General features: G+C 47.3%; 2 protein-coding genes, 2 non-coding genes and 1 pseudogene across 6 annotated transcripts; 2 read left to right on the top strand and 3 right to left on the bottom strand.

The window, feature by feature from the left end:
* Window positions 1–13,485: 13,485 nt before the first annotated feature.
* On the bottom strand, window positions 13,486–30,183 carry Cilp (cartilage intermediate layer protein). Of its 2 annotated transcripts, XM_057767304.1 has the most exons (9): window positions 30,057–30,183; window positions 28,253–28,410; window positions 25,875–25,967; window positions 24,977–25,246; window positions 22,476–22,655; window positions 21,318–21,632; window positions 20,399–20,507; window positions 19,416–19,573; window positions 13,486–16,172 (listed from the first exon to the last, which is right to left on the bottom strand). In XM_057767304.1, exons 2-9 carry the CDS (start codon window positions 28,311–28,313, stop codon window positions 13,792–13,794), a joined length of 3,567 nt encoding a protein of 1,188 aa, XP_057623287.1. In that variant the 5' UTR covers window positions 28,314–28,410; window positions 30,057–30,183; the 3' UTR covers window positions 13,486–13,791. The 2 variants fall into 2 exon arrangements, with proteins under 2 accessions (XP_057623287.1, XP_057623288.1); XM_057767305.1 differs by lacking the exon at window positions 24,977–25,246.
* A 13,233-nt stretch (window positions 30,184–43,416) lies between these two features.
* Window positions 43,417–43,772, bottom strand: LOC130873886 (U1 small nuclear ribonucleoprotein C-like; annotated as a pseudogene).
* An 11,392-nt stretch (window positions 43,773–55,164) lies between these two features.
* On the bottom strand, window positions 55,165–84,738 carry Parp16 (poly(ADP-ribose) polymerase family member 16). Of its 2 annotated transcripts, none has more exons than XM_057768981.1 (7): window positions 84,579–84,738; window positions 83,804–84,089; window positions 69,626–69,763; window positions 64,675–64,881; window positions 60,850–61,021; window positions 58,015–58,156; window positions 55,165–56,492 (listed from the first exon to the last, which is right to left on the bottom strand). In XM_057768981.1, the coding sequence occupies exons 2-7, from the start codon at window positions 83,975–83,977 to the stop codon at window positions 56,357–56,359; spliced, it is 969 nt and encodes a 322-aa protein (XP_057624964.1). In that variant the 5' UTR covers window positions 83,978–84,089; window positions 84,579–84,738; the 3' UTR covers window positions 55,165–56,356. The 2 variants fall into 2 exon arrangements, with proteins under 2 accessions (XP_057624964.1, XP_057624963.1); XM_057768980.1 differs by having other exon boundaries at window positions 84,594–84,738.
* Window positions 84,739–96,909: 12,171 nt separating this feature from the next.
* Window positions 96,910–97,025, top strand: LOC130874047 (U5 spliceosomal RNA). Its single transcript, XR_009057091.1, has one exon. It is a non-coding gene; the product is annotated as a U5 spliceosomal RNA (small nuclear RNA).
* Window positions 97,026–101,364: 4,339 nt separating this feature from the next.
* LOC130874048 (U5 spliceosomal RNA) lies at window positions 101,365–101,480 on the top strand. The gene has a single exon (XR_009057092.1). It is a non-coding gene; the product is annotated as a U5 spliceosomal RNA (small nuclear RNA).
* The last annotated feature ends 9,754 nt before the right edge of the window (window positions 101,481–111,234 follow it).

Raw genomic sequence — 111,234 nt, 5'->3', positions numbered from 1 at the left:
ATCCACCTGCCTCTGCCTCCCCAGTGCTGGGATTAAAGGCGTTCACCACCACCACCACCACCACCACCACCACCACCACCACCACCACCACCACCACAGGCATCTGCATGTTTTTGTTTGGGTTGTATTTGGGGCTTATGCCAGAATAATTATGCTTCTTTTATACATGAATCTGATCAACTCTAAACGACAAATTGCCAGGTAGCCCAGACCTTGCAATGTAGCTGAAAATGACTTTGACCATCTGCTGTTTATACTTCCGCTTCTAGATGCTTGAGATTACAGAGTTGCACCACATCCTACTGGAATCCTGAGATACAAATTTAGAAGAGGCAGGACAGAGGTGGCGCACACCTTTAATCCCAGCACTCTGGAGGCAGAGGCAGGTGGATCTCTGTGAGCTCAAGGCCAGCCTGATCTACAGAGGAAATCCCAGGAAAGCCAAAGCTATACAGAGAAACTCTATCTCGAAAAACCAAAAGAAAAAAGGAAGGAAGGAAGGAAGGAAGGAAGGAAGGAAGGAAGGAAGGAAGAAAGAAAGAAAGAAAGAAAGAAAGAAAGAAAGAAAGAAAGAAAGAAAGAAAGAAAAAACTTAGAGGACAGCGAATCAAACCAGGACCAACAACAGTTCATTCAGTCTCCAGCCAGAAAAGTGACTTCCACTTTCCCAGGTAAATCTCTGAGAGGCGTTCTAGGCGGCCCATACCACAGGATTCTTTCTTGGGGTGCTAACTCCGGATCATTCCTAATCTTAAAGTTGCTGAGCTAGAAGGGAATTCCCGTCTTCCTTCCCCAGGACCCACTCCTTCCTCAGATGCATCCACTAATACAGTTTTGAAGACACTCTAAAGTTCTCTCAGGACGATGTTTTTGGACTGTTCTTAGGTTCTCTGCGAAGCTGTTGGGAGGGAACCAAGTGCACCTTCTCTGCACTCTCCCCTGCACTACCTTCAACCCAACAAGAGAAGTTACGTTTTGTGTTTTATTTATTGGGATTTATTTGGAAATAGTCATTCTGCATTAAAAAAAAGATTGGAATTTGTGATTCTAAGATAAACTTTCAGAAATTCCTGTCAGAAATGAGCCAACCTCTGAATTAGAGGCCAGCCTGTTCTACCGAAGGAGTTTCAGGGCAGCCAGGGCTACACACCATAGAAAACCTGTCTCAAAACAAAAATAAAATTATGTATATGGATATTTTGCCTGCATGTATGTCTGTGCACCATGGGCAAATAGTGTCAAAGGAGTTCAGAAAATGATGTCAAAATTTTTGGAACTGGAGTGGTGGTTGTGAGCAGCCACGTATGTGGCCAAGCTAACTCAAGTCCTCTGGAAGAGCAGCCAGTGCTTTTAACTGCTGAGCCATATTTCCACCATCACCACTACTTCTTTTGATATAAAAGTATTGACCACCACTCGTCATCATTTATAATTAAGAAAACAACATAAAGTTGGATAGCACTATAATTACTAAAAAGATATTTTTATTGGCTTCTGCTGAACCGACAAGCCAAAGAACTTCAAAGATTGAGCCCACATGTAAGCACTGAGTTGGGGTCCAGAATAAGCATCAGATCAATAATATTACAAAATTTTGTTTACTCACTTGTCCTGAACTGTTAAGGTTTCTAGTCATATGATTATATTTTCATAAAGGGAATGAGATATTAAATGAATCATAGCCCTTTAGTGCTCAGGTATTAACTTTCTGTAAAGGAATGGCTCACTGGAAGAATCACTTAAGTCTTTTATTTATTGATTTTTATTGAGCTCTACATTTTTCTCTGCTCTCCTCCCTGACTCTCCCCTCCCCTCTTAAACCCTCCCCCAAGGTCCCCATGATCCCAATTTACCCAGATCTTGTCTTTTTCTACTTCCCATGTAGATTAGATCTATGTAAGTCTTAGTGTCCTCATTGTTGTCTAAATTCTCAGGGATTTTGGTTTGTAGGCTGGTTTTCTTTGCTTTATATTTAAAAACCACCTATGAGTGAGTACATGTGATAATTGTCTTTCTGTGTCTAGGTTACCTCACTCAAAATGTTTTTTAGCTCCATCCATTTTCCTGCAAAATTCAAGCTGTCGTTACTTTTTTCAGCTGTGTAGTATTCCATTGTGTAAATGTACCACATTTTTCTTATCCATTCTTCGATCGAGAGGCATTTAGGTTGTTTCCAGGTTCTGGCTATGACAAACAGAGCTGTTCTGAACATAGTTAAGCACACGTCCTTGTGGCACGATTGAGCATCCTTTGGATATATACCCAAAAGTGGTATTACTGGGTCTTGAGGAAGGTTGTTTCCCAATCTTCTGAGAAATCACCACACTGACCTCCAAAGGGGCTGTACCAGCTTGCATTCCCACCAGCAATGCAGAAGTGTTCCCTTTTCCCCACAACCTCTTCAGCATAAGTTGTCATCAGTGTTTTTGATCTTGGACATTGTTACAGGAGTAAGATGGAATCTCAGAGTTGTTTTGATTTGTATTTCTCTGATGACTAAGGATGTTGAACATCTCCTTACGTGTCTTTCAGCCATTTTAGATTCCTCTGTTGAGAGTTCTCTGTACTCCATTTTTTTCTTGAGTTTTTTGTATATTTTGAAGATCAGACCTCTGTCTGATATGGGGTTAGTGAAGATCTTTTCCCATTCTATAGGCTGTCCTTTTGTCTTGTTGGCCGTGTCCTTTGCTTTGCAGAAACTTTTCAGCTTCAGGAGGTCCCATTTATTAACTGTTTCTCTCAGTGTCTGTGCTGCTGGAATTATATTTAGGAAACGGTTTCCTGTGCCAATGCGTTCAAGTATATTTCCCACTTTCTCTTTTATCAGATTCAGTGTGGCTGGCTTTATGTTGAGGTCTTTGATCCATTTGGACTTGAGTTTTGTGCATGGTGATAGATAATGGGTCTATTTTCATTCTTCTATATGTTGATATCTAGTTATTTCAGCACCACTTGTTAAATATGCTTTCTTTTTTCCATTTTATTTATTTTTTGCTTTTTTGTCAAAAATCAGGTGTTCGAAGATGTGTGGATTGATATCCAGGTCTTCTATTGGGTTCCATTGGTCCTCCTGTCTGTTCTTATGCCAATACCAGGCTGTTTTCAGTACTGTAGCTCTGTAGTAGAGTTTGAAGTCAGGGATTATGATGCCTCCAGAAGTTCTTTTATTGTTCAGGATTGTTTTGGCTATCCTGGGTTTTTTGCTTTTCCATATGAAGTTTAGTACTGTTCTTTCGAGGTCTGTGAAGAATTTTGCTGGGATTTTGATCGACATTGCCTTGAATCTGTACCACTTAAGTCTTTAAAGCAAACCAGGATTTGATTGTCTCCTTGTGTGGGGAGAGATCTGTTGGTAGTGTTTCAGTTTTGCTCTTCATGGCCTGTCTCCCAGTGTTTGTAGATTCTGTCAAGGTGACAATTAACACTAACCATCTTATTACGCAAGCAACTTGAGTTCGATCCTTAGAATCCACATAAAAAAAGCTAGTAAAACAGCTGGGTGTGGTGACATGTGCTCGTAAACCCACATTCTCAGTCTCACAAACTCAAAGCCAAAGGGAGATTCTATCTTAAAACAAGGTGGATGGCTTCAGTGGAAGAGTGCCGGAGACGAGCCACTGGTCTCCGCATGCACTTACAGCCATGCACATGGACATGCACACCTGTGTGCTCCCACATGGCCACGCACACACATGAAGTTGTAAGTAATGAATGGAAATTTCCCCTAATGTTTAGCAGAAGTGTTTCTCCAGTGCAGAGGGAATGGACCATAGCACCACATACTTTTCTGATGGAGGAAACAAAAATGACCGCAAAATCCTCAGCGTCACCAGAAGTAGGCTACAAAACAAACAAACAAACAAGTCACAATAAAACCCTTGATGCTTTCAAAACTAGCACAGCAAACTTCATTTTCATTAGAACATTTTTAGTTTTTATCTAATAATTAAAAAACCAAGAGCCGTAGGCTTTTAAGATGGCTCAGTGTTTGATGGCATTTGCTACCAAGTCTAATGATCTGAGTTTGATTCCCCAAAGCCACATGGTGGGAAGAAAGAAACAGTTCCAAGTGTAGGGAGTGGTCTTGAGCATCTCTGAGGAGGGGTCACTGGCAGGCTTTCTCTGAGGTAAAGTTTGAACTGAGGCAACTCCCAGAGGGGGGGGCTTGGGATGGAACTTTCCACCCAAGCATTCCAGACTTTTTGGATATATGGATGCCGGGGACTGGGGTGAAGCCTTAACCCAAACATTACCTAGTGAGACCTGTCTGGAAATAAACAAAAATCTAGATGTGATACACACTTGTAATTCCAGCACTTATAGGCAGAGTCAAGAAAATCCTAAGTTCCAGACCAGCTAGGCCTAAATAACAAGACCTTGCCTCAAAAAAAAAATTAAAAATAAAGAGATAAAACAAAAAAGAAAAAGAGTAGAACTGCAGGTAGTGAAAGATGAATGTTAAGAGACAAATTCTGTAAACTTGTACAGCAATCTTAGTGTCCAGGAAGGGATCCCCAGTGGTTGTCCAGTTAGCAGAGTGTAGACTTTGCCCTAGAAAGTACAAAACACAGTAAGCTGTACGGAACTCAGGTTAAATTTTCTCATCAATGTGAACAAGGGTTATGTGGCTCTGGCATCAGGCCAGGGAAGGTTTCCTCACATGGCAGAGCAAATTTGGTAGTTTCAATTTATCCTATAAAACTGTGCTCTGTGATGGGCGGGCGCGGTGGCACTCACCTTTGAATCCCAGTCTGAGGCAGAGTCGGGCAGATCCCTGTGAGTTCAAGGCCAGCCTGGTCTACAGGGCAAGTTCCAGGACAGCCAGAGCTGCACAGGGAAACCCTGTCTTAACAAAAAAAAAAAAAAAAAACACTGTGCTCTGCATTTCAGAATGCCTGGGCTGCTGGAATCCACACTCAGGAAGCCTAGGTTGAGACACCGGCTTCATGCGGAGCTGTTTCGTGGTTACAGCTCACAGTAGTGTAGCTGGAACACCTCGTAAGTGGTGTTCAAACTGGGGAACTTATAACCGGCTGTGATGGTGAACGCCTTTAACCCCAGCACCAGGGAAGTCTGGTTTACATAGTAAGTTCTAGGCCAGCCAGAGCTATATAGTGAAGTGATCCTGTCATAACAATAAAAGGGACTGAGGGATCGTTGGAGAACCTTCTGTTCTTGCAGAGAATCTATTTTGGTTCCTGGCACCCACAGATTCACAGCTATCCCTAACTCCAATTCCAGGGTACACGATGCTTTCCTCTGACTTCAGTTGGCACCAGGCTCTGTGTAGCCTCTGGCTGTCCTGGAACTCGCTCTGTAGACCAGGTTGGCCTTGCCTCTGCCTCCCCAGTGCTGGAATTAAAGGCCTTCACCACCACTCAGCTGTCAGCATCATTCTTTAAGAACGGTTTAACTGTTACAAAGGTGCACACTCCATTGTACATATGTACACTCCCTGCCCTGATAGTCACAGGTTGGGACAGGCCCGTGGTTCAGGGTTATGGTTGAGCAGCTATGAGATGGAGCAGAGCTGGGAGTCTGAGCAGAGAGTACCACAGTCCCAGAGGGATACTATGGCTTCTCTCTCACTTGGCACAGCACAGACAACCTTGAGCCAGGTTCCTACCAGGCCGTCCTCTCAAGTTCTTGATTCTGAACCACAGGGCCATTTGGGATTTCCCCTGTGATTAAAAATGGATTTTCTATCAGGACATGAACGGGAAATACCATTGATCATGTCTTATCAGTTCTCCAAGACAAAGCACCTATGTTCACCCTTTCCTGACAGGTTAATGATACTTAAAAAAGAAAGTCAAGTGCAATTTTCTGGCTCAAATAGTTTTAATGGAGCTGCTGAGACTTTATCTTGAGCTATTTATCTTATATAAACTACATACCTGAAGGAACATAGTTCTGTGTCTCTTCCTCTTGCATAAAACTCATTTTTTTCATTTTTACTCAATATTATCTCCCAACGTTGTGAACATCATGAGCTGCTGTGAAAAAATATGCACATCACCCGATACCAACACTGAGTCTTTTCAGATTAGAACAAAGGTAAAGGTGTCTGCTGCCATAAGTTCAAACCCTGAGATCCATAGAGTGGAAGGAAAGAACAAGTGTTGAAACTGGAGAGATGGCTCAGTGGTTAAGAGCACGGACTACTTTTCCAGAGGTCCTGAGTTCAATTCCCAGAAACCACATGGTGACTCACAACCACCTGTAATGAAATCTGGTGCCCTCTTCTGGTCTGCAAGGACACATGCAGACAGAACACTGTATACTTAAACAAACAAACACACAGGTGTTGTCCAGAAAGTTGCGTTCTGACCTTCACATGCACAGTGCTGTGTGTCCGCACACATAAATAAATAAAGTTTAAAGGAAAAGGAAAAGGGTGGGAACTCAAGGAATTGAGAGTCAGACTAGAGCCTAAATCTTCTGGTTTAAAAACTGTACTGCTTGTACTCCACTTGCCGGCTGATGATGGCCTGAGTTCAACCCCTGGAACGCTCACTCCTGGAAGATGCGCTCTAATCCCAAACATCCCATTGCACACAAATAATTGTTTTTAAATTTCACCTTCTCTTTCACCAGGAATTCTAGTGCTGCCTCTCAGACAGACATGGGGTCCTATGGGTTACTATTGCTGTGATGAAGCACTGTGACCTCAAACAGGCCACCAACCTGGAGGCAGCAGCTGATGAAGAGGCCTCAGAGGGGCGTGGCTTACTGACTTGTTCCTCAAGGCTCGCTCAGCCTGCTTTCTTATAGAACCCAGGACCACCAGCCCAGGGATGGCCCCACCCACAATGGGTAGTCCCTTCCCAATCAATCATTAATTTATAAAATGCCCTACAGTCGGGCGGTGGTGGCACCTGCCTTTAATTCCAGCACTCAGGAGGCAGAGACAGAGGCAGAGGCAGGTGGATCTCAGTGAGTTCGAGGCCAGCCTGGTCTACAGAGTGAGTTCCAGGACAGGCTCTATAGCTGCTGAGAAACCCTGTCTTGAAAAACCAAAACCAAGCCAAAACAAAACAACAAAAACCAACCAAACAAAAAGTGCTTTCACATCTGTATTTTAATCTAATCCTCATAACAGCCTGAGGTGTAGCAATTGTCAACACTTGAGTTTAATTGACTGACCCAAGCTATCTGAACCAGGACTTGAACGAACTTAAGTCTCATTTCTTCCCTATTTCTTCCTTTAAGTGAGGTTTTGGGAGTTGCAAAATCTCATCCCCTTACCTAGAAATATCTCACTTCAAGGATTAACACTCCAGTGTTAAGACAGTGATGTAGCATTCTTTCTGTTGTTGGGTTTGTCAGGTTTTTTTTAAAAATATATTATTTATTTATTTATTATTGTGTGTATGAGTGCTTTGTTTGCATGTATATCTGTTTGACACATGTATGGTTGTGGAGGTAAGAGGGCATCATAGCCAGGTGGTGGCGCATGCCTTTAATCCAGCACTCGGGAGGCAGAGACAGGTGAATCTCTGTGACTTCGAGGCCAGCTTGGTCTACAAGAGCTAGTTGCAAGACAGGCTCCAAAGCTACAGAGAAACCCTGTTTCAAAAAACCAAATTAAAAAAAAAAAAAAAAAGAGGGCATCAGATCCCTTGGAGCTGGAGTTACAGGTGGTTGTGAGCCACCATGTGGGTATTGGGAATTGAACATTGGTCCTCTGCGAGAGCAGCCAGTGCTTTTAACCACTGAACACTGAACCATCTCTCCAACTCCATAAAATTCACCCTGTAGAGCACATGATACAGTGGCTTTAAAAAAAAAAAAAGGACAGGTTTTCTCTATTTTAAGAAAATAAAGAACAGTAGGCTGATCTACTATTCTTTATTTTCTTAAAATTATACCCCTCCTGAGGGGGAAGCAGGGCTCATTATTTAAGAGTGGTTTGTTGCCCAGTGGTATGGCACGTGCCTTTAATCCCAGAACTCAGGAGGCAGAGACAGGCAGAGTTCAAAGCCAGTTTGGTCTACAAAGCAAGTCCCAGGACAAGCTCCAAAGCTACAGAGAAACCCTGTGTCCAAAAAAAAAGTGATTCATTTTGTTTCAGAAGACATGAGTTCAGTTCCCAGGCTGGATCAGTCTATTATAACTCCAGCTCCAGGGATCAGACTCCCTCTTGTGATTTCCCAAAACACACCTATACACACTTGGTATACAGTCACACACACACACACCTAAATCCTAAAAATCAAAAAATATCCTAGAGTGGCTGGGTATTATTCATACCCATAATCCCACCACTAGGGAGGCCGAGGCCAAAGACTGAAAGTTCAAGGTCATCGAGGAGGTCAGATCCTCTATCACAGAGAAGCACAAGGGTGTTGGTTTTTACACACCTAAATCCCTGCCCCAAAGTATTTTGAGAAAATATTCTGGACTAGAACTCCAGGAGTATTTTACTTATCATGTTTGTTTGTTTGTTTGTTTGTTCACAAAGTGGTCTCAAACTCCCTGCACAGTGAAAGATGACCTTGAATTTCTGATTCTCCGGCCTCCACTTCCCAAGTGCTGGAATTACAGGCCACGTCTGCTTTGCTTGCTGTTGGGAATTGAAGGCGGGCTTCATGCACGCTAGGTAAGCCCTCTGCCAATTGCGCTACACGCCCAGCTCAGGAAGCTATCGTCATTGCTAGAGTTTGGAGTGCTAAGGCTCAGCTGCAGGAAGGCGCGTCTCCACTACCGAAACACAAGCCTGAGTTTCCGAAGACCTATCTTTTTGGATTTTTTCCACCAGGGTCGTTGCTTACCTTTTGTGTTGTGGGGAGATGAAGGAGACCACAGGGAGGTCCTCCCCACTCCCACTCCAGTGACAGTGCTTTGGGCTGAAGACCTCAGAAATCAAGGCGGGGTGGGGTGGGGTGTGGGCGTGTGTGTCTATCATCCTGCTGTTTTTAGAGAGATGGCCAGCAGATGGCACTAGTTTACCACCCTTCCCTTGGACTCTGGCGAGGTGGTGAATTGGTTCGTGAAGCTAACCCAGCTGAACTCCAACCTCCAACGTTGCAAATCCTGAAGACAATTGTTTGAATTTTTTTTTTCAAGTAAAGGTTTCTCTGGGTAGCCCTGGTTGTCCTGGAACTAGTACTGTGGACCAGGCTGGCCTTGAACTCACAGAGACCCGCCTGCCTCTGACACCCAAGGGCTAGTATTAAAGGTGTGCACCACCACCGCCCAATTTGTTTGAATTTTTTTTTTTTTTTTGCTTTTTCGAGACAGGGTTTCTCTGTGGTTTTGGAGCCTGTCCTGGAACTAGCTCTTGTAGACCAGGCTGGTCTCGAACTCACAGAGATCCGCCTGCGTCTGCCTCCCAAGTGCTGGGATTAAAGGCGTGCGCCACCACCGCCCGGCTGTTTAAAATTTTTAAAGGGCACAGAGAGTGATTTTCAAGAAAGAGGACAGAAACGAAGCATTCTTGGTAACTAAAGCCAAAGTTGGAGGATTCGCACTTCCTGCTTTCAAAACTGCAGCCACCAGGAAGGCCAGCAGTGGTTGTTGTAATAAAGCGAAAGAATAGACTGGTAAATTCATAGATGAGCTCGTTTACAGTCAACTGATTTTGATCAGAGATGCCAAGACCTTTCAGTGGAGCAGAGCGTCTCACCAAAGGTGCTGGATCAACAGGATGACCACATGCAGAAGGACAAAGTGGGGTCTGTCCTCTGTACCGTATGTGAGAACTGAGTAAAAATGGCTCTTTGGGAATCCACAGATTTGACTCCATTTCATCTTGATTTAAGGTCAGAAAATTCAAACCAATTCTTGACCCTCAAGGCCAGATAATCGGATGTTTGATCTATCTTTCATCTCTCATAGATTCTGTCCTCAATCCTCACTCCCCCTTTCAGGCACATTTGAGCAGGCCAGCTAGTTTCCACCATGATTCAGAGACAAGGGCTGGGGTGTAGCTTTTATAGCGTGGTGCTCTGGGTTTGATCCCCAGCTCTGCATAAACGGGGTGTTGCCTCCAACTTCGCTTAATTCCTCTCAAGCTCTACAGACTCTGTTCCTGTCTCCACAGTGACCTCTGCTCTAGTACCCCGATGCTTGAGATCTCCAGACTTCCTATTGATGAGCAGAGCAGCGGGCTTGACCCCTCTGTGTAGCTTCCTGCCTCTGCTGCTTCCTACTGCTACGCTACATCTGTCCTGGTAAAATCCACTCTCAGTACCAAGCAATCAGTCAGCACAGCACTGACGGAGAATGAAAATGAGGGCTTTTCTTTCATTTTTTTTTTTTTTTTTTTTTTGGTTTTTTTTTTTGAGACAGGGTTTCTCTGTGGTTTTGGAGCCTGTCCTGGAACTAGCTCTTGTAGACCAGGCTGGTCTCGAACTCACAAAGATCCGCCTGCCTCTGCCTCCCAAGTACTGGGATTAAAGGCGTGCGCCACCACCGCTTAAATGAGGGCTTTTCTAAGGTGAACATTGGATCCAGAAAATAAGCAGGCGCCACAGTGGAGAAGCAAGCCGTGAGTCAGAGGCTGCTCTGTGTTTGCTTGTTTGTTTTGCTGGGCTAGGAAGGAACCTGGGACTGTGTGCATTCCAGAGACATTTCTAATTGGTCATAAACTGCACTCCCAGGAGCTAGGCAGATGCTGACCTGAGAGGGTGAATCCAACACAGCACAGTGGTGGCCAAAGGACTCGGACTGACCAGGGACACACGAGCAGGCGTTTTGTCCTGATTACAAAGAATGTCTTATCTCCTCCAATCCTGACCTATTTCCTGATAATTTTGAAGTAGCTGGTAAAGATGATAGATTCATCCCATCCCAGTTCAGCTCCCCACCTCCTGATTGTTTGGTTGTTTGCTTTTGATTTTTCAAGCAGGAGATTATGCAGCCCAGGCTGGCTGACCTTGATTTGAAGTTTAGGCTAGCCTTGAGCTCCTGGTTCTCCACCCTCTACTTTCCAAATGCTGGAAGACAGTTTAGGTTTGTGTGCTCCCACGCCGGCTCACCTCGTTCCCCGCTCCAGGATTGCTCTGGCGCCACCCACTGGCCCTGATTTCCTATTTTAAACCCTTTAAACCAAAACCAAATCCTGTTCCCATAGACCAGTTGTTTCTCTCCAAGGGAGAAGTGTTACCCACAACAGAGGCCCACAGGCTGAAAAAGCAGGGTGTTTGCAGAAGAACTGGAAAACTGAGAAAGAGAAAGCCTGTCATTTGGAGCAAGTTCAGCCAGACCAGCTGAAGGAGACAACAGACTTGGGAGAAGCCAAAGGACCACTTGGCCAGAACCTGGGCCAGCTATTGTATAATCTCCCTCATGCAGGAAAAAAATAAAAAATAAAAAACAAAAATTGGGACATATTTTAAGTCTTGCTTAGGAGCCCAGAACAGGCTCACAACTCCAGGAATCTCTGCTTTTCTCTGAAAATGGAAACTATGAGCTAAGAGAACAAGTGTGACTGCTGGAAGTGCCCAGCCCTGTAACTTAGGGACACTGGGTCTTGTACCACCTTGGCCCTGTTTTCCAGCGCCCAAGGACAGCACGGCAGCCTCAGACTCAAAGCCCAGGATGTGCATTTATGGACATCTGCCCTGACTCTGCTGGGCTTCTAGCAAGAACAAAAGCAAATATAAAAGAACAGGGCGGGGGGGGGGGCGACACGGGGGGGGGGGGAACGGGACTGGGAATGTAGCTCAGTTTGTAGAGGACTTGCCCAATATGCATAAAGTCCTGGGTTTGAATCCCCAGCATAAAACTAGGTACAGTGATGTAAGTCCCTAATTCCAGTACTTGGGAGATGAAGGCAGAAATTCCAGGAGTTCAAGGTCATCCTAAGCTTTATACTAAGTTTGAGACCAGACTTCATTACAAGAAACACTGTCTCAGGCTGAAGAGATGACTCAAAGGTTAAGAGCATTGACTGTTCTTCCAGTGGTCGTGATTTCAATTCCTAGCAACCACATGGTGACTCACAATCATCTATAATGAGATCTGGTGCCCTCTTCTGGTGTGCAGGCAGAACACTGTTTTTTAAACTTTTTTTTTTTTTTTTTTTAATTATGGATACAGTGTTCTGCCTGCATGTATGCCTGCAGGCCAGCCTGCAGGCCAGAAGGGTGCACCAGATCTCATTAAAGATGGCTGTGAGCCACCATGTGGTTGCTGGGAATTGAACTCAAGACCACTAGCGCCATCTCTACACACAATAAGAAATCTTGGTGGGGGGAAGGAGGGGTTAAAGAGATGGCTCTGAATTTAAGAGCTGGAGAGATGGCTCCAGAGGTCCTGAGACTGTGGGAACTAGGAGATTTTCTTCCCAGAGTTGGTGGAGAAACTGTGATTTTGGAGACTGGAGAGATGGCCCAGCAGTAAAGAGTGCTTATTGCCCTGGCAGAAGACCCTGGTTCATCTCCCAGAACCTACATCAGGTGGCTTAAAACCACCTCTAGCCAGGCAGTGGTGGCACACACCCTTAATCCCAGCATTTAAGAGGCAGAGGCAGGTGGATCTCTGAGTTCAAGGCCAGCCTGATCTACACGGTGAGTTGCAGGACAGCCAAGACTATAGAGAAACCCTGTCTCAAAACAGAACAAAACAAAAATCCCCAGAGACAGGTGGTTGTGGTGCACACCTTTAATTCCAACACTCGGGAGGCAGAGGGAGGTGGTCTCTGTGAGTTTGAGGATCTCTGAGTGTTTGGGGCCAGCCTGGTCTACAAAGCAAGTTCCAGAACAGCTAGGACTGTTTTACAGAGAAACCCCGCCTCCAAAAACCAAAAACCAAAAAACCCCACCTCTAATTCCAGTTCCCCGGGATCTGATGCTGTCTGGGCTACTTGGGCACCTACATGCATGTGGTGAAAATAAGCTCACACAGGTACACACATACACATAAATTTTTAAAAAAAGAATCTTAAATCACCTACAGTTGCATGTACACTAGAGGTCCAAATTTGCCAAAGAAATGTTAAGGGGCTGGAGAGATGGCTCAGTGGTTAAGAGCACTGGCTGCTCTTCCAAAGGTCCTGAGTTCAATTCCCAGCGCCACATGGCAGCTCACACCTGTCTTTAATTCCATTTCCAGGGCTTAAGACACCCTTTCATAGACATATATGCAAGCAAAACACCAATGAACATTAAATAAAAATAAATTATATATGAAATAAGTAACCTTAAAAAATAAATATTAATTGCATTTCAAGTAAAATATTAATGTTTATTTCCTTTGACCACCATTTATATGTAAGAACTGTGACAAAGGCTTTGCTGACATTTTGTAGAACATGCTGGGCAGTTGTGGTGCACTCCTTTAATCCCAGCCCTCAGGAGGCAGAGGCAGGTGGATCTTGGTGAGTTCAAGGCCAGCCTGGTCTACAGAGTGAGTTCCAGGACAGCCAAGGCTACACAGAGAAACCTTGTCCTTTGAAAAACCGGAAAAAAAAAAAAAAGAAAGACAAAAAGAAAAGCATTTTGTGGAACATGGCCCAGCAATATGCTTTCTATACTCATTTGCTTCTCAGTATTAGATAAACATTAGTGCAGAGGTTGACAAAACCATACAAAAAGAAGTGTGTTTGCAGTCAGAGCAGAAACGAACGGCCCAAGCTGCAGGAGTCTACCAAGTCCTTTTGTTTCTTTTTAAAAAGGAATCTTTATTTTGTCATTTTGGGGGCCATGTGCCAGCCGGTATCACAAGATAAGGACAATAAGTAAAGGCACACAGAAGCAAGCTGCACCAAACAGATCTGTTTAAATTAACAAGTGACAACCGTTGTCACATGAGGTGGACAGAGAGAACTATGAAGAACCCCAACATTTAGTTGCTCAGAGGTTGCTGACCAACCCCAGAATATCTCAGGGGGGCCACTTCTCCACGCCGGCGCTGGCCACCCCTGCTTGCCCGCTGTTGCCTCACGGACGGAACTCTTCCTTGGGCGGTGCCTGCAGCTGGGGACCTAGCTGGGGACCTGGCCGATGCGCTTTGGAGGTACTGGAAGGCACTCTGGCGGCCTACCTGCCTCTCTGCACAGTTAAAGGTCAGGGCAACTCCCACATTGCTCTTCATGATTCTGGAGGAGCCATCGGAAGTACCATCAAAGCAGCGGCCAAGGGCAATCTCTTTAGCTGTACGAGGGTCCTGGTCAGTGACAGTGTAGATACCATAATTGTGGCCCAGAGGGTCCAGGGGTGCCAGCATGGTGTACTCACTGGTGTCATTGTTGACTGCTAGGGGAAGATGGTTGACCAGATACTCATGCAGCATAGAGTTAACACTGGCTCGGTGGCAGCTGCCCTGGGGGATGACCTTTACTAATGTGCGGTCTACACGGTCTTGGTCATAGAGCATTCCACTGCACTTGAACTCCAAGCAGGCAGATGAGACATTTGGCTGGTCTCTGTCCCGAGTACTCTTCACATCTCGGATCCCATAGAGCTTTCCCACAGTCTGCCGGTGCGTGCCCCCCATGTTGCGGGATCGTACATTCACCTCTAGGGGCCCCACGATCTTTACCTTAATGTAGCAGGCCCTGAACTCCATTGGCTTGGGCCACCATGCCAGGTAGTCTTCAGTCCAGCTCATGGGATCATCTTCATTGAAAGGAACTGTGTTGTAGTCATAGCGATCCCCCTCAATCTGATAGAACCGGAAGTGGGGTGCACTGGGCGGTGCCTCTTCACATGCCCGAAGGTTCTCAAAAGCGTAGATGGGCCCATTGCTCTCTTCAGCTGAGTTGGGCCTTGGCTTGGCCATATTGATTTGGAAAGCCGTCTTTTTAACACGTGGATCCTCATGGTCTGTCCGACGGTATTTAAGTTTGTTGAGGTAGGGCTGAGGGACACCGATGGCATTTGGGTTGAATTTAGGAGAAGACTCGACCGCCTCTAGTTCTTCTCCAGAAAGGCTTGCCAAGACATAGACAGAGTAAGCGTCGGGGGACTGGTCATCGCAGAAGGCAGGCAGGCAGGCCCCATTGGGGCCGGTGATGACACTGTCAAATCGGCCCCAGGCCCTGGGGTTAGATGAGAAGCCACTTTTGGGCTCCAGGTTGATCACCGAGACTACAACCCCCTGGATTTGCTCACTAGGCAAGAACCTCTCACTCCGGTAAGTCCTCACCTTGATGAAGCACCTTCGACTTTCAGGGACATCCAGGTTAAAGAGCCTTCTCTCACGGATCTCCATGTTGCCCACTAGAAAGGTCCTCTCTTCCCTCTTGTTCCTCCTCTGGCTTTCAAATTTGAAATCGCCTTCCTCTTCCCACAGTCCTGTGTCTGGGTTGAGCGACCAGAGTTTCATGGCTGACACATGCTCTGGCATCTTCACCTGGTTCGAGTCAAGGTGGACCTTCACCTTACCAGTATTCAGTGACTCAGAAGTGGCCTCATCCCTGAAGTCCACCGAGAACATACCATATGTTCGAAGGGGAAAGGTGTCTCCTTCATCATTGATGAAGTTCAGGTCACTCTGGGCAGCTGTGGCCGTGGATATATTCCGAGGATCCAGGAAGGTCACGCTGGCCTTCACCTTTCCTGTGAAAGGCTCCCCATTCTGCCTATAGAAACTTTTGGATGGAATCTCCAGTTCAGCCACAGGGTCTTCACCGACCACCTCTCCCAGGGGGATGATATTGGTTTCCATGGCTTCCAACGTGATGGGCTCTTTCCGCCGAAGCATCTTGATCTCATGGAACACGGCACTCCCCTTTTTGTTGAAGGGCAGCACTTTGGTAGTGTTGACAAACTTCTGCAGCCTGTCCACAAATGTGAGCACCAGTCTCTCTGTATCCTGGGGGATGTGGAGGGTGAACGTGCCCTTGTAGCCAGTCATGCTCACACGGTTATTCCCCATGTACACATGGCCAAAGCGCATGGGCTCCCCATTGTCAGCAGCACTGACTCGGCCCCTAACGATGCTCCGTGTCTCTGTACACCGCTGGCAGCTGCACTCCATGGCCACTTTGGTGGGCAGCGTGTACCCACTGCACTGGATCTCTCTTTCCTCTGTTCTGGAGATGCCACAGCAGTTCTCCACGGCATCCCGGCACCGGATCCCGTTGTCTTGCTGCCCTGCACAGGTCTTGACTGGGCAGCGGCCTACATCATAATAGTAGGAGTTGGTGGCATTCTGGAAGCAGTCGTGGGGCAGCCGGATAAGGTAGCTCTCAGGGATTGGGTTGCAAGGACTCTCATCATGTGCTAAAGAAGAAATGGTATAGATATTAAAGTACAAATTCATGTCTGACACAGAGTACTTCAGCTCAGTGTGATCTCTTTCTCTTCCTTTCTCTCCTCTCTCAATTTTGTTTTTGTTTTGTTGAGATGGGGTCTCACAGAGCCCAAGCTGGGCTCAAACTTGTGCTGTAGCCTAGGATCATCTTAAACTCATGATCCTCCTGCCTCTACCACCCAGGAGCTGGAATTACCAAGTATGTGCCTCTGAGCCATCTTGGTGTGTGTGTGTGTTTGCAAATGTGTGCTTCCAAGCCATCTTGACGTGCATGTGCATGTTTGTGTTTGTGAGTGTGTGCCTCTAAGACAGCTTGATTGTGTGTGTGTGTGTAGTGGGGACTGACCCCCGTGCCTTGTGTATGCTACACAATTGCTTTATCACTAAGCCACATCCTTTCCTTTCTAGTTTTCAAAGGACTTATGTATCTGCAACTCTGACTCTCATAGAACTTTCTTGGGGGTCTGGGGCCGCTACTACTGACCCTGTTTTGTTTGTTTGTTTGTTTGTTTGTTTCGAGACAGGGATTCTCTGTAGCTTTGGTGCCTGTCCTGGAACTAGCTCTTGTAGACCAGGCTGGCCTCGAACTCACAGAGATCTGCCTGCCTCTGCCTCCCAAGTGCTGGGATTCTGACCCTGTTTTATACATGCACGGGGAACAATAGTTACTGAGGTCGGTAGAATAGCAGTTCTCAATGGAGGGATCTTGAAAATGTGTGAAGGTGTTTTGAGATTATCAGCGAAACTGGAGGTGTTGCTGGCATATAAGAGAAAGGAGCTGTTCATGACCCGTGTCTTGCAGTGCCTGGGCACTCTCTACATCCTCAGTGATTTTCACACATCCCAGGAAACATTTGTGTAAGTAGAAACCCTGTTTTTGTTTTTTTATTTTGAATACATGGATGTTTTGCCTGTGTGTATCTATGCCTACAGAGGCCAAAAGACTGTCCACGGAGGCCAGAATGATGGCATCGGATCCCCTGGAACTGGAGTTACAAATGGTTTTAAGTTACCATGTAGTAATAGAGCCTGGGTCCTGTGGAGAGTAGCCAGTGCTTTTAACCACTGAGCCATCTCTGTAGCCCCAGAAACCCTGTTTTAACTGGGCATGGTGATACACACTTATAATCCTAGTACTTGGGAGGTGAAGACAGAAGGATCATAAATTCAAGGCCATTCTTGGCCATATAATAGGTTTGAGGCCAGCCTGGGCTATATAAAACCTTGTCTCAAAAAACAAATAACAAAACAAACAAGCCTTGTTTAAAGTAATGGGAGTCTGGTGCGGCTGTCATACACTGGAGTCCTCAATACTGGAGTCCGTACCACATGACCCAATCTAAGACTCCACTTCCCTTAGCTTGGACCAGTGCCCCAAACTGTTTATCAGTTGAGCAAAACAATGTCTTTGTAACAGTAGCATTCAAGGACTGAACTACCAGGACGCCACCTCTGTACCCATCAACCCTTATCGGTCACATTCATGGTCGCTCTTGAGTAAACACAAAGATAAACTCTCTTAGTTTATCTTTCTAGTTATTGTGCCAAAGCTTTTAGCTACTGACATAGTTCTATTTTGCATTAATACTGTTTTCTCTTTAGTTCCCTTTATGTTAAACTTAAAGCAACGTACACATATCTTAGGAAAGAACGTGCAGTTGTTATCTGGAAACTGAATAATGAAGAATCATGAAAGGACCACTGTGCTGACAGGGTGTGTAGCCGTGATGGTTGACACACTTCATGCCTCCTCCGCTAAGGCCCTTTGCCATGTCTGATCTGAGGTCTGTTGCTCAATTTTCTTAGAGTCTGTGAAATAGTCCATAATTCTTCCAATGAATTTTCATTTCCTCTGCTTTGTTTTGTTTTGTTTAGGCCAATTCCTAAGATCTCCTCTTCCCCCACTTTCCAAGGACAGGCTTCATAGACCTTGGGCCTGAAGTCTTTTCCCCTCCAGTTTTCTTCTAGAAGCCAGCCTTTTTTTTTTTTTTTTTTTTTTTTTTTTTTTGGTTTTTCGAGACAGGGTTTCTCTGTGGTTTTGGAGCCTGTCCTGGAACTAGCTCTTGTAGACCAGGCTGGTCTCGAACTCACAGAGATTCGCCTGCCTCTGCCTCCCGAGTGCTGGGATTAAAGGCGTGCGCCACCACCGGAAGCCAGCCTTTTGTATAACGCATTCTCAGCTCCCCGCTTCTGTAGCCCCGCGATCGGTAACACTTCTCCCTCCACACACACTGCCCTTCATGATCCTCGAAGATCAGGACTTTCCAACCTTCACTGCAAAGCAGGGTGAAGTAAGAAGCTTTGAAGTCAGCATGCCCGGGTCATATCTCAGACTCTTGGGGGTCATTGCAGAATATCAGTTTGGGGGCTTAATTTTGGGGGAGGGCTGGCTTTTTGAGATAGGGTCTCATATAGTCAAAGCTAGCCTTGAACCCACTGTGTAAGAGAAGATGACCTTAGACTCCTGATCCTCCCTCTACCTACCAAACGCTGGGAATGCATGCATATTATTATGCACCTGGAAGGTGTCTAATTCTATCTAATAGGGCCTGGGTTTCTATTTTAGCTACATTTTTAAAAATGAATTTCAGGGGCTGGAGAGATGGCTCATAGGTTAAGAGCATTGCCTCCTTTTCCAAAGGTCCTGAGTTCAATTCCCAGCAACCACATGGTGGCTCACAACCATCTGTAATGGGGTCTGGTGTCCTCTTATGGCCTGCAGGCATATACACAGACAGAATATTGTATACATAATAAATAAATAAAATAAAATGAATTCAGGGGCAAGTTGACAGAATCTCATGTAGCCAAAGCTATCTCAGATTCACTATATAGCTGCCGCTGACCCTAACCTGTCCCCCTACTTTCATCTTCTGGGTTTTTGTAGTCCTGGGGACTGAACCAAGGGCTTCATTTGTGCTAGACAAGTGCTCTGCCAAGTGACATCCCCAGGACCTGCATATTTTTGTCTTGATTGAACTTTATTTACATTTCTACACACACACACACACACACACACACACATACACACACACACACCCCTCAAAATGATGGTTCTGTGATAGTAAGACGTAGCTCAGCACTGTATCCCAGACGGCCTGGCACTGTGCACATCTTTGCAAACCCCAAGCTTTTCCTGACTAGTGATGTTGACTGGAGTGCTCAGCCAGCCTGTTACAGATCCAGGACCCTTGCGACCCACACGGGCTTACCAATGACCATCAGCTGGGCGACCTTGGACTTCACAGCCCCAGCATCACTCTGTGCCTTACAGAAATACTCCCCTGCCTGGTCCTGCCGCAGATTCCTCAGCACCAGCTTGCTTTCGTGCTTGTAGAGAGAGGGATCCAGCAATGTGTTGTTGTGGTACCTGTAAGGATGCAGAGAAGGAGCCGCAGCAGGTCATGGGAGGGAAGGTACACCTGAAGATGTGCCAAGTAGCGAATTGGAGATGGTTCACTTTCACGTGGCCTGCCCAAGAGCACCTGATTGGCTGGGAGTTGAGAAACTGCTTTGAAGCCCCAGTCCCACCTCTTAATTGATGGGGACTCTTTAGACAACTCCTCTCAGCTCTCTGGAGTACAGCTTCCTGCTCTCCAGCTGACTTCCCAGAACCGTTGGCATTCTGTACAAGCTAGTGGCTCTAAGTGCTCATTGGAGGGTAAAGAACTCACTCCCAGCTCTGGGGATTCTGACCTTGCTAGGGGAAGCAAGACCGAGGAATATTGCTGATTGGCCTAAGAACATGCGTGTTAGTACCCTAAGGTCAAGAGACATTTTGGAGCTGGGGATAGTGGCACATGCCTTTAATCTTAGCACTTGGAAGGCAGAGGTAGGCGAATCTCTGAATTTTAGCCTGCTTGGTCTACAGAGCGAGTTCCAGGAAAACCAGGGCTACAGAGAGAAACCCTATCTCAGAGAGACAGACAGACAGACAGACAGACAGACAGACAGACAGACAGACAGACAGAGAAAGAGATATTTTGGGAGAATGAGCTGAACTTTGAGGCATAAGAGGACTGGCTGGTTGTCTGGCAGCCTCCACCCTGCGGGCCCCACTTGTAAATGCCATCATTCAGATTCTGCACTAGTCACCCACGGCTCCCTTTATCAGCCATGGCTACTGTTAGAGACACAAGGCAAGCAAGCTCTGATTTCTAAGAGAGCTGGGTAGGGCAGCCAGCAGAATACTCACCAGAAGTACTTGTCAGGACTGGGTTTCCCTGTGGCCTTGCAACACAAGGACACACTCTCCCCGGCCCGTCGTGCTTTCGTCTCAGGGTTCATGACAATGTATGGAGTCTCTGGGAAAGAAGATGAGAAACGGTGTCTGGGTTTCTTGTTTTGTGACAGACTCTAGAGAGCCCTGCTTCCCCGGTGTCTTCCATGATATTGAAAGTGTATGGTTTTATTCTATCCCCTGCCAGTCTCCAGTGCTCCCCTAACACCCAAAGGAACTGATCCCCAGAGGATTCCCCTCCTCCACCCTCTCCAACTGGGGCCTGCTCCCACAAACTTCTCTGGTAGCATCTGGAGGGGACAATGGAGAATTCAGTGGACCTCACACCAGCCACACTCTAAGTGCTGCAAAGACAGAACTAATGGCCCCACCCCCACTCATGCATTATTCATGATCTCCTGCCCCCCCCCAGCAAAACCTTTCTCTCTCTCTCTTTCTTTCTTTCTTTCTTTCTTTCTTTCTTTCTTTCTTTCTTTCTTTCTTTCTTCCTTTTTCCATTATTCTACACCATTTCTGAGCTTTTCAAGCTTCTCTCTGACCTGCAGGTAAAACCTTTGTGGTAATTGACTATTTTAAACAAGGTGGTCAGAGACGTCCTCATGCCTGGGGTGCTGGACCTACCAAAATCTAGGAGAACACTCTGTATTGAGTCACACAACAAGTGCAAAAGCCCTGAGGCAGGGATGGGTCTGTATTTGGGAAGCAGACAAAAAATCCATTGTGGCTTTAAGACATTGATTCTGCATAGCGAGAATTTTAAAAGAAGAAAGATTAGGGAAAGCTAGAGGATACAGGGCCTGTGGGTTTCACACCGTGTGAGCCGGGAAAGGAGCTTTCAACCTTGAACCCCTCCTGCCACAGGGCCCTCGGTCACCTGCCCTCACGAACTCTGCATTGATGGTGGCTGACTTCAGGCCAGTCTTAGGCATCGTGAGCACAATTGGAGCAAACTTGGTCTTGGTGATTTTCAGGATGCTCTTGCCGTCAGGACACAAGCCGGGAACTTGGAACCTCCCTAAGCTGTCTGTCCGGGTCAACATCTTTGGTGCCTTGGCCAACAGGTAGACAGTGGCCCCTGGAGCTGGGGCACCTCCAGGGAGGGAGATGGCCCCATAAAGCATGAAGTCCTGGCACATGCAGGCGTCGCAGTCAGCATTCACCTGGCCCATGGGACAGGTCAGGTCACAGGCTGTGGGACAAGGAGCCAATCAGCAGAGCTTTATGGATTCTGACCCATCTTCACCCCATCCCAGCCTGACTGTTCACACATATTTCTTTCCTTCTTTGGCCTTTCTTAACCCTTCTAGCCCTGCCTGGACAACTAATTCCTATCTACCCTTCAGATTTAGCCCAGGAAACGACGTCCTCTTCCTTCCTTCCTTCCTTTCTTCCTTCCTTCCTTCCTTCCTTCCTTTCTTCCTTCCTTCCTTCCTTCCTTCTCTTTCTTCGTTCCTTCCTTCCTTTTTTTTTTTTTTGTGTGTGTGTGTGTGTGTGTGTGTGTGTGTGTGTGTGTAGGATTAAACACAGGGTTTCTCTATATAGTCCTGGCTGTCCTTGTAGACCAGGTTGGTCTTGAACTCAGACATCCATCTGCCTCTGCCTCCCAAGTGCTGGGATTAAAGGCATGCACCATCACTGCCCAGTTGATTTCTTTTTTTAAATTTATTTCTTTTAATTTTATGTGCCTTGGTGTTTTGCCTACATGAATATCTATGGGAGGGTGTCAGATCTTGGAGTTACAGACAATTGTGGGCTGCCACTTGGTTGCTGAGAATTGAATCAGGATCTTCTGGAAGAGCAGCCAGTGCTCTTCACCACTGAGCCGTCTCCCCAGCACCCCCCACCATCTGATTTCTTAAGCTGTGATCATTGACAATGCCCTGTGTTCACAGCTGTCCTGTACGTCTCCCATCAGAGCAGCTGACATGCTCAGTTAGTGGTAGACTCAGTCACACACTGACCCTCTAGCCCGTCCTTCAGGCTATTTCAGCTTCACCAACACAGAGGGCCAGTGCCCAGAGGGGGCAGGTACCTGTGCAGGCCGGACTCACACAGAGCTGGCCTTCCTCGGAGGCCTCACTGCACAGTGACACTGTCTGTGCCAAGCAGGTGCGGGTACGGGTCTGGACCCCAGTGTGACCACAGGCAGCTGAGCACTTGCTCCAGGGAGACCAAGGACTCCAGATGCGCTCAGAATCTCGTCGCAAGGACCCTGTAAGATGAGAGCAGGAGAAGTCATTCCCCTTTCCAGGGGATTGGGTCAGGAAGTCTGACCCCAATGCTGTTTCTTCTCTGCTGAGGGAGCATAGGTCCCTATTGGCATCATAAATCTCACTGATACGTCTATTTATTTCAATGAATTAATAATAATTTTGAGACACTCTCATGTAACTGAGACTGGCCACCAATGTCTGATCTTCCTGCCTCTACCTTCTGAGTGCTGCAATTGTAAGGAAGCAGGCTACCGCTTGTCCAGTTTCGGTGTTACTGGAGATGAAACCTATTGCTTCATAGATGCTAAGCTAGCATTTGACCAACTGAGCTACATCCCAGCCCTATAATAATTTTTTATCCAAATAAGGGAAGTCAAAAGTCTTGAGGAAGTAGTGTCTCTGACTTGCACAGGGGTAACATATGGGTGAAAGGTTTCTGGGTTTTGTTGGTTGGTTGGTTGGTTTTGGCCCAGCACTGTTGCCTTAGGATCTCTGTTATCAGCAGGCCAACATCCTCCACTAGTGTGAAAACAACCACATGCTCCCTGCAGACAGGCTCCCTGGGAATTCAGGGCCTGTAGTTCACAATGACCTGGATAGCCAGACTCCTGGATAGCCTACCTCCTCACCTCTCTTCTGCGAGGCTCAGCCCTTGCTAAAGAGACTAGCTGGTCTCCCAAGACCATAAAACCGTCATAGCATCAGGGTCTGTGGCATCAGTCTGTATCGACAGGTAGAGCCCGAGGGGCAGGGTACCCATACAGAGTGCAGGCCTGCAGCAGATCACTTAATATCTGTACTCCCCAGTGCATGGACGGAAAGGCATATAAAGAACACAGATTCCGCAGACATGGACATAGTTCAAATCCCTGTGTAGCACTGAGCTGTGTAGCTAGTAGACTAACTAGACTGCCCAAAGCCTTGCATATCCTGTTGAGATAGCAATCCCTCAAAGGTCAGCTGTCAAGGCTGGATAATGAGGGTAGTCAGCATCTTGAACACAAACATTGTAGCCACAGTTGACATTTAGCTCAACTACTTCTTTCATTATCTCGTGTAAGCTTCATCGAAGCCCTCAGGAATGGAGGGACACACCTATAATCCCAGCACTTGGAGGCCTGAGTCCGAAGATTATACGGGCTACTTTGAGCTACATAGTAAGTTTGAGCAGTATAAACTATGCAGTGAGACTTTATATCAAAACTTATAAAAAAAGAAATTAAAAACTTTTAAACCCTAAAGATACACTGTTACTCTTATTCCACATATAAGAGGCCAGTAGCTGTAATCCCCAAACAAGAGGATCATGGGTTCAAGGCCAGCCTGGGTCCCAGATCCAATTTATGAAGAGTCTCTCAAAACAAAAATACAGAAAATTTTTTTAAGAGGACTAGGAATGTAGCTCTGTGAAAGAGGACTTAACTAGTATATGAGGGGCCCTACATCCAATTCCTAACTCTGAAAAACATGTGAGAACATAAGACTAAGAAACTCAGAATCTCGTCTAAAATACACACACGGATGCAGCTGGGCATAGAAGCACATGACTGCAACCCCAATGGAAAGAGGCAGGAAAATCAGGAAGTTCAAGGATAGCCTGGGCTACATAATGTTTTCCAGGCCAACTAAGGCTAGACCCTCATGTTCCCCCTCAAAAAAAGGAGGAGGAGGAGGAAAGAGAGCTGGGGGATATAGCTCATAGAATGCTTGCCACATATAAGGCTGTGGGTTCGAGACTCAGCCCCCCAGCACTCGGGAAGTGGCGCCAGCAGAAGGATCTGAAGTTCAAGGTCATTCGAAGCTACTTAGGAAGTTCAAGGCCAGCCTGGGCTATGTGAATACAGTTGCTCTAGGCTCCTTTTCATATATTTATAATCCCAGCTACTTGGGACAGAGGCAGGAAAATCACAAGTGTAAGACCTCCCTGGGCATCTTAGTGAAACCCTACCTCATTCCTTAAAAATAAATAAAAGAGCAGAAGGCCGGAGATGTAGCTCAGTAGTAGAGGCCTCTAACATAATGTCCTAGATCCAATCCACAGTACCCCCAAAATAAGTAATGGAGAAATAAACAGCACAGTTATACATAGTAAGCTAGAGATTCAAACCCCAGAAGTTAGACCCCAAGCGCCATCTTCCCTCCTGAGTCACTGGAAGTGAACCCAACAGGTTGGCTGGGACAGATCTGGGGCTCTTATCACATTAATGACACTCAGTGGCTGTTAAGAGACTGGAGGTATATACAGGCATGTGCTATTCAGATCCTGGCCTCTCCTGTGCCAAGGCTGCTGAGAGGAAGGACTGGGGCCATTCAGACTCACCTGGTGGGCAGAGGAAGCGCACTGTATAATTGGAGCAGTTCTGGCCTGGTCTCTGTTCCCTGTTGAGGCACCAGAAGCCCTCACGGGGACTGCCATGAACCACCTGGCCAGTGCTGCCCGCAGGCATCCAGTCAGTGGTCCGGGCCTCTAGCCGCAGGGGACGGGCACACACACGCTCCCCATAGTAGAAGCGAATAGCATCCAATCGCTCATAGTCACCCTGCCCACCTGGGTGGTCGATGTTAAACCAAGTTGTCCACTCACCAGGACCTGAGAGACAGAGCCAGGTTGAGGAGGAACCATCCCTGAATAGCAGGCGAACTCCAGTTAGCCTTTCCTGATGCATCCCTGAGAACCCTCCCCTTGTTTCTGTTCAATCTCCATTTCCCACCCCTACCCAGTCCCTTATTTCACCAGCAATTCTTCAGTCCCTTCTGTGCCTCATAATGTGGAGCCCTCCATTCCAGCTTCATCAGCCTGGTGGACCATGCTAGGGACTTTCTTGTCCAACCTCTCTTTCTCCCACTCTGTCCCTTTCTAACACTGTAGATGGGGTAAAGTCTTCTCCATGTGGCTTGGACCACAGCATTCTCTGGCACAAAACATCTCTTAGCAAAGCACTTAGGATATCGGTGAGACTCCTGTGCAATTTCTCTACCCTCGTCTACCTGTTTTGTCCCCACCAGCTCTAGCATGTTAGCACCCCATTTCTGGAATACATCAGGCAGCTTCCTGACTCTGAACTTTCTTGTGCTGCACTCCCCTGCCCGGAGAGAGCAGCCAAGTGTCTTGTTATAGTTTCCACAGAACCCTAACATCCTCCCCAGGCTGCAGAGACTGACCTAGCAAGCTCAGTGAGGACCCCGTCCCGACCCTCCCTGCTCCAATGGAGACTCACTGTCCGGGGAGTCAGCCGGCTTGGCAAAGGTGTTGGAGGTCCTCTTCACAGGCCGGACTCTTCTCACTGACTGGGTAAGCATCGTCTGCCTCCCTGCATAACAGAAGAAGAAGAGAAGCCAGGGCTCCCAGGGTTTGGAGATGCAGAGCTGGTCTGGAGAAATGGGGACAGCCTGAACCCTGAGCATGGCTCCAAATCCCCAGGCTGTGCCACTCACTACTGTGAAAGCCCAAAGGCTTTATTTCTCAGCCTGTTTCCCACAAAACACACAGCTTGCCCAACAAATGACAGTTCCCTTTCCAGTCTTGTTCTAGAAATGGAGGAGCAGCTAGACTTGGTGGTACACACTTGTTAATCTCAGCACCCAAGAAGTGGAGGCAGGAGGGTCAGAGGTTCAAGGACAGCCTTGTTTATGCGGTAAATTTCTGGCGAGCCTAAGCTACATGAGACCCTGTCTCAAAGAGAAAGAGAAAGAGATGGAGACACTAGGTTTAGAGATGCATGCATTTAATAATCTCAGCACTTGGGAGGCAGAGGGAAGTGGGTCTCTCAAGGCTAGATTGGCCAACCAGGCTATATAGTGAGACCCCATCTCCCACCCCCAACCCCCCAAAAAAAGAAAAAAAAATGAGAAGGGGTCAGAAGGAATGGAAGGGAGACAAGAGAGGCCAATGAGAATCAATTTTATCAAGATATACCACACATGTATGAAAATGACATAAGGAAAATCATTATTATGCATATTTAGTATATACTAATTTAAAATTTTTTTAGGGTTGGAGAGATTACTTGACAGATAAAGGCATTTGCCACTAAGCCTGACACCCTGAGTTCAATCCTCGGGAAAGAGAACAGACTCCCACGTTATTCTCTGACCTCCCCCCACACATACACACAGGAATAATTACATAAATCATTACATAAATAAAAAATTAAAATGGCGTTATCAGATACTTCAGGCAGCTAGTAGGTTGAGACTCCTGCTAGGGAGTCTAGATCAGTCCCAGGGGAGATGGAACCTTATTTTCATTTCCTATAAAAATGGAAACACTAATTTCCCCTTCATAGGGTGCTGCTGGCCCGAGGGTCCCATGAAATGAGACAGCAATATCTCTGGAGAGGGCTGCAGATTCTGTTACTTCCTAACTAACCTTGGATAGACTGTTTAAGCCACTTGAGCTGTCCTCATAAAAAGAGGACAGTAGGAGTTCATTTATAAAATCCTCAGAACAATGCCTAGCATAAATCGTAAGCTATGTTCTGATAAATAAATGTTAGCAAGATATTCTAGCTCAATGCCTGACACAGGGGGAGCCAGTCTCTTTCTCTTGACACGCTGGCACTGAGAGCCACCATCCCGTAAAGGACTCGGTGAACCTACTTGGCCAGGGGTCTTCATTGTTCCGACCACACCCTGAGTATGAGCAGAGGGCCCTCAGGACAGGGGCAGCCTTCTCCAGCCCTTCTCTACACACAGCTGGGTCGAGGGCTCCAGAAGCAGAAGGAGGAAGGCGAGCAGAGGCGAAGGCAATTAACTCCCAGGCAAGGAGCCAAGTCAGAATTCTCTGTGCTGCCTAATTGGGGTGATGGGAGCCCTTTTAATCAACCTAATCTGATTTCGCCTCAAATGGCTGAATGTTAATCATCTTCACAAACAGCAGCTGCCAAGGTGGAAAGGGCGAGGCAGGAGGCGGGCTCACACGGCGCTGGCGCTGTGCAGGAGCTGCCTTTGTTCCCGCATCTGTGGTCACGAGCCTGCCGGGCATGTGAGGGGCTGTGAGCAGTTTTTGCATTAGCAGCGTGATTAGAAATGAGAAGAGGCCAGGGAGATGGGAGAGGGGGGAGTTCTCCGTAGGGGTGCAGACACCTCAGGCAGTCAGCGGCTCCACGGGGCATCTTCTTTCTGATCTTTGGGTCACCTCTGGGAGCAGAGGACAAGGAAACCAGGACAGGTTCTGGTGTGTCCATCAAACTTGGCTTCGGGGTATATAGGAAACTGGGTTTTTAGGGCCAGAAGTATTTTCATGCAACTGAAAACAGACCAGCACCAAACCTGCTTCTGAGAACTCTATGTTTCCCCTGTGACTCCACTCCGCTTTGGCTGTCAGGAAGCTCAGAGCTAAATTTGGTGCACGGGGGCAGAAACTTTCCTAACTTTTTCTTCCTCCCCATGTGTGACTATTCATCCTGGACCTCTGATTCTGTTCTGTGAACTTTAATACTAAGTACGATCTCAGAGTTGAGGTAGAAACAGAGTATAAGCTATCAAACAATCTCAAGTCTTCAGGCCAGGCAGATGTGTAATTGGGTCCCAGAAGAGAAATGACTTCACTGCGGCAGGAAGAAGCTATGGGAGCAAGCTGAGACTTAGTGCGTACCGAGCACAGTGGTGAACTCCAGGACCAGGAAAGAGAGTACCCAGATCTTGATTGCTGCCATCTTTCCCTCAGGTCACGTAGAAATGTCACAGAGAGGTGATGCTGCTTCACCAAGTTGGACCTGTGGGTCCCCAGGGTTGTTTCATAGAGCCAGGGATCTACAAAGAAGCAAAGGAAATCATAATCCACATTTCTGGGTCACTGCTTTTTTGTTTGCTTGCTTGTTTTTGTTTTTTTGTTTTTGAAACATGGTTTCCTGTAGGCCAGGCTGGCCTCAACTTCAGGGTGTACACAAGAATGACCTTGACCTTCTGATTCTCCAGCCTCCATCTTCTGCACACCACCAACCAAACTCCATTCCAAGCTCGAGTCTCGTCTCTTACAGCTCCAGGGTGAAGATAGATAGAATGGAGTCTCACTGAAGTGACATCTGCTTGAACAGCCACACTGAACTGTCTGGGAGATGTGGAAATGTGCCAGGTTCCACAGCAGACAGGCCTTACCGGAGAACAGCGATAAAGAAGGTCCTTGACAGTAAAAGGGGCCTGGCTTCCCTTCAGCAGCTGCTGGGTAACGTACTGACCACTTTCAAGACCCAGGCTTTTGTTCTGCAACCCTTTGACGGGGTACATAGCTTTGAATAGCTTTACCTATGAAGGCCATGCAGTCCTGGCCCCAGCAACAGTAGACCCTCCTACAGGAGACAGGCAGGCTGAGAGTCACCCATGCCTCAGTCGCGCCACCTCCAAGAACACATTCCCAGATGTGCACGGGCCACAGCTGGAACCCATTCTGGCCTGTTTGTTTTCGACCTGGCTAGGAACATCATAGCCAGGAGCCAGCTAAAGAGAACTGGATGGGGTGCATAGTACGAACCCTGGGTTCCCATTAACTGGGAACATAGAGTCAGGGCTGCAGAACTTGGGAGAGGTAAACATGCCCAGACGTAATGTCAAAGAACAGGTATGGTGGCCTGGGCTCCTCTTGGCTGGATATCTTTCCCCCGTAGTAAGAACCAACCCAGAATCCGATCTAAAAAATATCTTCCCTTCCAGCTGCATATGATGACTTATACCTATAATCCCAGCACTTGGGAGACTGGGGCAGGTATGGCTGTGAGCTGGAGGCCAGCCTGGGCTATTACAGTGAGTTCCAGAACAGCCTTAGCTACAGAGCAAGACTTTATTTATTTTTAAAGTTACCTTCAATCACCAAATCCGGTATGAAAAGAAAGGGAAGAAAAACGTCTCCTTTCTGGAAGAAAAGAGACGAACAAATCCACAGCACAGACTGTCTAGCCTTGAAACCTCTGTACCAGTTGGTTCAGGCTATTCCAAGCTCCTGGGCTCTGAGCATGCCTATAAAGCCAGAGCCAGCTCCAAGGTTGTCAGAGAGGCCAGGTTGGCCTGAGGCACCTAGTGGAAAAGCCATTTCCCATCTGGCAGCCAGCAGAGAGTCTCTCTCTATCCCACCATTTCCTCCCAGTAGGCCTGACACTCAGGCTCCCCAACCGATGCTCGCTGGAGCTCCTGGACAGTGCACAGTGGCCGGCCACAGAAGGAAAAGGTACAGAGACCAAGATGGGGCCCTGGGGGGGGGTGTGTGTGTGACTTCAGGTGGGCAGGACCGAGGAAAGACTTGAATAATAAGGGGCAAAAGAGGAGTGTCAAGCAGAAAGGGGGATCTTTTGTGGGAGATGGGGTGGTCAGCCAGCAAAGAAAGAACAAGGAGGTGTCTAGGGATGGGGGTAGGAGCAGAGCCAGGCAGTGAAATATAGGGGTGGGGTAAGAGGGTTGGAGCTCACCGTGTCCTGAATAAGGCTTTTAGCTGGGGGTCCAAGTCTCTTCACCTCTCCAGCCGTCCAGCCGCAGGCCCTTATATAGCACAGCTGGTGGCTCAGCCCGTGGCAGCCAGCCATGGGAAGAAACAAGGAAACCAGATCTGAGCATGAGGCTCCCTCCCTTTCCCCACATCCCCAGCAGCTCACAGGGGCAAGAATTTAGCATCAAGATCCTTGGGGATGTGAGGGCGGAGTGGGGAACGATGCCATCCATGAGTAGTGATGGCCCAAGTGGGCCATAGCCTGGGCATAACAGTCTTTGTCAGAGAGACAGGGGTCAGGAGGAAGGCTGGACATAGGACCCAGTCCTGGAAAGGGCCAAGGGGAACTCTCCATCTGGGCAGCATTTCATAGCTTGGGATGGTGTGTGCTGGCCCAAGCTTGGTCTGCTGATCCCCCACATTCCCCAGCTGGCAAGCCCATGCACGACAGGATCTTAGCACATACTCCGGGAGTCTCTTTGGCACACAGGTCACCTTGTCTCTATGGATGAGGGTGTCTGGTCTGAGCTGGACAATGACTCAGCTTCTTTGGCCTTTGAAGGAGCACTCAGGGACCCTCAGAAGAGATGAGGGACAAAGAGTCCGGGATACAGGATACCAACTGGTAAGAACAGTTCATCTTTACCCCTCCCCACTTTCATCTCCCCTGAGTCCAGAGAGATGCAGAAAGTGAACTGCTTCGAAATCCTGCCAGGTGTGTGTGTGTGTGTGTGTGTGTGCGCGCGTGCGCGCACATGTGTGCATGTGCACTGAGCATGTCTGCCAGAAAGCCTTACCCACATGTGAGTGACTAAGCAACTGCCTGTACGGTAGAGCTTCTCCCATCTCCCTCTTCCAGCTCCAGCCTGATGCCTGTTGTCTTAGGCTGCGCCTATCTAACTTTAGCATCATAAGAAACAACTAGAAGGAAATGAGGATGTAGTGCCATTGTAGAGCACTTACGCAACCTGAAAAAAACCCTGAGTTCCATCTACATAAACCAGGTGCAGTGGTACATACCTGTAATCACAGAACCTGGGAGATGGAAGCAGGACAATCAGGAATACAAGATCATCCTCAGCTATACAGAGAGTTTGAAGCCAGCCTGGGCTACATGAGACCCTGTCTCAAAACAAAACAAAACAAAACAAAATAAAAAACACTGAGAAGGCTACTAAAATCTAGGCATATGGGAACTGAAGGCTGGAGAGATGGCTCAAAGCTTACAAGCATTTACTGCTTTTCCAGAAGACTTATATTCAGTTCCTAGCATCCAAATCAGGAAGTTCATAACCAACTGTAATCCCAATTCTAGGTGGACATCCAACACCCTCTGGCTTCCATGAACACCAGGCATGCACATGGTACACACATACTCATGCAGAAGAAACCAGGTTTCTTAGCCCCACACCCAGACTTTCTGACTCAGTAGAACACGAGATTTGACTTTGCAATGGATCCAGTGGCCCTCAGACTGCATTCTGAGAAGAACTGGTTGAAAAGGTAGAACCATGGCTGGAAGTAGAAGATGCAAAGGGAGTCTCCTGAGTCCTGCCTCAGATCACAGCCTCATCCAACTAGCCTGGCCTCCCTGATGGCCTCCATGCCATCACTTGGAGGTGGAGGCCTGTACCTACAGCTGTCCACAAGGTCACTCCACAAAGCCTGACTGAATTCTTCTTCATGGCAGGAGGCGAGCTTGGCTGGGCAGTGGGAAGACACAAGAAGAATGCTGGGTTCGTCACATTTCTCATCGCTGAACCAGGATAAGAACAACAGGAGAGAACGGGTTTATTTTGGCTCACAGTATAAGGATACACAGTCCGTCATGGTGGAAAAGTCATGGCAATAGGAACTTGAGGAGGCTTGTCAGATCACACCCACAGTCAGGAAGCAGAGAGAGGGGGCGGCTACTGCTTAGCTCATTACTTAGCCCACTTCTTTATTTAGCCCAGGATCCTGCCACGGAACAGTACCGCTCACATTCAGTGAGGGTCTTCTTACCTCACTTCCGAATCTTTCTTAGACACGTGCCCAGAGACTTAGTGATTTCAGATCCTTACAATCGGTATTACTCATCACTGGCATACCTGCACTCAGAGGAAAGAGCATCTCATGGGCCCGTTCCCACAATGCAGCAGTTCGGATCCTTGTCAGGCCTGTGTGGCACATGTGCTCAAGCCTGCTTGTATCTGCCTTTCTCCATGGATAAGCAGAAACCTGGTTTCTCATCAGGGACAGGGGCTGAAAGGAAGGGCAGAGAGAGAATACTGAGCAGCAATGGCTCTGGAGTTGACATGGGACACAGGTCTGTCTGCTCTTTCTTTTCTTCTTCCTTTTTTTCTTTCTTTGTTTTTCCAATACAGGGATTCTCTGTAGCTTTGGAACCTATCCTGGAACTACATCTTGTAGACCAGACTGGCCTTGAACTCACAGAGGTCTGCTTGCCTCTGCCTCCCGAGTGCTGGGATTAAAGGCATGTGCCACCACTGCCTGGCCTTTGGCTTTTTCTTATGGGGCCTGTTTTCCAATCCAGGACCCAGCCCTTAGCCAACAGGCCCTGTAGTTGTAGCTGGCCCCAGTCTGGCCCAACTCATCAGAGCCAATCCACGAAGCGGCTTCAGCTAAGGCTTGGTGGTTTTGCTTTGCTTGTTGTTTTGTTTTTTGAGAAAGGGTCTCGTGGCAACCTCAGACTGACCTCAAACCTGGCCCCAGATGACCTTAAATTTCTGATCCTGCTGCCACACCTCCAGAGTGCTGCAGTTACAAGAGTGTGCCGGGCTGGGTTTATGCAGTGCCAGGACTCAACTCCAGCACCTGGCGTGTCCTTCGCCACGTCCTCAGTCCTCACTCGGCTCAGGCTGTGCTAGCAGATGAATGAAACTGGTAAAGCCCAGGCGAACAGGTCTGGGGAATAGACAGGTAGAGAGAGACTGAGCTATAATCACTAAAATAAAGGGCAGGAGAAACATAAGAACCTGGGCTTTAAAGGTCTAGTCCTAGTCCTGTAACTTTCTGATTTCTGACCTTGGACTAGCAACATCCCAGGTAATCCTAGGCCTCAGTGTCTCCAACCTTGCCTTAAGAGTTTGGGGCTGAGTGAGCACCCCCCGCCACACACACACCCTGGGCAGCTCTAGGATAGCTAGGTCTGTTGACACATGGGGACACAGCAGGCAGAAGAGAAGAATGGCCCTTCGCGGCGTGCTGTGGGGCAGGAGGCTAGCTAGAAAAGCAGAAAGACGCCGGGCAGTGGTGGCGCACGCCTTTAATCCCAGCACTTGGGAGGCAGAGGCAGGTGAATCTCTGTGAGTTCGAGACCAACCTGGTCTACAAGAGCTAGTTCCAGGACAGGCTCCAAAGCCACAGAGAAACCCTGTCTCGAAAAAAAAAAAAGAAAGAAAGAAAGAAAGAAAGAAAAGAAAAGCAGAAGACTGCTGAGATTGGTAAGACAGGTAAGATGTACCAACAAGGTAAGACCTATGGCAGAGGAAGGCATACGCTCCCCGAGTTTTAATCCAGCCCTGCTGTTTGGGTCCCCCTAGCTCCTGCCCTGCTCCTCTCCCATGTTCCTATCAGTCTTTTCTCAAGTGCGATTGAATTGTGAGCTATATACAGCTGGACTTGGGGGATCTGAGCATTCCCAAGTCTCATCCAAGATCCCCCTCTGATGAAGAGGCTGCTGCTCCCTCAGCCAGGACCCCAGAACAGACAGGGCTTGGGAGGCAGCCACAGGCCTGTACTAGGCAAGGAAGGCCTGGCCTGGATGGATCAGCCATCTGGGACGTCTACAGGCCAAGCTTGTCAGCAAACAGCTTCAATCCCTTGCCTGGGACACACTGGAAACTCATTCATCACCCCCACTCCTGCCCAGGCAGGAGAAGAGTTTGGGGCCCAGCTTAGCTGGCCTTCTGGGGCCAAAACCCTTGGTCAAGGATCTCCACTCAGCTGTTGGGAAAGGAGCTCGGCAGGGAAGGTGGGGTGGGCTTACCCTGATGACTCCAAAGGAAGTTATTGTCTGTCTCTAACACTCTTTGACACCACCACCACCACCATTCACTACCACCTCTTCCACCACCACCACCACCACCTCCACCACCACCACCACCACCACCACCACCTCCACCACCACCACCACCGCAACCATGGTTGTCCTCCTGTGGCCTGGGGAATCTTTACAGACCCAGGCAGGTCTTCATGTAAACCAAATCACTGTTTGCATGAAAGTGACCTTGAACCTCTGTGTCTCCTGCCACTGCCTCCCAAATGCTAGGAGTAGAGATATGCACCTCCACACCCCATTTTATGCAGTGCTATGGCACAAACCCAAGGCTCCATGCATACAACATGAGCATTCCATCATCTGAAATGTTCCCAGCCCTTACTTTATTTTTTGAGATGGGGGGGGGGGTGTCTCACACTGTAACTCAGGCTGACTTTGGACTTGTATCAACCTTCTTGACCCTGGTTCCAAAGTGCTGGGATTACAGGCATATACCTTCATGCTTGTAAAATTAGATGCAGGTACACGGACCTGACTTCAGAATGGTTCTCTCCATGTCCTAACTGCTTCCTTTGTGATGGTTTATGTCCAAGGAGCTTGTGTCAGTCTGCATTTTTCAAACATGGCTTCCATTACATCACTCATTCTTTTTCATTTCCTTTTTTTTTTCCCCCATGACAGAGTTTCTCTGTGTAGTCATGGAATTCGCTCTGTAGACCAGGCTGGACTTGGACTCAGAGATCCACCTGCCTCTGTCTCCTAGGTGCTGGGATCAAAGGCATGTACCACCACACCTGGCTCCATCACCCATTCTTGTACTAAGTGATTCCACTACTCCACATCAAGATGTAGAACTGAACTTCTCTCCCCTTGAGTCTCAGGTGGCCTCACGACTTCCATGACATACAGCCACCACTCTTGAGTCATTCACTGTAGTCCCATGATTCCCAACCTTCCTAATGTTGCAACCTTTTAATATGGCTCCTCATGTTGCAGTGACCCCCAACCATAAAATGATTGTCATTGCTACGTCATAACTGTAATTTGCTACTGTTATGAATCATAATATAAATATCTGTTTCCTGGTGGTCAGAGGCAACTCCTTTGAAGATAGGTCATGGTCCACAGCTTGAGAACCACGGCTCTAGGGAGACCCAGCTGCTGTAAGAAGTCAAGTCTTATTCCCACGAGACCACCATACTAGAAAAGCCTAGTGCAGCAGCTCTGGTCAATAGCTCCCACTGAGCCCAGCTTCCAGCTGTCACCACCAAGGCTGCAGACATGTGAGTGATGCTGTCTCAGGTCCTCTATAGCAGCTCTGCCATCAGCAGAGTGTCATTAAGTAGTCTTTTTTTTTTAAAATATTTATTTATTTATTATGTGTACAGCATTCCTTCCATGTGTGCCCGCAAGCCAGAAGGGGGCGCCAGGTCTCATTATAGATGGCTGTGAGCCACCATGTGGTTGCTGGGAATTGAACTCAGGACTTCTGGAAGAGCAGTCAGTGCTCTTAACCACTGAGCCATCTCTCCAGCCCGTCATTAAGTAGTCTTAGTCAAAGCCTCAAAGAACACATTCGGAACTGGTCTCAGTATCCATGTAGACACCTGCACTCACATGCACATAGCCACTGGCAGATATATACACAAACACATATAGTTCAAAATAAAAATGAATCTTAGGGGTTGGAGAGATGGCTCAGCAGTTAAAAGCACTGATTGCTCTTCCAGAGGACCCTGGTTCATTTCCCAGCACCTACATGGCAGCTAACAACTGTCTGTAACTCCAAGATTTCATACCCTCACACAGATATACATGCAGGTAAAACATTAATGCACATAAAATAAAAATAAATAAGTTTTTAAATGCTAGAACTTTATAATTTTTAAAAAGAATTTAAAAAATTTAAGGGCCTAGAGAGATGGCTCAGTGGTTGAGAGCATTGCTGCTCTTGCAGAGGGCCTGGGTTTGATTCCCAGTTCCCACATGGCAGTTCACCATCATCTAGAACTCTAGTCCCAGGGGCTTGACACTCTCTTCTGTTCTCTGAGGGCACCAAGCATGCATGTGACACACAAACATAAATGCAGGCAAAACATGCATATACATTAAATACATTAAAAAGTTTTAGAACTGTAGCAGTTTCTACAATTGGGGCTGGAGAGATGACTCAGTGGCCAAGAGTGCCTGCCAATCTTGCAGAAGACCGGAGTTCAGTTCCCAGAACCCCATCAGATGGTTCACAACTGCCTGTCACTCCAGTTCCAGGGCATCCAATACCCTCTTCTGGACTCTTTGGGTACTCACACACACGTAGCATACACTCACATAGCTAAAAAAAGCAAAAGAACTGAACTGTTTATAAAGTCAAAGAATATTCAAAAGAACTGAATTGTTTATAAAGTCAAAGAATATTCAAAACGGAGGAAGGAAGGAAAGAACATTAGGGTTGTCCAGTTAAGTCCTATATGAAATCTTGAGCTACCGAGTCTGTGGGCCATAATAAAATGGTTATCATTTTAGGCAGTGAAACTTGGGTCATTTGTTCCACATTGGCAGTACCTGGAACAGATGGTGACTCCATGACATCTCTCCCAAGTGGTTTCTGGACCCCTTCTCGTATATCTCAGCTCTCTCAAGCAATTGTTCCATTAAAATGTCCTAGAAAAGAGAGTTGGAGAGATGGCGCTGAGTTAAGAGCATGGCTGCTTTTGCAGAGGACGTGTGTTGGGTTCCCAGCACATTGTCCCTCAGGGTCCCGTGTTTCTCCTGCAGTTTGTTTGCCTCCTGTGGGGAGACTCAGTCCATTTGCCTGCGTCTCTGTCAGTATATCTTTCCCCAAATACAGAGACTCTTCCAAAAATACAGGCTCAGTCTCCAGATTTGTGAGATTCCCTCAATGCCTGTGGAGGTAGGACTTGGCCCAGGCACCTACCCATTCCTCTGAGAGATCTTCCTCACAGCCCCAAGCAAAGCCAATGGCCCCCTCTGCCCCAGAGTCCCTAAACACACTCCTCCAGAACTGCAATCACATTCTACTGGCGTCGTTTTCCTTGCTCAGCCCTCTGTAGTGAGAGGCCTACAGGAGAAAGCGTGTTGGTCTAGTTTCTCATTCTTGGCATTTTAGCACCCAGAAAGCTCAGAATATGTGTGGAGTGGGCCTGGCCTCTCACACGCCCACAGAAATAGCCCATGGACCATGGCTCACACTGCTGTGTTCTCTGCCCTCCCCAGAGTACCGTGTAAACCAAACCTAACAGACCCACGGGCTTCCCTCAAGTCATTCCAGGGCCTTCCTCTGTCCCAGGAGAGGCTTGTGCTCGTCCTGAAGATAGAGATGGCCCGGGATACAGGGTGTGGATGACCAGTAGTTGACTCCCTGTAGACCCCTGCGTCCTCAATAACAAGGATGTTCCCTCCTCTTCTCTGTACTTTCTGGCTCTGGCATGAATCGTGTTGGCGCCATTGGACTTTTAATATTTTCCATTCATTGCTGTTAGAGAACATTTCACCTCAAAAATGCTTCCTCCCCCTCACCAAAGGGCGTGCCTTTGCAAAGAGGAACCCAGGATTGAACCAGCAGCTCTGACCTACCCACACTCTAGGCCTTGGAGAAGTCACAGCCTAGCCCTAGAAAAAGAGGTGACAGAAATGTCTTCCTAGCCAATGGAGTGAGTTCTTAGGCTGCCTGGGGGCTTCATGGTCCCATAAGAAACATAAGTTCTGTGACTCTGTTCAACCTGAGGCCCTAGTCCCATCCTTCCATATATTCTCTGGCCTTGGCCATGTGGTTCTCCTTCTGAGAGCTGCATCTGTCTCTCAAGAGCTTATCTTGCCTGGCACTTGTGAGGCCCTCAGACTATATGTTTGGGTCACCAAGGAGCTGTGATAAGCACTCAGAGGGCTGGGGAAATTGCTCAGTCTGAAAACTGTTTCTCACACGAGCACCTGACTTTGGTTCCCAACACCCACACAAAAAGCCAAGTATAATTAATATATAGGCTTATCTTCCTAGCCCTGGAGAAGAGACAGGTAGATCCTCACTGGCAAGTAATAGGTCCCAGAGGCCCTGTCTCAAAATATAAGGTGGTTGGTTCCTGAGGACCAACACTCAGGGTTGACCTCTGGTTACCACAGGCATGCTCACACATGTGTATCTACACACATATGTGCACATGAACACACACACACATAGTACTTAATCTCTGGCCAGAAAAATCCCTTTCCAAGGTGGTTCTCAACTTCTGCTTTGATGGTCAAAGATATCATACTACCCATTTCCTCCAATTCATGCCTGTACTGTAAGGAAGGAAGACGCATTAAGAGAGGGTGAGGGTTCCTATGGGAAAGTCCAGAATCCTCAAGTCAGCCTTGCCCACAGCAGACACCTGGGAGCCACTAGCTCTGTTCCAGGCCAGGACCCTACAGATCAGCCTGGAGATTTCCTTCAGCACCCAGCACTCTGTGCAGCTGACCAATAGCCTCTACTCCCCAGAGTGGGCTGTGAGACCGAGGCCACCCTGCCACCATCTTCCTCATTGCTCTGGGAACTGCCAGGTGCACTTGGCTGGAGGATCAAGTGTGGAGAAAGTTTGTTGCTTGTGCTGAGCTGACATCTGCTTTTCTCCTCCTGAGGAGAGGGGATCTGCAGGGGCTCCCACAGCCCAGAGGAAGGTTCTGCCCTGTCAAAGCCCAGCCTCTGCCTGGCCCCAGCAGAGACCGGAGTCCTCGTTCTTTCAGCCCACTTTCTTCACTGACAGTGGACCAGCCTAGGGCTAGAGACCCCTCAAGAGACTTGAGCTGTGGGAAGACATGACTGCCGTCTCTCGAGGAGCTGGCTAAGGAACAGGGACCTTGTAGGAGAAGCTGCTCTCCATCCCAAGCTTTGGAACAATGATGGATGTTAGGTCCCAAGTTGGCCACCAACCCAAAGAATGACAGCCTGGGCTCAGCTCAGGCTAGACCCTGAAGGGGTAAAAAGAAGGATTGTTAGTAGATAAAGGAATGCTTACACTCAGCGTGAATTGGTTCTATGGGTCAGGAATAACCCCACTTCCCTCGTCTCCCCCCCAATAGGCAAATCTCTAACACATATCAAAGTCTCCAGGCTAGCCCCCAGGCTCTTCTGGCCACAAACCTCCCCTTCCACTACTCTTACCCCAGGCTGTTCCAGTTCACAGACTCCTTCCCCCAAAATCCCTCTGGCAAGGCTTCCCCCACCTTTTGCTCTAGTATGGAGCCTCCCGCTTTATTCTTCCTCCCTAGGGCACACTGACGGGCAGCCAGTTGGCAAGTGTGAGAACCAGAAAAGTTGTGGGCTTTAGAACTAGAAGTTCCCAGAGACTGGAGAGATAGCTCGGCTGGTAAAGTGCTGTCTCACAATCCTGGGAACCTGAGTTTGACCCCCACAACCCACAAAAAAAGCCAGGCATGTCAGGGCATGCTTGTAACCCCAGAGATGGTGAGATGGGAAGTGGAGACAGGCAGACGCCAGACGCTGCTGGCCAATTAGCCTCGCTTACTTTGTTTTTTCCTTTTAGTTTGGTTTGGTTTGGTTTGGTTTGTCTAGACAGTATTTCTCTGTCCTGGAACTCGCTTTGTAGACCAGGCTGGCCTTGAACTCACTGAGATCCCCCTGCCGCTGCATCCCAAGTGCTGGGATTAAAGGCATGCGCCACCACTGTCCAGCCATTTAGACAGGACATGTTCGGACCACAGCCCTTCAGTTTTTCTGGGGAGCCTTTGCTAACATACCACCAGTTCTCGCAAATAACTCCATCCCCATAAGGCCATGTAAATCCAAGTTCAAAGTGGGGCGGTGGTGGCACACGCCTTAATTCCAGCACTTGGGAGGCACAGGCAGGTGGGCCTCTGTGCTAGCCTGGTCTACAGAGCAAGTTTCAGGACAGCCAGAACTGTGCAGAGAAACCTTGTTGGGTGAGAGGGGGAAGAAGAAAGAAAAAAAAAACAATTTTTAACCATAGTAAAAATTAAAATTATAAAATAAATAAATAAAATTTTCCTTAAGGCAAAAGATGTTTCATAGCCCAGATTGCTATGGGATTATAAATATTTTTGGCTTGAATATTTCTTGCCTTCTTGCCAGTTCATAGGTCTATTTTTAATTTTTTTTCTTTTATCCAGAATTATTTCCAGAAGGAAGTGGACTCTATTTCTTGACCTAAAAATTGAGATAATTGAACTAGAAAATAGCTCTTAATGTGTCCAAACCACAGATTCTTTTGGGAATCTGATAAAGGAGCCCCCAGAAAAGAACACATTGAGAATGCGCACAATTTCTATTGTTCTCCTGAGACTATTCTTGGGCCCAGCATTAAAAGCACACAGTGAGGGTGAACATTTTTTGTTCTCTCTTCTCTCTCTCTCTCTCTCTCTCTCTCTCTCTCTCTCTTTCTTCCTTTCTTTCTTTCGACAGGTCCTTGTCTGTTTTTGAATTTGCTATATAGCTGAGGATAACCTTGGACTCCTGATCCTTCTGCTTCCACCTCCTTGAGGCTGGGATCACAGGGCACCACCACGCCTCTTTAAATTTTATTTTATTTTATTTATTATTATGTTATGTGTGCCTGGTGTGGGAGGCACCCATATGCCATGGCACACGTGTGGAAGTCACATAACAACTTTATGGAGTGGGTTCTTTCATTCCACTATTGTATCGGTTCTTCTAGGAATCAAACTCAGGTTACCAAGCTTGTACAAGTACTGAGCCATCATTCAGGTCATTTGAAAATTAATATAAATATGCATTTATAATGGAAGGCGAGGTAGGAAGCCATGAGACTTCGCATCACACATCTGTATGGTCTCAAAGGGAACTGAGGGAGAAATCTTACAGAAGGGAAGTTTGAGTTGAGATCTGAGGTGTCAGTGGGCATTAACTTTGGTGAAAAGGGTCAAAGCATCTTCTAGCACTAGGGAATACGAGACCAAGACAGCAGGGCAGCATGGACACTGGCCCAAGAGGCAGTTTGTGTCTGGAGACAGCAAAGACAAGACACAGAGGTGGGCAGGGGCCCTGGTGCTGCTGGGCTTTGCAGATCAGGGGAAGCTGCTACGCAATCACACGCTGAAGAGTGATGGGAACAGATTCGCAACTTCAAGATCACTGTGACTGCTCTGTGGATCATCTGCTGCCAGATGAGTCAGGAGTGGGAGGAATAAGAGACTCCTGTCTGCATTACCTCCCTGCCCCATGAGGCTCTCCCACACACACTCAGGCCAGCTGCAGCCTCAGCCCTGCATGTCTGTATGTCTGGTCTGGAGCCCCTGGCCCAGCTCTATTTTCTTTGTTAGACAGGTCTTCATGTAATATAGGCTGGCTCTAAACCCTTGATGTAGCTAAGGATGTCCCTGGACTTCTGGTTCTCTTGTGTCTACTTCCTAAATGCTAGGATTACAGGTGTTCACACCTCCATGCCCTGGGGTGGTGGGGATGGAACCCAAGGCCTCATGCAGATTAGGCAAGTACTGTGCTAACCAAACTGTATCCTTAGCCCTACCTCCAGGTTTTAAAGCAGCTTTTTTTTCAAAGATATAGTTAGCATATACTTCATGTTGTACTATCTGTTAAATGTTCACACACACAAGTAGCCGGGAAATGGTGGTGCACACCTTTAAACACAGCACTCGGGAGACAGAGATAGATGGAGCTCCATGAGTTCGAGGCCAGTCTGGTCTACAGACTGAACCTCGTCCCAGAAAAAAAAGTAAGTAAGCAGCTAGGGTGATGGCTCAGTGGTGAAGCCATACAAGCACAAGGACCTGAGTTCAGGTCTTGGCTCCTGTATAAAAATTGGCACACATCTGTAATCTCAGCACTCAGAAGGCAGAGGTAGGAGGATAGCTGGGTGTTCAAGGCCAGCCTGCTCTACATATTGAGTTCCAAATTAAATAAAAAATAAATTTGCAAGCATTTGAGGAAGACATTTGACAATTGAGGAAGACACTTGATATTGACCTCTGAACATATACACAAAAGAAGCAAACAACTCCTTAAAGTTTCCTCATGTTCGTGTGTGCATGTGTGTATTCTTGTGTGTATAACACTGATTTTATTGGCGTTACTTACAGGAGACCTCATGCTCCTTTGAATTCTCTTTCCCAACTCACTTCCTACCCCTTGTGGGGCCCAGAGCCACCTGTTCACACATGTGAGGCCCAAGTCGCTCAGCTGCCATGGCAGGTTTGATAGAAACCAGCACCAGCTAAAAAGTAGGCCTGAGTTTCTTGGTTTACTGGCAGGCAGTACTGGGTTCCAGGAAAAGCCATAAGCTGACACCACCAGGAAGGGCCAGCATCTAAAGAAAAGTACATGATTGGCATTCCAACCATTAGATAAGATCACCAGATGTCCCTGAGCCCAGGACTCACCTATTCCCTTTTTTCCAAGATACCCCTAGACAAATGTCAGCCAATCAGGGTCCTGAACCCTGGAAAACCCTTCACCCCAACAACTTCTATTATGATAAAATCCCTAACCCAACTGGGTTGGGCACTTTCTGCTCTCAACCACTGCGTCAGATAGACGGAGGGTCCCAGCTCAAGCTTAAATAAAGGCTCTTTGCTTTTACATATGGGTTCGGTCTCCGTGGTGGTCTTTTGGGGGTCCCCGCAATCTGGGCATAACACTCCCACGTATTGATCCACTTTATGTCACTACAGATTAGTGTGTATAAGTATTCCTTTTTATATGTATTATTCTGTGAGGCTTAATGGTTGAGAGACTCATCCATGTTATCCACTTTGTTCATGACAAAAAAAAGGTTCCTTTTCCTATTTTTTAAATTTTATTTTATGAGCATTTGGTATGAAGATGTCAGGTTCTCTGGAACTGGAGTTACAGACAGTTGTGAGCTGCCATGTGAGTGCTGGGAATTGAACCCTGGTCCTCTGGGAGAGCAGCCAATGCTCTTAACCGATGAGCCATCCTTCCAGCCCTGGCTGGTCCCTTTTCATGTTGAGGAATGCACCTCACTTTCTTTATGCATTCTGCTGCTGCTGCTGCGCATTGGGGTTGCTGGAAACACCTGCATACCTGCAAGTATTTATGTACTTACACTCCACTACCGGCGTCATGACTGAGTTGTTCCAGGATCTGGGTTGCCGGCACTTGACGGGGCACTACTTTTTTAACTACAATTGCTGACAATTTCACTTTCATATTTCACAATATAAGTGAAAGCTGCACTTCTTTTATCCACTTCTCCCCTCCAAAACTGTTCTTTCTGTTAGGATGGGGTAAGTCTTCCTTGTCATGCAGCTAGAAGACACTCAGGCTCAGCATGGTGATCGCTTGGTGAAAAAGAATCTTTTTCTTATCTTATCTGTCTGGCCGAGTCATGCCAGACTAAGTGGGCACCTTCATAGAGATAGCAGGAAGTCTCATCATTGGAGGCCCAGGCATCGTGGGCATGTGGCCACCCTTGGGTGTCCTCATTCCAGAAGCAGGTCCCACAGGCCTCATCCCAGGAGGAGGGGGCCTACTACTGGCATCATAGGAGGGCCTCCCATGTGGGGTGCAGGCATCATGCCAAGACAAGGAGGACCCGGAAGACTCGGGGGAGGTGGGATTCTGGCCCTTGCAGGAGGAGGAGCAGAAGATGGAGCTGGAGGTATCTTTCCTTGTTGAAATGCAGCCATTGTGTTGTCAAGTAGGCTCTTGGCCTGCTCTTCCATTTCTGGTAATAGTATTTCACGGTCTCTTTGTGTTTCTGACCACTGCAGTGTGCCTTTCTCACAGATGGAGAACCATGGCTAAGATGCATATCACAGACCATGCAGTGTGCCTTTCTCACAGATGGAGAACCATGGCTAAGATGCATATCACAGAAATCACAAAAAACTTCGGCATGTTGTTCCGCAGGCCATGGACTGCCTGGTTCAGTGGCCCTGCTTTTCAGCTGTAGCTGCTCTAGTGTCTGCTCAGCAGGACTCATTAAGGTTTAATCTACACTCTCCTACTAAGCAAGGAGCACCTTTTAGTGTGTGTGTGTGCGTGTGTGTGTGCATGAGTGCATAACCGAGAAGTTAACGTCAGCTGTCACTCTTTAGGTGCTGCTTTAGGTGCTGCTGTGTAGCTAAGGAAGTTAGCGCTGAGTCCTACTAATCTTCTGCCTCTGCTCTATGCACCGCCACACCCAGCTGCTTTGTAAAACCTATACTCTAGGACAGGTGACACAGCTCGGCTGGTAAAAGCCCTTGCTGCACAAGCCCGTTGATCTGAGTTCAATCCCAGGAGCCCACAGAAGGGTGGAGAGAGACTTAGTTCCAGGAAGTTATTCTCTTGGCATATATAATAATTATAAATTAAAATTTAAAACAAAACAGGCTGGAGAGATGGCTCAGAGGTTAAGAGCATTGCCTGCTCTTCCAAAGGTCCTGAGTTCAATTCCCAGCAACCACATGGTGGCTCACAACCATCTGTAATGGGGTCTGGTGCCCTCTTCTAGCCTGCAGGCATACACACAGACAGAATATTGCATACATAATAAATAAATAAATAAATAAATAAATAAAATTAAAACAAAACGTCCTATATTCTAGATTGAAGTTCTTGTTTTGTTTGGTTTTGGTTTTTAGAATTTTTCAAGACAGGGTTTCTCTGTAGCTTTGAAGTCTGACTTGGAACTCTCTCTGTAGACTAGGTTGGCCTCGAACTCACAGAGATTCACCTGCCTCTGCTTCCTGAGTGCTGAAATTAAAGGCGTGCGCTACCACTGCCCAACCTTAGGTTGAAGTTTTTTGTTGGTTATGTTTTGTAATTCTTCTCTTGATATTTGCCTTTTTTTTTTATTTTTGGGGCCTGGTGTTCACACTGGAATTCACTATGTGGCCCAGGTTGGCCTGGCATTCTCGACAACCCTCCTGCCTCAGCCTCCCTGGTGCCAGGGCCGCTGGGTCTGACTGACCTGTGGTTTTCATTTTCTAGATTATCTTTATATCTGGAATCAGAGTGTTGTTGGCTTTGTAAGAGGGATAATCTTTCTTCCTTGTCAATTTTTAGTGTAAAATCGGCATTCTTCCTCAAATGTTTGATATGTATTCCATTATCTCTGTGTTCTTGGATGTGACACACTTTTGCTAAGTTCTCCAAGATCTTCCCCTCATACCTAAGTCCTCCCTGTGGCTCAGGAAGACCTGTCTGGCCAGCTCCACCCCTGCTCTCCAGCTATCTCTACCACTTCCCCCTGCTCCAGGCCACGGGTCTTCTCACGGTTCTCAGATTAGGCCAGCCCATGCCTGGGTGTTGAGTCTTCTTCTCTCTTCTAAGATTAGGGGCCCCCATGCCTCGATTTGCCTTTCTCTCTACTTGGCATCTCTTCCTCGTGTCCCGGCATGGTCCTTTCCTATTCTCCATCCCACACGGTAGTCAGGGCAGGGTCTGTAGGAAACCGTCTTCCATGGAAGCCCATCTTCTCCCTCCATGTGTGGCTCACATGCATCATCGTTTGCTTCTTGGTCAACTCCCTAAAGGCAGGAATCTTGTCTACCATCTTTGTGTCTGTATCTCCTGCATCCAGTAAAGATTTGGCACAAACTAAGTCTTCTGGCACCTTAAGGGTCTGTTGATTAAGTAGATGAACAGCGGACTGTCCCAGTGGTCAGAGGTGCTGTCAAGCCTGTCAGCCAGCCCGAGGTCTCGGTTCAGCCGAACGAGGTCAGGCAGCCCTGGAGTGGGGTGGGTTGCTCTTTGGAGAGTGTCTGTTGACTGATGAGCCCAGTGAAGTCCTGGGGTGACAACAAAGGTAAAGACCCGGGCTTCCATCCAAGGCATTCCTGGCCCATTCCCTACTCAGTTTCACAGCTCATGGCTCTCCTAACAGGAAGTGAAGTCTTGTGGCGTGGGGGAGTGAGGGGACCGGTGAACCTGTCCCCACCCCTGGCAGCTGCTGTGCAGAGACTGTTGTAGGGCTTCTGGACCCCATAAAAAGTCTCACCTGGGGTGGTGGCACTCAGGAAGAGCCTGTGAGACCACAGAGAGGGCTTTGTGGCTTCCCTGCTCCCCACCCCAGTCCTCCCAGCTTGGGTTCTCTGCTCATGGAAACTCCCCTGCTGTACTTGGCTGCCTGGCCCCAGGAGACGGGCTGTGTTGCACGTTGCCACTGTCCAAGCTCTGGCGGGTGGGGGTGAGGACAGGACATGAGCCTGCGCTTCTGAGGACCACTTTTTATAAGTAAACGCACCCTCAGTGACCCTCCTTAGACCAAGGGAAGCCTTGCTCCTGGAGGAGGGCAAGGCCTTACATGGAGAGTTAAGGGCTGGGACAGTTAATCCCAGGCATCCCCAACAACACCTCTGCTGTGGGGTCATAAATGTGGCTGGAGTCCCATCCTAGAAAATGCGTAGGAGGGCATCCTAACGGTGTCTATGGGAAGCAGCTGTTCCCAATAACCGACAGTGGTACCAGCTGCCAGCAACCGTGCAGCCTCCATCCTGCTCACTGACAAAATCCATGACCAGAAGACCCCACTCATGGTGACATCAGCCTCCATCTCACACCACTGAGGGAAATGAGCTCAGGACGGTCTTCAGAGACAGCGTGTTTACTTACAGAGACCCTGGCCGTCACCAGCTCTTTGACCAGACATTCCCGGCTCTGGCCAGCATGAAGCAGAAATTTCCTTAAACACATAACTTTGGCCACAATCTATCAATTGCTCCCTTCCTTTCCATTTTTTTTTCCAGTAGGAAAATTCCTAGTTCTGATCCCAAACAGAAGCCTAGAGAAGTTAGGGAATTACCACAAAGACCCCCAGGGGCCACGTGTGGTGGGTCGTATGTGCTTGCAATCCTAGCATTGGGGAAGCTGAGGCAAGAGGAGTGGGCAAGTCTGAAGACTGTATGCACTATATAATGAGTTTAAATCTAGCCTGGGCTACGTAAGGAGACCTGATATCAAAACAAACACAAGACTCCATAGGGTCTTTCCCTAGCTTAGATCATTCGCACCTGTGAAACCACCAAATTGGTTCTCTGTCCCCATGGGAGGAGGGTGTCAGGATAATGGCTTCATGACCTGGAGGGCAGAATCTTTCCTGTCTTCCCTACACCCTGGGCCACCCTGAGCTCACTTTCAGAGCACTTCCCAGCCTGCAACCCTGGCTGCACCCTGACCCCTCCTTCATTCCCTCTAGGTCAGGGATATTTCAGGAGAGTATAAGAGCCGCCAGTTTTAACAGCTTCTAGGGGATTCCCAAGACAGGCACCCCACCAACCTGAGCTGCCTCCTGCCCCACCCCTCAGCTCCTTGTGTACTGCGCTTCTGGACCGCAGCCACTCTAGGACTCCTTGAGGGGCGAGGAGTCATGGAGGTCCCGTCTCTCCAATGCTTCACGATCTCAAGGCCAGCCATGCCAAGAGCAGTGATCCCCACCTAGGAGTACCAGTCCTGAGGACAGCTGCCTGAGCTGACCTGGGGCTGGGCAAGCAGGCACAGACATGTCAAGGAGCTGAGGCCTGACTTGACCCAGCCCTACCCTGTGTCTGATCCTGCTGAACTCAGCATGCTGCAGCCCTGGTATAGGCTGGAGACAGTCCAGGCGGAAGAGTGCGTTGAACTGTGTGTACACGAGACACGAACGTATTAAAGCTCCAGAGTAGGGTCGGGGGGTGGAGGGAACAGCTCACCTGCACTGAAGAAATGGCTAGATTTTCTTGCATCGCTCTCAAAGCACAATCCGTCAGAACTACCTAGACACGTGGTTTAAGTGAACTCAATTAGTTGGTACGTCTGCTGGACCCAGGAGTGGTAGGGTATGATGGCAGAAAATTCCAGAAAAGAACATATATAACAGAGCTGGGATTCAGACTCAGTTCTGTCTGAACCTAAAGATTCTAGATTATTTTGACTCTAAAAAGTACTTAACTCAAGTTAAGCAAGATGGTTCAAAAGGTAATGCAGCTTGCCGCCAAACCTGATGACTTGAGGTCAATCCCCGTGGTTCACATGGTAGAAAGAGAACTGGCTCACACACGTTGTCCTCTGACCTTTACATGCATGTGCGCACGTACACACACAACTAAATAAATGTAATAAAAAAGTATTGGCCATATTCCTTCTGTACACTAACCTTCATTCTATAGTTTTATTTTGTATTTTTAAATTTTGTTTTGTTTTGTTTTGTTTTTGAGACAGGGTTTCTCTATGTAGCCCTGACTGTCCTGGAACTCACTCTATAGACCAGGCTGTCCTCAAACTCAGATTAACTGCCTCCCTGGTGCTGGGATTAAAGGCATGCGTCACCACCTTCTGGCTGTAGTTTCTGGTAAACTATTCCACAGATAGATGAGACCCAGCCTGGGTGTAGGACAGGATCTTGAGCTCTTTCTGGCACCCCAGAAAGCACCCCAGCACATCTCATTATCCTAAGTCAGCCCCAGCAGGGAAAGCGAAGGCAGAAAGCTGTGGGCTGTGTCCTCCAGGAAATCAGCCTTAATGTTGCTCACATGGAGACAGCCTCCCAAACATGTCTCCAGGTGGAGGTATACACTAGACACTTGGATCGCTGGATATTGCTCTTGGTTTTTTTCCTGTCATAGTTTCATCCCATAAGAAATAGGCAAGAAGGGCCCCAGATGGCCACAGCACAGCTCTACCTGGTCACCAGTGCCCCTCTAGATTTTCAGTGCCAAGTACGGGACATCACTGAGCAAGCGCTTCAGAAATGTCTTCTGAATAAGTGAGCATATAATTTTATGAATGAATTGATAAGTGTAAGATGAATGCCTTCACATAAATATTAAGAGGCCACCCACATGTTCGCAGAGGCTCACTGACCGACTATAGACAAATGGGCGTTTCCAGAGCCAAATACCTAAGTTTAACATCTATAAAGACCAGCTCGTGTTTACTCCAAAATGACCTCCTAAGGAGCAACTCTACTTGTCTCTGTGAAGACACAGAAGCCCCACAGTTTATCCTCCATGACACCCACATGCAAAGGCTTACTCAGAGGTGTGGACACATACTCGCAGGCCTCAGCACACACAAGCACACTTTCTACCAAAGAAACACAGCTGCCCACACAGGCAAGCCCAGGATGATCGCACAAACCCACGCAGATACGGACAGCTAGACAAAGGCACAGCCTGAGACCCGAGACAGACCAGGATGGAGACACCTGTCCACAGAGACTCCCGAGCTACCCCAGCCCTCCCACGCTGTCTGCTCCCCACCCTCCTGTCTGCAGCTGGGAAGGAAAAGGGATGGGAATCCTAAGGAATTCCTGCTGCAGATGGCTGAGGCACTCCCCCCTCCACCCCAGTAATCTCGGGCCAGGATCCTAGGGTACAGAAGCAGATGGTGTGTGCTGGGGGAGGGGGCTCCTCTTCCTGAGGACTCTGCCCTTAGTCCCTGGCTTCTCTCATGACTTGGCCAAGTGAAAACTGGGCACTGGACTCTCGGACAGGAGCAGAGACCTTGCTACACTAACTCTGCCCCTGACAAGGTGATTTAGCAGAGCCTGGGGACCAGTGCTTTCCCAGGGGCCGTCTTCCTTCTCAGGAAACAGCCCCGCCATAAGCTTGATCTCCAAAACAGGCCTAGGATGAGAACACCCTGCTTCCCTCCAAACGCACGGGCAGCCCATCATGTCATCAAAGCAGAATGTCCACGTTATTCCAAGGCCATAGGGATCAGAGGCCAGGGTTCTAGTCTCATTCGGCCTCGCCTCTGTCTTTCCACTTCTGTGAAACAAGCCGTGGGGATATGATGACTGCAGGTCTATGCTGAGAGAGGCAGTGTTTCCAGTGCCCCAGAGAGTTCAGAGGCAGCAGTTAAAGGGCTCAAACCCCAAGGAGGATGACCCAGTAGGGGAGCTCCTCTGAACTGGCAGAGTTGAAATACAGGTTGAGAGATACAATAGCTCAGTCAATAGCATCTTCCCAGCATGCACGAAGCCCCGGGTTTGATCCTCAGGACTTCACAAACCAAGCATGGTGTCCCCTCTAACACATGGTCCTCTCCCCTCGCCCTCCCACCACCAGGGCCCCCAGGCCTCAGTTGGAAGTGGACACAGAACTGTAGCCCCTCCAGCCAGGAGAAGACAGAAATACTGCTCGGCACAGCTGGCTAGACAGTGGAGACTGTTTATTCTCCAGTGTCCAGAAGAACTCAGACAATCGGAGAGGGATTTGGCTGCTGGCAGTGCCTGGATTTGTGGTCTTGAAGAAATCATAATCAGAGCAGGCTGGAGGCTTAAGCACTGAGCAACAGCTGGGGCAGGAGGGAGGGTCCCCACCGCCTGAGCAACAGCCGGGACAGGACGGTGGGTCCCTCTGCCTGCCTCTCCTTCAGTGCCCTGTGGGTCTCATGGTCACCTCCTGGGCCTGAAGTGACTGGGATCAACAGGTGACCAGGCCTGAGTGCAAGGCTCTAGTTAATAAGTGACTATCCAGGGAGATTTCCTGTGGGATCCACTGCTGGCACCCCACGTGGCCCATGCTTAAGTAGGCAGAAGGGCTAAGGACTCTCAGTAGGGAGATTTTTCTGCCCACTGGGCCTGGTGTTGGCACCACAGCCTTCCTCCACCATCAGCCTAGGTCACTGGTTTTCAGTCTGAGGGTCACAACCCATTTGGGGGTTGAAGGACTCTTTCACAAGGGTGGTACATCAGATATCCTGCATATCAGACATTTACATTATGATTCATAACAGTATCAAAATTACAGTTATAAAGTAGCGACAAAATAATTTTACAGTTGGGGGCCACCATAACATGAGTAACTGCAGTATAGGGTCGTGGCATTAGGAAGGCTGAGGACCGCTGGCCTTGGTCTTTTCACTCCGACAGCTTCTCCAGCTGTAGCCTGTGCCCACCTGCTTCTGCTATTACTCCAGCTCCAGAGACCACACTTTCTGGAGTCCATCTTTCATTGTGTGCACAACTGAGCACACTGTGGTATCATCCAGGGGTTATAACGGCAATCAAACATCCGTGATCCAGGCTCACCAGCCTAAAAGCCGCATTCATAATTCATCGGCTTCCACCAAAAGTGAAGAGAATCTAGGACAGCTGAGGGCATCAATTAAGAACCCCTTCCCCAATGCACACGCCTTCATTTCTCACCAGACCCAACTTAACTTCGTTAAATCACAAAGAATATATGGATCGCCAGGAGAAAACCCTGGCTTTAAGCGCCCCAGTTTCTGCAAACAGCATCACAACGGCCCTGCTTCCCACTGTGTTGGTATTAGTCCGAGGCTTTACAAGGGAACAAGGAGGCAGCCGGAGGGGCGGGGGGGGGGGGGCAACAAGGTCCAGCAGGATCGCACTTGCCTGCAATCCCAGTGCGCGGGAGGCAGAGCAGCAGGACAGAGTTCCATGCCATCCCAGGCTGCACAGGCAGCCTCTAAAACACAATGCCAACAGACCCAAACGGCGCGGAAAGTCCGGCATCCCACAGTCAGACCAGGAGACACAAATCTCTTTCCCAGGAACATCCACAAGACTGGACTTGAGTTTGCTGAGATTTCATTATCCAATTGGGTCACATGCCCATGTCTGAAACCAACGACTGCTTCTATTCAGAATGGGTGGATGGAAAAACAGTCAGCCGCTTTACCAGGACCCAAGGAGAGCAGGAAATGGGGAATGTCCCGGAGGAGAGGTCGGAGCAGTAGCAGGAGGGTGAGCGGAGCCCTGGGCGACAAGAACAGGTAACCTGATGCAGAGGGAACAAGGATATTCAAGAGCTACAAGGTGAGACTTTCCAAGTACACACCACCCCCATTCCTTTAAACTACACTTGGTGGCGGGGGTCCAGCTCAGCTCTTAGGAGTATGCGCTGCTCTTCCAGAGGACCTGAGTATGTTCCTAGTACCCATGTGATGAGGGGACCCAGGAACTGCTCCCCTCCGGTCACCCGTAATTCTAGCTTCAGAGGGATCAATTGTCCCTGGTCTCCACGGGCACTCACATCCGTATACCTGTGTGTGTATGTGTCTATAGCTGAAGTCCAGCAGACTTCTGGCGACTGTCCCTATGGAAATACTTGTGCCTGTGCTTGCCCAAGACCAGTGAAATCTTAAGCCACTGTGCAATGTGTGGGTCCAGTAGTTCAGACTGACCTTGCCTCCTCCTGCAGTCTGACCGACCTGACCCATGACACCAAGGCTGGCTGGAAGGGCCTGGAAGAATACATGCTGTTTCCAGTGGGGTCCTCCTGCTAAATATAGACAGAGCCATGCTTGGCTCCACTGCGCCGTTAGTGGAGCTCCTTTTGCTGGTGAGTCTCCAGTTATTTCTCTCTGTCTCCCAACTCATTACTAAAGCCTGTTCCTAGACAGGCTTTGCTTTGGGTTTTGGTTTCTTGAATGTTTCAGGTTTTTGTTTTGAAACATTCTCACTTTGTAGCCTGGTTAGCCTAGAGTTCAAAAAATAAAAAAGATGGATAGATATGTGTACAGGCTGGCCTCAAACTTGTGGCAATCCTCTGGCCCTAGCTTAGTGGGCATTTTTCCCCCCGAGACAGGGTTTCACTGTATAGCCTTGGCTGTCCTGGAATTCACTCTGTAGACCAGGCTGGCCTTGAACTCATAGAGACATAGGCCTGCCTCTGCCTCCTCAGTGCTGGGATTAAAAGGATTTCCCCAAGCCTAACAACAGCCTCCTCAGAAGCCCTCACCCACGGACTCCCCACCACTTCCTGAGGTCTAATTCCAATCCTCTTAAACTGCCTTTCAACCATCACTCTTTGCTTTGGGGTGGGTGTGGATTCCATGAATCTTTTCATATAGCCACTCAACAAACTTCTCTTGAGTGCACTGACCGAGACAAATGTGTGTATATCTGTCCTGAGAAGCCTGCCCTCTGAAAGCTTCTGGTGGAATTTTAATGCCGAAAACATCAGCCTGACACAAAGTGCAGCTCGCTGGGACTAAAGTACTCAGCAGACAGCACTCTCCCTTCATGGACGTTGCTTCGAAACGCTGGAAATTTTCAAAGCCCTTTCCAGGTGGACCAGAGCGCCAGCAGAGTGGGTGGGGATGGTGGTTTCTATCTTGCTTTGGAATGTCGGGATTTGTTTTGGATGTTCTGAACATCAGGTTGGAGATACACGCAATGCGAAGGGGTTCCTAACCAGATCAGGGTCAGAGGCAGCCCAGGACACCGTCTCCATGGTGCGCAGCCCCAGACAGTTGGGAAACAAACAAAAACCCATGGTGGAGAGTGGACAAAGGAAAAAAAAAAACCACCAAAAAACAAAAAACAAAAACAAACAAAGGTCAAGAGATGGAAAACTTGGAGGTACTGGGAGGGAAGATGTGGTGAGACCATAAAGAGGGGGGTGGGAGTGTTAGAGGGGCTTCAGGAGGGGTGTGGTCATGTTTGTGTGTAAAGAACAGAATCCAATCCCAGGGCCTAAGAGTCACCATGGCAATGGGGAGGGTGAATTCGGCAGATTCCATGCCAACACAAACCTCCTGGGCTTAGCTGTGGATGGGCGCAGATGTGATGTGGCCATGTTATAAAGAAAAACACCTGAACTGGGCTCTTTAAAATCAACTCCCCAGCCCTGGCCTGGCCTGGGAGGCAAGTGCCATTTAATGGAATGAATTAATCATAACCAACACTGAAACACATACGCACCGCTCTCATTTACACGGGCACGCACTAGTAGCTCACAGGATTCTTGGCCCTTCGAAGCTGGCTTCCTACCTGGGAGAGACCCACTTGACACCTCTCTGAATGCTGCATTCCAGACAATGACGTGTAGTTGACAGAGCTGGGAGGGTGCTTCTCACAAGGTCAAGGCAGCTGGGGCCCCAGTGTGAGGTAGTGGCACCTGAGCACCCCTGACCTCCTGTCATCAGCTGTCCGGGGATATTCCTCCCCATTGGGCACATTAGACAGAGAGAAAGCTGCTTCCTCCTGAGCCCCACCCCAAGGTTCCCCAGCTTGTCTTCTCCAGAGCTATTGTTTAGATGGCATCTGGCCTAGGCTTAGGGTAGGGGCTGAGTGGAGTTGAGTCTTTCAGGCCTTGTCTCCTTCCTGGCTGATCATTTCCCGGTACCCAGAGGTCTCAACGCACCTTGCACAACTAACTCTCCTCAGAACCAGTGCACCCACGAGACAAAAGAAGCTCGGCGTTTCAGACCCATAGTTGGGAAATGTTTTAAGTTCTTTTAAAACCAGAAGGGAAGAGCATGCCTTTCTTTAATCCCAGCACTCGGGAAGCAGAGGCAGGCAGATCTCTGTGAGTTCAAGGCTAGCCTGGTCTACAAGAGTGAGTTCCGGGGGGGGGGGGGGGAAATGGGAGGCGGGGAGGAGGCGTAAATTTTTTCAATAAAAAAATAAAAATAAATAAAAATAAAAGAGTGAGTTCCAAGACAGACTCCAAAGCTACACAGAGAAACCCTGTCTCAAAAATCAAACCCAGAACAAAACAAAAAAAGAATGGAGTTTTTCAAGTAAATAGCATGTATCTCCAACTCCAAGGGATCTGAAGCCCTTCTGGTTTTCCTGGGTGACACGAACACGCACACGCTTAAAAAAACAAAACAAACCAAAAGCCCAGAATATTCAATGTAACCCCTTTTCTGTGGGTTTGGCAGAAGCTCCACCTAGCTCTGAGGATTGGTATGAGAAACCAGCCTTCCAGGTTCAACTCCATTCCTGCCGTTTCCTCCAGGTGGACAAGCTATTCAGCTTCCTGGCCTGCCTTCAGATCCTTATCTGCTAAAGTACACAGGCCTGTAATAAACAACTGTGGAGACCAAATAAACAGCACACATATACAGTCTATGGTAGTGGTCCCATTGTCCTGACCAAGTGTTTCTCCTTTCTAGTATCTCAGGACACCAGCTTCCCCCTGAAATGCTGTCTACCTGCCCACACTGCTGGACTGCCAGCTCCTGGTGGGTGACTTGATCCTACTTGTACCCCTACGCATAGCACACAGCAGCTGTTCACGTCTGTGAGGTCAACGCCTACAAGTCCCACTGCCGCTCCTGTCCACCATGAAGGAAAAGAGTAAGGTTTTTAACACTGAGTACAGCCGTGGACAGTCACAGAGACAGCTTGGTATTTAGGAAAATATCTTTATTGTTTTTTAAATTGTCCTACTATTTGATTTAAAAAGCATAGTAGTGGCTTTTTCACAAACTTTACAAATTGTAGAAAATGATTTTCTCATTCTCTATGAAAACCTCATTCCCGTTCAACAGGGTTCTTTTCTGGTTGAAGCCTGGCAGGAAGGAGAGAATGAACAACACAGCACGGGCAGCTGGGGACTCTCTCCTCACACACTAAAGCTCAGGCTGAGTCCCAAAGACGACGCCTCCTCTGAGGGAGACCCAGCCCATGAAGATGTGTGGCCAACTGAGGCAGGCCTCTCTTTTGAAGGCCAGCAGGCCCCTGAAGGCCTAGAGTGTTGTATATCAAGGCAGCTTCGTAGGAATGAGGACCACAGCGAGCTTATGGCTTGGATCCTTCTCCCTGTAATACAGCCAGGAAAGAGGCTGTGGACCCAGGCCACTTGGTGCTCCAGGTTTAGACATCTCCCCTTTTATTTGGCTCACAGAGGCTAATTTGTCAGTTACTTAAAAACAAACAACAACAAAAACAAAAAAACAAACATTTGGTTCCGTTTCAGCTGTAATCAGCAGTTGGCCATTTTTAGAAAATGATGACAGAGTTGCTAGTTGTTAAGTCTGCATTTTGTTAGCCGCTGAGGCTCCTTCTCTAGTGTGCTTAAAGAGGGAGGGAGGGACAGCTGTAGCAGAAACCGTTTGTTGATCTGAGAAAACCATTCAAATGTTTTGCACCCACAGACTAAAGCCGATGGAATCCCCAAATGATCCCACTGATTTGAATGAGAAACACAACCGTCCCTCTTGGGTATCTTGAGTCAAAACAAGGCAACCACTTAGTGATTTATCACCCCAAATTCTCTCTTCCAAAAGGCATTAGAGAAAGGGCCAGCCTCCATCTGAGCGATTGGAAACACCACCGACAGCTTGGACACTTTGCTTTTAAATGCAGCAGGAGTTACTTTCCCGTTGGCCCTTGCTGAAGAGCCACCTCCCTAGACTATTTAGGAAGAAGCAGACAAGTGAGGGGCCGAGGGTCCCCACTGACTGGACTGTGGCTGGGCACATCATCAAAGGCAATCAGTACATGTATGGCATATGAAAATTGTCCTGTGCACCCCCTGCAGCTGGTCCACAAACTCGGCCTGACTGGATATGGGATGTAGGAGGTAGAGGACAAGCTTCCGTAAGGCACATGGTGAGTGGCCCCCACTCCAAGTGCCCGTGATCATCCCTTCACTCGGTTCCAGAAGTGTTGGAAAGCAGAGGAGTTGGCGACACTCACAATGAGCAGCAGCAGCAGATACAGGGACATCATGACCATGAACCAATGGCTGGACAACCAGGAGAGCTGGCGTGAGGCCCTGCCCAGAGGGAAAAAGAGAGTTGGCAACTCAGGAAAAACATTTTTTGTTTTAAGTGTACGCAAGAAGTTCTGGCTCAGAGAACACGACATGATGGATTTCATCTTCTGTGAGCCTCCAAGGGAAGCTTCGTGCGGCTCTGCCCGAGAGACCTGGGGCTGTAGGCCCTGGCACCGCCAACTCGCCTTTCAACAGAACATTTTCTAACTGCACAAACACGGCTACGCAATGCGCTCACCCACTCTTCCCCAGTTAGCTCCTCTATTGCCTTTTATAACTCACTTTTCTTAAGGCTTTGGTATTTAAAAGGATGCCCCATCTCAGGGTGTCTGCACAAATGGTCGCAAGCTCCTTAGAGAAGGTCATTTCTGTATGACCAGAGACAAATCTGAGCTGGGGGAATCTTTTTTATTATTGTGTGTGTGTGTGCGTGCATTTGTGTGTGTGCGTGTGTATGTGCACGTGTGTGCGTGCATGTGTGTGCACGTGTGTAGGGGCCAGAGGATGGCTGGGTGAGAGTCAGTTCTCTCCTTCCACCATGTGGGTCACAGAGACGGACCTCAAGCTGTCAGACTTGGTGGCAGGCGTTCTCACCAGCCTGGGAATCTGTGTGCTACGCTGGGAGGTGTTCTAAGCCATTCGATGTGCACAGAAAACACTCGCTAAGGAGTTAGTTAAGAATGGAGTTTTTCAAGTAAATAGCATGTATCTCCAACTCCAAGGAATCTGAAGCCCTTCTGGTTTCCCTGGGTGCACGCACACTTGCGCAGGTGCAAACACACACATACACACCCTTAAAAAAAACAAACAAAAAGCCCAGAATATTCAATGCAACCCCTTTTCTGTGGGTTTGGCAGAAGCTCCACCAAAGACTCCAACAACAAAATAAGATGACAAAATGACAGTCCCCCTAGGGACCCTGAACATCATCCTATCCCCATGCTACTAGATGGAATCGGATGTGGCCTCTACAGTTCTCCAGAGCTAAAGGCCCTCATCTGCTGCTGGGCTCAACCCTCTTTTGTCTTTCTTTATTTCGTATCTTCTGCCATGCTGGGGATCGAACCCAGGGCCTTTGTGTGCTATGCAAGCACTCTACCACTGAGCTACGTCCTTGACATCAACTCATTAGCGAGATAAAGATGAAGCATCTGGGTCCATGGCAGGTTCAGCTGAGCTGCACATTCTCAGCCACTGTCTGGTTCCCATCCTGCTTCTCGACTCAATCTCTGGAATGGAGTTCAGACAAACCAATTGCCCAGGGAGCCCTAGTTTGATTTCATGTACCCCTCAAACAGGCTTGTTTCCAAACCGATCTTCTCCACTAGTACGTTTGGTCCCCTTGGAGTCAGAGCTACATACGTTTCTCTACCTCTTCCCTCAGGTGTCCAGCAACATGGGGCGCTTGCTTTACACACATTTGAGGCCCGAGGCTGAGGGAGAGGTGATGCTGACGGCTGAGCGGTCAACACTCTGAACACAGCAGCCATCTCCTAAGTTCACACAGGGACCACCTGCTTACCTCCTCGGCTGTTTCTGGGAATACACCAGCAGGTACTTCACCCGAAGAAGTTGGTTGTTGGTGACTACAAAGTACTTAGGAGGGACATCTCCCCCTTCACTGTGCTTGATCCTTGCTCTGCTGCGGTCAATTTCCTTGGTATCTGTAAAAGGAGAGAGAAGTGCACTTTGCCGGGTGTCGTGAGGGTGGGGGGTGGGGGACACGGATGAGGCAAATTAGAAATAGAATTGAGTCAAGGTTCATGGTCCTGAGGTGCAAAGTCAGCAGGCAGAGGACTGCACCCGTGTTCCTGTGCGAATCAGGAGATGCTTGCAGGCAGGAAGGCAAATGGGAAAGAGAGACTAGGAAAACAGAGAGGAAAATAAAGCCGCAGAACGGAACAAGCAGAAGGCAGACGCAAACGGAAGGCTGAAGCAGCAGATCAGCATCACGTACCAGCCAGGACCAGGACTCATCAGAGAGCAGAGCTGCCTCAGCACGACTGCTTCTTTATTCCTCTGTTTAGAGACCAGTCACCCATGCCTGAACTCAGTGCCTAGCTAAAGGTGACCTTGAACCTCTGACCCTCTGATCTTCTGAGTGCTAGGCTTGCAGGTTCACACTACTGTACCAAGTTGATGCTGTGTTGAAGGTGAACTCAGGGCCTCACACCTGCCAGGTGAATACTCTACCAATTGAGCTACAACCCCAGGGCCTAGGAGGCATTCTAAATAAATCACACTAGATTCGAGTTCTCAGAACACTTACTTCCACCAGGCCTGGTGGAGCACAGCTTTGACCTCAGCACTTTTTTTTTTTTTTTTTTTTGAGACAGGGTCACACGATGTAGTCCTGGCTGTCCTGGAACTCACAGTAGACCCACCTGCCTCTGCCTCCTGAGTGCTGGGATTAAAGGCCTGAGAGGGAGGCAGAGGCAGGCGCATTGCCTGTGAGTTCATGGCCATCCTGGTCTACAGCATGAGTTCCAGGACAGTGAGGGTTACTAACACAAAAACAGATAAAGACTTCCACCACTCCCACTAAGACTTTTGTTTGTTTAAACTTGCTATGTAGCTGAGGACAACCTTTAACTCCTGACCCTCTTCACTACGTCCCCAGTACTGGAATTACAGGTATCTATCACCATGCCCTGCCCAGGATTTTAAAGGGAAAAAAAATTTTTTTTTCAGAAAGGATCTCACTATGTGGCTCTATCTACGATGGAGAGTAGGCTAGCCTTGAACTCACAGAGATCAGTCTGCCTCTGCCTCTCAAGTATTGGGATTAAAGGTGTACATCTCCATGCCTGGCTTTATTCTTTTATTATTTATTTATTTATTTTTAGGATTTTATTTGAGACTGGATCTAATGTAGTCAAGGCTGACTTCAAACTCACAATGTAGCTAAGGCTAGCCTTTATCTGCTGACCCTCCCGTTCTACTTCCTACTCACTGAGGTTCATGCCAGTGCACCAGGCAAAACTTTTTTTGTTTTTTGTTTTTGTTGTTGTGGATTTTATGTGTATGTGTGCAGTGCTGAACCCAGGGCCTTGTACATGCTAATCAAGTACTTAAGTCTGGTCTGAGAGGGAGGGAGGACACTCTTTCCTGTTAACAACACAGAAAGGCTTTATCAAACACAAGCCAGGGCTCTGGGCAGCAGAGGCTGGGCAGTTATGTTTTGGTGTCTAATGTCTCCATATGCAAACTTGCTAGGAATTACGCACGCGAGCGGGCGTTCGTGCTGTCTGGTCTGGGAGGGTGGCGTCAGACCTGGGCCTGTTCCTTGGGTCCAGTTGTTTCACATTAGAGGCCAGAACAGTTTGTGTCTTGAATTCTCCTCTTCTTAGTAAAGCCAACAGCCCAGTTTGGAGACAGGAATGACAGTCCTGTGACTCTTCTGCCTTGGAGAAGGGTGGCCCAGAGGGAGGCACTGGGCATGCAATCCAAGGGACACCTCAAGCCAGTGGAGTTGAGGTGGCTGCTAGCTATCTGCTCCTGGAGAGTCCACGGCCTCAGATGCCCCTCTGGTCGTCTGGGGATTCCAGCACACTCCAGCAGAGCGCAGAGAATCTGGACCCATTATCCTTAGCTTTTGTTGAGCAAACCTTTACTGAATGTTAATTGGATACCAGGTTTTCTGATGATGCAAGTGCCCAGAAATACCAAAATTCTGACTCCCAACGAGCCATGCCCTCACCTTACAAGTATGTAAGGTTTCCATTTGTCAAATCTTTTTTTCTTAATTTTTGGGTTTTTTTTTTTTTTTTTGGTTTTTCTCTGTGTATCAATCCTGGCTGTCCTAGAACTGGATTTGTAGACCACGTTGGCCTCAAACTCACAGAGATCTGCTTGCCTCTGCCTCCCAAGTGCTGGGATTAAAGGAGTGAGTCACCGCCTGTTTTTTTTTCTTAATTTTTATTTTATACGGATGAGTGTTTCGCATGAATGTATGCATGTTCACCACACGTCTGGTACCCATGAGGCCGAAAGAGGATGCTAGATCCCAGCTGGAGTTACAGGTGGTTGTGGATCCCACAGTGTGGGTGCTGGACACAGGGTTCAGGTCCTCTGGAAGAGCCTGCATTTGTGTCAAATCCTGCCTCCTTCCCAAAGCTTTCCCTGGGCATCTTGAACCCTCTCAGCTGCCCCTTGTCAGCCCCTCCCCAGAACTCCCTGACTCCTACCTGTAGTGTGATCTTTTCCCATCACGTGTTCCATCCCTGAGAAGCCACTCCCGTCCTTGCAGCCCAGCCTTTGTCCTGTCTGTGCTGCTCTGGACCGTGCAATGGCCGTCCACCCCACACCTGAGCCAGAGCAAGGGCCGCAGCCAGGCCTGGGCCGAGCGCTCACTCACCCTTCTTCTTGGTTTGGCACTTGACATCTGGATGATCGATGACCTCACACACGGCTACACAGCTAAGGATTGGGCCGAGGAGGCTATGCTGCCACCCATGGCCATGAGGACTGTAAATGAGGGCCAGGCTCAAGTCACTCGTGAGGTAGGTCCCTTCTCCAAACAAAGATGTCTGGAAGAGCAGAGGCGAAAAGAGAAAACACACAAAACTGAATGGAGACTAGGTGTCACCAGATGGCATGTGTCCTTCTTCCACAGAGCTGGAAACAAACATTTCACACTCCTCCCACCCCTTTAAGACAAATAACCTGATGTCATCATAGGGCTCATGACTAAACACATTCCCATCTGATCAGGGTTCAGCTGACAGGATCTGGCCACCTAGCCTGGCAAAGGAGCTGTACCTTGTGGTCAAGGTTGAATGGAAAAAACAACAGCGATATCGGAGTCCAAACAGACCTCAGTTTCAATGTTCCAACGAGTTACATAAATTCTGTGTTGCAGTTTCTGCACCTACAAAACGCTGTAAAAGTTCTTCCTCCATAAGCTTATGACCACGTTTCAAAGACATAAGGTAGGGCGGGGAGTGTAGCTCAGTGGTAGAGCTTGCCTAAGCATCCAGTCCTCAGCAACACACACACACAACTCTACACAATTTACATAAAACAATGTGCATTTGAAGGCTATCTGGCACATAAGAGATGCTGACAGTCACAGGTGGGCAGGACATCACAGGTGCTACTGTTATGATGAATGGAGTAATTCCCATCACATCAATGCACTGAACATAGCTACACTTAGGGGTTTGCAAAAGGAAAGTTACATCCTATTATTTGAAAAAGAAACGAGTCAGGCAGTGGTGGCGCACGCCTTTAATCCCAGTACTCGTGAGGCAGAAGCAAACAGACTCTGAGTTCGAGACTCTCTACAGAGAGAGAGAGTTCCAGGACAGGCTCCAAAGCTACAGAGAAACCTTGTCCTGAAAATACAAAACAAAACAAACAAACAAACAAAACTGGGACTAAATGAAGGACCTGCCATGAGGACCAGAGTTGAGTTTTACTCTTTGTTGTTGTGGGCTAAGAAAACATCCAAGAAGCTAGGCTGCAGCTGCCTGACAAGGGCTGTTAAGTTGGTTTCCTCCCTAAGGAAGTGTGGCAGATAAAGGACTGGCAAACAGAGCCTACGCAGGCACAGGAAACACACTCTTCCTTGGCTATGACAGGCACCACAACTGAACACCACTCAGTCACAGTAACGTCCACCATGGCGTTAGTCACACTTCTCGTCACAGTCCAGAAGCTTCCATCGATGGACAGACCTGATACTCAAGTTTAAAGTTGACTGCTGTCTGTAGATGCTAGACCCAGTATCTTAGATGACCCTGGACTCCAGGAGTTCACTGAAATACATCCTCTGCTCTGGAACGGAGAAACCCTGTGGCATGGGGCAAATGAAAAAGACCTCTGCTTGACCTTTGGAAAGCTCCCATGCCAAGTTGGACAATGTCCCCATCTCTCCAAAGTTGACGTAGACCAACTCCAGGGAGAGTAAACATCCTCTAATCAGACCCCACAGCAGTTTTCTCTTTCTTTTTAAAAATATTATTCAGTTGGGCAGTGGTGGTGCACACCTCTGATCCCAGCGCTCGGGAGACAGAGGCAGGTGGATCTCTGTAAGTTCCAAGGCCATCCTGGTCTACAGTGTGTGTTCCAGAATAGCCAGGGCTACACAGAGAAACTCTGTCCTGAAAAAAAAAAAACAAAAAACCAAAAAACAAAAAACAGTCTCTGTGTGTGTGACACACAGGTAAGCAGATAACTGTGGGAGTTGGTTCTCCCTTCATGTGAGTGCCTGGGATCTATCTCAGGTCATCAGGCTTAGCAGAAGTCACCTTTACCCACTGCGTCATTCATTTCTCTGTCACCGCACATTAATCCTTTACTTAAATCCTACATATGTCTTCAGCTTCTGAGACTCAAAGCCTTGTGCCAGGCTGCTGGGAGCAGAGAGCTCAAGAGAGTTCTGGGGCATTTCCACCCCCAAGAAAGATAACTTCACAGCATCCCCTGGTACATGAGCTGCCTCAAGGGAACCCTAGAGTACAAACTTGAGGCAACTTCTCCAGGCAAGTTTCAGGGTAAAACGGAGACCCCTGGATTCCAGTAGCCTGGCCTTAGAAGCAAGCCCAGGGCCAGCGTAAACAAGGCCGTCATCCTCAGCAGAACCCACCAGTACTAATCAGATGCAGCAGGGCTGGAAGAAGCTTCTCCAGCCTCGAGGCTCCATCAGCCCTGACGGAGCCAGCCCATCAAGATGAGACAGATGCTGCTCTGCCTGGGGAGGGCCCGCAGCACCTACTACCTCAGATGCCCTCTCCGCTGGCCTACAATAGCAGCTGCTGCTTCTCCTGGAGCCTAGGAAACCAAGCAGCCTCTGTGAATACAAGCCACTTCGATCGCTGTGTGAGCTCAGAGGGTAGTGGGCACCAGTGCCACAGAAGAGGGGACAGACTGGAACAGCATGAATTCCTTTACCCAGGCCCTCATGGCTGGCTGCCCATGCCTGTTCAGCGACAGGCCCTAGACTGTCATCCTCCTCCTCTTTCCTGAGGGGTAGAATGAGTGTCAGAAGGGAGAGGGTGGTTAACAGTTTTGGCTCATGAAGATGAGAGGAAAACCGTTCTGGGGAAGGACCTCCTCTTGCTGATCTTGGCATACCCCGCAATTTCTCAGGGCTGACAGGAGCTCAGCAATGTTTATGGTCACCTGGGGATCCTGTTAAAGTGTGGGTTCTCACGGTGTCGTCTCAGGTAGGCCTGAGGCTTCACACTTCCAGTGAAGTGCTCCTGGGTTATGCTTCTCCTGCTGGCTCAGGGTCCACACTGTGTGGCACTGGAAGGGTTGGTGAAGCACACTGATGGGCGCTACTCGCAGTGTCTCAACTAAGTTGTCTGGGATGCAGCTGGCATTGGGATTTTCATTTGTTTTTGTGAAACAAGGTCTCACGTAGCACAGGCTAACATCAAACTCCCCAGTAGCCCAGGATGACTTTGAACTTCAGATCCTCTTACCTCTACTTCCCTAGTGTTAGGATTATAGGTGGACACCACATCATTTCATGCAGGTGCTGCAGGTTGAATTTAGGGCCTAGTGCACACCACGTACACATTCTACCAGCTAGGTTACATCCCAAGCTCTCTGGTACTAGTATTTTTGTTTTCTTTATTTTAGATTTTTTATTTATTTGTATGTTTGTGAATCTGCTTGTCTGTTTCATGTGTGGTGCCCATGGAGGCCAGAAGAGGGTGTTGGATAACTACAGAAAGCTACAGGCAGTAGCCACGCAAGGTTGATCCTGGGAATTGAACCCAGATCCTATGCAAGAGAAGCAAGTACTCTTAGCTCCTGAGCCTCTTCTCCAGTCCCAGCACAAGGATTCTGTTGTTGTTGTTTGTTTCTCAAGACACGGTTTCTCTGTAGCTTTGGAACCTGTCCTGGAACCCCTGCTGTAGACCAGTCTGGCCTCCAACTCAGAGATCCCTCTGTCTCTGTCTCCCGAATGCTGGAATTAAAGGCGTGCGTCACCACCAGCAGCAGCACAGGGATTTTTAAGTTTCCCGAGTGATCTAAATGTAGAGCTAAGGCCAGAAACCACTAATGCTTCCCCAACCATAATCAGCCTGGAAATTTCCCAGAGATCCTGTTAAAACACAGTGGGCCTGAGATTCTGCATTTACCCAGGTGGCCAAGCACCATGGCCTCAGCCAACCCACCTCCCCATGAGTCCCCTCCCACGCTCCCCAGCAGCGAGCCCCAGACCCACCTTGTTCAGGTGGCAGTGCAGACCATTGTGGATGATAGAGTGGAAGTTCTCTAGTCGGCTGCCATGGAAGGCGTAGATGAGGTCTCGCTCTCCTTTGGTCTCATAAAACCTAGAGTTGGCTGGATCAAAGTACTCAATTTCAAATAGGAAGTCCGGAGTGGGAACAGGCGTGTGAGGGGCACCAGTCAGCTGCTGGATCTTTTCGAACTTGCAAACAAGAAAATGAAACAGGAAGGAGTTAGAGGTTTACTTGGGACGCTGGTAGGTGTGCAACAGATGCGTCCTGCTAATGGCCAGCATGCTGACACAGGCCTATTCTTCAGTGCCTGGGAGGTAGAGTCAGGAAGATTGTAGGTCAAGCTCATCCTCAGCTCTTTATCAAGTTCAAGGCCAGCCTGGGCTACGTGAGACAAAAGAAGGGATGGAAGAAAGAGGGTAAGGAGTGGAAGAAGGGAGAAGGCCTCCTAAAACCTTGGGCTCCCGGCCTGGAGGGATGGCTCAGCTGTTAAAGGCTAGGCTCACAACCCCAAACCTTGGGCTCTCTCCACCCCATCAGAACAACTCACTTCATAATTCTGAAGCTGTTCCTCTATAATCCAGCTCAGCGCTCTGAGAGCTCAAAAGAGCTTCTCTCTAAGGACGCTGACAGGTGGGTGAGGAGCACGGACCACTCCTAACTCAAGGACTACTTCTCTCTCTCTCTTTTTCCTTCGGTTTTTAAGACAATATCTCGAGTAGCCCAGATTTGACTGCTTCCAAGTACTGAGGTTAAAGCACACGTCACCACACCTGGCTCAGAAATCACGTCTCATGTTCCCAGTACTTTTCAGGTTTGAGTGGTAGCCCACATCCGCAATCTAGCATTCAGGAGGTTTCAGAGTGGGGACGGAAAATTCCAGGTCAGGCTGGGTTCCATAGCAAGACCCTGTCTCCAAAAAACAAAACCCAAGCCGGGCGGTGGTGGCGCACGCCTTTAATCCCAGCACTAGGGAGGCAGAGGCAGGCGGATCTCTGAGTTTGAGACCAGCCTGGTCTACAAGAGCTAGTTCCAGGACAGGCTCCAAAACCACAGAGAAACCCTGTCTCAAAAAAAAAAAAAAAAAAAAACAAAACCCAGACGACAAAACCAACACTCTCCCATCTGTTCCCATGGTTTATCTTTACAATACTTGTGTCACAAGGCAGAAGGCTGTGACAAATGGCAAAAGCGGCCACAGAATCCCCTTCTCTGTGCGCTTCTTCAAATGTGACTGCAGGTGGGATTCTCCCAGGATGGCATCCAGACAGGGAACCTGTTTCTCAGCGCTGAAGCTGCCTGTACAGAGATCTGTTTTGACCAATGGGCCCTCAGCACATACATGGCAGACTGCAAAGGGTTTGTCCTCCCCTGCTGATGGCCATCACCCTCACCCACGCCAGCCTCAGCAAGGTGAGTGCCTCATAAAGGGGGGGTCTCAGCCTTGGCAGCCGTCCCACCAAAAGCCCAGAAATATAAGCAAGATTACCCTAGAACATCCACCCCCAAGAACCACCTCAGAGTCACTGCCTCAGAATGACGACCTCAGGGTCACGGCCTCAGAGTAATGACCTCAGAGTCACGAAATGCAGCCAGTACTTTCATTTCATCATTAACTTTAGAGTGGTTTGCTATTCAGCAAAATCTGACTGCCATGTACACCTAAGCTCCTTTTTTATTTTTTTTTTTTTTTTTTTTTTTACTTATTTATTTTTTTTTTTTTTTTTTTTTCTAAGCTCCTTTTTTAAGTATTAACTTTATTTCTTTTTCTTTTTTTTCTTGTTGTTTTTTAAGTCAGGGTTTCTCTGTGTAGCCCTGGCTGTCCTGGAACTCACTCTGTAGACCAGGCTGGCCTTGATTGCAGAGATCTGCCTGCCTTTGCCTCCCAAGTGCTGAGATTAAAGGTGTGTACCGCCACCATGCTTGGATCATTTGTAATGCTCCCCCACCCCCGACAGACACTTTTTTGTTGTTTAGAATATTTGTTTATTATTTTATTTATGGTTGGGGAGCAAGTGGGCAGGGCCCCAGTGGAAGTCAGAAGAGTGTACTGGACCCCAGAACTGCAGTTACAGGCCCATCTGTGGGCTCTGAAAATCAAACTCAGCTCCTCTGGAAGAGAAACAAGTACTCTTAACTACTGAGGCTTCTCTTTAGCCCCTGTGTTTTCAGAAGTTTTTTTTTTTTTTTTTGAGGGGGGGGTGTTTTCAGAGGGTTTTTTTTTGGGGGGGGAGGTTGTTTTGTTTTGTTTTTTTGAGATTTCATGCAACTCAGGCTGCCCTCCAGTGGCCTTAAAGTCCTGTTCCTCTTTCCTCTACCTCTCAAATGCTGGGACTACAAGTGTGACCACCATGCCCAGCTAAAATGTCCTTTCATAAAGTGATAATACATGGTAGGCAAATGTCCTGACTTGAACAAAATAAAAAGCTGACATTCCTGGATACCAAACTCCCACATTTAATATATTGTGTTCATTTTTATTGTGTATGTGTATATTTGTGTTCCTTTTTGTCTGTATGTGCACTGCAGGCATTCAGGTGCCCATGAGAGCCAGAAGAAGGCACTGGTTCCCCTGGGACCAGAATTAAGGACAGTTGTCAGCTGCATACGGATGCTGGGAACTGAGCCCAGGTCCTCTCCAAGAACAGCAAGTACTCTTAACCACTGACCATCTCTCCAGCCCCACCCTGACACAATCCCACATTTTAATGTGAATTTAAATTGGATCATAATCAAAAGCCAAGGAGCCACCATCACATCTGCTTTAGCTGTAATAGCCAACATCTAGCAGGGCCTTGATCCCGAGTGAGGAATGAGTAAATGATTCCATTCAATAAAGGAAGTAGCTCAACCCACTCTGGAATACAGACACCCTCTCCATGACTCCCTCATGGTTCTTGCTGGGCGGTGGTGGCGCATGCCTTTAATCCCAGCACTCAGGAGGCAGAGGTCAGCCTGGTCTACAAAGTGAGTTCCAGGACAGACTGCTACACAGAGAAACCCTGTCTTGAAAAACCAAAACAAACAAATCAAATCAAATTCAGTGCTTACTTGAAATTGATTAAATTAGTAACAGCACGTATAGCCAACCTGCCATTGCCACTCAGGAGAATACCAGACCAGGAATTATATGACCTACTTTTGACCCTGTTGTTCCAGCCTGTTCCTGTGAGCCTCCAGCCAGGCAAGGAAAACTAAATTATGGGACATCTGGCTTGTGCCAAAAACTGTGTTAGGGTAATACCCTTTCTGTCACTGCTCCTCTTGGGGATAACTATGGTCTCACCTTACAAAAGGGGCTCAATAATTGGCTGAAATAAGATTTGAACCCAAAACCTGAAAGATCTGTAGAACATGGCATTTAAGTAATTTAAGGTTCTGTTGACGTGAGACACGATTGTTCCTAGTAGCCCCGATCTATTCCCGAGAGAACGCTGAGCACCAAAGAACTCCACTTGGAGCTTGTTTTCTTCTTGGCAAAACCGGCCTCTGCCTTGACCACTGACAAAATGCACAATGTACAAACATAACAAGCAGAATACAAGAAAAAAGACTACCAAACCTTGCCAAGACAGGGTAAGACGGTTCTGAAATTTTTCCTGCCTCAGAAAATGGTCTGTCAGTTACTCTAGGTCTTAGCCAAAGTTGGTTACTTCAACATTGCAAGTGAGACTTTGGGTGATTACCTAGGTAGCCAGTTGTCTCTGTCATCTACTACACATTTTGGAAGCTACTTGATTGCACTTCGATGGGCATTCGATGGGGTTGAAGATTAGATAGTCATATTATCTTCCTCTTATGATCTAGTCAAGTCATTTCTAATACTAGACTTAGAGTCCTTATTAAAGCATTTAGCATATGCTCCTTGCTTAATATTGTTTATGCTAGTTGTGATTCTTTTATTTATTTATTTATTTATTTATTATGTATACAATATTCTGTGTGTATGCCTGCAGGCCAGAAGAGGGCACCAGACCTCATTACAGATGGTTGTGAGCCACCATGTGGTTGCTGGGAATTGAACTCAGGACCTTTGGAAGAGCAGGCAATGCTCTTAACCTCTGAGCCATCTCTCCAGCCCCACTGGTTGTAATTCTAATTTTTATGCTTGATATCTGTTCTTAGTGTGTATAGTTTTGTATTGGGTTTGGAACTCACTTATTTAGACAAAAGGGGAGGTGATAGGCAACCTCCTTCAATCAACGGCCTTTAAGAGGCTGGACCAGGTTGGGGTGTGACTTATGGGTATCCAAAAAGCCATGGTCCCACCCAGCTCAGCTTCTTCTTCCCTTGCTCCACACTTTGATGTTGGATCCCCGTTTCTGTCCCGTGAGCTTTCCCTTTTAATAAAGAATAACCTTAAAATATTCTATTTGGAGTTATTTTAGGATTATTTGACTCGTCTTTCCCCCCACTGGACACAATCTGCAACACCATTACTTTGGGGTACTTTGCTGTTTATCAGCTGGACTGAGCCACTTCCCCTCCCTCCCCTCCCCTTCTCTCCTTATATTTTTGGTCGTGAGCCTAGCCTGTAACAGCTGATCCATCTCTCCAGCCCTCCCCTTCTCTCCTTAAGCAACACCCCTAAGGTGTGAACAGGGCCTTCACTTAGCAGAAGTGTCTGCAGTTTTGATAGGCATTTGAGCCCTCTGTGTGTGCTCCTAGATACTGCTTCAAGAGTGAAAACTCATTCCTAAAGATGATGGGCATTCGCCCAGCTGAGGTGCACCACAGTTATCCCCATTTCCAGATAAGGAGACACGTGCCGTACTGAACTCGCCAGTGTGTGACTTCCTGGGCTCTTCAGACATATACCGAGAATCTCTGAGAGTGACACCCATGAATCTGCATTTCAACCAGCTGCCCAGTGGTACCTGGGAGGTCTCAGAGCCAGTCAGCCTTAGGAACCTGGGACCTACACACCAGTCTTACCTCTGCCTTCTCTGCGCTGTGGATTGTCAGGATCTTGGAGGATAAAATCCAGCTCACCAGGTCCCAGGCCTGTATGTCTGTGTCTCTGGAGGACTGGAGAAGTTCCTTCAGGTTGGGTAACCTGCCAGCATCTGCAAGCTGAAAGGAGACAGAACCTCCATCAGCAAGGACCCTGGATAAAATGGTAACTGAATGCCCTCTAGTGGTGATGTGGAAAACTTCACTCCTATCCGAAGGAATTTTATGAGAGTAGATCAGTCTCCTTCCTAAATAACAACAAACCCTGAAATCTTTAAATTCTAAAAGGTTTTGTTTTGTCTTATTCACTTGGTACAAAACATGACCTGACCTTATGGAAGGTTTCAGTCTTTGTCCTATTAGAACTAATGCACTTAGTTGCAAGAATGTTATTGTGTTATGGCTGGAGTCGACAAGAATTACTGAGGAGTGGGTGTTCTATACACTCTATGAATGGGTGGTCCCTACACTTTACTAAATGAGTGGTCCCCACACTTTATGAATGGGTGGTCCCTATAATTTATGAATGGGTGGTCTCTACACTTTATGAATGGGTGGTCTCTACACTTTATGAATGTGTGGTCTCTACACTTTATGAATGGGTGGTCCCTATACTCTTCCCCTTCCTGAACACAATGAGTTGATGCTATTCTTATTCCTTGCTTCCTACTTCCTGCCTCTTTCACTCCTAGTCCCCATCCAGGAAGGTGGCCTTTTTTACTGAGCTCAGTGTCAGGTCCTGTCAATCTGAGAGGCATCAGAGAGGGGGCAATCTTGGTGAAATGGAAAAGAAAGCAAAATGATTTTTATTTAAAAGTAGTCACTTGCTGGGCAGTGGAGGTACATGCCTTTAATCTAGCATTCAGGGTCTCTGAGTTTGAGGCTAGCCTGGTCTACAGAGCAAGTTCCAGGATAACCAGAGCTACACAAAGAAACACTGTCTCAGGGGTGGGGGGAAGGATACACCACCCGGCTTGTGAGAAGATTCAGCAGGTAAAGGTGCTGCCAACCTGAGTTCCACCCTCAGGGCCCACACAGTGGAATGACAGGATTCCCACACTTCAACCTCCACATGTCCACAGTGTCACACCTACACCCCATACACACACACACACACACACACACAAATTAAAATGTAAATATCAGTTGTTCATGGTAGTTCAGGCCTGCTACACCAAAAGTAGAGAAACGGAGGCAGGAGGATCAAGAACCAAAGCCCTCCTGGGTTAGTTACCCGGTGATTTCAAAACATGCTTGAACTATATTGAGGAGACAGACTTAAAAAAAATGTTGGGTGTGGTGGCGCACGCCTTTAATCCCCAGCACTCAGGAGGCAGAGGCAGGCGGATCTCTGTGAGTTTGAGGCCAGCCTGGTCTAAAGCTAGCACTGTTGCACAGAGAAACTCTATCTAAAAAACAACAACAACAACGAAAAGCTCAGGATGTGGCTCAGTGGTAGATTGCTTGCCTATCACATACAAGGCCCCAGTTTAAAACCCAGTACTGAAAAAATAATATTCTGTAGTTCTGTGGTCAGGGCTAGTCAGGGATGGAAGCATACCTGTAATCTCAGATTCAAGAACCTGAGATAGGAAGGTCGCTATGAATTTGAAGCCAGCTTGAGCAACGAAGCAAGACGGAAAAACTGGAGATATTGTTCCACTTAGTGTAAGAGGGCCTAGCGTAGCCTTCTGCTCAGCACTGAACTAAACCACACAGCACCAACACAACGCTATAGTCCCGGTTCTCAGGAGAAGATAGAGGAGGATTAGGAGTTCAGGTCATGCTGAGCTACACAGCAAGTTCCAGACCGGCCCAGGATCTGTAAGACCCTATCTTGAAAAAGAAAGAAAGGGAGAAAGGAGAAAGGGAGGAAAGGAGAAAGGGAAGAAGAGAAGGAAAGAGGAAAAAAATAAAAGAATGACGAAGACCACTCAATCTCCCAGTTCTTTTCTGGGCTCATATTCAGGATGTTTTTTTCTTTTTTTTTTTTAAAAAAAAAAAAAGCTTTTTATTTATTAATTATGTATACAACATTTTCCTACATATATGCTACAGACCAGAAGAGGGCACCAGATCTCAGTACAGATGGCTGTGAGCCACCATGTGGTTGCTGGGAATTGAACTCAGGACCTCTGGAAGAGCAGCCAGTGCTCTTAACCTCTGAGCCATCTCTTCAGCCCTTCAGGATGTTTCTTAACCCAGAAGCAGAGCTCAGTCACTTCCTTCGACTCCCCAGCACCCCAACTCTCATATCTCACGCTGTTCGCCACAGCCATATCCACAGTCAGGTCCTGGGCTCAGAGAGCCCCCCAAAAGAACAGTAATCAGACCCCTTTTAGGGGCTGTGGGCAAACAGGAAAGCCTTCTACTAGCTCCAGTCTGGACCCAGGCCCCACGGCAGCTTCCCTGTGGAGATAGTGATCTTACAGACCCTCCCGCGGCCATCTGCCCAGAGAGGACCCCTGCTAGGTTCTTCCTTCCTAGCCCTCCATCTGCCCTCTTCATGGCCCACCTCACTCTTCACATTTTTCTGCTCTAATAGTTAAGAGTCTTCCCTGTCTACATTGTAGTAGGACCTTTGGAGAGAAGACACCCAAGTAGGGTTAGCAGATAAAATACAATATGCCCAGTTAAACAGTTATCAGATGAACAACAAAAAATGATCTGGGCATGGTGGCACAGACCTTCATTCAAGGGGCAGGAAAAGACCACACAGACAGGGCCAGCTTGGTCTGTATCAGGAGTTCCAGGACAGCCAAGGCGATATGGCAAGAATTTTTGTCTCAGCAAACAAATAACTATGTGATACTTGGGGCGCAGTGTCTCACTACATAGTTCAGGCTGGCCTGTGACTCACTGTGCAGAACAGGCTAGTCTCAAACTTGGAATGATCCTTAAGCTTCATGCTCTCAAGTACAAAAACTACAGGTGTGTGCCACCAGGCAAGCTAGGCAAGCTCTCTACCAAGCCAGCTATATCCCCGGCTCAAAAACTCACTATAGCCGGGCAGTAGGCAAAGGCAGGCCAATCTCTGAGTTCAAGGCCAGCTTGGTCTACAGAGTGAGTTCCAGGACAGCCAAGGCCACTAGAAAAGCCCTGTCTTGAAAACCAGAAAACAAAAAAACAACCAACCAATAACAACTCTTTTTGGTTTTTCGAGACAGGGTTTCTCTGTAGCTTTAGAGCCTGTCCTGGAACTAGCTCTTGTAGACCAGTCTGGCCTCGAACTCCCAGAGATCCGCCTGCCTCTGCCTCCCGAGTGCTGGGATTAAAGGCGTGCGCCACTGTCATCTGGCCGCAACACTCTCTTCTGGTACCCGTGTGCACATGGCATATACTCACAAATACACATACACACACACTCACAAAAATACACACATATGCACGCGCGTGCGCACGCACATTCTCTCTCTCTAAATAAATTTTTAAAACTGAAGAAAGGACACAAGAAAAGAGACCAATCAGTCACTCAAGCATAGTGCTACACCCCTGTAATCCCAGCACTCAGGAAGCAGAGGCAGGAGGCTTCTCAAGTGAGAAGCTATTCTGGGCTACACAGTGAACTCTTATCCCCCCCAAAAAAAAATTTAAAAAGAAGAAAAGCAAGCTGAGGCATTTCTGAATTCCTAATTTCTAGAAAGCAGGAGGACCCACAAATCCTATCAGACAATGGTCTACATTTGTGTGTGTTTGTCCCAGACTGAGTCTCACTCACAGCAGAGGCCCATCTCTAACTTCTCTGCCTCAGCCTCCAACCAGCGGAGATTGCAGGTGCGCATTCCCGTGCCTGTTATTTGTGCGCCTCTGATATGGAAGATGCAGCCGCAGAGATGGCTGGGGTGGGTAGGCATGGTGGGCAGAGCTGAGAGCTTGTGACTGGCAGACAGAAAGTCTCAATAACCAGCAAAGAGAAAACAGGGAGGCTGGGCCCAACGAGCCAGAAGGGGGCAGCCCAGCCTACCGGCTTTGAGCAATGACAGGGAGGCTCAAGGGACAACTTAATACTCCCCAGATCACCAGCTCTTGGATCAGGTGATGCTCATCCCCCAGGCAAGACTCAAGCTACTTGGATGCAGGTGGCGGCTGTTGCAGTCCAGAAAAGGTGCAGCAGACAACTGTTAAAAGTAATTGTCCAGGAAAGTGCCGGAGGCTACAGTTACAGGTGGGGGAGGGGCAGTGCTGAGAAGAAGATTGACCAGAGGGCACCTGCCTCAGGGACCAAACCATGACATCTGCGACAGAGCGGGCAGGGAAGGACCAAGCTGGCGTGGGAGGCCGCCAGGCAACGACTGGGAAGTGAAAGCTGCAACTCCATATGGGTGTGCGCTAGGTCTATCACATGCCTAAAACACAAAAATCTACGTTTACTGAAATGGGCGTAAAAAGCAAGTAGGTGGAGTGGGCCTGGTGGTAAATGCCTATCTTGCCAGTGTTTGGGAGGCTGAGGTAGAAGAACTGCCACGAATCTGAGACCAGCCAGGTTTAGAGTGAAATCCTGGCTCAAGAAACAAAATCAAAACAGTCCAGGGATGTAGCTCAGTTGGTAGCATTCTGGCCTCGCAGGCCCTGGGTTTGATCCCCAATACCAAATTAAATCAGCGTGGGGAACACACCATTAGTTGGGAGGTGGAAGCAGGAGATAAGAAGGGTCATCCTTCACCACATAGGGAATCCGAGGCCAGCGTGAGTAACAGAAACTAAGTCAAAGCAAAAGCAAAGGGATCTGGAGTCAGCAGTTAAGAACACTGAATGCTCTTCCTGAGGACCTGGGTTCAATTCTCAGCATCACCATGGTGGCCAACAACCTCCTGTGACTCCAGTTCCAGGGGATCTGGTGTCTTCTTCAGGCCTCTGTGAGCATAAGGCATGCATGTGGCACATATACATACATGTAATTAAAACACCCATAAAATAAAAATAACTAACTCTCAGACCAGTGCTGGTGATGGTGGTAGTGGCATACGACTGTAATCCCAGCACTCAGGAGGCAGAGGCAGGTCATTCTCTCCCAGTGTGGTCTACACAGTGATCTCCAGGACAGCCAGGACTACACAGAGACACCCTGTCTCAAAAAACAAAAAAAAAAAAAAAAAACAAGCCAACAAACAAAACCCCACTAAATCTCTTGACCTCTTAGGGCAGGCCAGTTATTCCTTGATGTGGGATTCCCCCTCTGTATGCTATGAATGTTTTATTGTCATTGGTTAATAAAGAAGCCTCTCAGCTAATGGCTTAACAGAATATAACCAGGCTGGAGAAGATATAGAGAAATGTTGAAGGGAGGCCGCTTGTTGGTTCCCCAGAAACCATATTATTTAAATCACTGCTTGGCCCATTAGCTCTAACTTATTTGCTAACTCTTACATCTTAATTTAACCCATCTACATTCATCTGTGCAGCACCACAAGGTCATGGCCTACCAGCAAAATTTAGACCTGTCTGTCTCTGGTGGCTGCTCCATGGCTTCTTTCTGACTCTGCCTCCTTTCTCCCAGCATTCAGTTTAGTTTCCCACCCCCAGTTCTGCTCCCCTATAGCTTTGCTATAGGTCCAAAGCAGTTCCCTTATTAACCAATGTCACAGCATACAGAGGGGAATCTCACATCAGAGAAAGAGTAGGCAGAGTCAGAGAGATGTCATGGAGCCACCGCAGGAGACAGACACCAGACAGCTGACAGAACCTTACCAGTAGGCCACAACCACATGGCAATACACAGGTTAATATAAATGGGTTAATTTAAGATGTAAGAGCTAGCTAGAAGGGGCTGGAGAGATGGCTCCGTGGTTAAGAGCACTGACTGACCTTCCAGAGGACCCAGGTTCAATTCCCAGCACCCACATGGCAGCTCACAACTGTCTGAAGATCCAGTTACAGGGAATCTGACACCTTCACACCAATGCACATTAAAAAAAAAAGTTAAATAAACCATAAAAAACATTTTAAAAAAAGAGCTAGCTAGAAATATGCTTAAGTATTGGCCAAATAGTATTGCAATTATATAGTTTCTGTGTGTTTATCTCAGGTCTGGGTGGCTACAATTCCTGCCACTCCTTAGCTCATCTCTGTTCATTTGTGACTCCCGCTGACCTGCAGTTAAGCTCTCTACCCGGGACCACAGCTACTACACTTGGCTGGGACTCAGGTCAGCGGTCACTCAACTATCACCAGGAAAGCTTGTAGGAGACAGGAGGTCCTTAGCACTCACTGATAAGCACTAGGGAAACCTGGAATGTTAAACACGCAGGGTTGTCTCTTAAAGGGAGAGATAACCTGTTTTCCTCCTAGAAGGCTGGGAGCCAAGGTGGTTAATAGCCTGATGACCTCTGCACTATCTTATCCTACCCAGATCCTTAAGATGTCACACGTAGTCAACCTATAGAACCCATCTTTATGGACAATATCACACATACTTTACTAAGAGTTTTGATATAATCATCATCTTAAGCTTTGTTGTACACAAAGGATTGAGTTAATTATCATCAGGAAACTTTTTTTCCCAAATTGTGCTGTGCTTAAATATGCCTAAAATAAACCGCCAGTGTCAGTGTTTGAACCAACACCAGTTACTGAGTCGTGTTGAAGTCGTCCTTCCTGCTGCACACAGACTGCCACTCTTCTGGCCGCAGTGTTTGCAGAGACTCCCACACAGTACACAGCAATTAGTACAAAGCCACACAACTGTACACTGTGGAGAAGGTGAATCTTTAGAGCACTCTTCCCTAAATGGAAGGTTTCTGTCAACCCCCTCCCCTCAAGGCTCTGGGATCTATGTAGAAGAGGAAGCAGAAATATTGTTAAAAACCAGAGGTGATGGAAGAGTCCAGGGTAAGAGCATCATACAGACACAACAGAGCTGATGCACGCATGAACTCAGAGACTGTGACAGAACACATAAGGCCTGAACCAGATAAAGCCTTAGCACAGAGAAAGCAAGTGGACACAAAGTTCCACCTCTAACCAAGACACTGTTTGCAGATGATACCTACTGGAAAAGGGAAATTTTCTCCAGTGGAAGGCTGCTAGACATACCACACACCCCAGGGAAGGCCCCACGCTCAGGAGTAGTTGGCCAGCACAAAATAGACCCCATATTTTTTATGTAGTTTTCATTTTGTTTGGTTGGTTTTTTTGTGGGTTTTTTTTTTTTTTTTTTTTTTTTTTTTGGTCTTACTGGTTTTTTTTTTCGAGGCAGGGTTTCACTGTGTAACAACTCTATAGATCCACCGGCCTCTGCCTCCCAAGTGCTGGCACTAAAGGCAAGCATCACCACCACCTTAGCTATTTTCTTTGTTAGCTTGTTTTGACCTTTGCTTTTGTTTTTTTTTAATATTCATTTTTATTTTATGTGCATTGGCGTTTTTGCCTGCATGTATGTCTGCATATATGCTTCTGGATTCCCTAGAACTTAAGTTATATACAGTTGTGAGCTGTCATGTGGGTTCTGGGAATCAAACCCAGGTCCTCCTCAAGAGCAAGCAGGGCTCTTAACTACTGAGCCGTCTCTCCAGCAGCCCCTCCTTTTCCTTTCTGAAAGAGAAAGAACTGAAGTAGGGAGGTGAGGAGTTAGGGAAAGAAAAGATTAAAATGATTAAAATGTATTATATATAAAGAAATTCAACTTAAATAAATTTCAAAAACATAACAAAGGAACTAGAATTGTATGCATGTTGGTTGAAGCACAGAACCCTGGAGCATATAAACTGTGTGGTGGTAGTGCTTGGAATCCTAGCACTCAGGCCCTAGAGGTAGAAGGATCGGAAAGTTTAAGACCAGCCTTAGCGGGCTGGAGAGATGGCTCAGCCGTTAAAGGCTAGGCTCATAACCAAAAATATAAGACCAGCCTTAGCTTACATAGGTTTCACAGCAAGCTTGACACTAGCCTCAGCTGCATGAGATCTGTCTCAAAGAAAGAGTGGGAAAGGAAGGAGAGGAAAAGGCAAGGGAAGGAGGGAGAAAAGAGAGACAAGGAGAGGAAAGAAGAAAATGTGGACTTTGCATCTAAAAAGAAATTCCAGCAGTGTTCAGGCACAGGCAGCACTTTAGAAATGCCTCTTTGTGGTCATCTCTGATCCTCAGACAACAGAATGGGAGTCAACTTATGGCTGCTACGTCTAGAACTCTATTTGCTTTCTGTTCATAAGGGTGACGGGCCTGATGTCTTGAGTTCCATCCCCAGGACCCTCATGGAAGGAGAGAACAAACTCTCCCAATTGTCTGTCCTTTGAGCTTTGAACACATCCACCTTCACAAACAAGTAAACAAACAAATACCCCAACACCCGGCTGGGGATTGTAATTCAACTGCTACACTGTGGCGGTCCAGCATGCATGAAGCCCGTGGCCGGGTCCCCAGCTCTGCTTAAACAATTATCTTCATCTTCTACTGCTCACCAGTGTACTTACTAGCATGGTTTTTAAAAAGTGGTTGGGGATGCCGGGCCGTGGTGGCGCACGCCTTTAATCCCAGCACTTGGGAGGCAGAGGCAGGTGGATCTCTGTGAGTTCGAGACCAGCCTGGTCTACAAGAGCTAGTTCCAGGACAGGTTCCAAAGCCACAGAGAAACCTTGTCTCAAAAAACCAAAAAAAAAAAAAAAAAAAGTGGTTGGGGCTCAGAGGTTAAGAGCAGTGGCGGCTCTTCCGGAGGTGCTGAGTTCAAATCCCAGCACCCACATGGTGTCTCACAACCATCTGTAATGAGATCTGGCGTCCTTTCCTGGCCTTCAGGCATACATTATAAATAAATAAATCTTAAAATAAAGGAAGTGGACCCACCCCTCCACCCTCCACTCTGCCTCCCACAGTTGAGACATCCTCCCCAGCACATACCCTCCTGTGTCTGTACCCAAGCCTTCTGTGCCGTTTTTCTCTCCCTACTCTTCAGCCACAGCTTTGAGTGGAGCAGTTAAATACAACAGTGATCTGAGGGTTGGGGATGTCACTCAACGGTAGAGTACTTGCCTGGCATGTTGAAATGTTGAATAAGGTATCAAGTATTACCCCCCCCAAATAAAGCCGGGTGATGGTGGCCCATGCCTTTAATCCCAGCACTAGGAGGCAGAGGCAGGCAGATCTCTATGAGTTCAGGGACAGCCTGGTCTATAGACCGAGTTCCAAGACAGGTTCCAAAGCTATAGAGAAATCCTATCTCGAATCCCCCACACACGCAAAATATCAAGTATTACCACTGGGTGTGATGGCTCACACCTTTAATCCCCGCACTGGGGAGGCAGAAGTAGGCAGATTGTTGTGAGTTTGAAGCCAGCCTGGTCTACACAGCAAGTTCCAGAACAACCAGGGCCCTGTTATAGTATTTACCTAAAGCATTTTTATTAGACCAGACCAAATCTAAACACTATAATTTTCTCCCTACCCAGCACCTGAGTACTTGTGGAAACCCCCAAAATCAATTGATAGGAAAATTAAAATGCTACACATAACCTACAAACAACAAGAATCCCAATACTAAGGCTACACTGATCAATGAGACCACTTGCTGTAAGCATGACACCCAGGCATCGGGGTTTTGTTTTGTTTTGTCTTAAGCTTCTTGGGTGAATTCAATGTCAGACAAGGCTGAGAGCCTGGAAAGAGTGATGTATCCCAGGGAATGTCAATATCCCATTTCTAACCTGGAAAAAGCAGCAGAGGTCTTTCTCACAAAGCTCCATTAGCCTGTAGCCCAGCAAGGCCATGACAAAGAGAAACGTAAACAATTATTTACATAGAAGGGGTTTTTCTGTGGCATTATTTGTGAAAGCCGTTGTCTTAGTTGGGTTTCTTGGGCTGTGAAGAGACACCATGACCACAGGCAACTCCTGTAAAGGAAAACATTTAACTGGAGCAGCTCGTTCACAGTGCAGAGGTTCAGAAAACCTTCATCACGGTGGGACACGCAGGCAGACACGGTGCTGGAAACTTAGCAGAGTTCTAGGAAACAGCCAGACACCAGGTGTTTCTTGAGCGTACGTGAGACCTCAACCCGCCTCCACACTGACACACTTCCTCCAACAAGAGCAGTCCTACTCCAGCAAAGCCTCATCGCCTAACAGTGCCACTCCCTTTGGGGGCCATTTCCTTTCAAACCACCACAGTCATTTTTAAAAGTTGTGAAAGAAGCAGGCATAGTAGTGTTCACTTGTGGTCCCAAGTACTCAGAAGTCTGAGGCAGGAGGATTCCAAATTCTAGACTAGTCTGGACTTAAAAAACAGCAAAAAAAAAAAAAATTGAACATGTAACTTAGTGGACAGAGTATCTGCCTAGCAAACACCAGCTCCTAGCATTTGATCTTCAGCAGCACATTAAAGGGATGGTAGAATGGGGACAGGTGCGTAGACGGCTCGTGGATAAGGTTAAAGGGATGGTGGAGTGGGGACAGGTGTGTAGACGGCTCGTGGATAAGATTAAAGGGATGGTGGAGTGGGGACAGGTGCGTAGACGGCTCGTGGATAAGATTAAAGGGATGGTGGAGTGGGGACAGGTGCGTAGACGGCTCGTGGATAAGATTAAAGGGATGGTGGAGTGGGGACAGGTGCGTAGACGGCTCGTGGATAAGATTAAAGGGATGGTGGAGTGGGGACAGGTGCGTAGACGGCTCGTGGATAAGGTGTTTGCTATGCAAACATAAGCACAGAGTTTGAATCCCTAAAGCCCATGCACAAAGCTGGCAGGTGAGGCCAGCTATAATCAATCCCAGCACTCAGGATAGCTAAACTAGCTGGAATCGGCAAGCTTCAGGTTCTGGGAGAAATTCTGCCTCAATAAGTGGACAGTGATGGAGAAGACAGCTGATATAAGCTTCAGGTTCCACACCAGTGGGCACACACACGAGTCCACACACACAGTACAATACACACGCGCAAACACAAATTAAATAAACAAAACACCTCTGGGTAGGACTGACTGCTGCAAGTGGGGCCCAGAACAAGGAAAGCTTTCATTTGTGTCTACTGGAGACTCCTGGGCACAGAGCAGAAATGGTATCAGGAGGACTCAAGGCACTGAAACCTTATACGAGTTTTCTTTCTTTTTTTTTAATTAGTTAATTTTTGGGGGTGGAGTCTAACTGGCTGTCCTGGAACTCACTATATAAACCAAGCTGTCCTCAAAACTCAGAGATCAGCCTGCTCTGCCTCCAGCAGTGTGCATGTGTGTGTGTGCGTGTGCGTGTGTATGTGTGTGCCACAGTGACTGTGAAAACCAGAGAACAACTTGCATGAGCAGTTCTCTCCTTCCACTGTGAGTTCTAGGGACCAAACCCAAGGAATCAGGACTGTGCAGGAAGCACTTTTACCCACACCAGCTCCGTTTTGCCATTCTTTTTTCAGTGATGGTTTCTCTGTAGCTTTGGAGCCTATCGTGGAACTCACTCTGTAGACCAGGCTGACCTCAAACTCACAGAGATCCACCTGCCTCTGCCTCCCAAGTGCTGCAATTAAAGGCACCCAGTCATTCTGCCATTCTAACAAGCCCCAAGGTGATGGTGACTGGGGTGTTGGTACAGATTTCAGTCCCAAACACCCTGAGCACAGAAAGCCTGCAGTCAACTCAGAGGAGCCGTCACCAGCCACCCCCATAAAGGGCTGGTGGTCTAACCGAAAATCAGGACATTGTATTTTCTAAAGGAAAGAAACAAACAAAAGCTTAACAGTTGTCACATCCAGTAACAATCTGGGGACAAAAGGCATAGGGCCAGGAAATCCCGAGAGTGCTGTATATCGTCTGGCCTCATAAGGGCTTATGAAACCCTGCTGCCAAGGAAGGTTGGAGACTCTCTGCCTGTGCAATCAGCACATACTCGATTAGATTCCTCAAGTCTAAGTACCTCCCAGTCTAGGCCCAGACAACACAAAGAATTCTCTTTGTAAAAATCAAAGAACTAGCCGGGCGTGGTGGCTCATGCCTGTAATCCCAGCACTTGGGAAGCAGGGACAGGCAGATCTCTATGAGTTTGAGGACAGCCTCGTCTACAAAATAAGTTTCAGGACATCCAAGGCTACACAGAGAAGCCCTGTCTTGAAAAAACAAAATAAAAGAAAAGAAAAATCAAAGAACTGACTTAGCATAGAAATGTTCTAAAAATAAGGCAGTTCAGAGATAACTGAGGGCTTTGGGTAAGGTGGTAGGGTAAGGTCAGACCCTGCCTAACGCCAGGGACTTGGCTCATCAAAGGGTTCTCTAGCAGGAAAGTCAATAAAACAATTCAGACCCAAGCACTAATGGTCCAAAGGTGTGGAGGAAAGTAACTGTAAAAGGCCCAAAGTGGCAAACACTCTATTACTTCCAAACACTTTCAGCAAGAAAAAGAAGGCATTTTTTTTAAAAAACAGCTTCCTAAGTTACCTTCTTCAGATAACCACAAAATAATCAGAATGGGCTTGCTTTTCTTTGAAAATTAGCCTTTGAAGTCACTTGACCTATAAACAGCTGTTGTCAAACTTAAGCATGTTTTGTGCCCCACCCAGTCCCTTATATCACCAACTCAAAAAAAAAGAAAAAAAGTGAATACCAGAACTTTGCGGACTTCCCACTTCCGGTGCCCTAATTGGCCCGGACATTGCGGTCAAGACTCGGCATCTCAGCACATGGGAGGCCTGTCCTGCAAGGCTAGGTACAGCCAGAAGGCTCGGCCACTGTTTGCTGCTTGACCTCCAAGGAATAAAGGCAGAGGGAACACAGTACGCATGACGTCTTCAGAGATGGTGCTAGACACTAAATGTCCACTCTGAATTCCCTTTCATCGAATAACAGGGTTTATTACATGAGCTGACTTCCCAAAACTGAAAAGGTTATGCATTCCTGGCAGGGACTCAACCAAGTGATGATGAATTACCTTTTATTATACATATTATACATTGAGTTGGGGTCCTAATACTTTGTAGAGGATTTTTTTATTTAAAGAAGAAAAAATTAATGTATATGGGTGTTTTGCCTGGATGTATGTCTGTGTGCCTTGTGCATTCCTGGTGCTGGCAGAGGCCAGAAGAGAGTCCTGAGCCCCCTGGACCTGGAGTTAGATAATTGTAAACCACCATGTGGGTGCTGGGAATTGAACCTGAGTCCTCTGGAAGAACAGCCAGTGCTCTTAACCTCTGAGCCATCTCCCTGGCCCCAGATTTTTGCATTTATACTCAAGAATGGCATTGCCCAATAATTTTCTTTTCTTTTATTATTTTTATCAGCTTTAATACCAAGGATATACCAGCCTTTTTTTCTTTCCTACTTTCTTGTTTTGAGAAAGTCTTATGTAGTCCAGGCTGTACAGAAACTAGACATAAGGCTGACCTTGAACTATTATTGAACCTATTGCTTCCACCTCCCAGGTGCTGGGGTTACAGATGTCTGTCTGCCACCACATCTAACTACATATCAATATTTTTGGAAAAATTTCTATGAGACTGTAATTATTTGTTACACCTATATTTTGAAATAGCACTCATCAATGAAGCAGCTAGGCTCAAAGGTTTGTTTGTTTCTTTTTGTAACCCAGGTTAGCTTCAAATTTGTGCTTCTCCTACCTCCTCCTTCTGGGTATACACACTACTACCAGAGACTTTCTATTTTATTTACTGAATCAACTTTGGCAACTTATATCTTCCTAGGTAGTGCCAAATACTTGGACTACAAGGATAGTTGACATCTGTAATACTAACCTTATCTCTTCAAGAAATTATATGCCTTATAGGACAAGCATGGAGTTGAAGCCTGTAATTTCCGCACTCAGAATTATTAATTATCAGAAAGTCACAACACATCTGTGCCCTGTGTGGAACTGTTTCTATAAGAACTGTTCATATGTAACTTCATCTGAAGAGCAAAGTCTAGCTAGTTGCAATGGGAGGGACAACTTCCTAGCTAGGCAGAACGCAAGGATCAGATAGACGCCCCTTTGGAGCCACACTTGAGCATTTTTGTGGATGACTCCCGGGAGTCTGTCACCGACACGAAGAAGCAGCCACCAACTGACTTGGCAGTGTGTCTACACGAGGGTGTTGAGGAGTGTTCTTGCTGATGGAAACCTTCCCCAAGGCCAGGCTGGCAATGGGAAGTCCAAGGAACTGGTGTGTTTTCTAACACGGGTGGCGCTGCCTCTGCCTGCCGTTCCACGGGGCCACTTGGCCCAGGATGTGGCGAGCAACGCTCGATCAGGGCGCACTCACCAGGGCCTCGAAGTCCTTAGAGTCGTGGCGGGCGTAGGAGGCGGGGAAGGGCCGCAGCACCGAGTCCCGCTTGTAGCTCTGCAGCGCCGAGGCGAAGAGGCTGCAGCGGAGGTCCGCGGCCAGCACATCGCGGCTCGCCGCTTCCCTGGCTGCCGCCCTGCTGGAGAGCTGCATCCCGGGCTCGTGGCGGCGCGTGGCCGGAGGAGACAACGCGGGGCAGCCCGGGGCCTGCGCCGGGGGGTACCGCGGACCGTCAGCAGCCGGGTTTCCCAGTCCGGGGGTGGAGCTAGGCAAAGAGGTGACAAGATGACAGTGGTTAGAACGCGCTGACGAGCGTCCTCTGCAGGACACTGGGCTCGATCACTCAGTGCGAGGAACACGAGGTCTGGAGTCCACCTCTCGGACCCCGCCAGCCCCGGAGCCCCAGGCCTGGAGGAGCCGCTATGGCACCCGGCGGGGGCAGAACCCCGGGACCCGGGGCCGCCCGGGCCTGGCCGCCCCATTGCCTGCAGCCACGGCCTACCTCCCCGCCCGCCGCTCTCACGCCGCTCCGCCCACCCGGCCCAGGCCCGCCCCTCTCCGCGCCCTGACTTGCCGCGCTCAGCCAGCACCGGCCCGCGGGTTCCCGAGGATCCCAGCTGGTCAGTGTGCGGGACAAAGGTGCCCATGCCGCTGCCAATCACCCTTGCAGCAGCGCCAGATGGAAACCGTTCCGGGACCCGCCCTGGGGACTTTCCTTTGTCCTGGCTCTGCGGGTTGTGCCTGCCTCTCCCACCTTGGGAATTACCACCTGTTGAATAAATCGGTTCCCTCCGGAGCTGGCGCGCTGCACCGAAGGAGCCACTTGACACCCAGGGAAACTGAGGCCCGGAGTGATGAAATACTTTCTCAAGACACGGTAGCCAACGCAGAGTCCTTCCTCTCTACATTACAGCCTCCGGAATTCTCTCAATTGCTCAAATGTATGACCTCAGATCTCCCAAGATCCTCCTGCTTTGAAGGCCTCTAACAGGAAGCCTAGAAAACAAGCACAGGAGGGCAGAGGGAGCAGTGACCTATCCCGGAGGAAGGGAAAAAACCGGACTCCCAAATGACTCAGCGGCTGGTCAGGAAAAAGCATTTGCTGCCAGTCCTGACGATCTCAGTTCAATCCCCGGATCCCACCTTGTAGAAGGCGAGAACTGACTGCAGCAATTTAAGCATTTTGTCTGGTGCTTCCATATGCAGCCCAAGGCTCAAGTATGCCCACGCTCAAACATATACACAAAATAAGAAAATATAAGCCGGGTGTTGGTGGCGCACGCCTTTAACCCAGCACTTGGGAGGCAGAGACAGGCGTGTCTCTCTAAGTTCGAGGACAGTCTGGTCCACAGAGCAAGTTCCAGGACAGACTCCAAAGCTACAGAAAAACCCTGTCTCGAAAAACCAAAAGAAAAAAGAAAAAAAGAAAGAAGAAAAATAGAACAAACAGGCTCCCACCACTTCTCCTACTCAAGGCTTTATTAGGAAAACAAAACTGTTTGTCCTCCTGATCACATAGAAAGAAAAGCACAAGCCGGGCGGTGGTGGCGCACACCTTTAATCCCAGCACTCGGGAGGCAGAGGCAGGCGGATCTCTGTGAGTTCGAGACCAGCCTGGTCTACAAGAGCTAGTTCCAGGACAGGCTCCAAAACCACAGAGAAACCTTGTCTCGAAAAAAAAAAAAAGAAAGAAAGAAAGAAAGAAAGAAAGAAAGAAAGAAAGAAAGAAAGAAAGAAAAGCACAAGCCTATGCCGAATTATTGAACAAACAAAAAATCCCCTTTAAAGACCGTACAGACGCTGAGTGTAGCAGCACACAGAGTGTGGGGCAGAGGCAAGAGGATCGCCAGGACTACAAAAAGAGACCTTGTCTCAAAATAAATAAGTAATAAATAATTTAAAAATAAATAAAAACGCCACAAACAGCACTGGGGAGATGGCTCAATGGAAAAGAACACTTGCTCCTCAAGTGCCCAGCACAACATTAAAAGCAGAGTGTGGCCATGGCTGTGGACAGAAGGAATTCTGGGGCTTGCTAGTGCGGGGCTAGCTCCAGGTTCAGTGAAGCCCTATCTCAAAAGACTAGGGTGGACCTGGTCACTTCCTCCTCTGGCCTCCCCTTCCATGAGTGCAAAAGCTCACACATCGTGGGGGTAGGGAGGGGCTAGGAAGATGACCTAGTGGGTAAGGTACTTGCTGCCAAGCCGGATGACCTGAGTATAATCCTTCTTACCCTCGCAGTGGAGAGAGACTCGAATATATATGCAAACATTAAAAATAAAAAACCTCAACCAAACATATTAATAAAATAATAAATAAACATACACATATAGTCACTGGACTCTCTCTGAAAAATAAACCTCTTCCTTGGGCATTCAAGCGTGGCTGGGTTCTGTGCTCATCAGACTTTGGGAGAGAAAGAAGACGGGACCACATCCACAGACTCCACAGAGCTTCCTCGGATAGGCAATGGGTGCAGGCTACCCCCAGCAGCCCTCCTGATAACAGCTGTTGTAAAACCTGAACTGATCTTGAATCACCAAAATGTCTGAGAGTTTTATGGCCTCAAATAAAACCCCAAATCCCCCAAAGTCCTGGGATCCCATGAAGCACCAGGAACGCTAAGGCAGCCGGTGCACATCTGGAGTGCAATGTACGAACCTCACCCTGGGAAAACCTTCTGACCATCTCTCCGGTCAGGTAAGTATAATAAATGTAATTTTTAAAAATACTAATGAGGGGGCTGGAGAGATGGCTCAGTGGTTAAGAGCTTTGCCTGCTCTTCCAAAGGTCGGTCCTGAGTTCAATTCTCAGCAACCACACATGTACTCAAACCATCTGTAATGAGATTTGGTGCCCTCTTCTGGCCTGCAGGGATACATGCAGGCAGAACACTGAATACATAATAAATAAATAAATCTTTAAAAAAAATAAAAATACTAATGAAGGGCCAGAGAGAAGGCTCAACAATACAAAGAGATTCCAGCTCTTCCAGAGGACCTGAATGCAGTTCCCAGTACCCGCATCAAGAGGCTTACATCAGCCATTCACTCCGCTTCCACAGAATCCAACACTTTTGCCCTCCATGGGCATGCCACTCACATGTGGGGTACACATGTTAATTATGTGGAGACACAGTTAACAAAGGAACTGGAAATATGACTCAGTGGTTAAGATCATTGGCTGTGCACCCAGAGGACCCGGGTTTGGCTTCTAGCACCCACACGGCAGCTCACAAACATGATGTGGCACACAAACATACATTCAGGCAAAACACCCATATGCATAAGCAATTTTAAAAAATAATCTATAATTCTCTTAAAAATAAAAAGTACTGCCAGTGGTGGTTGTGCACTCCTTTAATCCCAGCACTCAGGAGGCAGAGACAGGCGGATCTCTCTGTGTTCAAGGCCAACCCAGTCTACAGAGTGAGTTCCAGGACAGCCATAGCTACACAGAGAAACCCTGTCTTGAAAAACAAAAACAAGCAAAACAAAAATTTAATTAATTTAATTAAATAAAAAATGCTAATGAAACAGAGAGAACAAGAACAAGTATATGATTGCAGTTTTGCGTTATTACTCTTAATGTTTCTGGTTCCCGTCCATGTTTGTGAACTTGAGTTACCACCTGGAGAGACATTTCTGAGCCCAGCACAGAATCACCCCACGCCACGCCTTTGCGCTCAGGCTGCTGACCACATTTCTACACTTCAGAGCTCAACGCTGCTTTGTTTATTAGTGCTGGGGTTGAACCCAGGGACTCCTGCACTCATGTCCACTTCGAAGAAACATCCAGCACACTTAGGGCTGCTGGACAGTATATTTCAGCTGCGGGCTGTTGGAAAGGCTTACTGAACTGCAGCTCTGGTGACCGGGCTGTAAATATGTCATCTGACCTCTCTGCTGTTTCTGCCGAAAAGTCAGCAGTAAATTTCACTTGGGTTGCCTTGCGACGAGATTGTTTTTCTCGTGTTGCTTTCAGGATTTCCACCTTAGTGCTGGAGAGATGGCTCGGGTGGTCACAAGGACTGACTGCTCTTGCAGAGATCCAGGTCAGTTTCTAGCACACAGTGCCTCACAACTATTTGTTACTTTAGTTCCAGGGGATATGATGTCTTCTGGCCTCCAAAGGCTCCCATGCACATGCGGTGCACATAAATTCTGTCCCTGTCTTCTCTATGTCTGTCTCTATCTCTGTTTCTCTATGTGTCTCTCTCACACGCGCACAAATGATGATGTTGATGATGATGAAATAAATCTTGAATATATTCCCTTGCTGGGCATGGTGGTGCACACCTTTAATCCCAGCATTTGGGATTCAGAGGCAGGTGGGTCTATGTGAGTTCAAGGCCAGCATGGTCTAGGAAACAAATTCCAGGACAGTTGGGGCTACCAAGAGAAATTCTGTCTCAAAAAAAAAAAAAAAAAGAAAAGAAAAGAAAAGAAAAAGTAGGGTTAGAGAGATGGTTCAGCAATTAAGAGCACTGGCTGCTCTTCTGGAGGACCCAGGTTCAATTCCCAGCACCCAGATGGCAACTCACAACTGTCTGTAACTCCATTTCCCAGTAAACCAAGCACCATCAAACTGACACACATGGGGGCAACACACCAATGCACATAAAAGTAAACAATAATCTTTTCAAAAAAAATGAAGAAAGAAAACCAATTGGGCATGGTGGTGCATGCCTTTAATCCCAGCACTTGGGAGGCAGAGCCCAGTCTGGTCTACAGAGTGAGTTCCAGGACAGCCAAAGATACAGAAAAACCTTGACTCAAAAAAACAAAAACAATAATATTAATAATAAATAAATAAATAAATAAAGGGGAAAAAACAAAAAAATTAAATTAAAAATTTATTCCCTCCTGGTCTTTGACTCTCAGTATTTTTGCCAAGATGATTTCTCAGCATTTATTCTACTTGAAGTTAATTGGGCCTTCTAGAAGTCTAGCAGATTTTTTTTTTTTTTTTTGATTTTTCGAGACAGGGTTTCTCCGTAGTTTTTTTTTGGTTCCTGTCCTGGAACTAGCTCTTGTAGACCAGGCTGGCCTCGAACTCACAGAGATCCGTCTGCCTCTGCCTCCCGAGTGCTGGGATTAAAGGTGTGCGCCACCACCGCCCGGCCTAGCAGATTTTTTTGTTTTTGTTTTTGCTTTGTTGTTTTGTTGTTTGTTTGTGGGTTTTTTGGATTTGTGTTTGTAGGTATGTGCGTATGCGTGTGTATGTGTGCTGAGATTAAAGGCATGCGCCACCATGCCTGGTAACAAGAAGTTTATTTATTTATTTTTAATTTTTAAAATTTTTGTTTTTGATTTTTGATACACGGTTTCTCTGTGTAACAACCCCGACTGTCCTGGAACTTGCTCTGTAGACCAGGCTGGCCTCGAACTCACAGAGATCTGCCTGTCTCTGTTTCCTAAGTGCTGGAATTAAAGGCATGCGCCACCACACCCAGCAACAAGTTTATGAAATTTTCAGTTATTTTCTTTTAGGTCTTACTCTGTAACCCAGGCTGGCCTGGAACTGTGTGGCCCTTGCTGACCTTGAGCAAAACAATTTCTCTTTCTCGTGACGTGACATTGTCCTCTGACAGGTCTTCCCTTCCTTTGACTCCTTGTTTATAACAGTAACTTTGAAGGCCATGTCTGTTGATCCTGACCTCTGCCCACTTGCGCAGGCAGGCTCTGCCGCCTGCCTTTGTTTGCTTTTCACTGTATGAGTCATGTTTTCCTGTTTCTTTTTGTGCCTTGTAATGTCTGTTGTTTGGAGAAAGGACATTTCAGAGATTACACTGTAGCATGTTCTCCTCTTTCTGGGGTGTGTGATTATTGTCTGCTTGTTTATTTATTTAGGGATGTCAGTGGAGGGAAGCAAACCCATCTCACCCCTTCCATGCCTCTCAAGTTGAGACTCATGCCACTGAGCAGAGGGTGTACTCACAGTGACTGCAGGGGTGTGCACACAGTGACTATATTAGTGTGCTCACAGAGACTATAGGGGTGTGCACACAGTGACTATAGGGGTGTGCTCACAGAGACTATAGGGGTGTGCTCACAGTGACTATAGAGGTGTGCTCACAGTGACTATAGGGGTGTGCTCACAGTGACTATAGGGGTGTGCTCACAGTGACTGCAGGGGGTGTGCTCACAGTGACTGCAGGGGGTGTGCTCACAGTGACTATAGGGGTGTGCTCACAGTGACTATAGGGGTGTGCTCACAGTGACTGCAGGGGTGTGCTCACAGTGACTATATTAGTGTGCTCACAGTGACTATAGGGGTGTGCTCACAGTGACTATAGGGGTGTGCTCACAGTGACTATAGGGGTGTGCTCACAGTGACAGCAGGGGGTGTGCTCACAGTGACTGCAGAGGGTGCGCTCACAGTGACTATAGGGGTGTGCTCACAGTGACTATAGGAGTGTGCTCACAGTGACTGCAGGGGTGTGCTCACAGTGACTATATTAGTGTGCTCACAGTGACTGCAGGGGTGTGCTCACAGTGACTGCAGGGGTGTGCTCACAGTGACTATAGGGGTGTGCTCACAGTGACTAAGGGGATGTGCTCACAGTGACTGCAGGGTTGCTCACAGTGACTTTAGCATAACAATGAGGGTTTTTGTAGGATTGTTTGTTTTAATTTTGGCTTGTTGTTTTTTAAGACACGTTCTCAAGCCGGGTGATGGTGGCGCACGCCTTTAATCCCAGCACTCGGGAGGCAGAGACAGGCGGATCTCTGTGAGTTTGAGACCAGCCTGGTCTACAGAGCTAGTTCCAGGACAAGCTCCAAAGCCACAGAGAAACCCTGTCTCGAAAAACAAAAAAACAAAACAAAACAAACAAAAAAAGTTCTCATTACATAGCCCTCACTGTGCTAGATCTTAACCATGTAGACCAGGGTAGCCTCAAACTCATAGGGATCCTCCTGCCTCTGCTTCCCAAGTAATGGGATTAAAGACATATGCCAGCACCACACTTGGCTTGTTTTTTGTTACATGGTTTTGGTTTTATGAGCCAAGGTCTCATTCTACATAGGCTGTCCTGGAACTCTATGTTCAGCCAAGGCTGGCCTCACATGAGCAGCAATCCTCCTGCCTCAGCCTCACAAGTATTTTTTGCAGACCTTTCATGTGTCTGTCCCTGACCACATCCAGCTGTTAAAGTTCACTCAGGACTGTTTTGGGCTCCTTGGAAGGAATCGCTCCCTGAGTGAGTGTTCATACGCTGTGCCTGGGTTTACCTTCCTGGAAATCTGCCCAGCCTACAGATGAGCCCATAAATCCAGTGAGACAGTCAGTCTCCCAATTGCTCTTCCCCACAATGCTCTGGACAGTTTATTTCTCTATTTATTATTATGATTATTGTTCTTTTTATTATCATTGTTATTTGCCTTGCTAGGGATTAAACCCGAAGCCTCTCCCATACTGGGAGGGTGCCCTATCATTGAGCCATACAACATCCCAACTGTTTGCAGAGACTGCACGATGCTCTGTTACAAATGAAGTCTGTTCCTTTGGGAAACCATCAGTCCTCTCCCTGCAGGTAAAGTCTCTGGCAGGACTTTGGAGATAGTGTGGGGAGAGTGAGCAGCTTCTTTCCGAGTGACACTCTTGCTCTGTAAGAAATGCCTAGTAGGTGAGCTGGGGAGAGTTCTCAGTGGTTACAGTACTTGATGTGCAATCATGGAGATGAGAACTCAGATCCCAGAGATCAAATAATAAGCTGAAATCCCCTCAAATATCTGTAACTCCAGTCCAGAGGGATCTGGTGCCCTCACAGACACAAATAAAAACATGTCTTTTTAAAAGAGTGGCCATTTATGCATTCATGTGCATGTGCACACATACACACACATGTGCGCGCACACACACACACAATTAAAAATGAAGTGTAAAATACTTTTAAAATGCTCTAGTGACAAGAGGAGGGAGCAGCAGCCTAACCCTGGCTTGCTACAACTCAAAGTTAGTCCAGGGAGACCTGGAATTGAAGGCAATCCTACTGCCTCAATCTCCTGAATGCTGAGATTACAGATGTGAGCCTCCATGCCCAATGTTTACTATGTTCCTTAATAAATGTTGTATGTAAGGCTGGAGAGATGGCTCATCGATTAAGAGCACTGGCTGTCCTTCCAGAGGTCCTGAATTCAATTGCCAGCAACCACATGGTGGCTCACCACCATCTAGAATAGGATCTGATGCCCTTTGCTGGCAAACAGAGCACTCATACATAAAAAATATAAATAAATAAAAAGTTTTTAAAAATTGTATGTCTTCAGGACTATTTATAGAGACTGTAAATTGTGTCGAGTGTGCATGGGTGTGTGGTGTGTGCAAACACCATGTACAGACAGGCACAGAGGTCAGAGAAGGACAGAAGTGTCCTGCTCTATCCTGATTCACCTTCTTTCCTTGAGGCAGGGTCTCACTGAACCTGGAACTCGGCTGGCAGCCAGCAGACCCCTGTGGTGCTAGGATTATTCCCATACTCACAACCTACTTTTTACATAGTGTTGAGGATTCAAACTCAGGTCCTCAGGCTTACCCAGCCAGCCATCTCCCTAACCCCTGTAAATGCTGCTAGTTTTTTGTTTCTTTTATTTTTGAGGCCAGGTTCCTCTGTGTAGCCCTGGTTGTTCTGAAACTCTCTTTGTAGACCAGGCTGTCCTCGAAGTCACAGAGATCCACCTGCCTCTGCCTCCCGAGTGCTGGCATTAAAGAGGTGTGCACCACTGCCACTGTTTTTTGTTTGTTCACTATTTGGCTTGTTTTAGTTGTTGTTTTAATTTGGGGGTACAACTAGAATAGGGGTGATGGTCTACCACTCTCCTTTCACGTATAACATCCTGGGTTCCATCCCCAGCACCATATCATCCAGCTTGAAGAGTAAAGAAGGCAAAACTCAAGAAACAGAAGAAAGCCAGTGAAAATATAAGGAATTAAATAAAAATAAGAGCAGAAAATAGAGTACAGACATGAAGCATGGTATAAAAGAGTATAGAAGCATTGCAGAAGAGATGACTCAGCATCAAGAGCACTGGCTGCTCTTCCAGAATAACTGAGTTCAGTTCCCAGTACCCATGTCAGGTGGCTCACAACTGCTTGAAACTACAGTTCCACAGAATCTGACGGGGCTTTGTGGGCTTGAGAACACATAGCAGACACACACGCACAAATACATATAAATAAAAGATAAAAATAAATCTTAAAAAGATAAGTAAAAGCCGGGCGGTGGTGGCACACACCTTTAATCCCAGCACTCGGGAGGCAGAGGCAGGTGGATTTCTGTGAGTTTGAGCCCAACCTGGTCTACAAGAGCTAGTTCTAGGACAGGCTCCAAAGGTACAGAGAAACCCTGTCTCGAAAAATAAATACATAAATAAATAATCCTCTGGAGGTCAAGATGGGCAGATCTCTGTGACAAGGTCAGTTTGGTCTACATAGTGAGTTCTTTTTTTTTAAATTTATTTATTTATTATGTATACAATGTTCTGTCTGCATGCATGCCTGCTCACCAGAAGAGGAACGAGATCTCATAGATGGTTGTGAGCCACCATGTGGTTGCAGGGAATTGAACTCAGGACCTCTGGAAGAACAGCCAGTACTCTTAACCTCTGAGCCATCTCTCCGGCCCCTCTACATAGTGAGTTCTAAGGACAGCCAGGGCTTAGCTCAAAAAATTAGAAAAGCCAACAATAACACAAACAAGCAAAAATCCAAAGAGGAAGAGGAAGAGAGCATAAAAAGACAATCAAGATGGCTCAGAGGGTAATCATTCTTGCTATGAGAGCCCTGATCGCCTGGGTTCCGTTCCCAGAATCCACAGTAGGAGAAAGCAAATGCCTGAAAGTTGTCATCTGACCTCCACATACATACCAAGGCACATGTATGCCTACGCCCACATGCACACATCATACATAAACACACACATAAAAAAATCAGGAAGAATATTTTAAAAATATATAAAAGGGATGTTTCCTTGAAAGGATTGCTAACTGCTTCAGAAGGAACTCCCAAATTTTACTGCTTGTTCTAGATATTAGAAAAAGAAGAAGAAATGCACTCCAATTTACACTTCAAAGTCAAGGCACAGCACACACTTAAAACTTTAGTCTGGGGGGCTGGAGAGGTGGCTCAATGGTTAAGAGCATTGCCTGCTCTTCCAAAGGTCCTGAGTTCAATTCCCGGCAACCACATGGTGGCTCACAACCATCTGTAATGAGGTCTGGTGCCCTCTTCTGGCCTGCAGACATACACACAGATAGAATATTATATACATAATAAATAAATTAAAAAAAAAAAACTTTAGTCTGGACATAACAATATCACCTGCAGCAACCCAGCACTTGGGACGTGGAAGTTAGATGATCAGGAGTTCAAAGCTATCCTGATCTACATAAGACCTTGTCCCCCCCACCCCCCAAAAAAAACAAAATAAAATACCATACCATTAGGGTCCACACCATTAATCCCAGCACAAGGAGGGCTGTAGCTTTTGGAGCCTGTCCTGGAACTTGCTCTGTAGACCAAGCTGGCCCTGAACTCACAGAGATCCACCTGTCTCTGCCTCCTGAGTGCTGGGATTAAAGGTATGTGCCACCAGTGCCTAGCTGGTAGGTGGACTTCTAAGCATTCAAGGTCAGCCTGATCTAGGTGGGAGTTCCAGGACAATAAGGGCTATTTAGTGAGATTCCCGACAAAAAAAAAAGAAAAAAAAAGAAAAAGAAAAAAGAAAAGAAAAATGAAAAAAAAAAAGAAATACAGAATAGAAAACCCACAATCATCTTCATATCCAGAAGAACAGAAATAGAGTAAAAAGGTTTCATCAATTCCTGCTGGACAATGGTGTCACATGCTTTTAATCCCAGCACTCATGAGGCAGAGGCAGGAGGATCTCTGTGAGTTTGAGGCCAGCCTGGTCTACAGTGTGAGCTCCAGGGCAGCTTGAAGCGGAGTGAAATGTAGGGGAAAGACTGAGGCTACAGTTCAGCACACAGCACTTGCTAAGCAGGCTCGAGGCTCAAGTCCAATCCCCGGTGCTAAATAAGCAAGTTACTGTAAGAGCATCCCGAAGGCAGCAGCAAAGTGGACCTGTGTGCTCTTCAAACCTTACGCAGCTGCGCGGACACCCTGCCACCACAGCCTGGCTGGCCTACTGAAAATCTGGCACCTAACAGTGACTACTAAAGCGGTCACTCAAGTGAGAAAAAGAACAAGGAAAAGTGTGTGTGTGTGTGTGGAGTGTGCATGTGGAGGTCGGAGAGCAACTCCTGGGGTCTTTTTTTCCTTCCATCACATGGGTCCTGGAGACTGAACTCATTTCATCAGGCTTGGTGGGAAGAGCCCTTACTCATGGAGCCACTGCCCAGCTTCTCTTCACTGCTTTTGGAAACAGGGTCCTATGTATCCCACCCAGGCTGGTCTCCAACTTTCTACATAGCTGCCCTTGCATGTGTGACTGACTCTTCTGCCTGTACTTCCCAAGTGCTGGGATTATAAGCATCTACCACAATATTCAATTTTATGAAGCTTTTTTTGTGCACGTTAGACACTGCCAACTGAGGTATGTCCCTAGCCCACAAAATAAAATTATTTAGGATACATGAGTAAACCAACACATTAAAAAATTATTTCTAGGGGACTGGAGAGATGACTTAGTAGTCAAGAGCACTGACTGCTCTTCCAGAGGTCCTGAAATCCATTCCCAACAACCACAGGGTGGCTTATAACCATCTGTAATGAGATCTGGTGACTTCTTCTGGTGTGCAGTCATACATGCAGGCAGAACACTGTATACATAATAAATAAATCTTTTAAAAATTTTTCTAAACTGGGCATGTGCCTTTAATCTTAGAACTCAGGAGAAAGAGGCAGGTGGATCTCTCAGTTCAAGGCCAGCCCCATCTATAGAGTGAGCTCCAGGACAGTCAGGGTTACAATGAGAAACACTGTCTCAAAAACCTAAATAATAAACAGACAAACAAACAAACCTGGATGTTCCCAAATTCAAGAAAAAAAAAATTGAGTTGGTGGTGGTGGTACATGCCTTTAATCCCAGCACTCAGAAGGTAGAGGGAGGCAAGCGGATCTGTGTGAGTTTGAGGCCAGCCCTGGTCTACAAAGTGAGTTCCAGAACAGCCAGAGCTATTAAACAGAGAAACTTGTCTCGAAAAACAAAATAAGAAAGGAAAAACTTTTACTGAGAAAAGTAAATTTTACTTAAGAAAAAAAGATTACTGGAAAGGAGAAAAAAAGTGGGGACTTTTTGACTTTTTTTTGGCTTTGTATTTTAATTGTGCTGGATGTCTCCACAGTCCTATTCGTAGACTGCAGAACCTGGCAAAGCTGCTGCTGTTATTGATGCAGAGCGTGCTGCAATTAATTACTGGTCTTTTTATACAAATAGAAACGCACACATACAGACACAGACGTACTCATGAATATGACATCAACCGTGGGAAAAGAATCCCCTTTTATTACATTGGCACCGTACGGAAATGAAAGCCACAATGGTTTAGAAATGGTGAACATTTTTTTCTCTTTGTACAGAGGTATAGCACTGCACTGAGTATGCGAGATCTCATCTACGTTGGTTTCATTACAGAGGCTAAGAACAGAAAACATTGCCAACTCTTTCGAAGCCCTCAGTGCTCCTGTCCCAATCCCACCCCTCAGAATAGGAAATCTACCAGAATTTCCTCGTCCTTTGCAGTTCCTCGATGCCTAAACTATCGGAAAAATCCTTTATTTAAAAGAAACCAAATTCCAGTGTACGGAGGTAAAAACTCCGACACTGGATAAGCAGGAGGCGTAAACTTTCGCCCTACCCCCTGTAGGAGGCGGGAACCGAGCCAGGCTTTAGGCGATTGCTCGGTTTCATTTGCATACCCATAACACACTGCAACTAATATAGATAATTTCGTGAAAATATACTTACTTATTACTAGAAGTTTTAAAACTAAAAACATATATATTATTTAAGGCAATCATGAATAAATTTCCATGCGTTAATAACGTTTTAACTATATCGTCACCGTCAGTAAACTAGGAGGTCTTATTACTACAGAAATGTATCACGCCTCGTGTTTCTCATACTCTGGTTTCTCTTCAGATCGTATAAATCTTTCGCCTTTTACTAAAGATTTCCGTGGAGAGGAACAACTCTGAGTCTTAAACTAATTTTTTGAGGCCTTGTTTTTACAAGGCTCCACATTACAGTCCTAAAAGCAGAACTACTTTCAGTTGGTAGCTTGTTTGTGCTGTGCTTGTTTAGTTTCTTGGTAGTAAGGATAGCAATGTCTTGTTTTATTGCCTCTCTAGATAACAACTCCAACTGTGTTAGATAGGACTTGAACTGCTCACAGGGACATCTACGATAGCCAACACTGGGATCCGATGGGTATGATGGGAAGGTAATATAGTACCCCACCCCAGCCCCAGGAAATGATCATAATGGGCGAGTGTTTGGTTTCACAGCCCAAGCTTTTTTTTTTTTCCTATTAAATTTTAGATACAATTGTTGGGTATTCTTTTTTCACAGCCTTTATATGAAGAAAGTTGTATTTTAACATGTATACCAGGACCTGCAAGATGACTCAGCAGGTGAGGATGATTGCCACCCAGTCTAATGCCCGGGTTTCATCCCCTGGGGATCCAACGTCGAAGGAAAAACAAAAACCAACGTATAAGAAAAAAACGAATTCACCCAAAGTTGTCCTCTGACCTCCACATGCACCAGAGTACTTGAACTGGCATGTGTGCAGGACACACACACACACACACACACACGACATATGATCCATGCACTGCATATTCAGAGCTCAAAGGAAAGATCTGGAGCTGTGACCACGCCACTGCCTTTCTGCCCCAAGCGTTCCTGGCATCACTTTGAGATTTTGCTCTCAGTTGTCTTCAGATACACCTTTGGGTCCACTCTGTCAGAGCCTGAAGAAGTTAGGAGGTGATAAGTGGATAGGAGAAATGAGAGCTACTTTGACTTTAAGACCAAACCTTTTTTTTTTTTTTTTTTGCGGTTTTTGTTCTTTGTTTTTATTTTTAGACAGGATTTCACTGTGTAGCCCTTGCCATCCTAGAACTCTCTATGTAGACCAGGCTAGTCTTGAACTCACAGAGATTCACCTACCTCTGCCTCCTGAATGCTGGGACTAAAGGCGTGCACCACCACTGCCTGGCATTCCAGAGCAAACTATTACTACTCTTGTAGAGCCTCTCAGCTAGCTGGGCATAGTGGCACATACCTTTAACCCCAGCACTGGGAGGGTCCAGGCAGATCTCTGTGAGTTCGAGGCCAATATGATCTACATAATAAGTTCCAGGACAGTCAGAGCTGTCTCAAAAAAGAAAAGAAAGAGAGAGAGAGGGAGAGAGAAAGAGAGAGAGAGAGAGAGAGAGAGAGAGAGAGAGAGAGAGAGAGGGAGAGAGAGAGAAACAACAGCCAACTAATCAATAAATAAAACCTCTCAACCTAAGCATGAAATTGGCAGCCAAGAGTGGTGGTGAATCTCTCTGAGTTTGAGGTCACCCTGGTCTACAGAGAGAGTTTCAGGGCTACTCAGAGAAACCCTGTCTCAAAAAACTATCAAAACCCAATTAACCAAACAAAGAAGAATTAAATTGGCATAAAAAAGAATAACTGAGCCAGACCTTGGTGGTACACACCTTTAATCCCAGCACTCGGGAGGTAGAGACAGTCATTCTCATGAGTTCGAGGCCAGCCTGACCTACATAGTGAGTTCCAGGAGAGATGGCTTAGTAGTTAAAAGCACCAGCTACTCTCCCAGAGGATCTGGGTTTACTATGGTAACTCACAAACATCCGTAATTTCAGTTCCAAAGAATCCAAGCTCCAGGCACACAAGGCTGCACACATACACTTGCAGGGAAAACACTCCTGCACCTAAAGGTGCAAATCTTTTTTATAAAAAGATTAATAAGTGAAAAGTATACAAATTTTACATACAAAAACACCCCACAGAAAAGTGGCCACTGAATAGATGATCACGTGTTTGTGCACTGCCAAAGACAGAGCAGGAGCGGCGGGCTGGAGCCACTGGCTGTACGGCTCTGAAGAATGGAGTCCACATTGGGTAGAGCTCTGCCCTCGTCTCTCCTTCCAGGTTTTTTTTTTTTTTTTTTTTTTTGGTTTTTCGAGACAGGGTTTCTCTGTGGTTTTGGAACCTGTCCTGGAACTAGCTCTTGTAGACCAGGCTGGTCTCGAACTCACAGAGATCTGCCTGCCTCTGCCTCCCGAGTGCTGGGATTAAAGGCGTGCGCCACCACCGCCCAGCTTCTCCTTCCAGGTTTAATCCAGCCAGGCAGGTCAGCCACCTGGCTAAGCTAAGGGACCACCTCTAGGGAGAAGAGTTCACTTTACAATTAGATTTGTCTGTTATTTTGTTTTGTTTTTCGAGAAAGGGTTTCTCTGTAGCTTTGGAGCCTGTCCTGGCACTCTGTAGACCAGGCTGGCCTCAAACTCACAGAGATTCGCCTGCCTCTGTTTCCTGAGTGCTGGGATTAAAGGTGTGAGCCATCACTATACAGCCAGGTTTTTCCCCACACAAAGGTCTTCGGCTCAGAATAAATCTTGTGCCTCAATGTCATATTCTACTGCTCCTCAGACCTAACTGCAGAAGAGAGGAACTTGACCCCCGTCTCCTCTTTCCTGTGAGAGAAAAACCCAACATTCCAAGCCCCTTTCTCAAGTAGAAAACTAAACCAAAAACATGGCTGAGTAAACCCTGATCAACATAGTAATCATCTATTTAGATGTAATTAATTAAAACAATAAAATAAGAAGTCCGGGAGCTGAGGCTGGCGAGATAGCTCAATGCATCTACTAAGAACATTTACAGAGGACCTGGATTCTGTTCCTGGCACCCACATGGTGGATCACAATAGTCTCTACCTGAAGTTCCAGGAGATCTGACACCCACTTCTGGACTCTGCACACACGTGGTATACATGCACATAAACCCCAGTGGTGGTGTATGCCTTTAATCTGAACACACAGGAGGCAGAGATAGGTGAATTTCTGTAAATTCAACACTAGCTTGGTTCGCAGAGTGAGTTCCAGGACAGCAAAGGCTACATAGAGAGAAACCCTGTCTCAAAAACAAACAAACAAAACAACAAACAAAAACAAAAGTAAAACAACAAAAACAGATTTTTAAAAAATAACGCAGGACCTGAGTGTGCACGAAGCAGAGCAAGACCCATATCACAACGTTCATTTCCCAGGCGCACTAATGTCTCAAGGGCCCAACTGTCACACGGGAACAGTGGCTGTCAGTTTGTGCGTCTCTTTTCCGTCATAGCTATTCCAAACCGACTCAGCCCATTGCCAGCGAGGCTTTCACCATAAAGGAGAGGTGGCCAGGTGTCGGGGTGCATGCCTGTGATCCCAGCATTTGAGAGAGTGGGACGAAAGGGTGGAGTCTGAGGCCACCCTGAGTCACATAGCAAGACCGTCTCCAAATACACGAAAAGAGCTGGTTTCCATTCAGAACCGAGTCAGGGTGGGCCAATCCCGGGAGCCACTGCACTAAAGTTCAGGGTCAGAGACCCACAAGATCTTACCACAGCGGCGACAAGGCCTGCAGAAAACCGGAACCAGCGTGTAAGCTGCAATTATATATATATATATTTTAATCGAGACGGCGGCTCACTCCAGGCTGTCCTGGACTCCACTACGTAAATCAGGCTGGCCTTGAACTCACAGGGATCCGTCTGCCTCTACCTCCCCGCACACCACTACCCCTGGCTCCAAACTCCAATTTTAAAGCAAGGTTCGTCAGAGATTCTCAAATAACAGATAAGAAAGCAGAATATTCGCAAGTGAAGGGCTGAATGCACGGCTAACACCCACTACAACCATAAACAACTTAGATGCCCACTGTGAGCATAAGAAGCAGAAAACTGGTACCTTGTTTATAACCACCCCTCACTCTCAGTAAAGCGAGGAACCCGCATCCTGAATTTAGCGCCCCCACAGTTAATAGCTCTTTTCTTGTTGGAGTCTATTGCAATCATTAGGGTTCGGAATATAGCTCGTTGGCAGAGCGCTTGCTTGACATGTGTGAGGTTTTAAGTCCTATTCACAGAACTAAAAAACTAAAACTAAAAAAAAAAAAAAAAAGAACAGCCTTTAAAGTTAGTAAAACATAGACGCACAGAAACACAAACCGTAAAACCTGAGTCCTGGACTGAGTACAAATCCGTTCTTAGCCAGTTCTCGGCGTCGCCCTCTGGCGGCCAGGCCCGGCACTGCGTGAAGTGCCGCTTCCACCATCGTCCACAGGGCGGGGCCGCCACAAATTTGCATACCCATGGAACACTGCGCACAAGACAAAAAAGGAAACGAAAAAAAATTAACGTATCATTCTAAGAATGTCTTCGTGAAAGTCAGCTTTGATTTATAAAACAAAAATAATGGTCCTTTTTTAGCTACAATATTTTTGCGCCAAGAAAACACCATCACTCTACTAGGAGTTGCTGTTGGCCGAGCTGTGAGTGACGGCGCGTAGAAGCATACTCTGGTTTCTCTTCAGATCGTATAAATCTTTCGCCTTTTACTAAAGATTTCCGTGGAGAGGAACAACTCTGAGTCTTAAACTAATTTTTTGAGGCCTTGTTTTGGCAAGGCTACACAATGCGGTCTAACATAAGAACATCTAAGTCTAGCTACTGACATTCCCCGTGTAGTAGGTGTACTAGCGCCGTACATGCTCACGTGTTATGCTCCTTGTGTTATGTAGCTAGTTCTACAAACCATGCTAGAGACTTGAGTTCTAACCCCTTTCTAGAGCTGGATGGCATTACAGATATGAGTCAACATACCCAGCCAGTAACAAAGGTCCCAGAATAAGAGTCAAGGGGCTAAATTTTAGTTATGTGACCTCTAGTCCTGCTTCTGGATCTCCCGTTTGTCGGGTGAGCCAGATAAGCTCTTAACCCCTGTCCCCCAGGCTCTGACATTTCATGTTAAGGCCCTGGCCTCCAGGGAGTAGAGATAAGAGACAGAACCAAAGTGCACAGTCTATAAGAACCGCCCTTGCCTTTAGTCACTACAAGGCTGTCCATCCTATGGGACCTGACTCAGACAGGCTTCCTGTGGGGATGAAAGAAGCAGCGGGGACAAAGCCATACTGCAAAGCCAAGCCAAGATCGACAGGCTACATATGCTGTCACGTGCTCATGCACATTCATAGAAACAGGCACACAGTAATGTGTACTCATGCATACTTACATACAGTCATATACCCATGTCACACACCACATGCACACTTGCATACATACATTCCCATAAATAACATGCAGTTACTTATACACACATGCACTTGCCTGCATAACCTCACATACATACCTGGGAACTGCCGGGCATGTGTAGCTTGCTTGACTACAGCCTCAGGCATGCCAGCAGGCAAGTGCTCAACCACTGAGTTATATTCGCTGCCCATAGAGAACTTGCTGTGTTGAACATTAGCCTGGGCCCTGGAACGCTATAGCAATGGACCTGGGGGAAGCCAGGCAAGTGAAAGGTAGTGGAAGCAGACTCTGCCCAAGAGGCATAAGGGTCTTTTGGAAACAGAGGTGTGGGAGTCAGATCAGACCTTGAGGCAAACCCAGAATGTCCCAGCAAGGACTAGCAGGTGCATCTCAATTCGGAATGGGTAGACATCCTCTCCCAAGCTTTTGCGTCAGAGTCCCTGTGGCTCACACTAACTCCCATTGGAAGGAGCTAATCCCGCTCATCTCTTCTCCCCTTCAGGCTGGTAGCTTTTCCAGGATGGAAAACCAGCCTTTGTCTGGCGATCCTGGGTCTCTAACTTAAGACAAGCTGCCGCCAGGATATACTCCACATCCGGCCCATCAAGGAGGATGTGGCACGGCTTCAGGGCTGTTTATGCCCCAAACATTTGACTGTGGTCAGTTGGGATCACTCTGCAAGATGGCAGACCTAGTACCATTTCAACACCAATGTCCTGGAAAAAAAAAAAAAAAAAACAAGCAAAGCAGGGCTGTTGTGAAGTGAAGGGGAGTACAGATGTGACCAGCTGGAAAAGGAGGGAGAGCTTTCATTTGACTTTGGATCACTAACAAGGACCTCACTGGATGCAGAAGACAGGATATAAAGGGTTATGGCAAGTTAACAGTAAAGAATCACCAGGTTCTGCTCTTCAAAGATAGTCCACAGAGACCTACCCCATCTGAAAACTCCCACACGTCCACGCTAGAGTAAGCACAGACAGAACCCACTGGACAGAAGCTGAGGACCTGTTCACTAGCGCCACTAGCAATGGTAGTCACATAGCCTTCAGAGGCCTCGAGGGTCTCACTGGAGAGATGGTAAGGTGATAAGAACTTTCTTTTTTTCTTTCTTTTTTTTTTTGGGGGGGGTGTGGTTTTTTGAGACAGGGTTGCTCTGTGTTCTGACTGTCCTGGAACTCTCTCTGTAGACTATTCTGGCCTCACACTCACAGACATCCCCCTGCCTCTGCCACCCAAGCATTAGGACTAAAGGTGTGTGCTATTGAGCCTAGCAAAACAAATCTTGAAAAAAAAGGGTAAAATTATTATATCAAAGCCAAGTCTTATTAACTCTTCAGCATTTTTTTTTTAAGATTTGTATGTATCTGAGTGTTTTGCCTGCATATATGCCTGTCTGTGTACCACGTGGGTGCTTAGTGCCCCAAGCAATAGGCAGGGAGTTTATGAGTACATAAAGCAACTTGTTGACGAATGGCTTTAGGCTTTCATTTCTTTTGCAATACGGTTTTACTATGTATTAAGTCTGACTTGATTCATCCTCCTGCCTCAGCCTCTGGAGTTTTCATGTGACAGTCTTTAGTTCTTTTAAGAAAGTTTTTTTTTTTTCCATGAAAACCGTTCTTTACTTCGCTGTGTCCTCTGCCGGGATGCCAAGCTTTCTTCCCCTGTCCAGAGAAGGGTCTCCTTATCCATCCTCAAAGGCACCATTGGTAGCCTCCATGTGTCTGGACTTCTTGTGCCTGGCCTACAGTTTCCCAAGGGTGTCAGGGAGGCCATAGACAGCACAGTATGTCCGTGGCAGGACAGCCTGGCTGACTCAGAGTGGAGTGGACAATCTGGGGTCATCTTAAGAGTCCGTATCCCTTCCCTGGGCCCTGTCACCTTGGCCACAGTGGGACCTTCAGTGATGCAGGCCACTGAAAATTTAGTGGTTCTCAGAGATACCATTTCCGCTTAGATCCAGTGCTATGCAGTGGGAAGTCTCCCCAGATCTGGGGCTTCGGGAGGGAGGCTGGTCCCCAGGTGGGCCTAGCCAGTCACATTCCAGCCCCACGGGGAGAGCTCGGGGTTCTTCTCAGGGCTGGACAGCGAGGAGAGAAACATGTTTACCTTTCCATCCAGCTAGCTGCAGCTGTCTGTCCTTAGTCTCTCTCTTCCTCATGGCGGCTTTTCTGGGTCCGCGTTACCAGGTGTTCCAGGCTGGCCAGCTTGAGAATCTTTTGCTTTTAAATGACAGGAAGAAAAAGAACCTGATTGGTAGTCAGCAGTGGGAGGGCTGCTTCTGGCTCAGGGCTCCAAGGTCACTGGGTCACTGACGAACTCGGACCCAAGGAGGGCAAGGACAGCAGACGGGCACTGCATAGGGCCCCTAAGGCGGAGGACCGACAGAAACCCAGAAACCGGAAGTCTTCTCGGGATCTACCCCTGAGATACAACTTCCTTCCTCTAGGTTCCGCCTCCTAAAGCCTCTTACTTCCCAGTAGCCTGTCCTTCAACACATGGGCGTTCGGGGAAAACTTCACAGGTGTGAAATATAACAGTTTAACCAACTTCTCTCGCTTGAGGGTGGGAGTATATGGGTGGGAAAAAAAGGACAAATTGTGTATGTGAAGGTGTGCACACGCCTGTGTGCATGCATGTAGGGCCCAAGGGTCAGCCTCAAACCCTATCTGTTGCTGGGCCCTAATGTCTTCCTCGGGGGAAGAGGTGAGAAGCCACAGTGTCAACGTCTCCGACACTGGGAGTCAGGTAGAAGGCTTACAGCAGACTCATTTAACAACGGGGAAAATCTTATAAACCCTCCCAGCATCCAGCCGTTCTGACCCATTGACGGTCGATGTCTCATGCTTGTCCCTCATTGGCTAGACATGATCAGGACCTCTGACAGCACTGGTTCTAAAGCACTCAGAAAACACTCCTTGGTTGTTCCTTATTGGCTAGGCCCGGTCAGGACCTCGACAGCGCCAGGCAGACGCTAGGTTGGCTCCTTTTGGCCTCGTAGGCCTTAACTTCCTAAGGGTATTGTTCCTCAAGCGGTATCCGTTTGGGGAAAAAATAATAATTTAGTTCGTTATCATCACCATTATCGCTTGTGTGCTTGAGAGTATGCCTGTTCCTAGGGGCACACACTGGAGAAGAAAGGACGGCCTTCCAATGTAGTTCTCTCCTTCCTTATGGGTTCTAGGGGTTGAATTTAGGTAGACAGTGTTTGTGCCTCTACACTCTGAGCCACTCTGAGCCTTTTAGATTTTTTAAATTTTATTATTTACTTTAAACTTGTTCTTGGGCTGGTGTGGGAGCCAGAGAATGCAGGCCATTTCCCACATTTGTCTGACGGTCGGAGTAGCTGTCAGACTAACTGGTGCATTGGGTACTTTCCGACATAGGAGGTGCTCACCTAGCTCCTTAGATAGTAAAGCAAACCGGGCGACATCCTGCAAGAGGTCAGGATATGCTAATGTTTTTCTGCTCCTTGTATGAGGTCACCTGGGGAAAAAGTGTTTTCAGTCTACATGACAAAACGGACATGACTTAAGTCATTCCCCACTACCTAGGAAACAGAATGCTAATGAAGTTTTTGTTACCTTCCCCTTCAGGTTACGTTGATATAAAAGCTGCTTGAAAAATAAACGGGGGTGATTTCACGATTTGAATGATCACTGAAACTCCCTCCCGAAACTGTCATGTGAATTGTGTTTTTAATATGCCCACACCTCCACGCTGGTATGAAAAATGATTTATGTTGGGGTTGGTCCATGACAGGATGAGAGATGGCTCAGAGGTTAAGAGAACTGGCTGTTCTTCCAGGGGTTCCTGAGTTCAATTCCCAGAACCACAGGGTGGCTCACAACCGTCTGTAATGAGATATGGTGCCCTCTTCTGGCCTGCAGAGATACATGCAGACAGAATGCTATAGATATAATTAATTTTTAAGAAAGGAAGTGCTGGGGGCTGGTGAGATGGCTCAGTGGCTAAGAGCATTGCCTGCTCTTCCAAAGGTCCTGAGTTCAATTCCCAGCAACCACATGGTGGCTCACAACCATCTGTAAAGAGGTCTGGTGCCCTCTTCTGGCCTGCAGACATGCACACAGACAGAATATTGTATACATAATAAATAAATAAATAAATAAATAAATAAATAAATAAATAAAGGAAGTGCTGCTGGGAGGTGGTGGTGCACACTTTAATCCCAGCACTCGGGAGGCAGGCGAATCTCTGTGAGTTCGAGGTCAGTCTCGTCTACAGAGTGAGTTCCAGGAAAGGCTCCAAAGCTACACAGAGAAACCCTGTATCAAAAAAAGTAAAAAAGTGCTATCAAAAATTTTATTTAGGGGCTGGAGAGATGGCTCAGTGGTTAAGAGCATTGCCTGCTCTTCCAAAGGTCCTGAGTTCAATTCCCAGCAACCACATGGTGGCTCACAACCATCCGTAATAAGGTCTGGTGCCCTCTTCTGGCCTGCAGGCATACACACAGATAGACTATTGTATACATAATAAATAATAAATAAATATTAAAAAAAATTTATTTCTTTATTATGTATATAGAGTTCTGCCTGCCCTGCATGAAACCTGCAGGTCGGAAGAGGGCACCAGATTTCATTACAGACAGTTGTGAGCCACCATGTGGTTTTGTGGCTGGGGAAAAAAACTCAGGACCTCTGGAAGAGCAATCAGTGCTCTTAACTTCTGTGCCATCTCTCCAGCCCTAGGCTCATGCATTTTTTTATGTATGTAATTTGTATGTAATTATTTGTTTATGAGATGGTCTCATTATTGGGTGACCTAGAATTTGCTATGTAGATCGTCTGCCCTTGAACTCACAGAGATCTGCCTGCATCTGCCTCCAAAATGCTGGGATTAAAGGTGCCCACCACTATGCCCAGCATTTATTTCACCATCTGTTTATTCATACACACACACACAAACACACACACAAAGAGAGAGAGAGAGAGAGAGAGAGAGAGAGAGAGAGAGAGAGAGAGAGAGAGACTGACTCATTTGTTTGAACTTCACCAGACAGGCTGGACTGACTGGCAAGAGAGCTGTGGGGACCATCCATCAGTTTCCATATCTTCAGAACTGGGGTTATGAGCATGTGCCAACCACGGGCAGCTTCAATTTTTTTTGTGTGGGTTCTGGTAAATGAAGTTAGATCTGTCTGCATTTTCACACACTAGTTCCCTAGTCCCAGAAGACGACTTCACAAGCAGGAAGATACAGAAACAAAGCAAGGCAAACCTTTGTAGTTCCTGCCTGTGACACTCGCTGCTGGTGCCACTGCTGTCCACAGGGAAAGCAGGCAGCCATGCTGCCCATCTCAGAGGTTACGGAAGATGGAGCATGTGTGGGAGCAGCCCATCATCATCTCATGTCAGCCTTAGTGCAGCCTTGGCCGTGGTAGCAATGCCAGCAGGGTCGCTCTGGGGGACACCGTCCCGCTTCACAGGTGGTAAAGACTCCTGACTCAGAGGTCTGTACCTCTCGACTACCCCACCTACCTCTGCCAGCTCTAGGCCAGGGGTGCCCGGCGAGATTTTCCAGCTGCAAGGGATAGTGTGGACACATGGCTCACATCCCTTTGTTGGTTTTCAGCAAATTAAAATTTATCTCTCAGGGAGGAAATGAGAGGTCAGATTTTTTTCTTCTTCTTAATGGGTCCTGATGAAGGGAATGAATTGAGGGGGGGAAGGAATGAGAAATCCGATCCACCTATGCTGGCTCAGAAAGGGAGTGGGGGCTCCCTGCACCCTCAGAAGGGCAGCTGGGCACAGTGAGTTTTATTATATAATTAACCTTGACCCTTCTGGGTTCAAAGAAAGAGGTTAGTTGGAAATAAATCAATAGTCCGGTCTGGTCACTTCAAAGGCTACAAAACCCACTGGAAAATCCCATGTTTGTTCAGTGTGTGAATTGGAATAGGTGTGCAGTTCTTTTTGAAAGGTAGGAGGAGGGTTTTAGGTCTAAATTAAAATTAATTGTATATCCGCTTCCTCTAATCAGGCAATCAGGGCCTTTATTGTGTGTCTTGCAGGAAGAGGGGGAGGCCAGGAGAAAGCATTGTGACCTTTGTGTGACTGCTGGGCCGGATTCAAGAACAACCGAGCTTAGGGAGCAGTAGCAGGGTGCAGTCCTTTGTCGCATCCGAAATACCTTTTTCTGTTTTACCACCCCAGGGCCTCTTGCATGCCAGGCAAGCCCTTTCCCTGAGCTGTATCCCAACTGGAATCCTTAGACTCACCCAACAGTGACCATCACGACACAGAATGTTTATTGAGTGCCTACATTAAACCAGGTGCCAATAATTTTCTAGTAGGGTCCTCATTTGATCTCTTCACAAAGCAACCGTTTAAGTCTGGTTATGATCGCCACTCAGTGGGGCAAAGGTCAAGTCTGGAGCTGCTCTGAGATTCTCAGAGTCTGTTTTACTGCCCTGGAGGAATGAACGGGAGCTGGGGAGGGGGCGGGGAAGAGTCTTAAACTGCCAGCATCCCCAGACTCTGTTCATTTCCCTTAAAAAGTTGGAAGGTAGCTGGGGCTGGAACCCAGGGCTTCACACCTGCTAAGTGCCTGTTCTACCTGCACTGCACTTTTAGGAGCGAGCTTATTTGTTTATTTTTACTTTTAGATATTTATTTCTGTGTGTCTATGCCTCTGTTCATGTGTACACGCAGGTATGTGGGATGCTCCCTGTGTGCTGGGGTCTGTACTCTGGTCCTCAGGATTGCATAGCGAGCACTCAGCCGCTGAGCCATCTCTCCGGCCCTATTATTATTACTACTACTACTAGTACTTGGGGGGGGTGAGGTCTTGCTATGTAGCCTAGGATTGATATTACAGAGGTGCACTACCATTTCAGCTCAGGTTTATCTTTTTTTTTTAATATTTATTTATTTATTATGTATACAATATTCTGTCTGTGTGTCTGCAGCCAGAAGAGGGCATCAGATCTCATTTCAGATGGTTGTGAGCCACCATGTGGTTGCTGGGAATTGAACTCAGGACCTTTGGAAGAGCAGGCAGTGCTCCCAACCTCTGAGCCATCTCTCCAGCCCCCTTTTGTTTTGTTTTGAGAGACAGGATCTCACTGTGTAGTCCTGGATGGCCTACAATTCACTACGCAGACCAGGCTGCCCTTAAACTCACAGAGACCCCTCTACCTATCCTCCCAAATGCTGAGACTAAAGGCATGTACAGCCTCAACCACTCTTGGCTTCATCTCTAGTTTTATTGCTGTCTTTCTTTGTTCCCCCCACCACCACCCCACAGGAATTCTCCGCTGCATAGCTTTGGAGCCTGTCCTGGAACTCTCTCTCTGCATATCAGACTGGCCTCGAACTCACAGAGATCCGCCTGCCTCTGCCTCCCGAGTGCTGGGATTAAATGCATGCGCCACCACTGCCCAGATCGACTGCTTTTGTTCTGTCCCTTCTCTCCTCCACATTTCCTGCTGTTCCACAAGTTTTCACTGAGCATTTAGCACTACCTTAGTCAGGTCGTAAAGTCCCTCGGCCCTTGGGAAATTGAACCCTAAGATGGTCAAGCCCGTTGTGCTATAATGTTTCAGGGGCGAGGGTTCAGTATGCGAGAGCTAATCAAGGTATAGTGGAAAATGCAGAGCACAGCACTGGCTCTAGCTGGAGAGGATGGGGAAAAATCTCCCCAGACCAAGGTGGTGGTTATTACAGATCAAAGGCACAGCCTGCAGAAAGGCCCGGCCTTCTCACCCTGAAGCAGGCCAGGAGAAGCCAGGCCTTGTTTTTAGATAGCTGGACTCAGTGATGGGAATAGAACATTAGCCTCAGTCTGCCTCATTAATAATAATGACAGTGTGCTCAGCCCTGGGGGCTTCTCGTTCATGCCTCCAGCAACCCATGAAGGAGGAAAGTGGGATGGAGATGAGGGTGTGTCTGCCAGGTTGCTCAGCTGGACAGTGACAGAGCCAGGATTATAAACCTTAGCCCATACTCTCAACTACCCCTGCCTCTGGTGAGGAGACCTTGAATGCCGGTCATAAAGCATCTGTTCTAGTCTGCGGTGGTGAGGTCACGGGAGGCTCCCTGCTCATTTTATGAATATTTAACTCTCCTTTGGACAGGAGGTGTGTCTGACAGCCCAGGATCTCCTTCTTAAAACAGATAGCACACAAGTAACATTATGCAGACTGAGCAGGTTATATTTATATGTTCAGGAATACACACACACACACACACACAAAGAAAAAGTGGCCACAAGTTTGAGAAAGAGCAAGGGCACATATGGAAAAGGTTGGGGAGAGGAAAGAAAAGCAGCAAATGATGTAATTATATTTAACTCAAAAATTATAATAAACAAAACTAAAACAACTCCATTTTAGTTCATTTCTATTCCACCCCCCAATTTTCCTTCTGGAAACACAGAACAAGTCAGTGGCCTGCTAGGACAAGGACTCTGGCGGTTGAGCCCCGATCACTCTTTACTTCCCTGGGTCTTGGGTTTTTCATCTGGTTAAAGCACTTGCTTCCCCCCCCCACACACACATTTAGCTTTTTATTGATTCTTTTTTTTTTTTCTGGTATTTTGAGACAGGGTTTCTCTGTAACTTTGCAGCCTATTCTGGAACTAGCTCTTGTAGACCAGGCTGGCCTCGAACTCACAAAGATCCGCCTGCCTCTGCCTCCCAAGTTCTGGGATTAAAGGTGTGCACTACCACTGCCCGGCACTTTTTATTGATTCTTTGTGGATTTCACAGTATGCACCTTGATCTCACTCATCTCTCCACCCCTTCACATCTGCCCTCTGCCCTTGTAACCTCCCCCAAGATCAAACAAAACAAAATTTAAAGGAAAAGAAAGAAGGAAAGAAAAATCTCGTTGTGGACCCTGCAGTGTGACATAGTGAGCCACACACTAAACCCTTTAGTTCACATGTCATTACTTACAAGTGTTCATTAAAACGAGTCTGGTTCGAGGCCTCTGGCCTTGAGTTGTCCAATGACCTCCACATGTGAACCATGATGTACACATTGTCCTCCATAGTAAATGAACAAACGTAATGAAAATGTTAATGCAAAATAAAAAGAAGAAATTACAGATGTCATCATTATCTTTGGGACATGAGTCTTCACTGAGGCCCCTTTCCTCCCTCCCTCAG

This window comes from Chionomys nivalis, chromosome 4 (genome assembly GCF_950005125.1).
Source record: "Chionomys nivalis chromosome 4, mChiNiv1.1, whole genome shotgun sequence".
Taxonomy (NCBI): domain Eukaryota; kingdom Metazoa; phylum Chordata; class Mammalia; order Rodentia; family Cricetidae; genus Chionomys; species Chionomys nivalis.
The sequence above is the reverse complement of the archived record's forward strand: the minus strand, read 5'-3'. Positions and strand labels throughout refer to the sequence as shown.

Coding starts and splice junctions, on each gene's coding strand:
- Parp16 (XM_057768981.1), bottom strand. CDS start 83,977: ATGCAGCTCTCCAGCAGGGCGGCAGCCAGGGAAGCGGCGAGCCGCGAT. Junction 69,764..83,803: donor CTAAGGACTTCGAGGCCCTG/GTGAGTGCGCCC, acceptor GTCTCCTTTCAG/CTTGCAGATGCTGGCAGGTT. Junction 56,493..58,014: donor TCCCAGAAACAGCCGAGGAG/GTAAGCAGGTGG, acceptor CCCTCTGGGCAG/GGCCTCACGCCAGCTCTCCT.
- Cilp (XM_057767304.1), bottom strand. CDS start 28,313: ATGGCAGCAATCAAGATCTGGGTACTCTCTTTCCTGGTCCTGGAGTTC. Junction 19,574..20,398: donor AGTCCTGACAAGTACTTCTG/GTGAGTATTCTG, acceptor GCATCCTTACAG/GTACCACAACAACACATTGC. Junction 16,173..19,415: donor CGCCCAGCTGATGGTCATTG/GTAAGCCCGTGT, acceptor TTTCTTCTTTAG/CACATGATGAGAGTCCTTGC.